This window comes from Rhamphochromis sp. 'chilingali' (genome assembly GCF_963969265.1).
Source record: "Rhamphochromis sp. 'chilingali' genome assembly, chromosome: 18".
Lineage (NCBI taxonomy): Eukaryota > Metazoa > Chordata > Actinopteri > Cichliformes > Cichlidae > Rhamphochromis > Rhamphochromis sp. 'chilingali'.
Genome location: NC_137945.1, coordinates 24,872,436 through 25,016,614, shown reverse-complemented (window position 1 = coordinate 25,016,614; position 144,179 = coordinate 24,872,436). Strand labels below are relative to the sequence as shown.

The 144,179-nt window shown below is 42.1% G+C and overlaps 1 protein-coding gene across 2 annotated transcripts; it reads left to right on the top strand.

Moving 5' to 3' along the window:
• Window positions 1–46,514: 46,514 nt before the first annotated feature.
• mmp16a (matrix metallopeptidase 16a (membrane-inserted)) lies at window positions 46,515–121,665 on the top strand. 2 transcript variants are annotated; one of them, XM_080865208.1, is made up of 11 exons: window positions 46,515–47,046; window positions 67,822–67,970; window positions 69,173–69,187; window positions 69,470–69,592; window positions 75,646–75,950; window positions 95,306–95,467; window positions 99,758–99,969; window positions 112,422–112,560; window positions 117,705–117,855; window positions 118,406–118,521; window positions 120,942–121,665. In XM_080865208.1, the coding sequence occupies exons 1-11, from the start codon at window positions 46,921–46,923 to the stop codon at window positions 121,274–121,276; spliced, it is 1,833 nt and encodes a 610-aa protein (XP_080721334.1). In that variant the 5' UTR covers window positions 46,515–46,920; the 3' UTR covers window positions 121,277–121,665. The 2 variants fall into 2 exon arrangements, with proteins under 2 accessions (XP_080721334.1, XP_080721335.1); XM_080865209.1 differs by lacking the exon at window positions 69,173–69,187.
• The last annotated feature ends 22,514 nt before the right edge of the window (window positions 121,666–144,179 follow it).

The following is a 144,179-nucleotide window of genomic DNA, read 5'->3' as shown; positions in this document are numbered from 1 at the left end:
ACGCTCATTATTATGGATGTTTGAGTTGGTGTGGTACACGTCATGTTAGCAACCACTGCACTGTTTGATCTTGGCCTTCATGCACTCTTTATACTGGAAATTGTGGCGTCTTTTCAGGCGGCTGACTAACTTAGTTGCATTGTTTTCCTCCACAAACACAACTCTGCAGCACTTGTTGCTTTTCTTCTTGGTGATTCTATGTATTATTCTATGTATTAGTGTTTTTATCTCAACTTCATTCATCCACCCATCTACTGTATGCACCCCTGGGTTGGAATAGATGCTGCAGACACTGTTAACGGCACATGCTAGTGTTAAGATGGGACAGGTCATAGCCAGAGATCAGGGTACATACTCAAGGGTGCGTGCTGTCTTCAAAGGAGCAGTAACTGCATCCCCGATGGCGCTTCATGACACAATGTGTATAAAGTATGCATTGATGCCAGGGTGCAGATGGCAGACACCCCAGGGTCCTGAGTCAAAGCAAAGCCTGGCCAGCAGTCCAGTCATGTGTTACTGTGTCCCCACACAGCTCAGGGCAAAGCCTGTATCACCCCTCCGAACACACCGCCTCTCTCGATGCCGGCTTTGTGTCAAATGTCATATAAATATTTAATGTGATCAGGGGACGTTCGGGTGGTCAGAGAGCAGGGGCAAACAGAGATTCTCGAGGGGGAATCTGTCAACTCCCATTCCTACCTCTCAATGCAATCCATTGGGATTGCATTGCATTGCATTGCTACCTCTCAATGCAATCCATTGGGAGGTAGCAATTCTCCACACATTCCCACAGATTTCTAAATGTGACCGGCTCTGACACACTTTTCCATCAGTTTTTATCCAGCCATTCAATCAACAGCACAGCAGGACTGCTCAGTGGAATATTCTTCAAAAACCACATGCGGCTAAAAAAGAAAAGAAAAAAATGTCGTCACTGGAAGTTTTTTTTCTTTTAAACCACTACTTTTTTCTTGTCTTTGGAGCTATCTCTGTAAATTTCATTGTACAGATGTAAGTAAAACAGCCAGGCCACAGAAATCAGCAGGAGAGAAAAACTAACTCTGCTGCTGATTAACTAACAGGCATTCCTCTTCCAGTATGAAGTGTCCTTCTGTGAGTGACTGTAGTAACTCCAGTCACTCACAGAAGGACACTTTTTTCCTGCTGGGACCAAATAAAGAATTTTATAAGAAGATCCGCTCTCTGTGCCCACAAAAGTCCTACAGACCAGCTCACTGGTTATGAAAACAAATCAGTCCTGCTTGTCCATTCAGTCTAAGCAGGAATGTAAACTGAGTGATGTTTTCACCTTAAATAAACATGGAGACCCCTGTGGCCCTTTCAGTGCCTCCCATAACCTTTAGTGCGCCCTGTGCAGAGGTTTTTAAGGATAACCTGATGCATGGTTAGTCTCAAACTGACATGTTTTTGGGGGTGTGCATATTTGCTCTATGTCTATAGAGGCTAATATTTTATGTGCCTACTACAGACACCCTTAAGATGCATCATCCTGAAATGAAAGTTTTCCTTGAAATAAATCTGTTATGCCTTCAAAACTGCCTTAATTATTCGTGGCATAGACTCTGCAAGGTTCTGGAAATATTCCTCAGATAGGAACGATCCATATTAACATGATAGCATTTATGAGCTGCACATCCATAATGCGAAGCTCCTGTTCCACCACATCACTAAAGGTCTTTTAGATTGAGATCTGGTGACTGTAGAGCTCATTTGAGTGCTCAAGAAACCAGTTTGAGATGATTTGATCTTTGTGATGTGCCGTATCACCCTGCTGGATGCAGTAATCATGGTGACAATGGGCATGGTCAGCAACAATATTCAGGTATGCTGCAGTGTTTCAGTGATGCTCAGTTGGTACTAAAGGGACCAACATGTGCCAGGAAAATATCACCTACACAATTATGCAACCAGCAACCTGAACTGCTGGTACAAGATAAGGAGGAATCCATGCTTTAATTATTGCAAATTCTGACCATAACTACCAAAAGTTGCGACATAGATTGAGATTCAGAAGACCAGGAAGTGTTTTCCCAGTCTTATGTTGTCCAATTTTGATGACTCCCATTCTTAGGTGATGGGAGAGGTGTGAGTTTCTGCATACCTTAGTTGTAATGACTAGTCATTTGAGTTACTGTTGCCTTAATTTCAGCCTGATGCAGTCTGGTCATTCTCCCCTGACCTCTGGAGAGAATGACCAACTATCTTACTGATGCCAAGATATTTTTGATGTCTTGGCATCAATAAGATAGTTTGGTCAAGACATTTTTGCTCAGAGAATAACTGCTCGCTGGATATTTTCTCTTTCTCTGTAAACTCTAGAGGTGATTATGTGGGAGTAGATCAGCTTCTGAAATACTTCAACCAGCTTCCCTGGCACCAAAAACCACGCCACATTTAGAGTCTCTTAAATCACCTTCCTTCCCCATACTGACCCTTGTTTTGACCATGTTTTCATGGGATTAAGTTGTTGGCATCTCACTGGCTGAGTAGATACTTGTGTTAATGAGCAACTGAACCCACCTAACAAAATGAGTGAATGTATATTTGAACATTTTTTGGTGAGGACTTAAGTAAAACACTTTTAGCACAATGGTATGCTAACAACATTATGCTATGAGTCTTCAACTAGCAAGCAATATCATAGCTTAGCATAAAAACTAAACTTAAAAAACAAAAAAACAAAAATGCAAACCATATTCCATTCTTTTAAGAAGCATGTTTCAACTCGTTGTGTTCTGTTTATATAACATTTTATCCCACACTGATTAATCTGCAAAAACAGAAAGTTAAGAATTTAAGCTAGGCCTACTACAAAGCTACTTCTCCCACTGCATACCAACAGAAGCAGACATTTCCAGTTGTCATTCTCTTTATTTAAGCATGCACACTCTGTCACGGGGAGAACACCCGTGTTCTTTCACACACAGCCCTCCCCGGTGCACAGAGTGAAAGTCCATGCTCTTGCAAAACTGGGCTAACAGCATTTCACAAGCAATCAATGAAACAACATGTAGTTATTAAATATTCAGCTTGAGTCCCATCCAGCACTGCCTTACAGAGACCTTGGGAATGAATTTAAAGTAACCAGGTTGCATGCAAACTAGACCACTCTGAAGTGTAATTTTGTATATATTGTTGGTTCATAGAGGTTTTCTTCAGAACAGTTATGACTTACCACTGTAGCTCCTTATATACGTCCCTGTTTGAGAATATACAGAGCACAAAATTGGGATGCTTTTTTTTCAAGCTATGCACAGAGAATCTTCTGGCTTTGTTAAAGTTTTGGATTTGGAAACAAATGCCATGCTATCAATTTTTCATAATAATAATAATATAAATAGTTCCATCTTAACCTGGGTTGTTACATGGACAACTGGCAAACATGTTTGAATTTTTTAAAAGTCCTTGAAGTGGATCTAATTGGAAGGAGTTTGATGTGTCCCTGTAAATATATTGTCATTACATATATACATAGGCTAGGCTTAGGGATGGGCTCACACCTGTATCCAAAAGAAGATGGATGGATGGCTTCTGTGTTTAGTTTTTACCTAACATGGTGCCGTGCATTTTGGCATCTATAGCAGTGTTGTGATTTGTTCAGATGCAACACTGAAAACCTAAGCAGTGTTGTAATGTTCTTTTTAGACAGGAGTGGGGCGGCTGTAGCTTAGGTGATATCTACTAATCATAAGACTGGTGGTTTGATCACTGGCTGCTCCAGTCCGCATGCCAAATATTCCAAGTTGTCCTCCAATGCATCCATCGGACTGTGTGAATGTCACGATCCTGGGTCTTATGACCCAGCGTTTTGAGTTTTAGTTCATTTTGATGTTTATAGTATGTTTAAGCTCATTAGGTCTCCTAGGTTCATTTGCTTAGTTCCCCCTTGTGTTTCCAACCCATGTTAAGTCTCCCCTGCTCTTCATGTGTTTCATGTCTGTGTCTTACGTTGTCAAGTTCTGGTTGTCATGTCTGCGTCTCATTATGTTTCCTATTTTATTTTGAAGAGATCTTGTGTTTTTATATTATGGTTTATGTCTTGAGTCCTTTGTTGTACTGTTTCTTGTTTCCCTAGGTCTGTTATGGTTATCATAGGTTTAGTTTTTTGGCTTTGTCATATGGCTTCCCTGTGTTCCATGTTATGTCCACTGTGACGTTTTTGTACCATGTTTCAGGTTCCTATGTTGTCTCCCCAGTTGCTGTTAAGTTTGCATGTTTAGAATTCAGTCAGTGTTTCCTGTTTTACTTTGAAGGTCCATGTCTCATGTGAGTGTTTCTAGTTTTGCTTCCCTTGTCTCGTCCAGCCTGATTACTCCCAGCTGTGCTCTCCTTCTGTGTCTCATTCCCTCGTTATCCCTCTGTGTATTTAAGCCCTGTGTTTCGCTTTGTCAGTGTCGTAGTCTCCCTCATGCTGTGTGTGATTCTTCCCGTGTCTCCTGGTATACTTTATGATTAGCTTTCCCAGTTTAGTTTTGTATTGCCTGTGGTCTATTTTTCCAGCAATTAAAGCTGTGCTTTTGAGTTCAAGTTCTGTCCCCGTGAGTTTGCGTTTGGGTCCTCTCCTGCCTGCCACACAGCCGAAACATGACAGAAGACTACGACCATTACATGGACCCAGCAAACCGCTCTCAGCTGTATGAGCGCCAGGAGGCAGCCCTCGCCCAGCTGGAGGAGGAGCTCCGCTGGAAGCCGTGGCGCACTCCGGATTTTGAGCACATATTCCACGGAACTCGGCTGGCTTTTGGAGGTCCCCGAAGTTGCCAAAAGCCTCCGCCTGTTGCCCCGCTCGCACCCAAGCCTCGGCCGCTTCAGGTGGGAGTGCTCCGCTTTTCTTCCGATGCTCACGCTCCAGCCTCTGCATTGCCGTCCCGCAAGTCAGAGGCTCAGCTGTATGCCCCGTCAGCTTCCTCACCCCAGAGGAAGCGACGCTCACGTTGCCGTCACTTTTCACTTGCTGAGCAACTCCCAGGGGTGAGTTATAGTGACTGCCTTTCACACATCCCACCTGAAGCCATAACTGAAAAGAACAATAAACTCACCCCAGACACTGTTGGAATCTCTCTTTTGGACGATGACATAGACTGGGAAAAGTTTTTTTCATTTTGCTCCCTTTGAACAGGGAGAAATCAAAGACAATAAGCACTCGCCAAAGGCTGTAAATGCTTTTAAAGGAAAAACTGTGAGCAATGTCACCAGGTCTAAAACACTCAGTTCAGGTTTTGTCAAGTCTGGCTCAGTCATCCCCAAGTCAGCTCACTCTAAAACTGTTAACCCGAGGATGTCAAAACCTGCTCTGGTTTCCAGGCCGGCTGAGGCTCTGTCAGTTTCTGCACCCGTACCAGCTCCTCGGGTGAGAAGGGCAGTTGCCCTGCCGGTGCCTGTCCCGGCTTCCAGGGTGAAGGGGGCTGTGAACCAGTCCACCCCTGCACCCATGCCGGTCCCCAGGGTGAGGTCAGCCAGGATACAGCCCGTCTCTGCACCCATACCTACTCCTCGGGTGGGAGCGGCTAGTGTCCGGCAGGTGCCTGCACCCGTTCTTGTTTCTGCTGAAGACTCAGTCAACCCCGCCCAGCAGTCCTCCCTGTGTTCCAGAGGCTCAGGAGAGTACAGTCCACAACCATCACCACCATCACTACTGCATGCTTTTCAGTCTATAGCTCGGTCATTAGCTCTGTTAGCAGCCCAGTCCAGAGTTCATTTTCCTGTGTTTCCGTTAGCTCAGCCCTTAGCCCACTGTGAAGCTCAGCCAGCTCCCCAGTGTTTAGCTCAGTCATTTGTTCCATCACCCGCTCAGCCTTCTGTTCAGCCAGTAGTCTCTGCACCTACTGGTCCTGCCACTGCTTCAGCTGGAGGGCCCGAGGAGCCGGTCCAGCCTCATGCCTCGTCAGCTGGAGGGCCCGAGGAGCCGGTCCAGCCTCATGCCACGTCAGCTGGAGGGCCCGAGGAGCCCGTCCAGCCTCATGCCTCGTCAGCTGGAGGGTCCGAGGGGCCCGTTCAGCCACCTGTCTCCGCTGGAGGGTCCAAGGGGCCCGTTCAGCCACCTGTCGCTCCACCAGCAGCCTCATCCACGCAAGCTGCGGCCTCCGTGTCTCTGCCCACGCAGTCGCCTGGTCCGGCCTCGGCCTCTGCTTCTGCCATGCCTGGTCCGGCCTCGGCACCTCGGGATCGCCGGCCACTTTCCGGGCCGCCACCTGGACTTCACCGGCGTCGAGGTCGGCCCCCTGAATTCTTTCTACACCGTTGCCGTCCGCACGGTCAGCCCCCTGAACCGTTTCCATGTCGCCACCGTTGCCGTCCGCATGGCCGGCCCCCGGAACTGTTTGGCTATGAACTCCTGTGCCGTCAGCCTCCGGGCCGGCCCCCTGATCAAGTGGACTATGGATTTCTGGACCGTCACCCTCCGGGTCGGCCCCCTGAGGAGTTGTGAACTGTTCCCTGTGCTCCTGTGCTTTTGATGGACATTTTGTTTTTGTGGCCTTGTTTCTTCCCGTGTCTCCTGGTATACTTTATGATGTTATATCAGTGTTTCCTGTTTTACTTTGAAGGTCCATGTCTCATGTGAGTGTTTCTAGTTTTGCTTCCCTTGTCTCGTCCAGCCTGATTACTCCCAGCTGTGCTCTCCTTCTGTGTCTCATTCCCTCGTTATCCCTCTGTGTATTTGAGCCCTGTGTTTCGCTTTGTCAGTGTCGTAGTCTCCCTCATGCTGTGTGTGATTCTTCCCGTGTCTCCTGGTATACTTTATGATTAGCTTTCCCAGTTTAGTTTTGTATTGCCTGTGGTCTATTTTTCCAGCAATTAAAGCTGTGCTTTTGAGTTCAAGTTCTGTCCCCGTGAGTTTGTGTTTGGGTCCTCTCCTGCCTGCCACACAGCCGAAACATGACAGTGAATGTTAGCTAGAAGGTGCTAAAGTGTAGAAAAAAGTGCTTGTATGAATGGGTTTTTTTGGGTGAACCAGGCATGTTGTATAAAGCGCTTTGTCTGATTGGGTAAAGTGGAAAAGCACTATATATAAGTCAGGCTTTTTTCTTGGTAACACTTCCAAACTGTCAGGGTTCCTGGGTCGTTGACCCAGTGATTTCTGTTTTGTCATGTTCAGTTTATTTTCACATCTATGTTTTCCGTGTCAGCATACCGCCTGCGTATTGTGTTCCAGTTATTTCCATGTATCATTAGTCAGACTAAGTTCAGCTGCGTACTCACCGGTTTCTAATCATTCATCACCCAGCGTGTATTTAAGTCCTCAGTTCCATCCGATCGGTGTCGTGTCATTGATGTTCATGTGATGTTCTGTTGTCGTTTCCGCCTGCGTTCAGCCAGCCATTCAGCCTTCCAGTCAGTTGTCCAGCCAGCCAGCCAGCCATTTTCTCCCTTTGTTCTGTTCATCCACTCCTCACAATAAATCTGCACCTACCTGCGAGTCCTGTGTTTGGGTTCCTTCTTCCTCGCCTCCACACGACGCCTGACAGAATGACACGACCCGTGCCACGAAGACACGATTGGAACCCAGCGGACTCCGACCTCTACGAGCGGCAGGAGGCAGCGCTTTCCCGTTGGGCAAAGGAGCTCAGGGGAAAACAGCGGCTCTTCGCGGAGCGAGAGCACGTCTTCGAGGGCACTCGCTTGGCTCTGGGCGGGCCTCGGAGACGCCGCGTTCCCCCACCTGCTGCCTCACCTGCACCGGAGCATTTGCCGCGGAGAGTGGACGTTTCACGCTGCGTTTCGGCCGCTCCCTCTCTCGCCGCTCCGCTCCTCGCTCACACACCTGCCGCCTCATTCGCCGGACCTCCACCATCGCCACGGCACAACGGCTACGCCTCCCACCTCGGCTCAACAGAGGCTACCGCGCCAGAGGCTCAGCTGTTTATCCCAGCCGCTTCCTCTTCCCGGAGAAAGCGGCGCACACGCCGCCATAAAATGGACTATTTTCAGCAATTCCTGGTGGTGAGTTCCAGCGACTGTTTTCCACCCTCGTTTGACTCTCCACTTCAACCCAATAATAAACCCATCTTTGATTCATGGGACGTTTCCCTCCTAGAGGAGGAAGTGGACTGGGAAGAGTTTTTCTGCTCTGCTCCTCCAAAGACTGTAAATAGTGGTGGCAGGAAAACCCGAACATTCTCCCATACACCTGCCAGTAACACACACACCGTCACTATTTCCACACCCATTATTCAGCCATTTCCCACCAGCATGGGGGCCCAGTCTACGCCCACACCAGTGCCAGCTCCCAGGAGGAGGGCAGCTGCGACCCGGTCTAACTCCACACCCGCTTCTGTTTCTCAGGTGGGGGTGACTGGTGTCCAGCCGCCTCCCGTGCCCGTCCCAGCGCCCAGGCTGAGGGCAGCCAGAACCCAGCCTGACCTCCCTAGAGACTTAGAAGAGCTAACCGGTTCACCTGCTACGTCACCACTTCATCCACTTCCTGACCCAGCCTTTCACGCCCTCGCACTATCCCTAGTTAGATTAGCTGAACTGTCCCCTACCCAGGCACCAGCCCTACTAGCCCAAGCCGTAATTTTATCTCCGTCACTAGCTCAATCTGTAGCTCAGCCAGTAGCCACACCAACCTCAGTTCCGTCGTCAGCCTCACCTACCCCTGTTCATCCCTTAGCATCTCCACTCCAGTCAGTTCCCTCACCTGCAGTTCAGTCTTCTCCTGCCCTCCAGTCCCCTGTAGTCCAGTCTCCTCCTGCCCTCCAGTCCCCTGTAGCTCAGTCTGCTCCTGCCCTCCAGTCCCCTGTAGCTCAGTCTGCTCCTGCCCTCCAGTCACCTGTAGCTCAGTCTGCCCCTGTCCAGCCTGTAGCCCAGTCGCCCGTCTACCATCCTGTTCAGTTCCCGGACCTGCAGCCACAGCACGCAGAGCCAGCTGTGAGCTCTCCTGCTCCTCAGCCAGGGGTTTCCGCACCCGCTGGCCCGGCCTGTCTCCAGCCAGAGGCTTCAACTTCGCCCGGCCCGGCCTCTGCCTCAGCTGCACCCACACCCGGCCCGGCCTCTGCCTCGGCTGCACCCACGCCCGGCCCGGCCTCTGCCTCAGCTGCACCCACGCCCAGCCCGGCCTCTGCATCGCCTTCTGCTCCGCCTGATCCGGCTCCAGCCTCAGAGCCTTCGTCCTCGTCTGGCCCAGCCTCGACTTTGGCTTTTATTTCGCCTGCTGCAGCTCCAGCTTGTGCTTCGCCTGGTCCGGCCCCGTCGTCGCCTGGTCCTGCCTCGTCTGGTCCTGTACCCGCCTCGTCTGGTCCTGTGCCCACCGGGCCATGGCCAGCACGCCTAACACTGGACAGCCGCCGCTGCCTTCCGCGCGGTCGGCCCCCTGAACTGCTTCGTCGTCTCCTTCGCCGCCGCCGCTGCCTTCCGTGCGGCCGGCTCCCGGACCGCCTTTGCCTGAGTGGCCGCCGTTGCCTTCCGCGCGGCCGGCCCCCGGACCTCCTTCGCCTGAGTGGCCGCCGTTGCCCTCCGCACGGCCGGCCCCCGGACCGCCTTCGCCGGAGTGGCCGCCGTTGCCTTCCGCACGGCCGGCCTTCCGAACTGTGTCCACGTCGCCGCCGTTGCCTTCCGCACGGTCGGTCCACCGGAACAGTCTCATCTCTACCGCCGCAGCCGCCCACCGGACCGGCTCAGTGGTCGCTGCTGCCTTCCCCGTGGCCGCCCACCTGAACTGTCTCGTCTCGGCCTCGGGCCACGTGGCCACCCACCTGAACTGTCTCTGTGTGGGCTCCGTCCCTCCGTCCTGGGCCCCCTCCGCCCGCCCTGTTCTGGTTCTTTTTCGTTTGGCCGTCGGGTGCCGGCCTTTGAAGGGGGGGGTACTGTCAGGGTTCCTGGGTCGTTGACCCAGTGATTTCTGTTTTGTCATGTTCAGTTTATTTTCACATCTATGTTTTCCGTGTCAGCATACCGCCTGCGTATTGTGTTCCAGTTATTTCCATGTATCATTAGTCAGACTAAGTTCAGCTGCGTACTCACCGGTTTCTAATCATTCATCACCCAGCGTGTATTTAAGTCCTCAGTTCCATCCGATCGGTGTCGTGTCATTGATGTTCATGTGATGTTCTGTTGTCGTTTCCGCCTGCGTTCAGCCAGCCATTCAGCCTTCCAGTCAGTTGTCCAGCCAGCCAGCCAGCCATTTTCTCCCTTTGTTCTGTTCATCCACTCCTCACAATAAATCTGCACCTACCTGCGAGTCCTGCGTTTGGGTTCCTTCTTCCTCGCCTCCACACGACGCCTGACACAAACAAGTCATACTTGTTAAGTCATCTTCTAACTGTACTGTCATGAACATTTTCTAGGGTGTAAATTTACTACGACGTCCATTCCTGGGTTAGATTGTGTCTAAACTGCCAAAAAATCTGCCTTTGTAAAAAAGCTCACATTTCTCTACAAGCTCCTACTTACCCTGTTAATTTCTATGAAAACAGTAAAGATATACTAAGTTTTCCACATAGTGTCCTGTGGAAACATTCTTTTTTCACGGGACTGCATTTTAGTCTGCAGTTGTGCACTCACTCAAGCCTAAATTTAATCCACATGGTGCAAAATGTCTTAGGCAACATCTTTTATAGTAAATATTCATCTGTCTACTTTGCTTCAGCCACACTGTTTTAAAACACTGGAGTTTTGAAAGGGGGAGTGGTATCAGCTGACCATAATCTTAATGGAAACGGTACAAGTTCATCATCTTATGAGTGGCAGGAGGTCATCTCAGACTTTCAGACATTCTCTAAACCTTCTTCACTTTATTCCTGGATCCTCATCTGGCCTCGTTCTCTATCCAAAAACCATAAATGGGTCTTTAAAACAGAAACATGTCAAGCAGATCAAAGGGAAATCTCGGAGAGCTACAGAGACTATAAAGAAGCAGAAATACTGTATAGGGACCACGTGTGTGTGAGTAGACAGATCTATATATGCGTGTGCAAGTGCATTACAGAGATCCTGTGATATAGGATATGCCTGTGAGCGTAGGGAAAGAGAGAGACAGAGCTGGCCAACCCATTTTGTTAAAATTGCTTCCAGCTTAGACAGAAAAGGGGAAATACCATTCTAGGAGAGGGATCCTCTGCGTCTGTGTTGAACATCATCGCCATTGTTCGTGTCTGCAGCTTTTAAGCTAAAACACCTGCTCAAGCTGAAAAGCTAGTCTGACGGTGTTCGTCACTGAGATTCATCTTTCAGAACGGTTTCGAGTGGAGAGACTTGTCATATTATGTTTTTGGTCAACCTGCCGAGCCAATTTGCATTTAGTTCTGCTCGGGAAGGTCAGAATGTTCCATGCACTGAAACACGCAGGCAGTTTGAGGAGAAACTGACAATGATTTGCTTGTATTGAAGATGTGCTTCAGTCAGAATTCTGCACATTTGGACATTTTTTTCAAGGCTACTAACAACTGTTCTGTTTTTACAACTGGATGTAGAGCAGTGGGCACACAACAAGCTTACATAATCCACAACTGCTGAAGAGTTATTAACTACAGCTGCACAGAAAGACTTTGAAATCCAACCTTCACCGTTGAAGTTATTTAACCAGTTGAATTCATGACTCTATAATGTCTGTGGAAAAAATACTGAAGGAAATCAATCCTTGTAGGAAGTGCATAAAAAGAATATTGATTAAAAAATATTCACAGCACACTTTTTAGATATTTATTTTAATGACCGTTCTATTGTTTAACCCTTGTGTGGTGTTCGTATTTTTGTTACTCAGCCAGTGTTCATGGGTCTGGTGGACCCGCTAGAGTTTTGGCTTTCCAAATTAACACTATCAAACAATTTTATGTTAAATTACTCAACAGATGTTTACTTCATCCCAATTACAAGACATATGAACAGCAAACATGGTTAATTTTTTCCCTTTACCTTTGTTAGATCACATTTATGAATTAATGTGCTTCTCGTTTTTCTTTTATATAAAATGTTATAAATAAATCAGTTATAATCAAGTGGAGTGAGTGGAAAGACACAACACATTTACACGTGAAAAAATAATTAATTGTTTAATTTTTCTTTTGAAAAAAACTGAACACGGGTCTCACAGACCCGAACACCATACAAGGGTTAAGAGAGCAAAAGACTCATTTGGCACATTTCTGCATAGCACTCGTTCTCTCAGTTATTGATTTCTTACCAAAGTTTGGTGCTCTTATCTGTCACTCAGAAGTGGAAAGCTGGTTGCCCTAGTTTGGAGACACTTGTGTCCACTGGATGTTACTTTTGGCTTGTTATTTCAGCACATGCTGAGTCACTCACAGCTTTCTCTGAACTGAGAAGTTTAAGTATCGTCTGCTAAAACACTGCACTGCTAGTCAGAAACAAAAACAAAAAATAATGCATTCCACATTTAAAAGAAAACCCCCCCTCGTCCGAAGGTACTGTATTTAACTGGGCACAAATATAAAATTCAAAAACCCTGACCGCCCAGCGTTAATTACTCATCTTAACTGACGCTGATTGAAGGGACCCATGAAGGCTCAGCGTTTCACGTGGAACGACTGCTCCAAAGTACAAATGCATTTTTGTGGTGAAGCATATAGAAAGCAATTGAAAGGCAAATTCCATGAAATAGTCCTATGTAGGCCAAGAAAAAAAACAACTCCTAAAACATTTCCTGAAAAGCAGTTTGTTGCTGATATAATCAAACACACATGCTGTGTATACTGCATCGTGCCAAATACCGAGTATAGATGTAAAGCCATCAGACTGAGCTGAAACACTTTGGCCCAAATGTTCTGTTTTTGATGCTCACTGGACAGGCCGTGATGACTTCACCCACCCACCTTGTCTTATGTATGATTCCTCGGCTCTTCGTCTCTCTGTCTCTCCCCGTAGAGTGCACAGTGCAGGCAGTATCTCGTCATCGGCCGTTTGGGCCCAGACTGCAGCACCAGATGGATAAAACAAGAACCTTTCAGGCTGTGAAGGAGAAAAAAAGGAACATTTTCTTGCTGCTGAGATAAGCAGCAGAATGTTTTGACATTTCCAACTACTTTTTTACCAAATGGGCAATTATACAACCAGGAGCGATGATTATCAAAGATGTGCTTTTCCAGAAAATTAAATAGAAACCTTAGGGAACAAGGTCAGTAGAGACATGTGTAAGGTGTAGGTGTGGTGTTTGTTCTGTTTGTTCAATCAAATGATGGATTCATCAAAACGAGTGTGTTAAATAACCATATTTATGAGAAAATGACTAAACACGTATGCTGTCATAACCTTTGACTGCAGTGGGAGTGAAATATTTGAATAACGAACAACGGAGACAAAATGTAATATAGTCACAAAGGGAGCAAAACTCGAGCAAATTGTCTGAGAGAAAATGCACAGAGTATTATTACAGTTTTGAAATTGTCCTAAAATATCTTTATATATGTATTATTATGTAGTATAAGTATTAGTGAAATTACACACCAAAGCCACCACCAGCAACAATGAAAGCTGATCGTTGATTTAACAGCAGCCAGCATTTGCCACCACAAACTATGTGTATATTATTACTGATATAGTAGGTTTAAGCTTTTATTTAGATTGAACCACATTCCTGTTGTCTATCATATCCTGAATTCTTAACCACCCAGAAAGAAAAAACATTAGCAAAACTCTATTGATGTTAGTATTGTTTTTTTATTGCAGTTCTGACGTGCAGACATTTGCTAAACTACTCGTTGAGCACCTTGTGGGTGAATTACAGCTGGATTTGGTATAGCATTAATCAACTACCATCACCTGGTTACTTATGTGCCAGTTATTTGCAGTTAGAATATTTTTATCTGCTGTTTTAGCTGAAAAACAGTGTCAGAAAAATCTATATAATATTTTAAAATATTTTGATATTTTGTATATGTGATGGTATTTTCATAATTTTAAAGATGTTTTGTGAAACAACATTTAAATCCAGTATTTCAACAAGTTCCATACACATGCATCCAACGACAAGAAGCCAAAAATAAGAATAGAACTGGGATGATTTAAATATCTGTTTTTTCTCCAAAAAAAGCAGAACTTTGTAAGACTGTGAAACATCCTGACAGGTAACACTTCCCAACACACAACAGGGACAAAAATGGATTTTAACAACTAGCACCTCGGCATCTGCATCTGAATATCCAGAATCTATTGGTAAGATCCAGGCTTGTTAGTGCAGAAAGCTTCCTGGTTTTCATTTGTAGCCTGTTGGCACTCCAGTACTATTGGTGTTGGATCTACACAGGTAAATGCTCTTTGTACAGAGCATAAGAACTAATTTACTGATATGCACTCTCAAAATCATCAGCTGTCATTTGATAAGCATTTTATCAACATTATAAATGTTTCGTCTTTCCTAAAAAATATGTGCACAGGGCGGTAAGGATGTCTGCTGGCTACAGTGTTGCACATGGAGGCAAATGCATCAGTCACACTGCAGTCAAAACAGGATGGCGACCTCCCTCGCAAAAGGAAAAATCTGTGGTTGTTGGTGTCTGTGACTGATTACAAGTTACTGAGGCGACCACCTAGTTGCCAAGAGTCTTCAACTTTCTATCGCAAGGTGACTGCACAGGTAGTCCTACTCAGAGTGACTGTATCCAGATCGGTCTGTGTACATGACTACAACTCATCTACAATGCGTCGATTTGCGGTAGGTACTCGACTCTGAGCTGGGAGCTACTTATGATCTGGTTATATTCCTATATAAAAGCAAGGTTGCTGAGGTCCTATGCCATGTTGCAGTTAGTCACTATTTGAAGGGTAATTTTGTAATTTCTGAAGTTTTGGCAGGGCTCTGAATGTAAGCCATTAGTATGAATTTCTGTATACACAGACAGCAACATATTGTGAATTTATCACAGTTTGTCACAGTTAATCACCGTATTACCACAAACAGATTGCCAACTTGAGCAAATTGAATCACAAACTGATAGCAGACTGACTGATGACAACAGCAGTCGCAAACCACATCCCCATCTTTGAATCAGCCATTTAAACGGCAACAAGACGGCAAGTTTATTTCACATAATCACAATAATTTTGTTTGTGCTGCTGTTTCTAAACACTGTTTTTGATGTGTGACTGTAACTAAGACATCAAATAAAGTCCTATTCCTCTCCGTAGTAGAAAATACACTTTACAAAACTTGGCAGCATGTAGCTAAAATCCAGTTTCAGTTCTTTGCTCCAATTGCTCCAAAAAAGAACTACTGCCATATTACAGAAAAAAGCTCTATTGAGTGAATCTATAGCCTGACTTCCCTAGAGTGTCGTCCTGTTCACCTCGAGGGGCTTCTGAATAGATGGCATTCTTCACTGTCTCACTGAGCCAGTCACTCACTTGAAGAATAAGCCATTTGAAGGCAGGGTTACCCTTGAGAAAGCCTGGAGTTACAAACAAGGATATAATCAAGAACATGTACAGTAGTCTCTATGGAAGCACTAACCTAAAGAGATTAACCATGAGCACAGATTTAATTTGTGCAATCAGTGAGACATATTATCACCTCCATTTCTTGCATTCTTGTGGAGTTTTGTACACCATTTTTCGTACCTTTTCTGCATCACTGTGTAGTAGAAATATAATTATATGTAAATTACACATAACTTGTACTGGAGTGTCATACAGCAAGACTCTGGTATTCTGTATTACTTTTAAATAGTTATTCCGAACTCTTTCTATTTAATAATATCCCTGCCGAGTCAACACTTTTACAAGGCCTGATTTACCATTCTCTCCTCTTTTGTGTTTGCCCGGCTTCAGACATGAAAGTCAGAGCGTAATGAGATGTTTCTGTCTGTCTGACACCAGGATATGTTTGCGTCTTGTGACTAAATCTGCTCATCAGTTTCTGGTCTATCTGCCCACATTTAAGACACTTTTGGTACGTGTCACACATATCTGTGCTTTGGGATTTAAGAGGAGAGTGAGATCAAATGAGATGCTGTCAGTCGGCCGAAGCCCTCTATCAGAGACACGAGGGCTATAACTCAAGTGTAGAGCACAGCTGTGAGTGCCACATACATGTTATTTAGCTCTCCCACGCTTGACAAACCAAGTCCACACTGAAAATTATCAGGAGCTGAGTTTGAGTCTGTTCAGCAAAGTCAATGCGACTACTCCGAGCAAGACTCGTCACTGAAAGAGATTCTGTCCTTTTGGCTCGAGTGCAGTTCATCGCACATATTGAGCTAAATCGTAAACTGTCTCAGTTGACCTCCCCCTGAGACTCAGAGTAGCATTTCCTACCTGGTGAGCGGCATGCTTGTTGAATCAAATTCTACTCAATTACTTGCTCCTATAAGTGCTCCGCGACCCCGCTGAAAATCTACAGTTCTGCAGGACTCACAGAGGAAGATGGGGCTTGTTCTGACAATCTCCGTCAGAGTGTCTGGGGTTGATAACACCCATAACCCCCCAGCGTGTCCAATTTTTCAGGGTTTGGACATAAAAACACTCCCCTAAGGCAATCATACCAGCTTGATTTTTATGCTGCAGCATACTCTGGCTCCATAAAATCTTCATGTTCTCTCATAACTGGCATTGCTACACAAGCAGTGGTGTATAAGGATTTTATTGATGATGATTAGGTGTTTTTCTTTCTTCGAGACACTTTCATGGCTTCTTCCTAAAGCAAGTGACACAAACAGCAGGGGGCTAATGTCCTCTTACAGCCCTTCTCTGCATATTAGGATGAGGATTATTATTATTGCTCTCATACTTCAGGTGCACTGTCATCGTAAAAGTTTCCACAATACTGATGCGCAGGCAGCAGTTATGGCTGCAATGCAGGGATTCAGCAAGTTCTGAGTGTACCTTAGACAGTTTGCCTTAGGGCAGAATAAAAAAAATAACTGAACAGCAACCTGTTGTTTTATGATCCTTTTCATATTTGTAAGAAGCTCTGGAAGACTTCCAGTCCTATTGCAATACAACATTTTCCACTGAAGTGTCGCTGGCTACTTGCAAGCACTTTGCATGGTTCACTGGATTTAATGTCTGACTTGTACTTCTGTTGGAAGAGGTCCTGGCTGGAAAAACTCTTGAAAATTGCAAGAAAATTAACATCCTCTTGGAACTACACACTGAAAAGTTTGATGTGTTGTGTTGTGCGTTGTGAAAAATGCAAGGGAACATTTTGAATCATTCTTATTTCTCACCATCACCCGTCAGTCAGGTACATTATTACTGTGCTTATTTTTAGCTGCAAAGGAGAGCTGAAAAAGGTCAGTCCTTCAACATTTGTCTACCAGGAGGCTTCACAAACTACTTCTCTGAGGAGGAACAGCATATGAATCTTCCAAAAGGTTGACAAGGTTGACTTTGCATCGAAAGAAGCTGGACTGGAATACTGGAATACTGGATATCTGCCGGCAATGTGAGACGTTGCTCTGGATTTTCAAACTAATTTAAATGTATTATTGATACTAGATGTAGTGCATGTAATTATGTTCCTTGATTGTATTCTTGATTAATGGGTTAGTAGTTCCATCCATAAAACAACAGGAAGTGATACTAAATCAATTTCTCAATTTAAACTCACATGTTCAGTGTAGTATAAAGGATGAGTGGTGACAGCCGAGAAGCATTAACTGTTTTAGTGTCTGGATTAAAAAATGTAGCAGTGATTAGTGCTCGATCTAAAGTAAATTACACCTTTGACTAGTCGCAAAAAAATTGCTTGAAATTTGGGGGAATATATTTGTTTGGTTGATGTGAGATAAGACAGAAAAAATATGAAGCTGTGGATAGCAGGTATTTGCTTTATTTAGCATAAATACTTCAATTCAGGAGTAAAAACAACATGGGGGGCTGTTAAAGGGGATTTTTGAACAAGGTCAGACTGTTCGCCTTTTTCAATACTTGGTGCTACAGGCTTTCAAGTCAACCTCTTCAGAGGTGTACTTTCTTATGTACCTATATATAAAGTAAACAAGCTATACTGAAGTTACAGTGCTTGAAATCTCACCTCTAGATAAGATAACCTTTATTAGTCCCACACATGGGAAATTTGTTAATTTGTTAGATGGTACTAGACTGCAGAATCCAGTGAAATGACTAATGCCTTTTAATGCTCCCAGTTTAAGCACATAAACCTAACTACAGCAGGCCGCTGTTCATGTGTAGTGAGTGTGGGCTGTCATTTTAATCTCACTTCTGTCTGATAACAACAGTACTTAGGTAGTTGTTGAGGATATCCTAAGTGTTTCTGTTAGCCACTGTTAGCCTCTGTTAACTGTGGTTAGTTTGGGTTAATAAAAATAGTGGATCTAAATTTGTTCAACTGAGACACTTAATGAATAATATCTCATATGATTTGAGAGTGTAAAAGTGTTTATAAGATAGAAAGTGTAATTTTTTTCTCAAGCCTTACATTGGCTAACATATTGTTAGCTTATAATCAGCTATTGTTGTTTAGCTAGCTCTTTTAGAGCAGGTTGCATGTCCAAACCGCTGACAATACGTAATTGTGACAACACAGGGAATTTGCAAGTTTTCATGTGTTAGAGCCCTGAGTTAAGTTCAGGAGATTAGACTTGAAGTGAGGAGGGAGAAGATGGTGTTTTATCCAGTTACCAGTTGGTGGCCAGTGGCCAGTCTCTAGCCACATACATAAAATGAGAACAGCAATGTCCATCTCTGCCACTGTATTCAAGATGGCGGAGCGATATAAAAGTGTGACTGTACCTTTAAAGTGGTTGATTTTGTATTCTTTTAGAAAAGCCCTGTTTTTAGAATTGATTCTAAAAGGTCTAACCAGACACTGGTGGTAGGTTCATAGATTATATTTTCTCTTGTGGACATCACTTACCTTAGTGAGTGCTAGTGGGAGGAGCAGTCTAGCTCCCTTTCCCTGGCCATGACTTACCTATGGTCCATGGCCATAGATAAGCATGTGAACATAGATCAACCTGTAATCTGACAGCTTCACTTTTATGCATTCACCTAGTTCACAGAACACATGTTGACTAATTGGGTAAAATCCTACATGAACTTGGGTTTTCTTGGATAAAGAGTTGCTGCACTGTTCCACTGCCAGTATGAAAACTATACTGTTCCTCCTGATTGTAAGGTGCGACCAACAGACAGAAACAGACACAAACGATTGTTTTATTGCTTGAAAATGGCCAAAATATAAATATTTTTGTCAATATGAAGAGCTATAATATGCATTCAGTGCACTAATTGGTCTTTGGAATTGCTAATCTTGTTTTGCCATTGTCCTTCTCCAGGGGAGTGTTGACATTAGAATAGAGTGTAATTCAGGCCAAGACTTTATAAAAGTTTAATGAGAACCTGTCTAAACCAGGTGCTTTGCCAGAGGGCATTAAGAGAATAGTATCCCAAATTTCTTCCTTGATAAAATGAACATTTGGAAGAGCTAGTGTCCATCTACTGACACAGCAGCACGCAGGCTGCCATCCAAGTAGGCCATTAAATCTTCTCGGGAGTCTTCTTTCACTTGGAGTTGAGGAGAGGTTTCTAAGAACCATTAATGACCTGGAGAGAGAATCAGACCCAGAGAGAATAAGAAATAGGTCTCTTACTCTGTTTTTATATGTATTGCATGTACTTGGGCCTCTATCCAGGTTGGTACTATTGCTGAGTTCCTCACTTGCATTGTTGTTTATGTAATAAAAGTGATACTCAACAATGAGCTGTTTCCAACAAAACTAAAAAAAAAAGTGTAAGGAAGGGTTTATCCAGTCTGTGGGAAAGCTGCAAACATTAATATGTTCAGCTATTCTGCCTATTAACCTAAAGCAAAGAGAGTCAGGGCCACTGGACTATTTTGTGGGCTTTTTCAGCATTTATTTAAGAAAGTACTGTTCACAACAAGCAGAAGCATTTCTTCTCTGTGTGGGATGTGGTTCTGGATGCTATATCAGAATGCAAGACAATGTCCAGCTCTACTGCTGTTTCTCATTCCAACAACTTGAGCCAAAGTTATTATCAAAGATCCGTTTTCAAAAAGAAACATTTACTTGTAACATTAAAAGTGAACCACATAATGTCACATAAATATGACACAGAGTATGTTTGTATGGGCCTGAGCATCCCAGTTCTGACAATGTTTCGGGGGTGTGCATATGCCAAGTTCAAAACTGTGGCACCATATTTATAAAAGTTATCTAGGATTCTGAGTGCTGTCAACTACTGGCACAAGCATTACTCAAGCTGAGCAACATAACAGCATCATGCCATGTATAAATGTTCCAGATAAGGTGTCTTAGACCACAAAAAAATGTTTGTGAGTCCCTGATGACTCACATAATACATGGCATTATTTAAGTACTTTGAGCATACGTGGTGATAAATGATTCTTATTGAAGTGATTTTTAAAGCCATGACTACAAACTCATTTGTCTGAATGTTGATCCAAAGATTTCAGAATTTTAGAGAGAATATTTTCAGTATCATCCTCTTTGTCTGTGTGGTAATAGCTTATTTAAAGCAAAATGGAAACAATCCAGTTATTTAATAAAAACAACAAAAGAGCACAATACATTCAACTAAATCACAGTATTTATTCTGCAAGCCAGTAGAGAAATTTTCTCATAAAATTGTAAAAAAAAGAAAAGAAGATACTTTACAGTATAAATGTAGCGTTAAATTGCATGTAGTATAAAATTGCATAGCTATTCAGCCATGACACTTTAGAAAGCTTCCTAACAAACAGTTATACAAGTGATATTAAAACAAACTGAGTGTTGGAGTTGTTACTCCAAAAAAGTAATATATTACACATATTACACAGAAAACTTTTCTTAGAAGTATTGCAGCATGTTTGTTAATTACTCCCAGGATAATGTGGTTTGTTATACTACTTGTTACATTACATTCACCTTTCTCCATTAACACCTGCAAAGCCAGGCTTCTACCTTTCTACCTTTAAAACCCGGAGAGCAGCCAAATGGCTGGTAGGCTTTTAGCTAAGCTTTAGCTTCAGCCAAGTGGAAGCTAAATTGGCTAGTCATTCATATGTAAATTAGGTTGTTACCTGGGAATTCTGGAGGGAGGGGAGTGGGGGTGTGTGGATGAGGGGGTGGGCGAGCTGCTAAAAGCTGTGAACTTCCTTTTGTGTTCGTCTTGATGCATTCTCAATCATCCAGGGAAATAAATCTCCAAAAGTCACCAACTTGGAGTGTTTCAGTTTGCCATCTTAGGGAGAAATCAACACACATGGGTGTATGTCCTTTGTTGCTGAGATTTATTGATAAAAACAGTACAAAAAACCAACCATTTGTACACATATTTACAAATGGCCTGCTGAGTGGTGCACGGAGCATGTTCATTGGTTCATGGACCTCCCTGAACTAATGGCATTTATTGCAATTGTCATCTTGCGGGGGGTTAACATTGTGGTCTGCATTTACCACATGTGTATCTGTTGCAGTGAACACATCGCACAGTGGCATGATTGTTCTTGCATTTGTGTTTGACCTGACACATGGCTCTTTTTCCAGGGCTAGGTGTGGAGGGTTGTGTCCAAAGCAACTGTTCTTTTCTTGCCTTCTTCGCAGCTACATGAGAGTGAGCCAACTCTCATTACTACATTTTCAGAAAGTCTCTCCCCAGTGGGACGATTGGGGTCCTTGCCAAGATATGGGAAGACATCGCAAATGTACTTGGATTTTAGGTCGCAAATAAAGTCAAAGACTCAGCGGTCCTGTTGCTCTATTTTCACCTGTAAAGCAGGACTACGGTAGGCGGAGGTTTACCCTGGTGCAGGTGTGCAGCGGTCAGTGGAAGAATCCGCGGGTTTCTCTGTGAGTTTCCCATTAAAGTTTAGGGGTTTTTGTCGCTGTAAAAAGAAGTTTTCTTCCCACGCACAGCGGACACTAATGTTTTTGTCACTTTTTATGGAATTAAACTCAAAGTAAGGTCAGTACTTCCACGCTTTAAACGCTGCACGCTCATACTCTCTGCACTCGATATGTGATCCATTGTTGATCTGTACACAGCTGTTGTCACGAACGTCACACTCGCTTACGTCACTGTCGTGAGACACTCTCGCAAAAAAATCACGGTTTTAGTAACACAGTAACGCAGCGTTCCTACGGGAAAGTAACGGTAATCTAATTACTGTTTTTGCAATAGTAATCCCTTACTTTACTCGTTACTTGAAAAAAGTAGTCGGAATACAGTAACGTTACTGCCCATCTCTGCTGATGACGGTATTAATGCAGAATTGAAAGCTCTGATAGGAAGACAGTGTTTACTGTTTCCATTTACTGGAAGAACAAAGCCAATAAGCAGCATATCTGTAATTTTCATGTCCACAACCAAAGGAGAAGACACGAGGATATCGCCTCAGCTGTGTAATAATTCCATAAAGTTCTGTGAAGTCAGAACCTACCAAAGCTTACCTGAAAAGACTGAAACAGACTGTATTCGGGTCTTTAGAGCCTCCGGGCCCAACTCTAAAAATGCTCACATCACTGTGAGCCAAAATCTCAACGCTCAGACTAATTTTTCTACTCTTGGATCAGTGTGTCAGGGAGAGTGTAATTCCTTATACATGATGCCTCGGTCACACAGCTTTTGGTTGTCAGTACAGATGCTGTTTGCTCGTTTCGACGCACCTGCTGTCGAAACGAGGGGCAGCAAATCAGAAACAGGTTGACTAGGCGGCTGCGACAGCTCGGTTCAGACAGTAGATGAACTGAGAGGCCGCTCCAAGGTCCAATAAAAAATTCATTTTGAACTGAAAATACTGCGTAGATTCTCTGCTACAGTCTCAGAATATGTATTTGTAGCTGGAAACAAACATACTGGGTCCCGTTAAAGACATTAAAAGACCTGAAACACACTGTTTTCTAATTACAATACAAACTTATAGGCTACAGTCCCACACACGAACACAAATCCCTGTCCTAATGCAGACACATATGATCTTTCTCTTACTAGATAGGTATGAAGACAAAGTCAACAAAACAACAAAAACGGAGAAAACTAACCTAAAGAGATTTTAAAGCAATCGCCACGGTGATTCCACTTTAGAAACATGAGCAGGTAGAAATGGAAGCTGCAGCCTGACTGCTCATCAGTTTGTTATCTGTTGAAGTTCAGGCTCTGGTTGCCGGTTTGGGAACAGCATGCACTCAGTTTTAGCATAACTATGGGTTCTTGGCTAGCTTAGCATTAGCATGCTGACTGTGCAGATGGCTGCAAAGAGCCAAAGTTGCATTAGCAGCATAATGTAGTTACGTCTATTTCAGTTTAAACTTCATCATCGTGCTTTCATCATTTTGTGTAATAAAAATCAAATTAATATCCATCTCCACACTGTAGAAATTTGGCTAATAAACTGAGAGGTGAAGTATTTAGCGTGTTATAATCACTATTTCCTCTGCTTTTTCCAGTTCAGTATCACCAGTGTATTTTCTTTAATAAATACATACATTGCAGGAAACATGTTGAGAAAGTCCAGAGGAACTGCATCCAGGAGTTGACTGAGCAGTGCTCCTTCGAGGCCAGATTCTTGGCCTCGGTTTAAAGTTGCATGTTGTCGAGTGAGACGAAAAAGCTGTGCGGGACTATTTTTCCCTGAGAACCTGGGACGTACAGACTGTGAGGGAGGATACGTTGTGCGGATGACCTGTAATCCAATCCAAGCTCCTCGGTTCCTCCCTGATGGGATTCCTTCGATGGGCCTCTTGTTGTTTTTGTTTCTGACAACATGCTGAAACACATTTCATCTCCACAGTGAGCGACCCCCCTTTACAGGATCATCCAAATCAAATCAAATCAAATCACTTTTATTGTCACATCACATGTGCAGGCACACTGGCACAGCACATGCGAGTGAAATTCTTGTGTGCGAGCCCCACAAGCAACAGAGATGTGCAAAACACAACAACACAAACGAGCAAAATACAAGAATGGCCAACCTGAAACTAATAAATATATGTACAATATATAATAGTGTATGCATTTCTGGATGTGTATACTAAATATTTTCCTACGTGTGTGTGTGTGTGTGTGTGTGTGTGTGTGTGTGTGTGTGTGTGTGTGTGTATACACATTTTTACAAATTAAATAGTAAAAAAAAAAATAATAATAATAATAATAATAATAATAATAATAAAATATATAAAATATACAGAGTTGAATATGTGCAAAACAAGTGGCATTTATATACAGTGTGGAGTGCATAATGTTGAAGTTCCAGTAGTGAAGCTGAGGTGTCTATGAAGTGTTCAGCAGTCTGATGGCCTGATGGAAGAAGCTGTCTCTCAGTCTGCTGGTACGGGACCGGATGCTGCAGAACCTCCTTCCTGATGGAAGCAGTCTGAACAGTTTATGGCTGGGGTGACTGGAGTCCTTGATGATCCTCCCCACTTTCCTCAGGCAGCGCTTCCTGTAGATGTCTTGGAGGGAGGGAAGCTCACCTCCAATTATCTGTTCAGAGCACCGCACTACTCGCTGGAGAGCTTTGCAGTTGTAGGCGGTGCTGTTGCCATACCAGGTGGTGATGCATCCAGTGAGGATGCTCTCAATGGCACAGTGATAGAAGGTCCTGAGGATGCGAGGGCTCATGCCGAATCTTTTCAGTCTCCTGAGAAAGAAGAGGCGCTGCTGCGCCTTCTTCACTGTTTTGTTTGTGTGTACTGACCACGTAAGATCCTCAGCCAGATGTACTCCAAGGAACCGGAAGCTGCTCACTCTCTCCACAGCAGCGCCGTTGATGGTGATGCGGGTGTGTACTTCTCTGCACCTCCGGAAGTCCACTATCAACTCCTTTGTCTTTGCGACGTTGAGGGTGAGATGGTTGTCTTGACACCAGTGGGTCAGGGCGCTGACCTCCTCCCTGTAAGCCGTCTCATCACCGTTGGTGATAAGACCCACCACTGTAGTGTCGTCCGCAAACTTCACAATGATGTTGGAGTTGTTAGTGGCTGTGCAGTCGTAGGTGTAGAGTGAGTACAGGAGAGGGCTCAGTACACACCCCTGTGGAGCACCAGTGTTCAGTGTGATGGGGGATGAGGTGATGCTGCCCAGTCTGACCACCTGGCGTCTGTCAGACAGGAAGCTAAGGATCCAGCTGCAGAGGGAGCTGCTCAGTCCTAGATCCTGCAGTTTCCTGTCCAGCTTCGAGGGAACGATGGTATTGAATGCTGAGCTGTAATCTACAAACAGCATCCTCACATACGTGTCTCTCTTCTCCAGGTGTGACAGGGCAGTGTGTAGTGTCAGGGCTATGGCATCATCAGTGGACCTGTTGTGGCGGTATGCAAACTGTAGAGGGTCCAGTGAGTCGGGTAGTGCAGAGCGGATGAAGTCCCTGACCAGCTTCTCGAAGCATTTGCTTACGATGGGGGTCAGGGCTACAGGTCGCCAGTCGTTCAATGAGGAGATGGTGGAGGATTTGGGTACAGGGACGATGGTGGCCATTTTGAAGCAGGCTGGGACTACAGACAGAGAGAGGGAAAGGTTGAAGATGTGCGTGAACACTCCAGCCAGCTGAGCCGCGCATGACTTGAGGACGCGGCCGGGAATCCCGTCCGGACCAGTAGCTTTGCGCGCGTTCACCTTCCTGAAGCACTTCCGCACATCCTCCTCAGACACAGTGTGCGCACTGACGTCATCCGCGGTGCGCACACTGTCCGGTCTCATGGTGTTCGCTGTGTCGAATCTAGCGTAGAATACATTTAGATCCTCACACAGAATGTTGTCGTGATGCTCCAGAGCCAGGTGCCCTTGTTCAAAGGAGAACATGCATTTTCAGCGAAGCTGTCTCATGTGGTGAACAAACCACAGGCTTTACAATAACAAGCTGTATCGACTGAGCTACATGGAGCAAGAGTGTTCGTAGCTGTGTGTTTGATTATACTGTTATTAGCCTTTCACACCATAAATGAACAGAAGTAGAAAAAGGCTCTGATCTTGTATTTAAGGCCAGGAATGAGAATGAAGAATCAGAACAAGATAGAGAGCCTTATGAGATAGCAAAAAGTTAAATATTCCTGGAGCTCTAAATATCTTCCTCGAGCAGCCTCTGTGTTGACATTCTGAAAATGTTCAGTATGAATTGCAAATATTACAGTCATGCATTCACACTTCACAAATTCACCTAGAAGCCTGATTAAACAACCACTCAAACAGTTAGTCATCACATCTAACCTAGAAAATGATATAATGTAATTATACAGTGACACACACCGTGTAACATTTACTCCTCTGTGAGATTTAGTTTGTAGCCTGCTTAGGGAGGAAGGTTTAAAAGTTTAAAACCTTCTCTCATGTATATGGATGAATTATTGTGCAATACTAAGGGCTAAAATTTAATAAAGCACTATTAACACAAACACAAAACCCAGGGAATGAAACGGTAAGTACTAATGCACAGTACTGCATTTCTCTATGTGAAGTCTTGAATATTAAGGTGGAGCGCCATATGACAGATTCGGAATTTCACCATTAATTTATTATAAGCCTGTGGGAAGAACTGTGGCACCAGTTTGAAAAAGTGCATGCAACTCCTTCAGAGCTGTTTGCTGAAACAGGTAAATCTCATAAACTCGATTCTCCGTGTAAACCTAGAGTCTTTTCGTGTGCAAGTAGCGCCTGTAGAAAGCACCGTGTGGCATGTTTATCTTCAAGTTTCTTTGGTAAAACTTTCATTTCAAAAGGACACAGTGGAGGTTCTGAACCTAACTGCTTACCCTACTAGACACAACACTAAGTTTCTCATTGATGTTGCCCCCCACCGCCCAAACCCACTCTTCTTTGCCTTGCAGCAGATTCTTCATGAAAAAGTAGGATGCACAGCTAAAGCTTCCTTCGCCTGCAACGGCTCCATCTGGGCGCCAAATGACAAGTGGGTGGAGAGAGGGGGAAAGCGAGAGAGAGAGAAAGAGAGAAAGTGTGTAAAGTGACCAGAGGTCCTCCCCGATGTCAGCCCTGTAACAGAGACAGATTGCAGTGGGAGGGACACGTCCTATTTCTGAGTGTGAGTAACACTGAAAGCAGATGACAGCATGATCTCAATCAAAGAGGCTGTCAGGGATGAAGAGATGAGCAGAGAGACTCAGAGCCAAAGATCCCAATGTAACACCAGACACACGGAAAAAACAAAGTGTTTGTTTCTATTTTTTTGGATCCCTGTGAATGTGGTTCATCTGACAGCTCCTTTTGCCTTGACATCGACGTGAAACTCTGTGTACTGTACTGATCTGGCAGCTGTTGCTATCATAGTTCTGTGCTTTTCAAAAGAAGATGCCATTGTTTTTGGACACTTTTCTTTCTTCTTTTCTTTGTGAAAACTGTCTAAACCTTGAACACTTTAAAGATTGTGTTTTCCAAGGCAGCTGTTGACTGACACTTGAGATCTCATGTTGCTAGGTAACATGCTGTTGGCTTGTTAGTGTGCTACTGACTGAAGCGTGTCAGACTCTGTAGCCTGTGAGTGTCACAGGAGCACTAGCTGACAAGTTTAAACTGAGCGGCAGCCTTAAGGACTGGAAAAACGAAGCTGGGGTGGAAGTGCAACATAAACTGCAGTTTCAATATTGACCACACGAGCCTGGCTCCAAAAGTGAGACGATCCATGACAAATTCCATGTGTCCATCTGGCAGGCTTCTCCCCACTTGAGCAGTTTTGAGGATAGTTTCACAGGTTGAAATTATGTTTAGTGGGTGAAATTATTTAGGCTGTTTTGTGATCAATTTGGCATTTTTTAAACATAAATGTAAAAGTGATGTGGAAACCCAAGAATCCATGTTTTACACCCAATTAGACATCATGACCTTAAAGATAGACGCACCCACTCAAAAGTCTGCTTTCCTACGGTTAAGGTTTTATTAGTGAGAAACAGTTTTTAGTGAGTTTTAGTGAGTGAGTTAGTGAGAAACTCAAGTTTAAAGTAAAAACAACACAAATAAAATGAACTCTTCCTGATATAAAAGCAAAAGAATAAAAAAATTTTTTTCAAACGTGTCTAATGTTGGAGAGGTCCTGATGTGAAAGGGCAGTTTATTCCACAATTTGGGAGCACCATCTGCAAACAGCCGATCTCTGTGCTTGAATCTGGACCACGGGACAGCCTTTGCCTTTGCAGAGCTGATCTCAGTAATCTAGAGGAAATGTGCAAACTTAAAAGATCAGAGAGATGAGAAAGCGTTAACTCTTGCGGCATCAAAAAATAAAATAATTACAATTTTAAAATTTTAAAGACTGTCAGCTAGTCAAGTGTAAGCTCACATGGGGCATGTATAGTTTCATACGTGCGTGCCAGTTAATAACCGGGCTGCAGCGGCTATGCTGGTGAAATATGACATAAAAGACCAGGTTACATATGTGGGCAGGGGTACAATTAATATACTGCATTGTTTTTTTATATTGAAGGAAATTACAGATTACATCTTTTTACACCAAAGCCATACAAATTCTGCTACTGCTGCTGATCTGACCACATATGTTGTGGAAATACACACAAAAAATGTGTTCATTTGAAGAAAAACACAGCTTCAATCCTGGATTTTAGTACCTGTGTCCAGTTTGACTCTGTGTTTGCATGTTTTTGAGCTTATGACCTTTTGTATCACAGGCACCCACGCATCCCCTGAAGCACCACTAGAGCAATTATGCTGTTGCCACTTGGAACATACACCCTGCAGCTGGCTAAAGAGCTCACCAGCCGCCTAGACAAATTGCAAACGACCCAATCAGATAATCCAATTGCACCTGGCTGTCCAAACGACTGGCTGGGCTGGCTGAACGGTTATTAGCCATTGATTACAGCTCACACAGATTGGCAATCATAGCTTCAGATAAAACTTTAAGCTGTCATGTGCTGGAAGCCCATACTGGGGTGACGTGGATAATAATGCAGACAGCAATGTGGGGCAAAGATAGTATGATAGCAAGCTGATGGCAGCAGCTGCTTGGCTCCGCATCAGGCCACCAGTGGCGGATGACATGGACTGGATTAAAAGAAAACAGAATGGGAGCTATTGAGCATTGTTTGCTCTTGTAATGGGGATTAATGATGATGACGATCTCAGCGGGCCTTATAAGTCCATCAAGTGTGCACACAGAAAAGTCCAGACTCACACAGATTTGCAATATCCTCACATGCCTCAACAAAGAGGCCAATAGGAGATGCATATTGCTTAAATGAGAACTATTCCTGCTCTCATTAGGAAGTAAATAATAAAAATCTAAAAACCACAGTGTTGGATCGGGACATGGCATCCCCAGGGGTGGATCAGCCCTCTTCAAAAACAGACAGTAGCTGTGGTTGTCTGCAGATGTTTCCATACATTCTAATCTCCAGAGGTGGGACCAAGTCATTGTTTTGCAAGTCTCAAGTAAGTCTCAAGTCTTTATCCTCAAGTCTCAAGTCAAGTCTCAAGTAATGTCAGGCAAGTCAGAGTCGAGTCTCAAGTCACTGGTGTAAAAGTCCGAGTAAAGTCACAAGTCTGAAATTTAGAATTTCAAGTCCTTTCGAGTCATTCAAAAAAACGAAAAAAAAGCATGTTGCAGTTATGCTAAATGTAAATATTAGACCATGTAATTTTTAAATCTGTGTTTTTCTCAACACATGACAAAATAGTGAACTTAGAAAATATACACAAATTGTGAAATTGCACCTCTTTAAAATGCAGCTCAATTAAACCTAGCTCCAAGAATAATTTTCACCGACAGTTCTGAGATAAGCTGCATGTTATTCTTGGATGCGCTTGTAGGACCGGCTTTAAAATCGCATGACAAAAATATCATACACATTAAAAAAAAACTGCATCACCAACATAGCCTGGACAACATTTGCTAGTTAGATGAAGTCAGCTATCTCATCGTAGCATATTTATATGCATATTTATAATCATACGGTTCTTGGAGTGAGTGCATACACTCGTGAAGTTTAGTAACTTCCGGTCACTGCAACAAGCCCAGGTACAGTTTACCGACGGATGGGTGCAGGACCTTGAAATGCACCGTGTAGAACGAAAGACCATCGTACGTATCATAAGTTTACCAGTCTCACAAATCGTCGTCATAAATACACATTCATTAACCGTTTATTAATAGGACCTTTGAGCTCAACCGTAATTAATTAGTAGTGGAAATAATTTCTGGTAGCATCACAGAAATGTAGCAGTGACGATAATATTGTATGCTGTAATCGTACTGGGCAATTAGTGATACAAAACAACTGTTTTACCCTGTGAATAAAAGTATATGTTTTTGTCAATGTACCATAATAACAGAAGCGAAATGCAATATTGTGTCAGGACAATTCACTATTTATGCACAATAAACAAAGGAGCATAGCGCGACAATTTCTGTTCAGCGCCAGACTTGCTTGTAACCTATATCACCAATTATGTTATGAAAAATGACGCGTTAACTACAACAGCAGACTGACCTTCGTGTAAATGCTTGGAGCAGACTAACCTGTGAGCTGGAGGGTTCTGGGACGTTATATTTGATCTTTGAATGGCTGCAATCCAGGCCACCCGTCGCGTCTTTGTTACTTCGGAAACATGGCTTGAACAATTTCTCTTCAACGACGTAATCCGATAACAACCGATCTCTTTACCCGTCGGCTTCCCGTGGCTGTCATGCGACCGGCTATTGCAGTTAATAATACAACGGCTTCTTGACATTTTTGTGTTTCTTTTTATCGCTGTGTGACTGATTTCAATTGAAAGCCTGCGTGCGCTAGTACCTCTTGCCACGAGTTCCCAGAATCCTTTGCGGTTCTACCCGTGAATGACGTCACATTTTCAATCTCTATATAATATGTATGTTAAATTTTATATTTGGGGTGAAATATCAAGTCTTTTCAAGTAAACCGGTTCAAGTCCAATTCAAGTCCCAGGTCATTGGTGTAAAAGTCCAAGTCAAGTCACAAGTCTTAGAACATTTTTTCAAGTCAAGTCTAAAGTCATAAAATTAATGACTCGAGTCTGACTCGAGTCCAAGTCATGTGACTCGAGTCCACACCTCTGCTAATCTCCCTTTTCCTTTCTGTGGACTTAAATAAGAAACAGCTCAAACTTCGAGCCTCCGTCTGCATGCAGAGGCCCACCGCTCGATCGGTTGACTGCACATTTGTTTATCCAGCGGACACCTTCCAGCATCAAGCGTTTCAATACATGGATAATGTAATATTTGCAGATATCTTCAGCTGCCTGCTTCAGACAGGTCTGACCTTTAAAATTAATATATCTTCTTATCGTGAATATGTTTTCGATAGATTTGTTTGCTGCTACAGAGAACACAAACAAGAAGCCTGAATTTATTTGCGGTGGCATTTTGATGTGCCCCTGCCTCCACGCTGCGAGCTGCCCATCAAGGGGAGCTCATTATCCTCCAGGGGAAGATTGCTGACCCACACCACGCATTTGAGACAACCCAAACTGAGAGTTAAAAGTCTGCTTTCCCACCTGTGGTAAACCTCTATGGAGTTACATAATGAAAGATTTACAGTGTGAAATCGACTGTCTGTCTGCGTGTAAACACATGGTTTAGCCCGACACCAGCATCTCTCCTATCTGCCCTTCAAAAACAATCCTGTTATTTATCCATATCTAGTGAAAGGGAATGACGTTGAAACTCTACTTTTCGGAGTCTGTGGAGTTGCGTAATTAAACACCGGAGATGTGTTTCATCTTAAAATTTCATCCTCTTCTCCCGGATGATTGTGTTAATGAGCTCTCTTAAGCGTTTACAGCAATTAGCCTTAATGTATCATACTCATGTGTATGCAGCACCTGAAGATCACACTAGCTGTATATGACTTAGAATTAAAGGTCAATTTATTGCAAATATCAAAGGATGTGACCTATAACAGCCTTGGTGCAGGAATCCAACTGGTGCAGCACACACATACGGAGGTTGTACATCATCCTCACCCCAGTTGGCAGTTTGGTTTATGGTTCTGGTTTATGAGTCAGGGTCAAAAGCAGCAGGTGAGCTTCCTGTGATGCCGTCACATGTGTGTGTAGGAAGGGTTGCCAGGAAATGGCATGTTGTCCGGGGGGTGAGGCTGCCAGGTTGTTCCCTGACAAGCACGTACACTTTGTCAGTTTGTTTGTGCATGTATCTGTAAAGCTCCCATATGTTTCTTAATACGATCCCTGCCCTTCTTTTTATTCATGTCCGCTCCATATGGACCCTGATCTCAGGTACTTAAATGTTGTGGAGGCCATTGAAGGGCGTTTAAATTAATAGTGAGTTTTTGTCTATGCAGAGACCAACTGGCACATGATTTTTGATGATTTACCGCAGTTAATTGCTGTATTATCAGAAACAGGTTGCATGCAATTACCATCCTCTTCCCATTCAATTGCAGACTGGTATCAACCTGGCTCCGTCTTATGACAACAGGTATTCATGACAGTGTTGGTGTGCTTGACAATGATAACTTTTTCTTATTGGATCAAACCGATATAAACAGTGTGAACTATGAGTACATCATTCGCAGTTGAAATGTGATAAACGACAATATTGTATATGTCATTGCAATAGTCTGCAATGCAATAGTCAGTTATCATGCTTTCTTATTTTTACTTCAGATGCTAACAGATAAAATTCATTTCCAGCTTGAAGTGATTTGAAACAGCTGTAGATTGGCAGTCTTATGTCCAGTTTAATGTCTGAGCTGCAGGTGCACTCTTTAAAAGAGGCATTTTTTAACGAGGTTACATTATTTGGTGTTAACAAGCGCAGCAAGCCCACCTCTTTTCCTCTGAACGCTCCCAGTTGTGTTTCGTGCTGCACCGTACAAAAGACGGAAACGTTCTTGCATTTGCTGCCCAGTGAAACATGATTCCTCTGTCTGCTCACCAGAACTCCCAGTTCACTCAGCCTAATAGCAAGACTCGTTTCCCTTAATGATCGCAATCTGAAAGTCCTTCTGTCTTCAGTTCATATCAGCTATACTGTACGTCTGTGGCCTGTCTTCCTCATGAAGAGTTTGTTAACCGCTGAAGCAGATGTGCGTTTAGAAGCCCAGGGCTTTTTTTTGCTTGCAATTAACATTTTTAAAGGCCTTTAATGTCATAACCCTTTTGTTTAAATATGGTCATTCATCTGAGAAGCATCTGCGGGATAATGGTTTATCCCACGGCATATTTCAGCTCATGCTTATTCTTGGCCTAGGGCTAATTTACCCTATCATGTTTTTTGGTTGTTGTTGGTTTTTTTTGTTTTGCTTTTTTCATTTACATACATTAGATGTACTGTTAAAACTTGTACCTGCAGCTGTGCACAGTGTCCACTGAAGCAGGGTTAAATTGTAAGAAAACCAACAGTATCAGCAGCAAATTAATTGTAGGCACTGAATACGACTGTCATTTTTATAATACTATTGATAAAACTTGTTGCCTCAGGATTGAGCTTAACAATAGCTAGATCAAAGCTGCTATGATCACAATTTTTTTTTATATTACATAAACAATTTTTCACTCAGTGCTGTAGGTCCCATCACCATTTTAGCTCCTTTCAGCCTCTTATTCTGTTCTGCAGATGGAAAATTCCAGACTACCTGTAGGCCTCAAAGGAAAGACATACTGCACAGTTTTAGTGACAGAGGTAAAGCAGTTAATTGACTGATGTAGGAACAACACAGACATAGAATTTCTCCTTGGAAGCTGGTGGAAATGAGGCTATAAGAACGTAAATGTTAGACTTGAAACACAATTCAAAAGAAATAACATTGTAGCTCTGTGTCAGCAAGCTGTTTAAAATGGACACCTAGCTAAATCTATAAGTAATATACAACAACAAGTTGATGTTATTGCTGTTAATTGCTTGTCGTGCTTGCTGCAGTTCGGGTTAAAATGGTTATTGATTCAGTTGAGGCAGTTCTAAAGAAACAGCTTGCACTGATGGATTTTCAGAGGCAAAAAACTCCAAATGATGCAGAAATTAACACGAAATTTGTTGAGAATCTCAGCAAAATTGTAACTTGCGGTAAAGTACAGTGGATACCGATGAAGAACACTTTTGTTGTAGACAAATGTCTAGGATGCTCTGAGGCTGCTCTTTTCTGTGCAGCCTCCAGGATTCTACTGACGCATCAAAACAAAAAAAGGTGTTTTACGGGAAAATGTCAAAATATAACTTGTGCATGAAATGACTGACATTATTTGAAAAGTCATTTCTCCACTAAGGCAAGAGCTAATACGGAATAAGTGATTGTAGTGTGATCGTAGTCATTTGTCTGTTAATCAGCAAGTCAAGACTTGGTGAAGATGTGGAGGATGTGCAAAGGAACAAACTATTCAATTTTAGGGAGATTAGCTGTGGTGTAGAACGCGCTTTCTGAGTTACCTTTATTAAGTTTAATGCAGACTGGAGCAGACAAAGCTGGTTCAAACTTTCAGTGTGAGTAGTACTGTTAAAAATAAAGTCATTTTTTTTCCCTCCCTTGAGCTGAATGGACAAAAAAACTTGCTGACTGTTAAGTCTTGTACTTCACACTTCACGACCCCAGCCAGTCTGAGCCAACAACTGAAACATTCGAAAAATCTTATGGGGCCCAGACTGGCCCCAAGCTTAATCAGCAGTCCGAAGGGTCTAGGTGTTCACTGTTCAGCCTGTTCAGTCCACAGACCACAGTCACACTTAGAATAAGAATAAAGCTCATCTAACATAACGTAGCAATAATTCATATGCTAACTGCGAATGCTCTGGGCTTACCCAGTTCTGTAGGCTACAGTCACTCCTAAAGTGGCCCTGTGTGACATGCTGCTTTGCCCAGAGCAAAAACCCAATTTAGTGCTTGGAGATGACCGACACGAGGACCGCTTTAGGAAACTATAATCAATCATAATTACTCACAGTAGCGTGGTGAGTGCCTTGCTCAACTTTCATGCAGTCACAGTTCTCTAACTGCTGAACTTGCTTTAATCCAGCAGTTGTTTTGTGCTGGACAACAGGCTGGGAATATCATCCAAAGTCACAGCCAGCATATATACTGTATTAACTGGAAATGAAGAATGTAGTGACCAGTGTTGTGCAATCCACATTATGTCTTGTGCAGTGCAAATATGCTTAAAGTGATTTAAGTGATGAAGTGAAAACAATGTCCAGAAAGTCCAGTGTGTGTGTAAGAACTGTATGTGTGGGTCAGTACTGTGTGGTGGTGTGATTGAGAGACCGTATCGCCTGCGGGAAGAAGCTCCTCCTCAGTCTCTCTGTGTTGGTCTTCAGGGAGCGGAATCGCTTTCCTGACCTCAACAGAGAGAACAGTCCATTGTTGGGATGGCTGAGGTCCTTCACGATCCTCCTGGCCTTGGTCCAGCACCGCCTGCTGTAGATTGAGTGCAGGTCAGGGAGCTCGGAGCGGATGGTGCGCTCAGCTGACCGCACAACCCTCTGTAGAGCTCGTCTGTCCTGCATGGTGCTGTTCCCGAACCAGGTTAAGATGTTCCCCGTCAGGATGCTCTCTATGGTGCACGAGTAAAAGTTCCTGAGCACCTTGGAGGGCAGTTGGAAGTCTCTCAAGCGTCTGAGGTGGTAGAGACGCTGACGGGCCTTTTTCACCACGGTGTTGATGTGACAGGACCATGACAGGTCCTGCGTGATGTGAACTCCGAGGTATTTGAAGCTGTCCACTCTCTCCACTGGGCACTCGTTGATGACGGGGGTCTGGTAGTTCCTCTCCTGCTTAGTGCTGAAGTCCACTATCAGCTCCTTTGTCTTACTGACGTTTAGAAGGAGGTTGTTCCTCTGGCACCAGTTCTCCAGATTCCTAATCTCCTTCAGGTAGGCCGTCTCGTTGTTATTAGAGATCAGGCCCACCACGACGGTGTCGTCAGCAAACTTGATGGTGGTGGAGCTGGTAGTGGCCACACAGTCATATGTGTACAAAGAGTACAGCAGGGGGCTCAGAACACACCCCTGGGGGGCTCCAGTGCTGAGAGTGGTGGAGGCTGAGACATGTCCGCCCATCCTTACTGCCTGTGGTCTGCCAGTTAGGAAGTTGGAGATCCACTGACACATAGATGAGCTGAGTTCCAGATGCTCCAGCTTGGTGGTGAGTGTGGAGGGAATTATGGTATTAAATGCAGAGCTGTAGTCTATGAAGAGCATTTTAACATAATTCCCCCTTCTAGTGTCCAAGTGAGTGAGTGATGTGTGGAGGAGATGAGAGATGGCATCGTCTGTGGAACGATTTGGATGGTAAGCGAACTGTAGTGGGTCCAGTGTGTCTGGTAGTGAAGAAATGATGAAGTCTCTGACCAGGCGTTCAAAGCACTTCATCACTACTGAGGTGAGGGCTACAGGGCGATAGTCATTGAGAGAAGCAGGGTGGAGTTTCTTCGGGACAGGAACAATGATGGACTCTTTGAAGCATGTGGGGATCACCGACTGAGATAAAGAGATGTTGAATATCTCAGTGAACACAGGAGCTAGCTGGTATGCGCAGTCTCTGAGGATACGACCTGGGATGCCGTCTGGTCCTGCTGCTTTCCTGGTGTTCACTCTCTTGAAGGCTCTCCTTACTTCATGCTCGGAGATGACGAGCACGTTTCCGGTGCTGGCAGTATCTTCCTGTCTGCAGCCGTTAGCACCGCTAGCACTAGCATTGTTGGAGTCCTTAGCTGCAGCCTCGAAGCGAGCATAGAAAGTGTTCAGCTCGTCTGCCAGAGTCACGGCCGCGTTCGTCATACCGGTTGTTTGACGTTTTTCTTGGTTTGACCTGCAGACAGAAACGGGCTAAAAAGGAGAACAATCTGTACTACTTTTACAACACATTTTATAACGTTTTATAATACGGCAACAAATAAACAACTACAACATTCTCTGGGGGGTGGATACCTCATACATACTACATACTCTAACTCCCCCACCTAAACTGTTGAAGCTGGAGGGTGGTCTCTGAAAGTATAACTAACCACACCTAGTTCTCTTTTCATATTTGCAATAATAATTGTCAGTTTATTTCAAGACAGCCTTACTAGTCTTGAAATATTACTACTTTAAGTACTAAGCTAAAGTTAGCTGCTAAGCTACTGTTAGCTACTCTGACAGTAGCATAAGCTAACAGCATGTAGTTTAGGTTAATAACTGCAACAGGTCCTAAATATAACTTATTAAGGGGAAAAAATGTTTTACTTTCCTTGCAGTCCTACAGCAGTAGAGCCTGAAAAATGTAAATATTTTCTACACTCATTTGGTTCATTTTATTTATTTCAAATATTCTGATTTCCTGTCCTCACCGAACCCCTATTTTTAAAAAAATCCTCGAACCCTGGTGGAAACACAGCACTCTTGTTTAATTTTCTGGGGCATTTTTCCTCTGCTTCTTCATTATAACATATCAAAAGTAAACAAAAAACTCTATCAATAAATAATGTATACAATTCTTTTTTGTTGTGTCTATACAAAACACATTCATTGGTGCTGTTTGCAATATTAATGGCTCAGTATGAGAATAAATATATTAACATTTTTTTGTAGCAATGATGAGAAGCAATACAACTCTGGCCATTTATGACAACACTACGCCAATAACTGGTTACAGTTAACATTCAAGCTGGAAACATTGGGAAACACCCCGGTTCTGTTCACAGTTAATAAAATCTACCGACAATAACAGAGGCTTAATCTGTTAGATGTTGTTCTTGTTCCATATGTTCCCATTAGTGTCAAAAAAGATGTTAAAGCAGGGCTTCCTTGTAATTTATAGGGCAGGCTTGGCCATCTCCAGGCCTCGAGGTGTCCTGCAGGTTTTAGATCTCACACCTGAATCAAATGATTAGTTCATTACCAGCCTTTGGAGAACGTCAAGACATGAGGAGGTCATTTAGCCATTTAAATCAGCTGTGATGATCAAGGACACATCTAAAACCTGCAGGACACCAGCCCTCCAAGCCTGGGTTTGGACACCACTGTTATAGGGTTTTACCATATGAACATGCAGTTTTCTTTGGTCTTCAGTCAAACCTCATTATATCCACTTTCAAAACAACAAGATGGCAACAGCTAAAAGGCTCAGCTCAAGGCTTTACAAGGTCCATCTTACTGTCGCCAAATTTACAGTCATCTTTTAAAATTTACTGACCACAGAACACAAACTAAATATGTTTTTCATATACCACCATTACGTTAATCCAGGAAATATGAAGTGGCCTTTGCCTTCTTGAGTGTTATGCTTCTGTTCCAGTTTTTGACACTGAACTTATTAACAGCTCTGTTATGACGTAAGTCTGCCTCAGTCCCAAAAGAGCACGTTTGACAAAGACATTTTGGCTACTCAGAGCATGTTTGCCAACTGCACCAACTGACCCACTTCCAATTTTATGGTGAAAATAGGTTTGAGGTTTTTGGCCCATGGGTGGCTGCGCAGTTGGAATTATTGCCCCATAGAAGAATTATGAAAACACTCGGTGCAGGGCAGGTACAGGATTTCAGAGCTGCTGTAACCACAACCAATCACAAGGGAAAATCTCCCCAAAGCCATTTTTGTGCTGTGTGTGCATTGTAAGCTTCCAGTGCTGGGACTTTGAAGATTACAGTGTCTAGCCTTATCAGATCCAAAAATAATTTTTTAAGTACTGTTTAAAGTTAGTCTTCAAGGACAATTTAAAGTGGGAACCCCAAGGTTAGGTGCAGTAAGAGCCTACTACATTTTACAATATTTAGACCCTTGTTACATTTGCCATTACTGGAAGTGGAAATTGGCAAATGTTACTAAAGAACATGATGCACTTAAATTCAAACTCATGACTGTTTCTAGAAGTAAGACGTGCTACATCTGAGCACTAACATTTGCACCAATTTCACTGTCACTTAGCGAGTAGTTTGCAAGTATTTACCCTCTGTGCCAACTACTGGTCACTATGACAACCCTACTATCATCCCTGTATATGACTGTTAGCATCCTCCAGCAGCCACTCACCATCTGATCATGAAATATAAATGTTATTATTTTTTCTGGTATGTTTTTCCAACATTTTTCCATGGTGAGGTTGCTAGCCCCACGCCCAATCCTCCTTTCTCATCCTGGACTTCGAACCAGGCAATGGCGGTATGGGAGTGTACATCAGTGAAAACATTCTAGATTAAAGGTATGGATGTCCTGTGTCCATTTTTTGGTAAACTGGATAAATATAATGTATAGATGTGCTGTCTGTACTTCACAGATTAAAAGGTAATTTGAAAGTTCTTAGATAATGGCAATGAAGTCACAGCCCCAACTTGCGTTGAAACATTAAGTCCACACACAGCGTGCAGTGTGTGCTATCCCATGCTTTGATTTTCACAGCCCTCCTCCACACCTTCTCTTTCTGTCTCTCTCTCACTCTCTCTTCTATCTCCATGTCCCTTTCACTGGGGTTTATGCTTTTATCAGTTTAGACTGCCAGGATTCAAAGCCAAAAAAATCATTGTCCTCCCAACTGACTCACTGCCAAATCTACTGACCACCCTACGACTAAATAGTTGATCTCATTCATAGATATCCATCAGGTTATGGTTTTTGAGTCAACTGGTGAAGCATGCTGCACACATGCACATATTTCATATGTCTTAATACAGATCGCTGGAGCCCTATCATTTCTTGGTGGTGTGAAGCTGACTGCATGACTACATTTATTATGCAAATATCCAGTCTGTTTTAGCGATGGCAATGTGTGGGCTGTAATCGGGTTATTTTTATACCAAGCTGACCCATTTCTACTGTTTGCCTGTGTCCAAAGTTTAAACAAGCCAGTGCCCAGCTCTGATGGAGCCACATGGCACGGATAGTAACATCACGGCTGGGTTAATGGAGATCAGCTGTCTGCCTTATGTCAAAACTTCCTAGAAGGAGGTGCAATCACATCATTGATGGGCTACGACTGGAGCCAAGGACCCAGATGTACTGCTTTCCTGTGTCATTTGCTCTTGAATGTCGATCTAGGCCATAATTTGCAATGGTAAAATTAGAGGTTTGGTGAGCATAATGTGCAATGTTCTGTGCAACTTCCTATGTAGGCATGCTGCCTACGTTTGTCTCACCAGAAATTTCTAACTGTATCTTTTTTTCACGGGGGTGGGGGAATTATTGCTCATAAAACTAAGCTTTCAAGTAAATTAAGGCTCTTTGTGGATTTCGAAATATCTATCTATCTATCTATCTATCTATCTATCTATCTATCTATCTATCTATCTATCTATCTATCTATCTATCTATCTATCTATCTATATATATATATATATATATATATATATATATATATATATATATATATACACACACATATACACTAGGGGTGCAACGATACACAAAATTCACGGTTTGGTTCAGTTCGATACTTTGGTGTCACGGTTCAATATTTTTTCGATACAAAAAAATGTTCATGCCTTTTTAATTTGTCATTTATTAAAATTATAAATATATATATTGACTCAAAAGTACAGTTTTTAAATTTAATGTTGCTGAAACAAGAAAATAATGAAAAAAATAAATCTATCTGATCGAGAAATCACTCATCTCTGGAAAAGAGAGTTTAATTTCGTTTAGCGTTGAGGCAGTTGCCATGTTGCAACGAGCTCTCACTTGCGCTGCGCTTAGTGGATCTGCGCTCGACAGTGCAGCCTAGGCGGAGTAGTCGAACGCAGATCCACTGAGCGCTCAACACAGACAGCATCGTCAGAAGAAAAGTTGATCAAATAAATTTAAAATTTTGTATTGTTCGATATATATGCATACCGAACCGAAAACACTGTATCGAACGGTTCAATACCGATACGAGTATTGTTGCACCCCATATCTCTGCTAATTAATGCTAAGTAACAGCCTAATAAAATACAAGCCTTTCACTCAAAACTGAGTTTATAAAAAAATCACCATACACTTGTTATGCTTCATTGTGCTTAGGCCTCAGTCATGACATCAGAATCAGAATACTTTATTGATCCCTAGGGGAAATAATTTCAGTCAGGAACCCCCTGGAAACTTCCAGTCTCTAGGGAAAAATAAATGTTCCCGATGGAACTGGGTCGTGGTCGCTGGAATTTGTTGGCAGTCGCTGAATGCAATCAGTTGGTTGTGGGTGTTGCACCAAAAACCTGTTTATGATTGCTTTGGACACTGGAAAATTGCAACATTTGACCATGGTTTACATGGAAGATGCTGATTTGTCTACGAACACTTTCTAGCTAATCACCAAGTACGAGCATCCTAGAATATTTCCTTTGATTGTTGGGTTTTCGCTGGGCTTTACATAAAGGTGACAAAACCAATGTACAGTTAACATGCATTTATTCACACACCTGCCACAACTATAAGGCAACACAGCAGCTTAGACAAAAACAGCAGCTGTATTTTATGGTTGTAATGTGAGATGCATGAGATACTCTAAGATTAAATGAAGTAATGCTGACATTTGTTTATGAGTCGGATCAGTTTTCATTCAAAAGAAAAGTAACTGTGAGAAACACCCCAAAATGATTCTGGGTTCAGACACTAGTAAATTGGTCCAACTGTGAAATAGACTGTTGTTCGAACACATGAGTTATTTCTCACTGGAGAAGTTTTCCTTCTACTTGGCTTCAGTACCATATGATAACATAGTAATCAATTTGAGAACTTGTTGAAGAGTCGAGTCCACGCTGTGCTAGGCTGACCCAGAGTTTCATCTGGAGAGGGGATAGGAGCCAGTGTGATCCCACCCAACATCAGGAAGCACATCACAAATTAAACATGTCATGAATCCCAACAAAGTGAGGGAAATACCTGTTTCAAATTACATTTTGCTGATGAACTGTGGTCTATTTAACGTCTTGGCCAATTATCCAATGTGGAAGTGTAATGGGATTACTTATCCCCAAAGGAGATTAGAAACTCTTTAATTACCAACTACTGCTCTCTCTTCATCATATCTCTTTAAAAATTATTATTATTGTTATTTTGTTCCTTGAAAAAGGGAGACAGACGGGCAGCTTTAAATTCATGCTGCCAGGAGATCCAGGAGGTCTGACTGGGAGCAGATGCAGCAGTTATGAGACATAGTCGTGTTTGCATAGGGAGGCTTTGAGGAGCCTGGCAGGGCTTTGCGCTGGTGGGAGGACCAGTTGGAAAGGGCCAGAACCTTTCAAATAGGGTATTCAGGATTATTGAGTGAGAGAGGAAGTCATTAAGGAGTGGAGAGGAAGAGAGACGTGAGTGCGAAAGAGTTAGCCAAAAGAGAGAGGAAGTGTGGATGAGCGAATGATTTCAACCATCCAACAAACTTCTAGATGAGCACAAGGAGGACAAAGAAAAGACTTCATATTTTTAACACGGTAAAAATCATTGTAAATTTGCATCGTTACAAAGTGAGCATGAAATGAGGAAGTTATTTAACTCCCACAAAGAATGAGTGACAGAGCAGTTCAGCAGGGTTGTGCTTGTGCAGTTTATTCAGCATCGACTATCACATGCAATAAAAATTACACGTCTTCACTGATTACACGAGTGGTTTTGAGTTGTGGAACATACAGTCAATATATTCTAGGAAAAACATGTATTCATACTGTTAGTAAATGACACCACAATGGCCAACGAGAGAAGTTGTTTTTGTGCTAATAACTGCACAGTGGATTTATGAATGGAAAATGTTCAAATTGAGTTCAGTTGAACTCATAATTTGCCATTCATCTTTAGCAATTTTGTCACAGCCCTGGATTTTCAAAAAGAGGTGGATCCTATATGAACAGAAAAAGATAAACACATGTCTGCTACCCAAGAAAGGACCCAGATACTGTGGAAAGCCACTGAGTTCAAGTTCCACTGTCTGTGCTCTAAAGATCGCTTGTATTAGTTTAAAGCCTCGGTAAAAGAAGCCTCGACTGGTTACTTTGCAGACATAATCTCTTCCTCAAAAATGAATCCCAAGAACGCCTTTGTTATTATCAACAACTGCATTTTGACACCTCTTTCTTCTTTACTGTATTTTTCTGTCAGAGGCAGTGATTACTGCCTTCATTACTAAATGAAGTTAAATGAAGTTAACCTCTAGCCCACTGAATGCAATACCATATTATACTATAACTATAACTATACGTATACTATAGTAGTAACTATGGTTTTTGGTGATGCCAGGGTGTGCTGTGATCTTATTCTAGAGAGGTTTTTACCAAACAACAAACTGAAAAAAAGAAAAAGAATATGGGAAGGAATAAAATAACGACACGTTTAAGTCAGAGTTTGGGAGGTCGTCTTCTGAGGGTTTGCAAGATAGATCATCACCTTAATTAATTTCATTGACTGAGGTTTCTTCTTTTGTTCTGTAGGGTTTTCATCAGATTCCTCTCCGCTGTCCTGTGGTGTCCAACAAGGCTCAGTTCTTGGGCCTTTGCTGTCCTGTATATGTCATGATAAAAAGAAGGCACATCTTCTGTCAGTTCTAAGGTTTCTAACATTGTTGTGGATTAATTTTTAGCCCACTCTACAGCTTTGGTTTGGTTTGCAGGACATTATTTTTGCACAGTTCTAACAAGGTCCTTCCACAGCATTTAAGTCAGAATGAGGTCTGGATTTTGACTGGGCCTTTGCAACAACTTCATCCTTTTTTTTTGGGTAATTCTGTTTTATCTTTGCTGATGATCATTTTCCAGTTGCACCTTCAAGTTTGGACAAAGCTTTAACTGTCAGATTTAGCTAGGATGTTGGCTCTACATTCGACTTTATAATACTGTGGTGAACAGAGGAGCCTCTGGAGTGAGAACGGGCTGTCTGAGGAGTTCATGGCTGACTCAATAACTGCAAGGTGCCTAGGTGGCCTTTTTCTGTTGCCTTTGAAGTACTCATTATCAAAAATTTAGATAGATATTTAGCTTTATTTTTCATCAAAGTCATTGCAGCTTATCTCCTATCTTGGCTTCTAGAATGCCTTAATTTTATGATTTACCATTTTTTATGGCCTACCGCTGAAAAGACGGAGGTTCAGATGAACATAACAAACCTCAGAAAACTGAGACTAGAGCTTTAAATGTGCAGCTAAAGATGCTCGTGTATGCCTTCATATTGTTGTTTATCAACAATCGTAGTATGCTTTTACTCTCTTAGGCAGTCTTGTGGGTTATTTTAAATACTTCCTCACGTTCAGGATCCAGTTTAATATTTTTATTCATGCACACAGAGCATTGTAGTATTGTCTTTTACCCTCAGACAAATATGCTAAATTTGCTGTTTGTCCCACACACCTGCTAAAAGACTTGGTTTCATGGATTCTTTTAAATGGAAGATAAAAACATATCTGTTTAGACATGGGACAGCCTGGTGGCATAGTGGTTGATACTGTTAGTACTGCCTTAAAGCAAGAAGGTTCTGGGTTAGAATCCACTCTGTCTTTTGTGTGGCGTTCTGGTGTCCTTCCACAGTCCAAACACATGAATTAAGTGGGGTTAGGTTAACTGCTGATTCTAAATTGGCCCTGAATGGTTGTTTGTCTCTCTGTGTTAGTCCTGTGACAGATAAGCGACCTATTCACTTTGTAACCCGCCTCTCACCCTGTGACAACTGGGCTACACTCCAGTCCCCTCATCACACTGAATTGGATAAATGGAAGAAAATGGATGGATGGATGTTTAGACACGTGTGGCAGATTTGTTTTTTTGGGGGGTTTTTTCCATGTATTTATGTACTTTGTGTACTGTTTTGAAATAAAATGTTACATTTAAGTGTTTTTCAATGCATATTTTTTAATCTCTGGATTGATTTTTATTACATTTTATGCTTTGTAATCACACTGTGACATCTGGCCAAATGTGCTCTACATAATTATGATTACATAAATATATTATGTTATCTTTATCTAAATTGGAGCTATGCTTTTTATGATTTTATGCGACCTGTAGAGACTTTAAGTACTCTGAGTCAGCTCGTCTTTTTTTTAACATTCTCTTTTTTATTGCCACTAGCTAATTCTTCCTGGAATTTGTGAGTCACATTAGGCATCTACCATAACTGTGCATCTAATTTTATCTTTACCTGGTAATTTCACTGCTTTCCAGGAAGCTGCTTTTTTTTAAATTTCATAATATACATGCATGCTTTCATGATGTTTCTACAAGTTATTAAACAAGACGTCTGTCTGTAAATTAATAATCGTCATCTCTAAAGTTTGCAAATTAAAGCTTGTTACATTAATTTTAAAATACTCTACTGGGTGTCTACATTCTCATCACTGACGAGGCATCCTAACCACTTCAGAACAGAGCTGTGCAAAAGAAGAATCAATAATTCATGAGTCCGAGCTTCACCTTGTTAGACACACAATAAATTTTACCCTTTCCTATGAGTTGACACAAAGTGTTTGTCATTTCCTGTCCAGATACAATAAACTTACATCTGCAAACTATAATTAATACTTCCTCCATGAAGTGTAATAAGCAAGATGATGGTTTTTTTTAAGAGTTAGCGTGACATGATGCCCTGCAGAACTCACGTGGATCACACGGGGTTCAAGCCAAACTGTGCCTGTTCTGACGCTCCTAGTGTTTTTCAAAACTTTAAATGGAGTTTTATCCATTTAGTGTGAGAATTTGTCCCAGGATAAAGCTGGAGTGTGTGTGCAAAGTCAACTCTCATTAATAGCCTAATAGTGTGGCTCACCTACCTTTTGCTGTGGCACACATGCTGCTTGTTCCTCGTCCCCTGGTGTTAGTTTAAGTAGAAAATCATTGACCTGGGTCATTATGCCTGCCCCTTCTTTATTATACGAGGAGATTAAACAGAGGCTCTTTAATGTGGAACTTTTTGTGTATTAGTGAGGACCCAAGTGCCATTGCAAAAGCAATATAACTCTGTTTACCAATAATAAATGACACAGATTTGTCACAGTCTTTTATTAATGCAAAGATGAGACTTTGATGAAAGGTTTCTTTGTAAAAGGAGCGCTCTTAAACCGTGAACACATCACTTTCTCTACGGTGACAACACTCCTGATGGCATCATTACCTTATACTGGAAGCCAAGTTGACACACAGGAGATATCGGAGTAGGATTACACACCCACACTGAGGGTGGTGGTTGAACACTGAGCCTGTCATCGCCCTCTATTGGCAAAGGAGGGTTTAAAACATGGATACAGAAATCCCATACGCATGGGCACAGGAGCACATTACATGTAGCTTGGCTGTGGCTGATAGAAATCATAAAAATAAGAATGTAAATCTAAATATACATAGCAGTATAGGGAGAAGGTATTAAAAACGATATAAAAACCATGTAAACATTTTATTATTTTTAAAATATATTTAACTTGCACTTTTATGCTACTCAGTTTAATATTTACATCATAAAAGCTTATGGGGCATTTATGAACAGTCACAATTTTCTACTCGTCTCAAGTTATGAAATAAAGTTGGTTATATTAGCACAATAATAAGCTGTCCCTGCTTGTTGCCATGTGAAAAATGCCATGGAGCCAAATACGGAAGCCTGCGTGTTTATTTACCCAAAGAGAAGAACAATAGCAGAATACGCTGAGTGGGAAAATAGCGCTTCTTACGTTTGTGTCAAACTGCACTGGCAGGATGAGGACTGTTATGTTTTTATCTGGGATTTTGATGAGGATGGGGATGGGAGGGGGCGCTCGTGCCAGTGTGCACATGCGCATTCGGTGGGAAACACGATTGAAAACGGGCAGCTATGCCGCGCGGTGCAGAAAACGGGCTGGACGCGTCCGCTTGGAACAACGGCCGGTGTACCGGAGGACTGACCCGGGGACTGTGGGACCAGGAGGCGCCTGAGAGGCGTTAACAGCGATTCTTTCCCCGGGGATAACCTCCTCCCGAAACCGCGGCGAAAGCAGCGGGTGCAAGGGCTCGACGAATCCGCTCCTTCGCCCATTTCACTCCCCCGTCCTCTGCTTTCGGCACCGCAAGAGAGACAGCGAGACATCAGCGATGTTGCTGCCAAATGTGTAGGATTTATTCCCGCTGCCCATTTCTCTGTGTCGCCTGTAAATAAAACTGAGCGCAGACAATAAGCTCCAACAGCGGGTGTCACTATGGTTTTATTGGCGCTCCGCAGTAGGAGATGTCTTAATAGCTGCTGTATGGGGACGTTATGCTTGCAGTTGTTGCTGTGGATTTTATGTGCCGTGAACGGAGAGGAGCAGTCTTTCAGTGTAGAGGTAAGAGGACTGATTTGTTGACATCCAAGAGATTTTCCCGCACAACAACAGCTTCACGGTTTTTGTTAAATTAAACTGTGTTATTTTTATCCTCATTTAAAAGAATGATAATAATAATAAAGTGTTAGAGTTGCTCTGTAACTCCAGTCCCTTGTGCTGATGTTTCACCGACCACAACAACAGAGCCTTTGTGAGATGCCCAGCTGGGTTGTAGTTCTACCCAGTTCGTTAGCCGCTTTTAGACAGTTTCCCAAGGAATGTGCATTTCTGAATGGAAGTGCAGGTATTGTTAGAGGGTTTCAAAGCTTTATTTCCCTCCCCAGCTTGTGCTTGTTTGTGTTCTCAGAGTGCTGAAACATTGAATTTTGGATTGAAACAAAATGTGGGCTACCTTAATGTAAAAAAACAAACAAAAAAAACCACACACAAACAAAATAACATTTCCACTCTTATCTAGGTATGTAAACAATGCATAACCCTATGATTTTAAAAACTGAGCCAGCATGAGCAACGATGTCAGAAGTCAATGGGCAGACATTCAGAGTGGGTATGTGCGAGATTATTGTGTTTTAGTGGTTTTACTGCATTCGCATACCCCGTGTCTGCAAAAACAAACAAAAAACAAACAAACTCAGGTCTAAGGCTTCACTCTGCAGGAAGGAGATCTTATGGGGTCACAGAGAACAATGTGGGCAGCCAGATGAGAATTTAACAAAGCAGGGAAGGTTCCTTCACAAAGGCAGCTTGTATTCTGAAACGACCGCCCGGCTTAATGGGTAGTTGAACGTCTTCAGGCTACAAGTGTTGTGCCAATGAACTCTGAGACTCAGACTTTTAAAAAGAATCTCTCCAACTTCTGCTAGTGTTTCTTTCAAGATGGTGTGCAACTTAATCTGTGGCTTTTGCCGTGCACGTCTGCCCCTTTTACATCCAGAGAAGGCTGTGACACTGCGCTCAGCAGCCCCTTTCCTGTCTGTCTCTCTCACACATGCACACACATGCAAACAGGAGCCGCTGCACAGGATCATCCTGGCATGTGTACTGACAGTGACTCGAGTCCCACATCCACATTTCCACATGATTTGCAAGCTGGGCATGCCAGAGGCAGAGAGGCAGCACTGACCTGATCTCTGGTAAAAAAATAAAAATAATAATAATAACAACCCGTGCTGCTCGGTACCATTTAACCTGGTGAAAAACGCATTATTAGCGTTAACATCATCGTTCTCTCGCAGAGCGTTCCCTTCTCCCACGTCGTCCACCTCCACTTGAATCTTATTATCCACCTCCAGCCCTTGCATCTGTTGTTTCTTTGTGTCACTGAATTGTGAATGTGCTCAGCGGTCGTGGCTCTCTTTTTCTTTTTTGTCTTTTTTCAAAGTCTCTCAACTTTAATAAGTCATTCTCAGGAAGCCAAATGGTCTGGAGCTGATTAACTTTGACAACCTACAAATAAATGCAACAGCACCAGTGTGCATATTAATGCAGAGTACCTCAAGATGAGCCCCTGCTGTGCCTGTCAGGTAAAGATGCCAGCGAGCTCACAAGCGTGCTTACAGTAGTTTGATATCTATGATTTCTGTGTTTTCATGCACGTGTGGAGGACTGAAAAAGCCTCCACACGTTCTCATTCATTTGCTAGTGAAAAGTGGGCTTTCTGCTGTAATGCGAGACATTTTCTGGTCCCTAATTTAGCTGTCGTCTTTGTCACAAATGAGACGAGAGAGGCGTCGAGGCTGCCGAAAGTTGCACTCTGCTATGCACAACAACAACAAGTTTGATTTAAGCATCAGGTGGGCTTTAAACTGACAAGTTGCTTCAATTGGGAATGCCCGGCATGGGAGAAAAGAGCAATGAATGAGGCTTAAAGAAAAACCCCCAAAAGAAAGTGTTTAATTTGATCCTAAGGGGTATTCAAAGAAAAGCAAAGTCACAGTAAAGCACATGCTGTGCAGTCCCACTCCAGGCTGGTAGAATTTGGCTGCAGTTTCGCAATCTTTCTAAACAGTTTCTGTTTGGAGACTGTGCTGCTTTCACTGGAGCCACTCGCTCAGCTGTTAGGGCTGTGTTTACTCCTACACCAAGTGTTCTAGAGAGTAGACACAGATGAGTATTTCCTCTAATTAACAGGTGTGGTTTGAGGTGGGAGGTCATCCTGAGCCTGCCCTGTGATTACTGGTCAGACTGCGGTCTTTTAGAAAACCTCACCCTTTTGGATGGAGCCTTTGCTGCCGACCTTCCTGGATTTGTCTTCACAGACAAAGTGGCTGTAATGCTGTCATTCCCCCACTTGTTTCTCCTGTTTCCTCTTGCTTTGGATGACATTTTCACAGGAAGGACAGCCTGTCACTCGGTGATAAGAGTAATTAATAGGAACGTGTAACACCTCACTTCAGCACTATACATGGCTACTGCAGAAAGATTTCTGAAAGCTCTTCAGCTTTCGTCCATTCGATTGTCTCCCCTGAAGTAATTCTCTCTGCAAATTGGACAGCGCCATTAACAATGGCTCAGGCTCGACTTAATTTTGTTTATCTCCTTGTGAGTATTATTTTCTGTTTCAGTCCAGATTGATTTTACATGGATGAGCCAACGTTTTTTGTGCGACAGCCAATAAAGTAAGTGCTTTCTCTGCGAGGCGTCATGCTGTAGGTGGGCCTTGCAGGCAGTTGATTTATCTCAGGTTATTTTTATCATTAGCTCTTACATAATTCAGAGTAATTAAAACAGAGAGATTTCCCCCCTATCCCTGTTTGACAATATCAGACAGTTAGAGGGAGAAATGTAACTTAATATTTTATAAGCGTTTTCTCCACTTAGTGTCACAAATGCAGAGACATGCCGAGCTGTGCTCGGCCACGCTCCAAGTTTGTCTGAAGTAGAGATGCACAGATCGATGGGCCAGTCGGCTGTTTTCAGCTGATTGGCCATGATGGATGACTGGCTGATCAGCCTCTGGTGTGTCTGATTTCATGCTGATCTTCTAACACACATACCAAAATGTAACTACACTGGAGATACTCATTTCAAGGAAATGTATGATTCCATTTTACACTGTTATACTTCCAAGATCACCTCCTACCCTTAAACCCCCCTTAAATGACTATGTATAGTTGTGGTACTCTTGTCTTCTGCTAGCTGTACCTGACACAGTTTGGCCTTGAAATAATTTTCCTTCCTTTTCTTTCCTAAAGTTGAAAGTAGCTGTCTGTATAGTCTCACAGATGTTTCATCAATCTGTCACTTCGCAGTTAATCGTGTATTCTTCTTCTGTTCTGTTGTTTAATAGTGGTCGGTAAATAAAGCCTCTATATGCTTTACCACTACCTTTTAGTGGCAGTGCTTAGCATGCTACCAGGTAAAGTAAATGTATATCATTTAAACAAAAAATAGTTGCATAAAGTAGCTAGTTTTCTTACAACTCGATGCTTATTCAGATAATCAAAAATCATCTTAGCTAGGGATACACCAATACCGATACTGGTATCGGGTATCGGGGCCGATACTGTAAAATGTGTGTGTACTCATACTCGTAAAAGTTAACCGATACCATGAACCGATACTAACTTATTTCGTTAATCAGAGGGTGGCTTGTCATTTTTGTTGTAGTTTTTTAGATTGGCCACTAGGGGGACATCCTGCGTTAAACAGGCACAGGGTTAGACGAGTCAGACTGGCAGCTCCAGATAAAAAAAGAGAAACTGGAGGCTGCTGTAGCTAGGCTAAACAAAATGTCAGCAGTGTGGACTGGGAACAGCCAACTTTAACTCAGGTTTTGGAAAAGCGATGAAAAATGTCAAGAGAAAATCCACGGGCAGTTAAAATAACAGAGGCTCTGACTCATTTTATCGCTCTGGATGACCAGCCAATGCCAGTCGTGGAAAACATAGGATTCTTCTCAGCATACCCGAGCTGCGATATGAAATTCCCAGCCGCCCACACATCAGGGAGATAATGGTGCCAAAACTTTCTAAAGAGGTAAAGACAAGCAGTGTGTGCGCGATGTCAGTCCTCGGTTTAACGGCAGAGTGGACTGATGATCCACGGGCAGATGGGGAGTTCGTCAATGCCAAATACTTTCGTTATTTTGTTTGTTTGTTTACAATATGGACACTCTGCAACAACTTTAAAGTTTATTTTATTCTCAAACCTAATTTGTATTTATTTTATTCCAAACAGAAGTGTTTATTTATTATTCCGAAAGCTCGAGACAGTGCCAATAGTTCAGTGATATTTTGTTAAATTTCAATTTGGAGACTCTGCAATAATTTAACAGAAGTGCTTATTTGTCACTTGAAATTTTTTTGTGGTCATTTTTATTAATATATTATTTATCGGCAGAGAATAAAATAAAACCTGTCTTCCAATTCATTGCATTTGTGTGTGTGTGTGTGTGTGTGGTAGAAGTATCGGTTTTTGTACTCTGTATTGGCAAGTACTCAGATCCAAGTATCGGTATCGTATTGGTTTGAAAAAATTGGTATCGTTGCATCCCTAATGTTAGCAACATGGCATGCAAGCCCCTGAGCCAACTTTAACATGGTATGCTGGAAGATATATCCATGACACAAAGTGCAGTATCTAAAAGGACTTTGTCTGGGTTCCTTATAATGCTAATGCTAACGTTGAAGCCAGAAGTTTGCCAGTGTAGCATGTGTTGATTCCTAATTTTCTTTGCTAATCTACATATTTTTGTTATTTAACCACTGTGAGATTAATAATCTGTTTAGTTTCACAGTACATTTTCAGTTGAATTATACTGTACAATAAAGCTGTAATATGGAGCACTACAAATAGTCACTCATTTATTATGTACATAACATAAGTTTCCACTGGAGAAGCCTTACAAAGATGATTATGTGTCCTGTCAGTTACAGGAAGAAAAGCAGAATTTTGCCGAAACACTGGAACAACTTTAAGAGAAAAGTGTGTCTGAAACATTTCCTAAGTGTTTGTTTTTCCTCTGGAATTTGAATACTTTGAATATGTTTATATGAATATAAATATGTTATTATGTTATAAAAACATGACCATATACATTTCCATCTGTGTCCAAAGATGGCCGAATCACTCAAAATGTTAATTGTATTGCTTGCAGGTATTTCTGTGATCTGTGATTTACATTTGAGATTCTCTTGGAGCACAACAACACCGATGTGCACCCACTAAAGCCTCGTGAGCGTCACGCTGCCTTGGTTACACTCAGTGTTTCACTGGGAGGCATCAGGTGCAGAGCTGCGCTCTGAGTGTTTGAAGTGTTTGAATCATGCCACTGTGCAACTAGAGACAAAGACAAGTTGCTTAGTCAAAGATAATCTACTGTAAAACAAAGACAGCGCAAAGTTGTACTCCCATCTGTTAACACATCCTTTCTCAGATGGATGAATGAATTAATAAAAGGTGGTTTGGCTAGACTCTGCTGACTGTCGGCTGTGATTATTAACTCCAACCAAGAGTTCTGTCAGCTCGCTCTGTTTGCTCACCTGTTAGTGAGGAATCGTGAAAGAGCCGATCATCATCAATCATAAGGCAGAACCGAACTTTGATCTTTTGTTGCACAGTAATGGACCGGCCATAAGTGTAAAACAGAAGCATACACTTTACATCTTTGTAACAAATATAAACGCTTGTTAGCTTAGCATAATTGAAAAATGAAGATGGCTTGCTTTGTTCTGTCCAAAACTATAAATGCATCAATCAGCATCAATAAACATCTGTATTTACATGTATATTAATTATCCTACAAACTTGAACTGGAATGTATTGTTATACCTAGAGCTGGGCGATATAAGATTTTTTCATATCACGATATGTTTTTTTCATTTCAGGCGATAACGATATCTATCACGATATAAGCCAAATAACTATATTTGTAAGATTTAAATGTGCCGTTGCTCACAAGTAAAATGTGAAATAATCAGCAGCTTGTTTTTATTTAAATATTTATTTCCCATAATAAGTTCAACAGGGTAGATGTACTTAAGGAACATGAGACTTTTTCAGATAAATAAAGGCAAATATTGCAAACTACACAAAAGGCAGCCGCTAAAGCGTTTAAGTTTCAAAATAGAACAAACGAAACAGACGACTAAATTGTCAATTCCACTTAGAAACAAAATATTAATTCTAAAAATAAATCTTAGTTCGTTTTACAGAAGAACAGACAAAACTGACTAACTTTTGTCAATATCAAATAAACTGAGAACTAAAAGGAAATTCTCAATCTCTCCTTGTTGTATAGCTGAGCTTTTCAAACAGTTTTAACAGTTACTTTAGTCTGACAAAAGCCGAATGACGAATTAGCGCTTCCAGTCAGAGACTGAGGCTACGTCCACACGTACACGGGTATTTTTGAAAACGGAGATTTTCCGTTTCCGTTTTAAAAAATAATCCCGTCCACACATAAAGGGAGAAATGAAGGAAAACGCTGCTATGAACATGCCAAAGCAGCAGGTGGCGCTAGATTCCTAACCGTGGGAAAAAGTAAACAAAGCTGGGGCATAGAAGCAGAACAGAGTCGTATGTGTGGAGGGACAGTAACTGTGTGTATATGTAAGCATTTAAACACTGCAGAGAGTAGAATTAACAGTAACAGTATTGTAGAAATTCATTTCACTGAAACAATAACGTGGCGCACAGTGTGACGTCAAAAAATGCGCACACCTTTGACGCTGCGTTTTCTCCGTTTTTCTGGTCCACACGTAAATGCAAAAACTGAGTTTTCAAAAATCTTCGTTTTCAGTGACCAAAAACGCCGTTTACGTGTGGACGAAAGGTGCAAACGCATAGAAAAATCTGCGTTTTCAAAAATACCCGGGTACGTGTGGACGTAGCGCATGCACCAGTTTATTGTATTTCCAGACTTGCTTTCGGCACAATTTACAGTGCACGCTACTCTGTTTTTTGTCAGACTTGAAATAGCCGAAATACCTTCACACTACGGAACTTCTATGGCTCTTCCGTTCGACAATCTCTCCGGCATTGGAATCATCATCAGTTTTCTCTTCGGTCACGCTCGGTTGATTTTTCTAGTCGGCGCACTCATTTCCTCCATTACCCGGGCGGTACGGTGGCTGGCTGCTTCCCAAACAAATACACGTGCGGCTTGGCACTTGTGCTGTACGTAACAAGTCACGTGACGTGACGCTGCGGCTGTGATTGGTTCGGCTCTGCGCTACGTAATTTGGATTGGCTGTTCTTTTTTTTTTTTAAGTGGACAAGAGCGGCGAGGTCTATCGCGATAGTTTAATTTTTCTATGGAGAAAAAGTTATATCGCGATACATATCGTTATCGTTCTATCGCCCAGCTCTAGTTATACCTATGCAGTGATTAAATTTTTTTTAATACCAACTTGCTAGTTTAACATTTAACTACATGGCTGTTCTGAATCAGCTTCAAATTCAGGTCAGACTACATGAATTGAGCCTGATTATGACCTGCAACAAACAAAGTAGGGTGTTGCTTTGCATCAGGAATGAAAGTGCAACTTGATCATTTTGTATTTCATAGTGTGTCACAGCAACTGAAAGTCAGAGCTGCAATCAGAGGAAGTAGCTTCTTACAAGTTTTCAGAGTCTTCGATGGCAGTTCCTTCAAGTCTGTGACTGAACTGACCGATGTGGTGATTGGCATTGGTGTTGGAGCTGAAATTGAGCACATCCAGTGTCACTTTGTTTTCTGCAAATCTCTAGCTAGAGTCTCCTCCCTGATGACCATCGCACGTGTCCTCAAAGACAGCGCGCACAGAAGGTCACAGAAAGGAAAGATTTTCAGATACACATCCCCCCCCCTAATTATAAAGGGCAAAAATGTTGTGCAGTCTGGGCTAGGCATTATGCTAATCAAAGCTTATTGTCTTCTGTATTTAGCGTAATTTTTAAATGGTCACAAAACAAGAATGGGATGAGAAGTTCTCATCCAACTGTGGCAACAAAATCATGCTTGACAAACTATCCCTTGAGTAAGTTTACAATAATTAAATAAACTATTACTGTGTTATATTCTTTACATAGCTATGTAGGCAGTGTAGCTGCTTTCAGCACTGGGCTAAAGCCAAGCTCAAGTGCTGCCCAGTGCAAACTACTCAGTGCTGTTGTCACTGTGTGAGGAATGGGAGAGCTTCATCCCCACATCTCAGCTCATGTTACCAGTTGGCATGCTCAGCCCCTGAGTGGCATCTGAATAATGGAAAACAATTGATGCGAACGTGTGTGGATGACACACCATGTGCCTGTGTGTCCTGCAGGTCATAGAGAGAATTTATGTTTTAATATAACACCATACACTAGAAAACAGTGTTAACAGACCTCATTTGCTATTTTTGGTGATAATCGTTCACTGTGTGTTTTTTTTTTTTTTCTTTTTTTTTTTCTTTTTTTATTTCCCAGAAATTGCTTGGCACTCAAACAGTGTGCTTAGTACTTTGGTGTGTTTTTCCTTGAATTTACAGTTAATGAAGACTGAATGTTTCTATACTTTCCCTGCGCCACGGTGGTTATCAGCACTGATATTAACAACTTAACTACACAGTTCTCCAAAATAGCCCCCAATTGAAAATGCATCACGTCCTTTTGCGGCACAGGCTTCGTGTTCCATCAGTGACTGGGCTGGCTATTCCTTAACAATTTATCTTTAACAAAGTCAATATTAAATTGTTGCTTTTGTTTCCCTGCAGCTGTATTTTCCTCCTACATACAGTACACTTAGTGTGCATGAGCTCACCTCCTGTGTCTGAGTGCATGCAGGCATATTTATGAGTGTATTTATATTGGTGCGCTTCGCCCTCGTTTCTCACTGAGGAATCATATGGATTACACACACACACACACACACACACACACACACACACACACACACACACACACACACACACCATTTCTTGACGTCATTTGGCTTTGGTAAGAGAGCAGATTTGTGAGCCACTGGGGTGTCTGTGTCAGTCTGTTCACCCAATCCTGGAGAAATACAACAACACCTGCACAGACGTAAATGATTCATAATCATGCACACGTACACAAGCAGACACACACACGCACGCACACCTGACTTTCTCTGAGCAGCCACTTGTTATTATATTTTGTTCAGAATTTTTCCCTGCATGTCAGTCTCCTTCTTTCTAAGACACGTCTTTGGTCACAGCTTACTGAGCTGTTAAATCTTTAATGTCACTAACAACAGCAACATTAGATGATGCCAATGGGGCATCACGTGTAAGTCTGTCAATTAGGCTTTTGACAAACGCTCAGGGGTGTGTTGGGGTGTGTGTGTACATATAAACGTACGCATAGTTTTGTGAGTCATGACAACTGTTTCAATCTGTTCCTGCGTGCATGTAATCACATTTCACTGTGTTTAAATTAGCGATTGGGCTTCATCGCAGAAATTAATGTACTTTGAAACCTGAATATCAAACAGCCTCATGGAGGTTTTTGTCTTTTAGGATTGATGTCATACTGCAGCTCCTGTCACATGCCATAATCTTGATGTTTCTTGCTGTCATTTTTCATTATCTTAAGTCATTAAAATACTTTGACAAGCTCCCAAAAGATTATCCACTTAAAGCCCGCTGTTCTGATCAGTATGTATGATCAGACTCTGACATTTTTCCATGACATTTTTGTGACATTTCATCCTAATGGGGCCACTGAGAGGGTGGACATGGCATGCATAAAGCCATTGTGTGTTTGTGTGCGTGTGTGTGTAGGCACTAGGGGCTAAATGTGCTGCAGCGCCCTGCTAAGCCTCTGCAGTCATCGCATCGCATTGGGGTCATGAGGTGCAGACGATGGTTTTGGTTTCATTAAAAGTCAGGTTGATTCTTTTTTCTCTCGTTTAAATTTTACAGTATGAATTTCAGTACGGCACTTTGAATCATGTGGGTATGTGGTTATTTGTGTGGGCAGGAAAAGGCTGCGGTTGCCTTGACGACCCTGGCATACTCGCAGTGGTCCGGCATGTAACCGATGAATAATTCAGGGCGGTCAGAGGTGGCAGGCTTCCCCAGAAGGCTGGGATCTTGTTCCCACAAGTCACCTGTGCTGAGAGATGATCACTTCTAGCAGCTCTGCTCCAACTTGCAGCACAGATTGAGCCACTTCATACCATCATCACTGGGTATACTCACAGGACATTTTGATGTAATGTCTCTACTCTGCTAAATGTTGAATCAAGTGGCTGGATGTGCTCAACAGTAATGCTTGGGCACAGGCTTTCTTAACAGTTGTAGCTGAAATCATTTTTAAAAAAGTACATTCATTCTCCTTTTTAAAGTGTAGAGTAATTGGTCAGCGTGTTATTTGTAGTGTAGAAAAGGCTCTGGGCAAGGTCTTCCAATACTGTTTTTCTGTCCTAGCAGGGAGCTAATTGTATTCTGTCAGCATGCCGGGGTGTAAATCATTCACATTAGACGAGCAGAATAGAAAATAGAAGGGCTTTCAGTGTCTGAGGCCACAACTGACAGGTGCTGCCCTTTAACAGGTTGTATTTCTGTCTCGGCAACAATTTAACTGACACACAGAGTTCCATTCTGCTAATGCAGCTACCTATTTGTGAAAAGGCGGGTTGGCCATTTCTTGACAGCTAGATCTCAGTTTGATCACAGTTTCGACATGTGGACCTCCTGAATAATTAAAGACTAGTTCAGCCACCAGAAAAATTGTTTAATTATAAAATCTAATTTAAAAATAGCACTACCACATTTTAAAAAGTATCTTCAAGCTGAGGCATACTCTGTGTCTATCCATGGGCCAGACAGAGGTGAAGGCTTTTAAGTTCTGTTCACACAGACTGGTTGGAGACTAGCTGACGACCACTGGTTGCAACAAGAGAAAAATGAATATTCTCTCACTAGTTGCAAATGGTTCATGGCAGCTGCTGTGAATTTGACTGCTAGAGCCTCGATTATGCAGGCCTAGAGATTGGTCAGCAATGCTATGGTAACCACCTGTCGCTAGGAAAAAAAAAAGTGCATTCTGTGACTGATTGACAAGTGGTTGGTGAAGGTTGCTGCCAGCCGCTAGCAGGAAATTAGTGGCAAAGCGATATTGGGTGTAATACCTAAATTCTCCTTACAGTTTCTTTGACTGTTAGCAGGTGGCTACGATTGCCATTTCTTTGCATAGAAGACTGCAGACTGAAAACTATAACCCCAAACTGGAAACCGAGACCACTTGTCTTCAAAGTAAAAGTTGCACTTTTTGAAATGTGTTGATTGTGTTGATGTGTTGACCTCCAGAGTAAAGTTGTGCCTCAGAGATCTGAGGCACAACTTTACTCTGGAGGTAGATATTCTCCATTGGCAGGAGGGTGCAGACCGGTCTCTAGGCCTGTGTAATGAAGGCTAAACACATAATCAGAGAACAGTAGTTATATCCAGTAACAGCTGTTTTCCACGAGTAACTTTTAGTAACCATTTCTCTGAAACTCTCACTCCCATGTGGACACACTTGATGAGCACAATCACTCAGCTAAATTCTAATGCGCTTGTGCACTTTATTAATGCTTAATAACAACATTTTCACAGCTACTGATCATAAAATAAAATTACTAAATGTTTCTTCGTGGTATGTTCTAGATGGATGTCATGCTTGTATCACCAAATAGTAAAAGTAAGTGACCAAGGAAATGCGTTACTTAGCCTACAGAAAAAAAGATAAAATTAATATAAGTGATGTCCCACCGCATTGTAAGAAATGCTCAGCACTTTCTTGCTTCGATTAACATATTCTGGCTCTATCACTGTCTGTATATAATAGAATATCATTTCTTATAAATCTCCAGCAACAGCATGTGCACTCAGCCTGACAAAGCTCAATTAAAATATGATGAACAGTTGATCTCTTCTGTTCCATCATGCCTGTGAAATTTCTCACCAGCTTGTAAACAAACTCTCTGGCGTTCGCTGAGGGTCTGTTACAAGCCTGCTCCAAGTAGGAGTGTAATTCAGAGATTTGCAGACAGGCTGAGAAAATGTTGCTGTCCCTTTATCACAGGGACTAAGGTTGAGAAGCAGAAAAACCTACAGAAAGTTAGAATACCATGAAATCCACGTGGGCCATATCTGTAAATTGTTCATGAGACAAAATCAACAACAACAAAAACAATTGTATTGCACACTAACTGTAGCTATTCTACAGCCCTCATCCTCTGACTGAAGCTCACAGTGAACAGCTAATGCAAATGTGGTCTCCAACATAGGTCACATGCCGTCTCTGTAACCTGAGGGGACCAAGCCCCTATCAGTTGATCAGTCACAAATGCCAACATCAGCAGCTGCTGTGTGATGGCGGTGTGTTGCCATGACGACCGGGCTTCCTGAGCCACATCTCATCCATAATGGAGTGATCCCGTCGCCTTACAAGGTGGCCTTTTGATGGCACCCATCGGCTAATTAGCCCGCCTTCTGCTCGTTAAGTCACAGGCCAAGTCAGCTCGTTGGAAGGTGGTCTGATGAGACGAAGTTCACCTCAGTTCAGCACTCGTGTCGAACATCTGGATGTCTGAGCCTCTCCTGAATGCTGCCCAAATTCACCTGAGATGGCTTTACTAATGATAATACAAGTTTTAGTCTCTGTTTGAGACAATTCTCTAACTGAAAAGTGTAGTTGAAAGTAGTTGAATGAGAGGCGTAGAGAAACAGGTAAAGGTGTAAAATGGGACAGAAGAGGCTTTTTAGGGCAACTTTGAGGATGGAAATTTGAAACCGTGAGATGTGTGTGTGTGTGTGTGTGTGTGTGGATTTCTTTTCCTCATAATGTGACAAGGGTGAAAAAGAAATGCACTTACCGTGAAGAAGTGTGCAGGCAGGTTAGGGGAGGCCAGGTTCTTCTCACATCTGAAGCATGAGAGAAATCTACTTCAAAGTAAAGTGAAATCAAGTGTGGAGAACCCAAAAATAGACACTGATGCATTTCAGAGATTTTAGCCTCTGTCAGGGCACTGCTGGTTGACTCCTTATCCTTCCACTTCAAGAGGGACTTGATTTGTGAAGAAGTTTAACCTCATTATAGCGCTTTTGCTGCCTTCTGCTTTCAGGGTGCGCTCAGTTAGAGCGGCACGATTAATCGTTAGAAAATCGCGATCTCAATTCATACTTATGTCCGATCTCATTTCCAAATGACAACGATTTTAAAAAAAGAAAGAAAAAAGACGATGACAATTGTACCACATTTTGATCTGGGACGTAATCTGCATGAAAACAAGCGCTCACAAATGACAAGGGCGGAGCCTTATACCACGTGATAAAGAAGCTGGCTGCTAAAATTGGCAGGGAAAAAAACAACGGAGAGCACGTCAGGGATGACGAGAAAGTGACAGGAGAAAATCCGTCCGGTCAACCACCCAAACATCAATAACGGGAACCGTATACAGCGCTTCCCTATGCACGTCGAACTTCCGCAGGCACAAAGAAATTACGGAGGCTATCACTTATCACCTGACTAAAGATATGGCTCCCATCAACACTGTGCAAAATGAAGGATTTAGGAAAATGATCAATACCCTAGACAAACGCTACACAGTGCCGTCCCGCAACTATTTTTCTATTGTTGCGCTACCTGCTCTATACACGCAGTGTCGAGCAACGATGGAGACGGAATTTCAAGCAGTTCAACATTTTGCGGCAACAACAAAATGTGAGACATTTTATTGTTTTTATGTTTATTTATTGTTTTTATGTTTAGTTTCAACTGTTACGAAGTTGATGTGCAGTTAATAAGTGCAATAAATATTTATACTGGAAAAGAAAATCGTGAGAGAATCGTGATCTCAATTCTAAGCCAAAAAATCGTGATTCTCATTTTATGCAAAATCGTGCAGCCCTACGCTCAGTACTTAAAGAACAATGCTTGGCTGGTTTGGAGTGAGTGCTCAAATTGATCGACCAGGTATGATGATTAATTCCAGTTAGTTTGTGGTGAAAACTGTGAAATTATCACCACAGTGCACCTCTTGAGCTTTGTAACTTGGAGCTGTCACAGCTGGGGCACGAGTGTACGATCGTGCCGGTTTTACATTGTACATACCGGTACATTGGCACCTTAAAGCTGCCAAATCAAACATGCCGAGCTAGCCGTGACGGTGTCCCCTTGTTCAGGGGAGCAGCCATAAGTGGCTTGTTTGCTAAAAGTATCATCTTTTGCCAGGATAAACTTGACTCTGATCAGTCACGAGGTCCAGTCCAATAACCTAAATTAGCTGATTAGCACAGAGTTGTAATAGAGGTGGTAATTAGCTGTACACACCACTTTAAACAGTTTAGTTTAAGACATTTTAACATAGGGATCTAATATGAGAATTGACTTTGTGTTTACGCCCCCTTTGCGCTGATTCTAAAACTGTTAGTTTGATCTCTCTCCAAACAATATTGACCGAACCAGCAGCAAAAGAAGATCCAAACTAAGCTTCACATAAACATTGTCATGGACTCCCTCTTACTTTTGCTGTTTTGCTTCCACCACAATAAAATCACACTTCATGCACAGCTCTCTCTCTCTTTCTCAGTGTACTTCAAGAACAGTTTCCCGTCTATCCCCGAAATATGTTTTCTGCATTATTCGCTTGCTTGTTACGCACAAGACTACCGTTGTTTACAGCGCTGTCGGCCAATGTTTTTTTTTTCCTTTTACTTACTTCCGAAATGAAAACCTAATTTCTGCCGTTCAATAAACTTCTGAACAAATTTAAACTTTTTAAAATTATACAAAATGCAAAACGCTTAGCCGTGTCTCTAATAAAACCTCTGTAACTTCAGAGGTAATGTTCATAAGTTGATTAATGGTTTTCTTTCGTTTTTGATGTACTGCAGAATATTTTTATAAAATTCCAGGCCAGGAAAATCACCATGTTTTTCTGTGATTTATCTTCAGCTACTTTGACACAAAGGCATCTGCTGTGATGCTCACACCTTTGATAAAGTCTCGAAAGTGTCAGCTTCCTTTTTATAGATACAAAAATATGTAAATGTCCTGATCTGAATTATAATATTTCTGACTGTCTGAGGCAAAATTTCCCAGATTCAAATCGAATTGAATCAAATCGAAGCGTGGATCGAATCGATTCAGGATCTCGTGAATCTGAATCGAATTGATTCTAGAAATCAGTGACGATACCCAGCCCTACTCCTGAGCTCAGAAGGTAGGGCATGTCAGCTCCTGATCGGAAAGTTGGTGGTCTGATTCCTGGCTCCCCAAGTCTGCATGCCTGGGAAGTTACTAACCCCAAGTTTCTAACCGATGCATCCATTGGATGTGAATGTGTGTGAATGGCAGATAGAAAGCACTTAAAGCATAGAAGAAAGTGCTTGTGTGAATGGGTGAGTGTGGCATGTTGGAGAGTAGGAAAGCTCTATATAAGAATCAATCCATTTACCATTTACTCTCTTTTGGAGACGGCAACAACAGACCTCTAGGGGAACTGGGCTCCTTTTCTTTTTATTAGCTATTTGGACATTTTTAGTCGTAAAAGATATCTTGCTTTGTGCAAAAAATAACAAAAAAATCCAAGTTGAAAGGTGTATTTATCACAATTCAGAACTGTTCCATCAGTGCTCCAAATATTTCTTTGGATTCTTTGTAGCTGCCCTTTCTTGAGCTCCCTTTGCAAACACTAAAAGCGTATGAAGTAAAAAGTGTTGATGCTTTGATCTGGGAGCTGAATTACTGATGTGTTCATGGTTTTACCATCTCCTGCTCATTTGTCCTGGGCTCTATTTCTATCTGCAATCCCTGTGACTACAGAAAGTACGGTTACTGTTCTGTGTCCCTGTTATTACACTGACAAGAAATCCAAATTGCAACTTTATTGAACCAAACCATCTACGTTCACAAGCTCCCTCGTTATCCATTTTGCAGAGAGCAGGACGGGGAAGAATTTCTGTCTTATTGAATAAAGGATGCTGTCGAAGTGGAGCCTCCTGCTCTCAGGAACCCTTGCATCGGCAGAACCCCGGGAACCATAGATCACAAAGGGAAAGAGTAAATCGATGAGGATGAGAAGTGGGCAGCAGCAGAGAGGGAGGATAATGAAAGAAAACAGAAAGAGATAAGGACAGATGGGAGAGTGAAATGTAGAAAAAGTAAAGTGCTCGGCACTGATTCAGCAGAACACGTCTTTAGATCTTCAGTTTTTTCTCTCTCTGATTATAAGATCTCCATCGTGAAGGTTGTAAAAGTCAACTCTGAATGAACGAATGGACATAATACTCACGGTTTATTATAGCTTCAAATTCTGCAATATTTGAAATACTGGAAATAATTTATACTTGTGCTTCCTCCATCTTTAACCTCTCTCCCAACGGAGTCACATAAAGTTTGGCACGATGACGGAATTAAAGATCAAAGCCTTGGATTGAATCTTTGAACCTGTGCAGTTTTAATAAATGTGAGCCTTGAGCTCGTGCTTCTCTTTGATTCCTGCGTTGCAGCGTGTGGATTTTGGTCCTGAAACTGCAACTGTCGCAACTTTTTTTGTTTGACTGTGGAAGTTTCTGGTTTTCCGCGTGAACGACGACACGAGGAAATGCGAGCAAAAGCGGCGGTTTGAGGAAAAGCTTTGAAGTAATCTGAGCTTTTTTTTAAAAACTACAACAAACACAGTTTGGAGTGTTTTTAGCTTAATGAATGAGACTCTATGAAAACCATCCTGGTGATGTCAAAGCGACGTATCAAGAGTATAAGTTCTAAAAAGAAGTGAGGCTGCGTTTTGAAGCGGATGTCCAGAGATTAGAGGAAGTGGACATGAACCAATAGCCCTTATTTTGGTTATTCTGCCAAACGTTGCAGTAGCAGAGACACAATGACCGAAATGACTCAGCTGACTGTTTTTGCTGTCAATGCGGAAATTTTCATTGGAATTACCGGCCGCCCTCTGCTGCTATATTCATCCTTTTGTGCTGTCGTGCTGTTTCCCCACGGTGGTGTACATAAAGAACCGGTATGACAGCTACACCCTCCACATCCTGCCACCATGTTTCATTCTCATATGGGACGTCGAACAACCCTTCACCCCTCCTGCGCGCTCGAACTGGCACCATCCAATATCCCCTCAATGTTTGAGTGGTAGACAGCGACAGCCGCAATAACTCAAAGCACAAACACATCACTTAGTTCTTGCATCCCAAAAAAAAAGCGAGTTTTCTTTGCAGCCTTTAATTTACATAATCGTCACGTAGCTCTGTAAACATCGATGACATCCGCACACCAAGTGTTGGTCACAAATTGACAGTTTCTTTAAGTTCATGAACATCTCAGTTTCAGAAGTAAATATTTCCTCTGGGAAAACGAATACACTGGCCTCCCTAGCCTCTTTTTATCTCAGGAGGAAATATATGCCCAAACTTTTTCAAAACCCATCCAGCCAATTGAAGCTGGCGTCGAATTAAAATATCTCTCTGCTGATGAAATCAGGTTTTACAGTAGTCTCTTAGAACTGCAGAAGAAAAAGAAAAAGCGTTCTGCTACAAATATGCAGTGCCACGTCTGAACTTGTGTGCTTTTCATCTGTATCGTCTATTTTTTCCCTTTCCTCTCTCCCTTTTCCCTCTGAAAGCACTAGGGCAGTGGTTATAGGACAGAGCCAAAGTTTGGTTACCAAAGGGAAAAAAAAAAGAGGAGATGAGAGGGAGGCATAGAGATGATTACAGGACAAGAAGAATTAAAGCAGACATTGGAAGGAAAAGAGAGTGCCATGAGGTGGAGAAGATGTGGGCATAGAAAGAGAAGAGAAGATCTTACAGTGTTTGGTACTCGTGAAGTCTGCTGGGAAACGCAATGGAGTAACTGTAACAAGTGGCTTGATGTGTAGTCAGATTTGCAGATTTATTTATTCATTTATTTTAACTAAAGTTGAATCTAGTAAATCTGACACACATTGTAATGTTATCACCCACCCACTCACAGCGAGAGGGGGACGAGGAGAGTGCGGCTGCAGGATGGGCACGAAAAGCACCAAAGCGTGCAGTAAAGAAAGGGAAGAAAGAAAATACACAAAGAGAGGTTTGGGGTTTACAGGCAGGTACTTGGAAGTGTGAATCATGACACAGGTGTAACATTTTGGCATCTGCCAAAGTGATGAGAGTGGAGTTTGATACTGTAAGTCATTGATGCAGAGTTTGAGTCTCTTCATGAAGGTCTCAGTAGATGTGCCAGTCACAACACAAACTACAGAGAGAAAGTCTCGCTTATTCTAGAGTTAAGACTTCAATGAGAAGCCGCTTTTTTAAATGTTATTTATATTCCAATGTAATATAGACATATTAGTAACTGGGTTTGTCATTGGCACTGTTAATATTTTCCTTTCATCAAACAATTTCAGGGTAGAGAAAGTAGAAAGTTTAGAAATGCTGTTTTGCTGGCTAGTTCTGATCTTACTGAAAGAATGTGTCTTTATCTCAAGTGTAATTAACAATGTATGAAGTTACTTTAATAATTAAATAGAAAACATAATTTCCACATATTTTGTCAATATAATTCTTAGCTTTATTCTCATAAATTACTAAAGGAAAAGTCTGGGATTCAGAATAACTGGCTGTGTGGAAAGAAAAGAAAGTTATTTTTCCAGGTCACCTTTTTATGAAAGAACTTAATCCTGTGTTGCGAGAAACAATATGGTGTATATATAGTAAGGCTGGTAATTAAGTTGGCAGCAGTTAGCTTAGCTTAGCATAAAGACTAGCAGGTTTAGAAGTCTGGCTTTGCCTGAAAGGATCAAGCTGCCTTAAAACAAAGCAGGTTATATATAAAATGTTAAAGAGTGAGCTTTAGGCAGGCTGGTGGACATGTATTGTTAAATACAGCAGGGCTCCAACCAGCTCATTAGAAATGAAAAAACAATAAAGAAATCACTTAAAAATTGGCTGAAAGTTCAGTACAGATCTCCTGTCTCCACAAACATATCAGAATCATAATCAGCATACTTTATTATTCTATAAGAAAATTATGTGGGTTAGAGTTGCTCATATATTAAAGAGATGTAGCTGCCCTGTTACACTGGCATGCACCACCCTTTAGCTTCGCCCTTGCTTTGGACTGGAGTGGGCATTAATTTTCCCAAAAGGTGGGACTGTTTGGAGGGCCACACTGATAAGCTAATATAAGTTAATTATTATTTATTGGTGCAGCCACTCACAGCAGTCCCAATTTCTCATGTGGCCCTTTGGGATAATTAATTGCCCACCCCTAGAGTCTGGACAAACATGGGCATTATCTGGATCTGAAGTCAAGCTAGGCTAATCACCCTTCAGTTGCACAATCACCTAATGGAGAAGCTTTATGTAGTTCTTTAAAAGAAATGTATTTCAATGATCTTGCTCGTTCTTCCTGCTCATAAGATGCTTTGTTAATTAGCAGTAGGAATCCCCATGTTTGCATGAACTATTTATGAGATCACTCACATTCTCAGCTAGGATCTGCTTTGTGCAGTTGCCACCACACTTACCCACAATGCTCAGGCACCTGGGCATCCTCCCGGTGTCATGATTTTTTTATTTAGTGTCCTCATTTGCACATTAGCTGAGTGACATGTTCAGTTCTTCTCACCTTCTGAACAGTCATACATATCAGCTTGTTTGCACCGCTGCTACAAACAGCATATACAATAAGTTTCAAAAGAGCTCATTGTTACTGCTTGGATGTGGAGCGCAGTCACCGTAAACGAAGCTATAGACTCGCATTTCTTGCTTTTTATTGCATTCTCCTCTCGCTCTCGCACTCTGGGCTTTCCTCCCTGTTTAGTAAATTTCATTCTCAGTGTGTATGCTATCCTGAGCAGCGGGCCTGAAGCAGCTTGAAAACACTGTGCACGAGAACGGCGCTCAGGTTTCACAGCACAGAGTTGCTGAAAGAGAAATAAGAAGGTCTGAGGCAAACACGCGGCAGTTCTGAGTTCACTGGATATTTGAGATTCCGGGCCAACGTTGTGTTGTTTCACTTTCCCCGCTCTTCAAGCAAAACAATTTAACCCTCGTTTTGCTGTTGGCTTTGTGTTCCGATATGCAGCAGTTAGCTAATCCCACATTTGGCATTTTTACGATGAGGACTGAGTGTATACAGAGAGGCTGAGACTATCCAAATCCCTAAAGCCTCTTCTGTGGGGACGCCCGGCCGATTCCCGCTTCTCCTGCTTGGTCCAAAGATCTGAGCAATGATTCCCTCTGGCTGGATTTTATAGGGACACTCAAAGCTTTATTACACCAAAGCCCTTTCCAGACAAGTAAAATGACATGATAACGGATGACATTCTGCACTATAGACTGGTATGGAGATTTCTCTCTCTCTCTACTTATGCCCTTTTACAAATGTCTTTTCAGATGTGTCCTTAGACCGGTTACTAGCTGATCTTTGCTCTGTGTAGCTTAATGCGGAGTTTTATCTTGATGACATTTAAATGTTGTTCTAGGTCGTATGGAGTGTGCTTTCTGCTTAAAATGCTTCTCATGCACAGGAAAAAAAACAAACTACACCATAAATTTACTTGTAGGAACTCTGGACTCGCACTTCAGCACTAGCAGCTCTGCGCTGCTCAGCTGGACAGGGTGCGGGTGAAGTGTCTTGCCACAGCGGAGGCGGTTAATGAGCTTTATAGCTGTTGGAAGAGCCAAGCTGGATATTTCCCCACCTTTTCAAACTTTATACTCAAGCTAAGCTGCCTCCTGTCTTCAAATGTCTATTTATGATTTTGAGATCATGTTTAGCTCCTGTCCAAAAATCAGTCTTTGCAGATTATTCCTTGGAGTTTACAGTGATGTCTAACCTTTTTCCTCCTTGTTTCCTTGTTTATAGGCATGGCTCCAGAGGTATGGCTACCTCCCTCCTGCAGACCCCAGAATGTCAGTGCTGCGTTCTGCCCGAGTCATGCAGTCTGCTATCGCTGCCATGCAGCGCCGCTACGGCCTAAATGTCACAGGCACGCTGGACAGCAACACTATAGAGTGAGTCACACACACCTTTAAAAATACCCTTAAAGACACCACAGTATGAATTATGCACAAGGTTCACGATGGGTTTATTCCCAAAATAAGAAAACACGGGTAAGAATACAACAGGAAGCGGCTGAGTGTGAAATTACAGCTACAGAGAAACCGTGGTGTTTGCTTTGGTCATTTTTTGTATTCGCCTGAATACAAGTAATTACTTGGGATATGTTGAATTGCTCATGTGGCTTTTAAAAAGAGAGAGATGTGGATCTCAGATTGATTTTTATGATTTGATGAACAGTCTCAGACTAAAAATCTAAATTCGCTGAGGGCCTCGGGCATACTGTAGGTAGATGTTTTATTAATTTGAGGAGGGAAAACACACTGCGAACTGTGTTGCTTGTGTTTCTTTTTTGTAGGACTCACAGTTCAAGTGAACTAGACATTTTCAAAAATGGAGGTACAGGCTGTTTGTGTTTCTTTTCGCCCCGTCTTACATTTTTAAGGCGACCAGAGTCGTTTTGCCAGACGCAAAGTTGGCGTAACGTAGACTAAGTGGGGCTTATTAATGTGATCAAAGAGGGTTTTTGCAAGAGTACACCTCCGATGTCAGATCAAAGACTTCACAATGTTTTAGTATTAATAGACAGTGGAAGAAACAGAAGAGCTGCGACTCTGGTTGGCTTTGTCCTCATTTGAACAGTCCAACCTCAGCCCAGCAGCTACAAGCAATCAAGCAGGTCATGTTGGTTTGGATTTTCTTTCTTTTTAATGGAAAGACTCATTGTTATATTATATTTTGTCTGCACACAGGAGTGTAGTGGAGTGAAAACCCACCTGGGGCTCTCATAAGTCTTTAAAGAGATGTTTTTAAATTATTCATCTGTATGAGAGCGGCAGTGGCACGAGGACACAGATCATCTGTGTTTTTAAAGCAGCCCTGGATTTACCCGGGTTTAACCTCGCCGCATTATACCTGCAAATCACTAAAACAGTGCTCGCTGACATTTGTGCGCACCAACAGCGAAATACCATCCATGCCACACGCAGCAAAAGAGCTCACATTGGTCACTGAACTGTGATGTGGCGATGTGGTGGCCAGCTATGTGAATGCAGACTAACAGCTATCCAACCGCTGGGCTGAAACAGAGTGAAATGTGATGAGCTAACAGTGCCTGTTTCTTTTTCCCCCCTTCTGCTTCTCTCGATTAATGTAGGGATAACACGATAAGGTGAGGCACCTTTTTTTTGTACATTTAAATACATGTAGTTTTACACTGTGTGGGTGTTACGATGAAGTACGTGTGTTCTGTTATCAACACGTTGTCATCTTTGCATTTCGTTTACATATAAATGTTCAAAAATTACATCATATTGAATTATTTTGCACATCTGTTCTGTGTGACACTGGCTCAGAGTTGGCTCCTGTGAGCCAGTGACATCACTGTGTCAGGGTGGGGGAGGTAATGTGCTGCTGCCGATATAACTTTTTTCCTCCCCGCCTCTCTCCACAGGTGGATGAAGAAGCCCCGATGCGGGGTTCCTGACCAAATAGGGGGTGTGTCCAGATTAAGTGTCAGGAAACGACGGTACGCCCTCACGGGACAGAAGTGGCAACACAAACATATCACATACAGGTGGGTGGATTCAGCTTTTCTTTTGTTTTCAAGGCATTTCAGTGCTACCTAGCACTACAGCATGTTCAGAAAACCCCAGAAACACACCCCAAACTGCGAGGAGACCCCAATCACCCGAGCAGCCGTGTGGGAGACATAGAGATAGGAAGAAAGAATACTTTTTTCTTCAGTAGCTCCTTTATTTCCGAGTCGTTTGAGCTTTTGACCTGTCCCTGCCTGTAAGCTTTATAGCAGGGCTGTCAAACATAAGGCCTGTGGGCCAGAATCATTCTAGCAAAGACTCCAATCCAGCCCATAAGATTTTCCCTCTGCTAAAGACTTCCCACATGCCCATTCATGGTACATCAATGTAATTAAGTGACAGATTATTAACTGACAGATGTTTTTTCACTAACTACCAAAGAAATTTCTGTGTTTTGGGTTTTTGTTTTGTTTTTCTTTTAGAAAAGCCTACAGAAAAAAAGGGGACATTTTCTTTGGATTAACCAAAATCTGTGTAATAATTACAGGACAGTCTGGGCAATGAGCTGCCAGATCCTTCTTACACATTCATTTCTTGCAGTTAAAGCCCAAAGAGTCACGCTGACAGATGTCTTACCCCTACTCTAGCAGCTTCTTTATCATGTGCAAAAACTGTTTCTTGTATTGAGACAGGCTGTATGTGGCCAACCAAGTAAAATCACTTTGACATCCCTGATTTCACTTCCTCATTTCCACTGAAAGAAGCACAATATTTGAACTTGCGTAATGGACGCGAACCTACAAAAGCAAAGGTCAAGTAAAGTTCCACGTCACTCAGAGCCTTAAACATCACATTAACAGCAGCACAGGCCGTGTCCATCAAACCTCTCACTGCCGGAGCCGTCTCGCTCCTGACAGAACATGTAGCACAAATGCAAAAAGAGTGTACGCGCACTGGTGACCTCACCGATTTCATAATTCACCAGCGCTTTTTCTGACATCCCGCTACATGAGTAATAATGTACAGGACAGCTTTCTGTGGTTATATAATTTTTCTCTGCTAAGATGTAGTGAGTAGCCCAGATTCTGTAATATTTCATGTGTGTTATACTGTTGCTTGCCTCAGCTTCGTGTTTTATGGACAATCCTCAAGTGCTGTTCTTGTTTTTTCAGTTATTATTCTAGATTTTTAAAAATGTTTTGCATAAGCGGTAATTCCTGCTAAATATAATGTATGGCTCAGTGGCCTCGAATAACCTTTTCTTTTTTTGAGATTGAGTTGAAATTGAGCACGTGGTTCATTTGCAGCACCACTGATAAGAAACCAAACCAATGAGGCGGATCGATGCAGAGTGGAGGAGGAGAAGGGTGGAAATGAGGAGAGAGGAAAGAGAAGAGAACAGGAGAAGCAGATTCAGAGAGAAAGACATGAGCTGAGAGGAGGAGGAGGAAACCCTGGTGGAAGGCAGAGGGTACTCTCTGACAGATTAGGGTTATGTAAATGAATGGGAGCATTTTGAGTGTGTGTATTTGTGTGTGCATATATATTTATATATATGTGTGTGTGTGTGTGTGTGTGTGTGTGTGTGTGTGTGTGTGTGTGTGTGTGTGTGTGTGTGTGTGTGTGTGTGTGTGTGTGTGTGTGTGTGTGTGTGTGTGTGATGTGTACATAGATGTGGCCTCTAGTCAGTTGTCAGATGTGCCTTCAGCTGCTCCTTTTATGTCAGATTGCAATGGAGGTAGTTGGAGAATGCAATCGTCTAACGACTCTTTTAATCTGCTTAAATGTTCTTTATGTAGTGTTAGAACGGGTCACCTCATTTAAATCTGATTCAAGTATCAAAATCTTGTCAGTAATTTAAGAAATGCTGCTATGCATTCGTGTCAGAATAAGAAGCAACATCTTTCCTTCTCAGTTTGAAGAAAAAACGTTTTCAAGTATAACTGAGGTTCACCGATGGACGGTGGTAAACATAAAATTGTGCTAACTGCAAGGGAACTTGTAAGGTTAGGTGCTGAAAGCACCTTATGCCCATAAATTATTAGGATGCTGACTTTTAGGAATATTGTACCTCAGTCATAAAACATGTTCTCAGAGTTCTCAAGAGTCGCAGATCTTTAAAATTCAAATCAAAGTTGAAGTAAACACAAAAATTAGCCAGTAGACTTAAACTGTTTTTATGTTTCGTATGACGATGGTAAAGAAAGTAAAAGCATACATGAAAATGTGATTAGCATTAGCTAGCTAGAACACTTCTGAGTGTTTGATACAGAGGTTTTGTCTATATATATAAAATGCTGGAATAAACATTTCCCCACTTATAAAACATAATATAACATAATATGTTATAACCTCGAATCTTTTTGCGAATCTTTACCATTCTTCTCTGCACGCCTTCCAGAGCTTTGTCAAGTTGGGCCAGTATTCGCACAGTATTTATACTTCCTGAAATATTTGATAGGTTCAAGCCAGAGCTGTGACTTGGCCACTTTATGTTTATGTTAACCGTTGGCCCAAAGATATTATGCAGTGCCATCTGACTGTGGTAATGCCTGGAAGTGTAAAAGCTGAATATGAAATTGGGTCATCTAACAGCTGTCAAAGGCTGCACATGTGCCGTCATTGTTAATTACCCAATGATTTGTTGAGTAAAAAGAAATGTAAAATTAGACTGACTAACAAGGAAGTTAGTAAGAACATCCCTAGTCACTAAGCCCCTTAGTCAATGTCTTGACTGTGTGTTGAGGGTCATTGCCTTGATGGAAGAACTTTCTGCTCAGTCTAAGATCATGAGTGCTCAGGTGACATGACATAATGAATTTTAAAAACACACACCCAACAACATGATGCTGCCACCGCCGTGCTGCACTGCACGGATGGTACTGTGCAGAGGATGAGCGCTGGCTTAATTCATCATATATAATATCAAACTTAAAACTGCATCTAAACCATTCAATCCCAGATCAGGTGCTCTTGTTGCACACAGTCACTGGACTCCCAGGTGTCTTTTGCGAAAGGAACAGGCGCTACCTCAAAACAAACACTATCTCTACAGACACTACAGTTAAACTGTAGCAATCTAACTAAAAAGTGGATATCTTGTTCTTGTTTCTCCCCGAAGAACCTCTGCCTTTCTGTTACAGGCTTCAAGCATTTAAAATAGTCCTGAAAAAAATAACACTGACATTTGGAAAGTATAACAAATGCATGCAAGCCCCAGGTGTGTGCTGGTCTCGGTGTAGCCACATACAGTACTTTCTGTGGGGAGGCACTAATTAGCTTTGGCATCCCTACTGTTTTCCCTGCATGCAGGTACTATTACAGCACATGAGTTGCATTCGGAGTCATTATCACCTCGCAGTATGGAGTTTAATATGTGGTGTGGCCTCAGAGCAGGCAGGGATTATTTCCATTTGTTATTGTGCAGCTTCGCCCTGCATGTGTTACCCTCTTTATCTGGCTTGTCCTTAAAATAGGACACACATACAGAGGGTTGGGTCACAGGCTCGTATGAAAACCATCTTTTTTTTATTCCTTGAGTGGCCTCAGTTGTTGATAAGGCCTTTCAGAGAGAACAGGACAAGGGCATGTATTCACACAGAACCCTGGTGGTGCTACAGTGTTTATGTGTTACTTTTAATAACAGGGAAGACGTTTGTACCTTTGTGACTCTCTCTGGGTCAGCTGATATTGATTCAAAAGACGGACTGTTTCCCTGTCTTTATCACGTTTGTACTTCAGTCTGCTTTACATAAGCCCTTTAAAAGACAAAGTGGCTATTCATGATGCCACTTTAAGTGGTCTCAATTAGGTAGGAATAGTTAGCTAATGCCACTTCTAGATGATGTTCAAGATTATCTCTGGAATTTAAGGCTTTGTCAGCTCCCAGGTTAAGATAACAGCATTTAGTACCTGCACTTTAAACTGTAGAACAGTTCAAAATTTACACAGTTTTAAGCTCAACTTAATATCAGCTTCAAAGACATTATTGTATATCTTTGAAGCTCATATCATTAAGAAATGGGGGGGGGAAAGAAATCCAGCAGAGGCCTGAGAGATGCATCAGTGAAGCCTCATCAGGAATGGTCTCAGTGGAACGTGGCTGTCAAGAAGCCATTCTTAAAGAAGATTACACAAGAACTGCACTGAAAATCAGTCGGGTTGTGATGCTGCCTCGCTTTTCGCTTTTTAGCCAAGATATTGAGCGTAGGGGGAGAAAAGTGTATCGCGTTCCACAGTCAACTTTTTGACCAGTGTGACTGCATCGTCTGGACGCTTGTAGAGTTTTGTGGCTGTACTCGACAGTGTGAGACGCGACAGTTGATGTGAAAATAACAAACAGAATGGCGGTATTATCAGTTAAAGATATATTAGAGACTTGTATTTTGAAGAGCTACTGGGAAGCTGAAAGGAGGTTGAATGTTCTTTTTTTTCCTTTTTTAGGTGGACAAAAACACTGCTCTGGCTGCTGATTCTTCTCAGTCTCGGTTCAGTGCATGCACCAGCTGCTGTTTGCCTGACAGTGGAGGTCTAAATGTAGGCTAACAGGAAGGATGCTAGGATATCAAAAATAAGACATAGCTCTAAAAAAAAGAATTAAAAGCATCCCTGCTTCTTCGTCTTTTATCATGACGTATGTTCTGTTACTTTCTTACTTTCGCTCTGTGTGTGTGTGTGTGTGTGTGTGTGTGTGTGTGTGTGTGTGTGTGTGTGTGTGTGTGTGTGTGTGTGTGTGTGTGTGTGTCTGCAGGCCTCAGTTCTGAAATCATTATCAGAAAGAGAAAGTTTTACAAGACTTTTGAGAGTGCAATTAAAGCGAACACGTCTCTGGCAGAGTGGTGGTCGGCCGCCTGCGAGTCAGTCTTGAAGCGGCCGACAGAGAAAGAAAAGCAGATTGTGTTTTGCTATAAGTGTGCTTCCCTCTTCACCAAATGTGATTCAATAATGAATCGGAGCTTACGTGTGGTATCAATTTGCAGTGTATATAAATGTGCCTCGCAGTGGTAGACAAAGGCGTTCTGATAATATTTATTCCTATTATGGAAAACGACAGCGCTGACAGCCAAACACAGAAACTGTGAAGAACTCAAACAAAAACGGGAACAAAGGTGACGAGGTGACGGAGGGTACACAAATGAGACGGGGTGGATGCGAGGCGATAACAGGGAAGTTTCGAATAAACCTGAAGCAGTTGAACAAGAAAACAAAGAAACTGACGCGGAGCTGTTTTGACTCCCACTTTTTTTACGCACTTAAATTAAACATCATCGTTCCTCCCAAATCAGACGCAGCAGCAGAAGAACACACAGAGCGGCTTGTGTTTACAAGTGTCTTAAGTTGACTGATGTAAGCTACACCTATCTGTCTATCCCTGGAGACGAACCAGATTTTAATAGAGCGTGACACTGAGATATTGTCAGACTAGAATAAAGCGGAGAGAGGTTTTTCCTGATTGCCCGAACCAGACTGTGGCTCTCAGCAGGCAGTGGACTGTTGATAATCCTTAATTAGAAAATAAATTCCAGAGGCAGGAAATTGTCCCATCCTCTCCACACCTGCACCGACTCAAAGCCGGCGGGGGAGGACTCAGCTGTTTTCTCTCACAAATCGCTCCATTTAGCTCTCTGTTGGCGAGCAGGACGAGCGTGAAATGGCAGCGTGCAGGGAAAAGCGGTGATAGTTGGGTTTTTTCCTCTTCTTGTTTGGCGTAGTGAGATCACATAGATTGACATGCAGCGATGTTCGCCTCTTTCAGCCGTTGTGCTTGAACTCACTGTCAGTTTCTGCCTTGCCATGTCTCAGATTCACAGGACTTTATTTTCGTCCCTGATTTGATTCTGTTCTTTAATTTTGTCTTTTTTCTTTTTCCTCTGAGTGGTCATCCAGCACAATAAGCCACTCTTCAGTGTGTTTATTTTACCCAGTGCTGTGAGCTCCTTATTAGACCAATTTACAGTGGATTTGCTCATCTTGACAGCTGAAAGAGAAATCCAGATTTGAGGCTTGATGATAAAAAGAAAATGATCTGGCCTGCGTGCATTTCTCCAGTCTAACTTCTTTACCCCCTGTCTTTTATCTCACATCTCTGCAGCATAAAGAACGTGACACCCAAAGTGGGTGCTGAGGAGACCCACGACGCCATTCGGCGAGCCTTCGACGTGTGGCAAAGCGTGACGCCACTGCGCTTTGAGGCTGTGCCCTACAGTGAGCTGGAGAGGAGCAAGAAAGACGTGGACATCACCATCATCTTTGCTTCAGGTTTCCACGGAGACAGCTCACCCTTCGATGGCGAGGGGGGCTTCCTGGCCCATGCCTACTTTCCAGGGCCGGGAATAGGAGGCGACACACACTTTGACTCAGACGAGCCTTGGACGCTGGGCAACCCCAACCACGATGGTAAGGATGGTAAATACACTGTTGACCTTCATGGTTTCATCAGCTTGTCGCAAAAATACAACAAAACCAGACGTCAGTCATAAAACAGTGGCTTTTATTGAGTATTTACAACAAAATAGTCCCAGCAGCTCGACCAGAAGCCAAACTGCTGACCTTACGCATAATAAGCTCCTGCTGCTAATTCGTTTTCTGCAGAGACATGGCAGCCAATAAGGTTTAAAACGAGTTTAATTCACACACAGAATGTCCATAAAACACAAACTCGTCACACTGTTAATTAGTCCTTGGCTGTGCGTTCATTTTTAGTTAACGTTAAACAATGTGTAATGCTCAGAAGTTGCTATCGATTTCAGGTAACCTGCAATGACGTTAAACACACATCCTTACTGTGGAGTATTCTGCCCTTTTTTTTTCACTCGCCTGTTTTATTTCACCAAAAGTGGACAGAAATGATCGACACAGGATATCGTGATCCCTGAGGTGCGACACAGGATTTCCCGCGGCCTCGCATCCAAAACAGTAAAACAGGAAATTGTTTTCCAACCTGTCAATGTGGCTTTACAGATATAGTTACAGGTTTAATACTTTTATCACATTTACTACATATTTACTGTGGTAATTGTAAAGGTAAAAGTGTATTTTATGTTCAGTACGTCTGCACGGAGCCATGCGTCGTGATGCTGTTGGTTTTGCGGGGTCAGGTCACTACTCATTCCTTGCTCTGCTGTGATTTACAACTGTGATTTGCTGAGGCTTGTTGCTTCATCTCGCTTTCTCAAAGCAAATACCACCCTCATTGAACAACAGTAATCATATCCCCTCTCACTCTGCGCCGATCTCAAGCCCATGCCCTTGCTGAGTACCTGCCCTTGGAGCCTTGCAGCCCGCCTTTAGCGGGGTCTGCATGCCATGTGTTCTGCATGGTGCAGTCTGAGCAGGCGCGTTGCCGTCCAAGTCGTTGTGCTGATATGCAACAGGTCTCCACTTGTGTTTTTTGTGTATTAGTGGCAGACAGTCCTAGGTGAAACTCTGAACTCTGTGCACCCTTAAGCGAGAGTCAATGAAGAGCGAGAGAGGGTGGAAAGAAAGGTCTGCAAAGATGATCCAATCACAATAAGATTTGTCCGAGTTTGCAAAAGATGGACGTACCTCTGCTTGAATCCCTCATTAAATTCTAGGAGCTGATCCGCCCTGCTGTCAGCGAGTCATGAGCCAAAAAACAATAGCAGTGGTAACCGATGCAGCGCCAAGGATGAGGGACACAGGGACACTTAAGAATGAGGGACACAGATGAAAAAAATATATAGATACATAAAAACAGATGAGATTCCTAGCGGGAAGGCAGCGGAGATAACAGCAAGCAAAAGAGAGGATAACAGAGAGAAACACAGTGTCATTAGACAAATATTGGAAGTTCAAGCGCTCATAAGAGAGACAGAAGGAGAGGGAAAGACTGAATGAGCAGCGTAGTGAGGAGTAAAGAAAACATTTGAAGAGGAAAGGCAAGAGAGGGAGACGAGTGGGAGCTGGTGAACACTACTTTGGAAATCAGAGTAAGTAACTTGCTGTTGAAGACAGAATTTTAAGTTGGAGCGGAGGGGCATTGGCAGGTTCAGACAGAACAGAGTGAACAGCTTTTCTTTAAGCTTTGATCGATCAGTGTGACTCTCTATTTAGGATAACGATAACCTCTAGTAACCGTCGACAATGCTGGTTGTTCATTCTGCTCCACTCTTTGACATGATACATATGTATTAACACGCACATGAGCACACGCGAAGGTAAAGACCCGCACGTTACCCACGCACTCACGCGCACGCTGACAAGCAGCTGTCACTGAAGGCCACGATTCTAGCAGACACGTTCTGTTCCTCCCCTCAGTGCAGTATTAATACAGCCCTGCTGTGGCCCACACTTCTGTGAAAACATCCCATAATGCAGGCACTTCTATTACGCTCTCTCCAGCTTTTTTTTTTCTTTTTCAAATGGGAGTGTTTACTGGCTGAGTCCTGACTGCTCGCCATGGCGGGGGCTGCCCTTATTCCTGTATGACGGCTGGCGTTACATTTAGATGAGTTTTGAAGAAGCACACAGCTCAAAGCTTTTTTCTTTCTTATCCTGAAATGTAACAATCCCTATGCCAAAAACTATTGCAAATATCAGGCTCTGTATCGCTCTGCCAGATTGTTTTTCTCGTCTTGGCACGGTCGCGAGGCTTTGAGCCATAGTGTAGCTTTTGGCAGACGAACACTTAAAAACTGTAAGATAATAGTACCGCAAGCAATAACGCTACAACTTCAGTACTAATAATTAAACATAGTCCTGTTTCATTGCACCGCGTACTGTTGCAGCCAGTGTAGCTGTGATCAGATTAATGTATCATGACACAATCTCTGCAGTATTGCTTCAGTTAGTGGTGTTTTTATTTCATCTCGTAAACACATAAAGTCTGAACTCTTTTGTTCTGGCCATTTATTTGCTCAGCTTCCCAGAGATGAAAACAAAAAAAAAGAAAAAGTAAAAGAGAGCATGTACTGTATTTTAAGGCATTTACAGTTACTCCCGTGTTTTTGCATCCTTATACAGTAGATGGATGGTAATGGATTATAAAGTGTCACGTAAGTGCAAGGTCCTTGCTGTCAAATAAAGGCAAAGAAATGATAAAATGTGTTTGTGCTAACAGCTCAATGAGACTGAAAGCTCCTCAGATGCCAGAAAAACTGCACAGAGGTTCTAATGATGGAGACTAGAGAGACGAGGCTCTGTGGAGAGTTGTCATAATCTTGCTTTTACATGGATTTTATTGGCCAGTGCAGTACATTTCTGAGCTTTCTGCACTGGCACTGCTGCTGTGTCGATATTCCTCCTCAAACAATAGGCAGACAGGTGGTCTTACGCTGAAGTGATGCTTCCTAGATTATGACTAATGTGTAAAATGGAAACGATGCAATGCATTTACAAAGAAATATCTCCAGAAGCATTTTTTTTCATGTCATGTCATCGTAAGTCAGCCTGTTGGCTGACTTACGATTTAAGAGCCAAAGATGCGAAACTCAGCTCGCTTTTGTTTATCTGGAATCGGCGGCAGTAAAATCACGCACGCAGATGTTCATTTTAATCTAGATGTTGTGGCGGCGGGGATGGATAATTCCATATATTTCCAGTGCATGCTATTTCAAGGATTTGTAATCCATCTCTGATTCATCCCACACTTTGTAAGAACAGCTGGGAATGATGTAATGTTTGCTCAGACCAGCACATGATTTTTAGCTTTTCAGTTCCTTTTTTCATCCTATTTTCTTTCTTTCAGTCTCCTCTCCCTCCTTCTTTGTTGTGTTTCAAAGTTACAATCCCACACAGGCACACAGCAGAGATGAGCTGCTGTCTGGTAAGCTGTCATACCTAATCCTCCCCCTGCACTGTTGTCGAGAGAAAAGAAAAATATCAGTCATCAGGGCGACTGTTGCCAGCGTCACACCGTCAGTGTTATTGTTGTTGTTTTGGACAATGGTGTCACAGATGCACGCTGAAGGATTAATCCCTGTTTGCGCTGAGACAAACACTTGCATACATGTGTGTTTAAGTACTCACATGTACAGTTCCACTCACACTCCAGCACAGGTGTTGATGGAAAAGTTTCATTCAGTGTGATTTTTAGCACATGTTGGAGAGTGATTTATTCAAGACTAGACACTGATTGGTTGCTGTCTGACAACCACTGGTTGCTAGGAAAAATTGGTATTCCCTACCCAGTAGGCGCGTGTTTGCTGGAGGTCACTTTCTGTTGCTACTGAGGTATGTGGTGCAACACCGAAAACCTCCTTGTGATTGCTTTGGTCTCAAGCACACTTGCCAACTTTTTGCTAAGTGGTAGAGAAACTGCAAAAAATGTGATGCAAACTGGAAACAGAGACCATTTGCTTTCAATGTAAAAGCTGTGCCTTTGAGGGATGTTGGTTAAATCATTAAGACACAACTTTAAAGGCGAACAACTGCATCCCTACCGCTCCGTGGTTATAGCAAGGGTTAGAGTTATCAGTCATAGCATATACATTTTATGTGCCGACTTGTCACTAAGTCTTTGTAAAGTATTTTGTGTTTGGACATTGGTTGTTGTTTTTGTGATCAAGAAATGTGTTCAAGTTTAGCTAGCGTTAGGCTACCATGACCAAGAGTTCTTACAATAATCTGATGATCAAATTTGTGTTATAAGTACTACACCATAAATGCTTTGGTCTATATATTAGTATATGGTCTATATGGTAGAGTGCCATAACAACAGTTCAGTGTAATCTTTGAGGGAGTCTTGATATACAGTAGCTAACATGCAGCTGTTATGTGTGTTTGATTTTGGTACATTTATCACAAAGGAGAGAAGGTGGCGACTCTAAATTAAAACACACTAGAAAAGCTACAACCACGGCAGCGTGACAAAAGAAAAAAAGAAAACCGTGTTGTACCTGAAGATGTTTCTGCCAAAATTTAAATCTGTTTTTCAAGCTAAGAATTCTAAACATCTGCTGCCTCAAGCTTCCCTAATATCAGTTTTTGCGCTAAAAAGTAATTCATTAAGAAAGTGATTTATACATTAATGGATCCTGAATGTGAAAGTAAACAAACCAAGGCTGTGCCAGACCATCTGTGGAGACTCCACTTTCACCCACTTATTAGCTGTTTGCTCGCTAATAACATCATGTGGGGGTTTTTGAGAGTCGTGTTTAACAAGTGGATGCACTGTAAGTGGCCACTTAAACATTTGCAGGTCTAGTTTTTACTTGGATGTAACCAAAATCAAAAATGAGAGATTTTCAGTTCTCATTTTCAAGTCTAATGCATCTCTGAAAGAGTTGTTAATCACATTTTAGAGGAGCCAAATGCTGCGTTCTGTAATCAACAGTGCAACGCTGTATTAAAAACTAAACGGTACTTTGAGAAATAAGCAGAGGTCTCCAAACTTCCTTTTAGTGTGGAAATGGACATAATATTAATTACAGTCATAACGCGAGCTTGTGGTTGCTTTTTGTAAGAAGGCATGTTCAGATACAGTTTAGGATGATGAAAAAGTGAAAAGGCATTTTGAATATTAAGATCTAAGGGTTTTGAGTTCTTTACAGTAGTGCTGTGCCATATCATATTGTCCATGATGATATAAAAGTGCCATATTTTCGTGTCCTGCTATAGCAGTATCATGTGTTTTCATGTTCCCAACAACAAGACAAGCCCTGAAATGTCTGAGAGCGAGAGCATCATCTCAGCCTCTAATAACAATCTAATAAAAACAATCCTCTCACACATCACAATACTGCAAAATATGCAGGAGAACTGTTCCCACCAAAGGCGAGACAACAAACACGTGGTCGAGTAGAACACGGCTGCGACATAAGGAGGACATGCTAGTCGCCGCCGACGTGCAACCCAAAAGTAAACAAGTGACTCAACCGTGCATCTCTGGAGTTGCGCTGCTTAAGAAAGGAGGAGCCAAACGGTGGAAATTACTGATGCAGTTACACGGTGGCAAAATGAGGGCTTTAAGCAGCTGGATAAAGAGCTCGAGACAACATACAACATCCCTGATTTGCTTACATTTATTAATGTTTCTGCCTGAAAGCTGCAATCCCTGCTAAATATTGTATTTTATTTTTCTACATCATCATAAATGTCAGTACCACAAATTTCCTTTGATGCTGGATCACCCATTCCTGCTTTATAGTATTAGCATGGCCGCAACATTTTTATAGTGTTATGTTTGTAACTTCACGCTGACCTGTGTCGACTGATGAAAGAGTTCTTGCAAGACTTAAATGAATTTGTTTCCCTTTTTAATTTTTCATCCTTATAAAGGTGCTATGTCACAACACATGAATTGTTAGCATACAGATATTTGGAAATTAGACTGTGTTTGCTTGTAGCGGGATTCATGTCATTGATTCAACTCTGGAGAAGTTACTCTCATCCGGCCGGTGTTATCGCTTTTTTGCTTCACCCTAAACCCTCTCCTCTTCCTTGCAGCGAGCAGACTCAGACACAGATCATATCGCACCTTTACGTGCAGGGTGTCGTGCCTTAAAAGAGCGCGTGAAGGTTGTTTGACACGGCGCTTTGGTGAGATCGCTTTCCTAGAAGCCTGTGTTTAAAGGGCGTGTCTGCCTCTTGTGCTGCTTTCAAACAAACATTGCTTGATTTCTTTAAACAACTCTGGTTAAAACACCTTAACAATCACCTCTAACAGGGACAAACGGTAAATTGGACATATGCAGCCTGATGATTTGTGTATGATTTGATTAGTGTATCCATCCTGGAGTGCGGCTAGCAATGCTGTTATGTAATTTTACCTTAAAGTGGGATACTGGAGATCTCTTTCTCTCAATTGGTGTTGTTACTATCTCTGCTCTGCTTTGCAAAAACCCCGTGGCCAAAAACAGAGAGAAGTGCTCCTGGAGTTCCTGCAGCTGCTGTACACTCCCCAAATGCCTGGCTTAAGAGCCCGATGGATGGATGAATGGCTGTAAGAGATCGATAGATGCAGGGATAGATGGAGGCATAAGAGAACGGGCTAAAGATGTCATAGGGTACAATCGAAAGGAGAGCGGAGGGTGGATGTGAAAATTATGCCGGGAGGATAAGAGGATTGCGTGAGACATCATGGAAAAATAAATAAATTTAAAAAAGGGGGGGGGGGAGTGCTGGAGGGCAAAGAGGAGAAGATTGGAGGGATTTGGTATGAACACATGATAAGGAGTAAAGAACTAGAACTGGAGATGGAGATGATTAGATTGTCTCTTCAGCAGATCTCAACATGCCGTGACCACATTTGCAAAAGTTGTTTTATTTACTTATTTATTTATTTTTTGACAGTTTTTCCATTTGTGCACCAGGAAAAAAGAAAGATGAGGCAAATAAGCATCAACACTCATCTGTGCTTTATCACGAGGTCATCGTCGTGGGCTGAGGCCGCTGTGTTTTCCTTTGTGGAAAAACCAAAAGCGATTGATGCAGGAACAGATAAGATGTATTCCATTTAGACTTTAAGTCGCAGAGAGGCTGACTGGATTTGAGGGGAAAAAACCAACAAAAAAAACCAGCCTGGCACTAAAGAAACATTTCATCACCTTCACTGCATACCATGACTGTACACAAACACCCAGTTTCACCCGAGGGTGACTTATAAGGCCTGGTATGTCTTCAAGGACCTCCAGCCTTCGCTAATATCAGGGGAAACTATGTAACAACACAGCATGAAGGCTAGACCTACACACAGGAAATGAGAGATTCCAGCGCATTATTATGTTCTTCACCCTTACCCCCCAAAAATGAACCGGAGGTTAGAAAAACACACCCTGGCCAAGGAAAAATACACCAAGAATTTACATTTCCAGGTAGGAGGATTAGAAAATTTGGGGTGTTAGTGGGGCACTTGATAACCGAGTGAAGGTTGGTTGATGGAGTGGACGTCGGGATCGACACATTTGATTGATGGTCTTGGAAGAAAGCTCAGATCCCCGATGACATTCACCAAAACAGTTTATCATCGACGTCTGGTCCTTGTTATCAGAATCAGAATCAGAATCAGAATACTTTATTGATCCCTGGGGGAAATTATTTTTTGTTACAGTGCTCCATTTTAAACCAACATTAAGACAAGACAGACAATACGCTAACTAAGAATAGTACAATATATACATATATATACATACATACATACATAAGTCACTTATAAATAAATATTTGGAAAAGAAACATGTGTAGTTGTAGCAGCAAACAGTGTGTTAAGTGGATGCGTTGTACAGAGAGATGGCCACAGGCAGGAATGATTTCCTGTGTCGTTCAGTGGTGCTTTTCGGTAATCTCAGTCTCTCACTGAACGAGCTCCTGTGACTGACCAACATGTCATGGAGTGGGTGGGAGGTGTTATCCAACATTGTCTTTATCTTGGACAGCATCCGCCTCTCCGACACCACCTTGAGGGAGTCCAGCTCCATCCCCACAACATTGCTGGCCTTACGGATCAGTTTATTAAGTCTGTTGGCATCTGCGACCCTCAGCCTGCTCCCCCAGCATGCAACAGCATAGAGGATCGCACTGGCCACCACAGACTCATAGAAAATCCTCAGCATTTTCTGGCAGATGTTGAAGGACCTCAGTCGCCTCAAAAAATAGAGACGACTCTGGCCCTTCCTGTAAAGTGCTGTGGTGTTTTTAGCCCAGTCCAGTTTATTGTCAATGTGTACTCCAAGGTATTTATCCAGTGGTGCATTCAAAGCAGATGCCATTTTGGGTTTTTTTTATTTGTTGTTGTTGTTGTTGTTTTTACCAGCTGACGATGAAAGGCGATAGATTTTTAGGCGTCTCCACGGCAGGCAGAGCTGGCATTGTTATGTGCAGCAGCCCCTGTTGAGTCAGGGTACCGTAACGAATGAGAAAACAGAAGAATACACACACACACATAGAAAAAAAAAGAGATGTTAGAGCAGGTAGAGTACAAGAGAGAGAAAAGGAAGAGTAGTTTAGGAACTGAAGAACATATGGTGTCCTTGCAGGTTTATTTTTAGGCTACTCCTACTGGGTGATGAGGAGGAAGCGGTGCGCTCTGTCTTTTCCACCCCATTTCTCTTGTTCTCCTGTTCCTCGCTTTCATTCTTGCACTGGCTCTGTCCATTAGGTTCAGTGGGTTTGGCTGGCGTAGCACTTGATGTGTTTCCAAAGCACTGTTATAAAGCTGTTAAAATAGTAATGGCTACAATACAAATCAATCCAACAACAAAAATAAAAAGCAGTTATGATTCAGATATATGGGTGATTGCGTATCCCGAAGCCAGAACCCGAGGAACCCAGTTTATTTGCTTGATTGACTCGCTGATATTTCCTTCTGGCTGTGGCGGCAGAAACATGCTTAATGGGCAGCACTTGCCGGGATTGAAGAGTCATTTTGCCTCGTTGTCCAGACATTAAAATGACAATATATATTTTTCCAAATGGGGAAGTTCTCTGCATGTTGTTTGGACAACGTTTTGGGAAGGTTGGCCTGTCTGCTGTCAGGCTACGGTCTTTCAGTCTGTACGCTCCTATGGTCTTATTTTAGATTTCTTATCGGGTTTTTATTTATTTATTCTTTTTAAGTCTCCTGCAGCATGTTTGGATTTGTCATTCCACTCCAGCAAGTGATGTATTTCTATTTTTCTTCCCTCGTAATTTGGTCTAATTTCCAAAGTGGCGTCTCCTCTGTGTTTTGTGGCTGGCTCAGGTTTGTGATGTCAGGAGCTGGCTCGGGGATTCCTTTGCCTGTTTACTTCAGAGCAGGAAAGGGCGTAAAGTCATTCATTTGATAAATAACTTTGTTAGTTAAAAGTGACATGTAGTGGCTTTCTTCCCTAAAAGCGAAGTGTGAGTTTGACACTCGAAAAAATATTTAAGTCCGAAATGCTGACTTTATGTCCTTAAAACATGCAATAATTTCCAGAATATTTCAGCAAAAATTCCAAAAAACTATTTGAGAATGGAGTGTTTATTGAACCTTTTGTCAAAAAAGAAACAAAATGAAATAGTAATTTGCACATATGAGTTTTAATTTGGTATGTGTGGTAAAGTATTGTGCAGATTATTCAGATTGTTTTAGAGGAGGGTGAAAAATGATGCCGTAGAAGTCTCAGAAAGTCACAAAAACACAAACACTACCGTATCCCATATGATACATTTGGTCTTATAGGGTCAAGGTTTTAACTTTTTTTCCATGTAATTTTGTCATATAAGTACAATCTAAAAAATTACAGCCGTCAGATTAAGGAATCTGATCAAATGAAATGTACATAATTGGTTTACATTCATTTTACACCGAGCATCTTTTCCATAATTATTGATAAATCAAAAAGTTGATTGACCAAATACCCAACACTTAAAATGCTAGGCCTAAAGCAAGTAAACCAGTTCTGACCAACTAATTGATTGAATATCAAATCACTTGACCAATCATTAACACTTAGTGCTGTAGGCCCCACCCCCCAAGGTTGCTTAACTCTGGTTCCTGATGGATCTTCTGCGGAGGCGGGGTAAGCCTGCACAGATTTCCAGCATTTTCTCAGCTGTTTTATTTCTTCTAAATCTGAAATGAAATGAGGTATGATCTGAAACCTGTTCTTCATTTTCTCTCCCTTGAGCAGCTGCTTTTTTTTTTTAAAGGGTCAAATTATTTACCTGGATCTTATTTTACCTCCCGTTCCTGGTTCCAGGCCAAACTCACCGGGTTCCTCCAGAGGTTCCTCGTCCTCCAGAGACGAAACATTGATTAAGCCTTTGGATGCTTTGATTTGTGTCCCACTGACTTCACCGGATAGACTAGAGGCTCGTTGCTGACTAAAACACGGAGCACTGTACGCCGAAGCAAAGGACAGTGGCTTTCACGGTCCATTTCCAGCATGAATCAAAGTCTGTTCTCGTTGGGCTCTGGTGCTCTGCAGTGCATTGTTCAAGTAAACGAGTAAATTAATTGGCAGCATACTCCTGTACTGGAACCAGACGCAGCTCTGAAAGTCTCAGGAAAAAAAAAGTGTTGTTTCCTCAGGATCGCTAATAATGTGAAATACTGTGAAAGCCATTAACTCGCAAGTGCAATTTGAATTAGCGTTGAAGCCCTAATGGTGTAAAATGACCATTTTAGCCTTTCTCAGCAATATTTAGTTAAATGAAAATTCATCAGTTTATTTTTTTCCTTCTGTATTGTTTTGTTTTGTTAATAGGGGCTGTTTCTTTTTAATTACACAACTTATGTCTGATATTTACAGGATAGTCCAGAAAAGTTCTTTCAAGGTTGTCCCACTCACAAAACTGCACTTCATCATCTGCCAGTTTCTATAAAGAATTGTAATCTTTCCTGTGCCCTTCAGTCTCTGTCTTTGTCCTATCTCCCCTGCTCTCCTGCTGCCGCTCTCTATTTCCCAGATGGAGAAAATAAATGGGGAGATTCAGATGTGGGTTCTTTTTTTCTTACCCGAGGAATAGATTTTTATCTTTTTACTGGAAACACGTGTACTCGTGAATCTCGAGGACATCAAACAGGGCTGTTTGGGCAGGTGGTAGGAACTGTATCGATGGCTGGGTTGCTAGGTTTGTGGGAGGACACATGCTGTAAAACAGAAGAACAGAAATGTCCACACACATATACAAACCCAGTGCAGTGGTGCTACATATGAGGCAGTTTGTCTCTTGCATCATGGACGGAATGATTTGACAGTATGGTTTGAAACGGTTGCCTGGGAGCACGATGAATAATATATAACCGAATACATGCATATACACAACACTGTGCGAGGCATATCTGTGAAATGTGATGTAATACATACAGATGAGTATGTTAAAAGAAAAAAGTAAGAGGTTAATGGGGTTTTATGCCCCCGGCTTTGGCTCTCAGGCAACAATAAAGCTGGAAGGAAGTTGGCACTGGGTGAATGTGGCACACAGGAGCTAATAATGCAGCGAAATCTCAAGTTAATTGTCTTGTTTTACAAAAGCGTGTCACTTATATAAGCGGAGTTAAGTGCAGAAAATAACGTTTGCAAATTAAAGCATTTGTCTTCATTTTGTCCAGCCCACTTCTGAATTTAAAGTCAGGCCACCGGAGACATCAATATGACAGAAAGGACTGGGATCCTGTATCTGTTTTAGTCTGACAGATTAATGTACAGCAAGTAATTAAAGAATGCCATGAAAGCTGCACTGCACTGTTACAACCATGGGCTGTAATACAGGCGTTAGATTATGTAGCCACCTCGTCTCTGGATCTTCTTTTTACTAGTTCTTGAATTTGCCAGGTGCAGTATCTTTAGCACACCGAATATTATGTATCTGTTTGAAGAGGGAAAAAAAGCATTCACCGAATAGTTTTTCCACTTTTTCCCAAAGAAAATGAAATAGAAAGACAAAGACAGCAGAGAGATCACCACGTGTTCCTGCCCACTATGGCTGCCACTAGAAATAGACGGCTGCCTACTGACAGCAGGATAAACTTCTACGTGGGTGGCTGTGCTCTCTTCTGCCCCCACACATGAATACGCTCACGCACACACTTAACACTCTCAGAGGCAAACAAATCGCACACCTCGGGAGGCTCGCCCTCCCACAAGTCAGTCAGATGCTGTCATAACCTCATACCCATAATCCTCGGTAAACAAAAAGTGTAAACAAACCTGGCCGGGGTTCGTTTTGTTCTGAAGACACTCTTGAAACAGTACCTCTTGCGTCTGCTCTGATGTGCTGTGCACATTTTCTTTGTATTTTAAGGATGGGAGTAGCCGTGTCGCCATCAGGGTTTCTCAGGGGAGGTTTTTTTGTAATGTGTGGGTATGTTTTAGGATGGCTCGTGCATCAGTGCATCTCAGGCTTTGTTACCAAACTTTTGAAGAAGGTAAAATGCTGCAGCAGGTGAACTGAAAGTGCTGAAGTGTTAGGCCTGACTGAGTTGGAAGGGAGGTGCCAAGCTGAAGTGTAAGGCATTAAATAAATGATGGGGATTTCAGTGTTTGCCACAGAGTTAGTCCTTGTTTGTGGTAATAGTCAGCTGGGTGTACCTTTGCTTTCACAATTGAATTAATCATTTATTATAAACTACATGACAACTTCCTCTCCAGCCAGTTCCTGGTCCTGTGGACGGGCTCCACCGTCTTGACGTGCAACTGTTGATTTAAGACCTTGTTCTGGTCTGCAGCCTCGGTGAGCTCAGCGCTGTGGCATCGGCTCTCCATCTGCCTCAGGTTCTGGATGGAGTGGCCCTCAGCTCGCAGCAGACCTCCAGAGCAGAGCAAGGACTAGTCTCCAGCTGCAGTCCAAGATGGTGGTGCTGGAGTCTGTCCAGCTGCTGGACGACAGATACAAAACAGTTAGATGACACTGAGGACCACCACAACAGCTACTTGGAAAAAAAAGTTAGAAAATGCACTCGGGCATGTGTAAAAGTGTGTAAAATAAGACAAAGAAGAGCGTCAGGTGAATATGCAGAGGGATGGCAAAAGCGACTATTGTGCCTTCTTCTTCTTTAATCAGGAATTGTGATTACCTGCAAGGCTACAAGAAGGGCATGTTTAAAACACTGTAGGCATGCTGATGCAGCCAGTATTTTTCTAGTGTTTTTTAGCTTTATTTCAAATTGCAAAGCGAGGTCTGAAACTTGTTTGCACCATTTTCATGGCTGTTTGCCGCCTGCAGTGTCTATAGGAACAGACCGCCAAAGGATGTGCAAACACACACATGCATACACCATCGCTGCACTTACCATGGCAAATGCATTATTAATGATTAATGATCACAATGAAAATACACACGCATCCCCGTCTCACTCACAGGTGCTGCACAGAGATAAACATGACACGAATAAAAGATGTTTTTCTTTGGCAGCGTTTTTGTTTTTTTCTTCCTCCTTTCAGCTGGTTTATTTATCTTGAGTCCACTGGAACGGCCAATTTTTTGGATCCCTGGCAATGTTCCCAACACCGAATTTCAGTCTGTAGCAGTCTGTAAATAAATAATTACTCTAGTGTACATATGTTGCTCACGTCAGCTGGGCTTTGTTCTCTGACACGCTTGTGAGAATTAAGGGTAATAGATTCAAAAGCACAAGTGTTGCTCAGCCAGGGTGTCTACAACCTAGAGAGAGAGGACAGACAAAGAGAAAGGCTAGACTATAGGAGTGTTTGAATAACTCAACAACACTAACATGGAGGTTAATCAGTTTCCACTGCTCTTTGCAGTGTTTTTTAAATATGAAAGCAGCTCATCTCATCATTACGAACAGTATTCAGATTGTGTTGTGGCTACTTTGGCTACTAAACAGTCTCTTTCTGTTATATAATTGAGTACTGGAAGAGTGGTGTTACATTTTATTTGTAAATTGTACCCACAAGAAACCAGCATGGGGCAAAAGTTTCAGTCTGATGCTTTGAAATCTTGTTTTCAAGTGTTTGTATTTGCAATACTTGTGAGCTGATTTGGTGAAATGCACAGAGTGGCGCACAGCGTGTTTCTGTATTGTCCTGCGAGGGTGTGTTGGAAGTATTGAGGGTGTGAATGTGAAGTGAGCAGAATGCAGCTATTGTATTTTGGCTGCATTCTTCACAATGGTCACTCTGTCAAATCAGGCGCACAGCTCTGGCTTGACAGCCAGCAGAGGTCTGCGTGCCCCAGGCCCTCTGAGCCAGGCACTGAATCACTGGGCTGAGATCCTCTGGCAGCTTGTCAGCACAGCATAGTACTCCTGGACAGCCAGTGCTCTCATTGACTCACACTCGGTTTTACTTTCTCTGCTGCCTCTGTGGACTCGCATATCTCCAGCTTGGTTCCCTGTCAGGGCTTCTCTTGTTTCCAGTGACGTACTGAGTTGGACAAACAGCATCCTGTGTCGGTATCGTGAACTTCACCCCAGCTGGAGGACAACAGCTGATTTCTGTTTTTTTTCCTCCTTTCAGACAGTAAACTGTACCTGTTCTAGTCAAGCACTTTTTAAAAGGCTAAGGTTTTTTAATAAACCTTATTAGGTTAGCATCTTTAAGGGTCTGCATGACTAGTATTTTGACACAAACGCAATTTTGTTAGTACAGCTACTTGACAATGCGATTGTATCCTCTCTCTACCTTACATGTTCATGAAGGCTGATGACACAGTACACCCTGCATCAGTACCTCATTGGGTCTCCATTGCAGTTGTTGAAAGTATATGTAGCTCTGTTTGAGTCTTTATGGATGGGAGAAATGATTAAATGGTTAAAGTCTTGTCTGATAATGTCACCTTACACATGAAACATGTAGTAACCACTACATCACATAGCTACTGATTTTATTGTAAGAAATTGATAAATAAATAGTTCTAACAATTCTTAGTTAAAGTATAAAGTCATAAACTTATGGGTTAAAATTTAATGGAGAAACATAAAAATGATGGATAAACAATTGAAATAGTCAACTAAAGGTCACGTAACAGCTAGTTGATGGAAATGCATAAATCGTTAAAACACCTAAAGGTGATGCTTAAACTGTTGAATACTAATATATAGTTAAAATTAGCAAATAATTAGCTAAGAATTAATGACTAACGAGCTGAATAAACACATAAACGCATAAACAACAGAAGTAATGAACTGCAACAGCACTGAATAAACAGTTGACACGTTTTGCTAAAATAATGCACAGACAGTTAAAATAATAATAAGCTAAAGTCATGCACAAATAGCTGAACTATTAAAATAGCTAATAATTAACTAACAGTACAGTAGTGCTTAAGGAACTGAAGTAGTTAGCTAAAAGTCATAGCTAAACACTGATGAATAGTTTGACTGTAATGTAAAAACAGTTAAAGTCAGTAGAAAAAAGCAAAGGAACCAGAAGGGATTATGCAGCCAAGAGATGGCAGCTAGGATGAGCTAACGTACGCTTAGCTTCTTTTGTTTAAAACAGTGTTTTTCTTACTTCATAATTGCGCAGGTTCAGTGTCACACTTCCTTGGTTAACTTCTTAGACCTGGACCTACAATTTAGGCTTAGACAAGGCTTTAAAAAAAACTGGTGAGGGCTGCTTTAGGTTCTGCTGAGACTTCCGTATGAAACCAAGGAACCAGTGTCCTTGCTCTTGTTTCTTGTGCTCTGTCAATCCACCAGAGACGCTCCTGAGGTGGCAATTAACATCCTTTTGCATTTACTTTACTGTGCAGTGCTGCTTCTTCGAACACCACTCTTGAAATCATAGTGTCAGCCATTCAGGGCGCTGTGGGAGCTGAACAATAGGAAACATTTGTGATCCCCTGAGACAAAGAGAGTGCTTATGCTTGCTTACACTCGGACGGCACAATAACAGCTGTGTTTTCTAAAGAAAGGGTGGGGGAGTTAGAATTTTGTTCATCTCTGCTGGGTGCCCTCTTCACTGTAATAAAACAAGTGAGAGTTGTAATTGCTTTGTTTGACACCTTTCACTAGCTTGATGTTGATGTGTAGTTAGGAGTCACAGGGGATGCTGTGTTTTTGAAAACTTGGTCCTTTGGTGGCGTTTGGGATTTGTACAGTAAAAAAGAAGCACAAAAAAAACTGTGACCCTCTGTGGATTATCGCACAAACCCTGCACAGATTTGTAATGCATTTCATCTCCTGCCATTGTTTTCTTCAACTGCATCCTCTATTTTCTGCGTTATTATTTTGTGTTTGGGGTTGCGATTGGGCCACTGACAGTAGAGCGATGTTATATATGCCAAGGTCAGAGGTTGGAGTCGTGTAATTCATCATTTTCGTCTTCTGTGATTGAACGAATACTGGAGCACTCTTACACGATAGTACACTGTCCCGAACCTTATCGTTTTCCTCGCCTCAGGTTTTTTCTATTTCTTTTTATCATCCTTCTCCCCCCAGTTTCCCTCATGTAGCTATCACTCCAAACGCCCTTTCTCCTTGGTTTACTTCACCTTTTTTATCTCTCTATGTATCCACTATATCAAATCTTTGTCTCCCCCCCTCTGTTTCCCCATTCTATAACTTTTTCTCTCACCTTCATCTCGCTTGGTTTCCCTCCTTGTGCACTGCTCTTTGTTTCTTTCATCTGGCTCCATCCTCTTCATCTACCCACGTCTGTCTAGGCGTCACCATTTTCTCTCTGGGCTCTCTGTAACTTCCAGCTGATAATTAGCCAGGCGGTACAAACTGCCTTAGCTTTGTTTGTGGCCCCGGGGTCGACAGGACATCCCCATCTAACACAACGTGACTTACATAAGCAGCCGAGTCAAAGCGACGACACTGACCTCAGAGGGACCCGGGAGGCAGGAAGGCTGACTCAAGATTGAGCGATGGAACGAGATGGAGACGGAAAACGACAGAGACAGTTCTTCACTTAAGTCGTGCAACTGATGACCTGAGCATCTGTAGTGTCAGAACTCGTTGTGCAATAGCTCTCATATACTGTATTTCTCAATAAAACAGTCTATGATATATATATATATATATATATATATATATATATATATATATACATACATACATACATACATACTGGGACAACTTACTACAGTCAATATTTTTTACTTTGTGACTGCCTAGTCTGTGAAAAGTTCCACATAAATAAACCTTTACTTGTTTACTAATAACCTTCTGGGTACTAAGGATCAGGTACGATGAGGTGACAGAGATCTGGTGTAAATGTAGTCGCATTAATATTACATATACAGTCAATAATTCCACTTTACTCACATATGATGTCAAAACGTGCTACACACATTTTTTTAACACTCCTCTGAGCTTCAAGTCTTTTTTGGTAAGAAAAGAAAAAGAGGTCAGTGAGTCAGTGAGTGCTGATGCGGTCAGTGAGTTATTAATATGATTTATGAAGTCAGAAATGATGCCAGTTAGTGTGGGTAAATCAAGCAAGCACGTGTACAGCTACACTAAGATCAAAATCTCTTCACAGACCACCATCACATTTGTGTGCTGTAACTCTACCGGCTATTTTCATAGAATTAATTTGATTTTTTCATTTTTTTTTTTAGACTTAATTGTTCACTCTTACCCTTCTGCTTCCGCTGCTATCCCAGGAAACAACTCGGGCGGGGGGTGGAAGATCTTCAGCTGCAGAGCTGGCTCGCCCGATTTCCTCCTCAAATAATTCCTGAATCACTTAGCTGTATCTCTCTCCTCTTTATCTCCTTTCTTTCTCTCTGCCTCTCTTTATTTGCTATAAACCACATCTTCAGACACTTGTTCAATATTACAAGCTTGCATAAATTTTGCCTCAATTTCTACACTTCTCTAACTTTTACAAGCCATCTATTTTCATTGGACGACTTGGACTGAAACCCGAAGCTGTTTCAGCGAAAACCTGGGTATTAACGCAAGAGCTTTCCATCACGCCTATAAAGACCTGCTGACATTTATACAGTCAAATATCATTCATGAGGTCCCAATTAACCCGTTTCTCTGTTGTAGCCTTGTCCGTAAATTCCTAAGTATCGCACTGTACCTGCGATGAAGAGATCTAAATCTCAGTCTCTGTATCTGCTGAAGCGTTATTCATGTGACAGATTTGCAGCAGATAAGTGCCTCACTTTCGTAGGAACACCAATGAATAAGTGATGCTTATCCCCACTGAGTCTTGTTGCGATAAGGGGGGAGAAGAAAAAAAAAGCAAAGGTAAAACTGAAGAGAGATGGCAGCTTGGAGAGTGCAAAAGAAACCCCCCTCAAAACACATTAAATCCTTTTTGTTTTTTTCTTCCAGCCATTTTCTTCCACTAATCCAGGTTAGCATCGCAGGACGAGAGGCAGGGCACACCCTGGCCAGTCTGTCGCAGGGTTAACACAGACAGACAAGCTCAATTTAGAGTCACGAGTTGGCCTAACCCCATCTTTGTCTTTGGACTGTGGGAAGAAGCCAGAGTATCCAGAGCATACCCTTTTTGCTGCGAGGTGATGGTGCTCACCCCATATTTTTTTGTTTTTGACCAGTTTGACTCTAAACTCCAGCCGACCTTTGTCTAACTGCTATTACATTTTCATGCATAACGGTAAACCATAACTTTTTGTGTCTGACAGCTAGGAAAAAAAGCTTTCCTTTGAAGTTCAGCAATAACATATTGCAGCGTAAGACGTCTCATTGGAATCAGGTTAATAGTTTCCCACAGACAGCCCGTGTATAGCCACAAATAATAGAAGACGTAGCAGTCTAACCCTAATTGTATGATGATGAGCTTCTTTATGGGTCAGATTCAAAACGCTGGCAGAACATCAGAGAGGAGAATGAGGAGGACTGGTTTTTGTTGTTGTTTTGGTTGCCAGTGACGTAAGTTGAGGAATAGGAGGCTTTCAATCCCAAATATCTCAGCTTTAATACAGCGAGGGTTGGGCTGGGGTTTGGCTGTTAGCCACAGAGAGTTTCTGAGTCGAGAGGTCAAGAACCCAGTGTAGTCTTCAGCTTACCGCAGCTAGAGACTAATTACAGTTCGCAGGGTTGCCTGTGCTCTTTGAAGTGCACTTGTATTTATTACACGTGTATGTGTACGAGCCTGTGTTTCTGTCTGAAGATGGACTGATTAGGAGCGCAGATGGTGGATTATCTGTGCTCATGCATAGACCCTTATATATGTATGGATGCATATTGTAAGACACAGTCAGCTTTTCCCCTGTAGGGCTGCTGCTTATTTAAACACGACTGTACAAACTTTCAAAACTTGGCCTTATTTTGAGGGAACCTCTCTGGCACTAGAACAGGTGGACCATGACAAGCCACAATAACCCGGGGCTGACAAAGTTTTCTCTTTTCTTTTTCTTTCCGAATTCGCTTGTTTTCATTTACGTCCAACAGCACTGACAGAGCTGCTCTCTCCTTCACTCTCTCTTCGTGTTTCTAGGTAACGATTTGTTCCTGGTAGCCGTCCATGAGCTTGGTCACGCACTGGGCCTCGAACACTCCAACGACCCCACAGCTATCATGGCTCCTTTCTATCAGTACATGGACACGGATGACTTCAAACTACCAATGGATGACCTGCTAGGCATCCAGAAAATTTATGGTAAGCCTTCTTTTTTTCTTTTTTTTATTTAAATTCAGCAATTTGTTAAGCAAACGCAGGACACAGCCAAGTATTAGAGTTTATCAGTGTGGTCTGAGGAGTTAGTCTTCAGGCTTTAGCTGTCATACAAGCAAGCCAATAACATACTAAGCATTCATAGTCATCTTCCTGTGACATATCAAGTCAGTAGACCATGTAAGAGCTCAACTATAAGTACACTGCCCAACACACCTAACCATATGAAGCTGGCATAGCTAAAGTAAGTCATCTTCCTTCACCTGGAGCTCTTGTTTTCTGCGTTATTGTAACAAACTTTCACAGTTACAGAAATAAGATTAAGACCAAGATTCAAATTAAGGCTCAAATACTTAAATTGAATTCAATTAAGACCTACATTTCCGATCATACTTCATCATCAGAGCGCCTACAGCACGCATCCCTCATCGACACACATTTGGAGTTGACAGACGCTGATTGCACAGTGCTTTGTCTTCTCATAAAGCTGATATAGCTCTGGGGCGGCAGTGTGAAATTCAATTTGACGGCAAAGGATTTATGGAAGCACCCACAGAGTTTGCTTCTTCGGTTTTTTCACTCGTAGTTGAATTAGTAGATTGCAGTGACAAAAATCAGTTATCAGTCTGGATACTTGTAATGATAATTCAGACGAGGCTGGCTTGTGGAGGCGGAAGCCTTAATGTTTAAATGTGTTATCGGGAGTGCCGATGCTGTCGTCTCAACCTCAGCTTGACATCTAAGTTCGGAAACGACTCGTTGGCGAATGACAGCATCGTTCCTTACTGCTGTCGACACTGTACACCAGTCACACTCTGCTGAATGGCTGCATGCGCGCACACACATAGAACCTGCCATCTGCTTACATGGTCAGGGCACGTCCCTCTGGGAGTGACAGACCTGGGCAAGCGATCAAATCTCTCTTCATCCCTCTCGTGTTTTATTCCTCTGCATTGCCCCTCCCTCCCTCTCCTCTGTGTCGTACCAAGAGTTGAAGGGCAGGACGACTGATGACAGCTCTGCTCTCAGCTTCGTACCCCCCACCCCCCTCGCAGTAATTGGCCTCCATTTTTTTTCCACATGCCAGTGCCGGTGCTAGATGTGGTACTAAACAGGAGAAGAGGTGGGAGGTACACAGCTTACATCGAGTACAAGGTGATGCACTTAAGGTTGAGTAGGAAAAAAGTGCGACTTGGTTCTGTGTGAAGGTGAAGCGGTATAAGGAGATGCGAAGGAAATGCGAGTGAATTGGCGTTCATTTACAGCTGTTGGCTTGCAGTCTGGGAGAGTCGGGCACAATCATACGAGGAACTGTGGGAAGCTAAGAGCTGCTGAGGATCAGTTGACCTCTAGAGTTTTTGGACGTTTTGGCTTTGCTGCTTCTGTTTATTCCTTCAACTCTTTGAACCGTAGTCACAAAAAACACTGTAAAGTGCATTCGATATGTATTGACTTATGTGAATAAAAAGTTTGGCAGCTTGAAACTGTAAAGAATGAAGTACAGATCACATTCAAACCTATAGATGTGGCATTTCTGTCATGTAATCTTTTTTTCTTCCTGGACAAATCCAAATGTTCCCACTGGGCTTTGAACTTAATGACTTCCTGCGTTCTCAGAGCCCACTTCCTTTTTACAGAAGCAGCAGAGCTCAGGCACCATGATGTCGATGACTGGGATGACAGAAACAAAAATCATTAATGTTATTCAGGCCATAATTGTATTGAAATTCAGCTGAAGCCCTCAAACAGTAAACATGATTTAAAAGTTGGGCTGGAGTTTATATTTTTAGGACCTTTTAAAGAAAACAAAATGAGCTAAATCTAATTTTACATAAATAACTAAAGGGTAAATCTGCCTTAAACTTCTAAATGGCCGGATGCCCAACAAGAGCTGCATTAAATTTTAAAAGTCTCACATGTCATATCTTTTAGGCCTCGTTAAATCTTTGTTTGATATTTTTCCTTTAAACCATGACCATTAGCCTGTGTCATAATTCCATTATGAACAATAAAACACTCCAATATTGATATTCTCATTTTCTGTATATGTTCACTCTTTGCACATTTATATCTTTAACCACACTAGCATGCTAAAAACAGGCGTCAGCATATCCACATTGCTAGTTGGTATGTCCACATAGATTGGCTAACATATCAGTAGTGACCCTGGAGTCAGCTACAGCAATAACACTATCCTTTACTACTCCACCATGACTGTCACGTAATACTTCTGAAGTTTCTCTGTCACACAGGCCTCCTGTTTCTGCACTTACATCTCTTCACATCCTGCTAATGGCTTTAGTAGTAGGGATGAGAGGTCAGCAGCAGCTGAGGTAGTGGTCAGGGAATTGCAACATGAGAAGGTGAAACCATGATGCAAATCGAGCCAAATATCAATAGTATCGATACTCATGCTGGTATCAGTATCGGATCGATACTAGTGTGATAGGATTGATTTTTTTTTTTCTTTCTGTGCTCTAAATTCAGTATGTAGCCCACTAAAAATAAAATAAGTACCTCAAACATGCACTATGAAAAATGTCTGAACTTTTTGTGTTGAGTGTTTTACATAATACACAGTATTTATTTAAATCCAAACAGATCAGCAATATGAACGTGAACTACGAGTGGTTCATGAATGAATTCTGTGGTTATAAAGGCTCTCCAGCTCCTTTGTTCTTAGGCTGCATTGCTGGTTTTCATCTGTGTTCCACTAATATCTGTAAGTGTGGGAAGTTTGTCTCCCACTCCCACCCACAGAGTTCGCTGATTAGATTCCTGTTTCAAGTGCACAGATCGGTGGAATTAGCTGATTGGTCCAGCCAGTCACCACAGTACTGGTGTAACACGTGGGCCACCTGGACATCTCCAGTAAATTAACAACAGCCAGATGCTGAAATTACAGGGTGACCAAAAGAGCCAAAATCTGCCCCCAAAAAAAGCTGTGTTTATCTTTTCTTGTCGTCGGTTTACCACAATGTAGCTGCAAGTACACATTTGCCTGTTTGTTTACACGTCCATCTGACTGTGAATCTCCCCCATGCTTACATAACTTCAGAGTACTTTGGCTCCACTAATCTGGGATGTATTTCAGGGGATTAACTTCAGTCAGTGAATGGAATCACTCTCGTGTAGACCCGCTGATCAGTTTTGTGGACTGGGTGATGGCTTAATCCTGCGATTGTCTGGTTTGTCAACTACAGATGGATGACACATTAAAGGAAGAGCCAACGTAAAATGTCTAAGTAGCCACTATATGTTGCCAGGACAGCTTCAGTGGGCCTTGGCATTGATTCTGCAAGTCTGTGAACGTCTGCTGAAAGAATGGAAGGCCATTAAAATCATACATTTTATCTGATTAAGGTGAGGTCTTTCTGTCACGTTATGGGCTGAATATTGGTCTCTGTTGGCAGACTGTAGGGATGTACGGATCGAAACGTCTACCTGCAGAAAGCGTCTGCTGCCAGATAGAGGCTAGCGTGCCAAGTATGTGGTGTTATTGTTGGTCCAATCAGTCAGCAAAATTATAAGCACAAAGAGCTGACGTGAAATGAGCGTCTGTACTTTTAAGACTGCAATTTTCTATCTTTGGAAGTCTGCACGGGATCTCGTTAGCACAGGTTGAAAACAACTCTAGAAAGCTCTGCGCAGGCAAATACCTGCGCAAACGTGACACAGGCGCAGTACCATGGAACAAGCGTTAGTCTTGTCACAGTCTTGTCTTCCTCAGTCTGTCTGCACCTCATCCCCTTACAGTCACAGAGTGCGTTAATCATGCAGCGTCATGCGTTATTCATAGGCAACGCCCATTTGTTATTAGCCACTGCCTCAGTGTGCATAACTCCTTTCCCTTTATCACGTACAGTAATTCATGAATTTGGCATGAAATCACATGATCTACATTTATTAAACCTAATTCTGCTCTGATGTTTTTTTGTGTCTTTATAGCGTATGATATTATGCTTTGCTAAGCTGAATCTCTAAACTTTGCAGCGTTAACATCTACCCACTGATTTCTACCCACTGACCTCATCTTGTTTATCCGTGGACTCCTTTCTCTCTCATATCTTTGTTGAGTCCTCGTTGGCAGCCTTCATCACTTCTTACCTTTGTTTGTTTGTTGTTGTTTTTCCAAGTGGCACCACCAAACTTGGCTTGAACATTCGTTTCTCCTGCAAGATCAGAGTGCTGGTTAGCTTCAACTGGTGAAGTAATGAAAAAGCAAAACAACATGTTGCGGAGACGTATAAGATGTATTTCTCTGACTCCCCGCAGGGCCGCCCGATAAACTCCCCCAGCCCACCAAGCCTTTGCCAACGGCGCCCTCTCCTCGCTCCCATCCTCCTTCGGACCCTCGTAAACAAGACAGGCAGACGCAACTCCCAATGCTGCCTACGCGACCGTCGCAGCCCAATGCTAAACCCAACATCTGCGATGGAGGCTTCAACACCCTGGCCATACTGAGAAGGGAGATGTTCGTCTTCAAGGTAAAACAACAGCATGTGATATCACAACAAAGCTAGGGGCTCTTCACGTTTGGTTTGTTTCCAGCAATCTCAAGTTTTTAACCCAAGAGCTGTTTTTTTCTTTTACCAATAGCCTGGATCTCTTAGCTGTGTGGGAGCACAGAAATCATTGTTCCCAGTCCAAATCACCACTGAGCTAGAAGAGACTTCATCCCTGCACCATACGTCTGGGTGTAATACATAACTTGACTAGCTGATAACACCAACACAAGAACAACCTGGCCCTACAGTCCATCTCTGTTAGTCTTAATTAAGACCAACAGAGAAAAATTGTGATAAATATTTTATTAAATATATGAAAACACAATTAATAATAAATACATGAAAATACACTGGGAATCCTACTAACAAGAGGGCTCAATTTCAGACTGATAGCAGCCCAGCTCGGTCTTATGGTAGGATTCATGACAGGTCATAAGGTCAGTGTTAGCATGCTCAACAATCTCATTTTGCAGCACGAAATAACTGAAGTAGAAAACTTTATCTAATCGGATTAAACAGATATTGACAAAGTTTAGCTTTGAGGATATAATCTCCATTTGAAACAACAATATTGTAAATATGTATTATAAATCTGTGTAATATAAAATGTGTAATCGTTTAATACACAATAGTACATATAATAGGATCTAATATATACATGATTTTAAATTGATTGCATCCTGCTTGTTATCATCAGCTACTTTTTTGGTTTTGTTTTTTAAAGTTGGGTTGTAGTTACATGCAGAATAAATTGCTGTAAGTTTGGAGGATTATCTAAATATTATTACCTAAATAAGAGCTTTTTCTGTTATTCTGCTTCATGTTTGGCATGTGCATAGTGTGGAAAAACTTCACTTGATGGTAATATAAGTTATTTCACAGTTTCACAGTGCGGTTCTAGCTTGTGGAAATACTGTGGAACCTGTTCTGTTCTCTTGAAGCTGTTGCCTCTGTATTTTATCCCATTATTAAAGAGGCTATTATGTCTGAAGGAAGACTTCCTAGTTAACTTGGGGTCTATTGAACTAGAATTTACAAAGAAGGAAAGGCATGCAGTGCACAGTAGAATACAGTTTCTCCTTCTCTAGAGAAGCTCAGCTTGGTTTTCATTCCAGTACAAGAGAAAAAACACACATCTTTATCCTTGGTCTTAGCTTGTGAGAGCGAGACCTTGGCAACATGCAGTAAGGAACAGAGAAAAACCCTGGGGCTGCACAAAGCTGTCCTGTGTTCTCCACAGAAAGGAGAAAGAGTGCCTCTAATGCTTTATGTGAGTGTGACTGTATTTTCTGTGGATATAAGTAGACAGTATTCATTGGTTAAATAAGAGACTTGTGGAGCCAGAGTAAAACCAGTTTTCGTCCTCTCTGCACCCCTCGCTGCAACTTTCTTCTTGTTGACTCAAAAAATAAATTTAAAAAAAAAGGATTCGTGGAGCTGAAGCTGCTGCCTGTAAGGATATTTACCCAAAATTAGACTGGAAGCCCACACTGAGCCTGGTTTGGCTGTGGAAACAATACCTGCTTGTCACAGTAGTCTAGTCCAGCCTCTCTCTTTCACATGGTGCCTGCAGCAGCAGCTACTGTCAGCCTTCATTACTCCCAGGGCAACAGCCTGTCCTGATGGAGTGATGAGGATCATGGGATGTCTACAGAGCTCAGAGGTAGTGCTGAGATAAAAAAAAAGATGTTCAGCAATCAGCCAAATGTTTTATGACTTTAGGAAGTGAAGGAGAAAGGCTCTAAATATCTGTCCCAGTGATCCCAGCGTCTGAAATTAAAATGTGGTTCACTGCTGCAGAAGTTTCCTGGTCTTAATTTATCACATTGGTCGTCTCAAGCATGACTTTGATATTGTTTATATCTAATCTGTTTATATATCCAAGCATTGTTTTTTCTCAGTTGTTAAGGTTCAAAATTGGGGATGGAAACAAGAGAAAAAACCACAATAACAACACTGGTCCGGTCGGGTTGAGTCAAACGATGATTTTAATGAACACACGCGTGGGAGATGGACACTGATGCAGACAGCCTCAAAATCTCAAAATGGTGGAGCATTGCTCAAACTTTTATAGCCTCTGGTGCCTCCACCTTATCATAAAAAGCCTAAACATTTACATGCTTTCTCTCACACAGCGCCTAAGCTACGACCTTGGCTCCCTGCTTATCTGCTCCTGCTGAGATGGGGCAGAAAACTCCAGCATATTCTGTTCTCTTCTAATCAGACAAATAAGACAATAACTCTCTGTGCACAGTATTTCTTATAACTCAGCAGTATAATGCATCATAAAGCAATGTCATTCATTCACAACAAGTCAGCAGTCTAATGTAATGCAAATCAGTTTAGCTAATGCAATAGTTATCAGCTTCTTCTAATTCAGGAGAATAATGCAAACTAATCTACATAATAATTCACAATCTTTAATTCGGGGTATAACATGGCATAAAATAACACTACAATCCAACACAGTCTACATGAATATTTCGTTATTTTTTTTAAATTTATGGCTACCTATATATTTACCTTTGCCAAAGAGGTTATGTGATTGGTTTAGTTTGTTTGCAGGATTCAGGATTATTGAAAAATTATTATTCAGAAACAACAGTTTTGCAGAGGTGGGGCTTGACCCACAGACTATATTTATTTATTACAATTAAATATCAATTAAAATGGGAAAAAAACAGTGAGGTGAGAAATCATCCTTATATTCACAAGAAGGTTTCAGACACAAACCTGGATTCTTCTGGATCAAGAGACTCTATTGATGCTCGGTGTTGAGTGAATTTTCAGCCTTGGTGGAAGGATGCTGTGTATGTGCTCCGCTGCTTTACTGTGAGGACCTAAAACAAGGGATGTCATGATTTTATTGTTATGAGCCAACCATTTCATATAACTCACACCTTACAATTGTAGGATATTGTTGATCTCAGCACTGTGCTGAAGATGTGTAAAGCACAAAAGAATCTGCTTCTAGAGGCTCTTTAAAATTAGACACTAGTATGTTTAAAAGGCAGGGGTCAGTGTAAATATTGGAAAGATGTATTTCTGTAAAAGGGGTAAACGTCCTTGGCAGTTGTGATGAGGACACACGATAGCTCCGAACATTGTGAATGAATTCTGCTAGAACTTTGTAGGGGTGTAGAGGGGGTCATGCTAAAATTTGGCTTCCATCCACCGACATCTTCAAGCTCATCCTCACGATTTATTGGTGGAAAACTGACAAAAAGGCTCGTAACTTAGAAAGTACGATTCTTAGTGTGGTGTATATTGTCAGCATATAGTAAGTACTGTTGACAGATTTAAAATAGCATGTCACATTTGACCTCTGACATCTCCTTTAAAGCCAATAGATTAATCTGAAGGTCAAAGTGATAATAATGCTATTTGGAACTATTGAAACCTGCCATTGTTTGCATTGACAACATACAGGTGATGATCTATGCTGATTCTAAATGCCATGTCACCTTGGACCTCTGACCTCTTCTTCAAGGTCAAATAAGGTCAAACTTTTGTAAAAATGGCTTTTATCTTTAAATGAGGCTAAAATTTTACTGCCTTTGTTTATGCTGGCAACATTTAGGAAATGATATTGTCGATGCCTTCTGCTAAGGTGATCCCAAAATGTGTTATATCTTTAAAGTATCGTCAAGAGAAGGAGAATGAGCTTTCCTAGTTATATAGATAATAATAACAATAAGCTGAAGTTAATAATGTCCAGTTATTTATAAATGAATACCTGTTATAAAAGGCTGTAAGTGTAATAAGCTAAAGTTTTAGCCTAAACCCTTTGCTCAGTAATTTTTTGTATTGATTTCATTTTTGTGTATTGCTAGGATTTATTTACTTATATTTACACTTTCAAAATAAAAGAATCATTTTTATTATTGTATGTTCCAATAGTTCTCCAGGATGCAATGGACCTGCAGAGATGTGATGGTTTGTGGGGAGAGAGCCCATTTTAGCAAACAGATATTAAAACGATAAGGAGCATTTTGATGAAGTCATATTTCAGCTGTTTCTTTTGTGTCGCACTTGCTGCTCATCTGTACACTGCAGCCTTGTTTTGTTACGCATCATTTGGCTTAGTCCCGTCACTTTTCTATTAAGCACTGTATTATCAATTGTTTCATAATTCACAAACTCTGTAACGTAAAGCTGTGATGTATGATAGCTTATGTGCACAGTGCTTGAAAAACAACCCGTATGCAAAAGACATCATGTTTGCAATTTGTCTTAGTTAATGATAGTGTGCTAAATAAGCAGGGGAACCTGTAATTGCTCGGCTTAAGTGGGTATCCACTTATGTTAAATTGGCATGGTGCTTCCATTATTTTGTTGGCTTTCAGCGTTTCGCTGGCACCGCCTCACATTTTCCTAAACATCCCGGGGAGCGAAGGGGAAAGATTTGCAGAACACATGTAAGCGTAGCTGTAAATCCACTGTGTTCACATCGTTAAGACCACCAGCAATATCAGAGTCATGATGATTTGTTCTCCCCTTAGAGTAATCTGCGTCTCAGCCCGTGAATCAAGTGTGTTTAGTGAAGTGAAATGAATAAGGGAGCACGGGTTTGACTTGGATTCCATCTCCAAGTGTGCTTTTCTGGAGGAGCAGGTGGTCCTAATATTTCTTGATTCTCAGTGAGTATTTTGCCAACTTTCTGCGAGCAGACTGACGTATCGTGTTAACGCCTCTTTCCTCCTGGTAGATGAAGCTGCCCAACTGTAAAACAGTTTATCTGGAATCATAATTAGAGATGTTTGGATTACTCCGGACTCTGATAAATTCCCTTCAGAACCAGCCAATGTACACGCACGAGTTTACAGACTGGCTGCAGCGATGGCTCGCTGAGTTTTCAGGGGGTTTTTAACTTCACAAGGCTGATTTGTTCTTTACTTGATTGTTCGATTGATTCCTTGCTTGGTTACTTTGCTCTGCGGGTCCATTTGGCCCCACATAACTGGGTTGTATTCACCATCCCAGCTTGATTGTTTTGGAAAACCAAAGGCCAGTCGATGCCAAGTCATTATAGCAGAGATCTCAGCGGTCCCGCCGCCCCTGACAGGTGGTCCAGCAATGTAAAGTAGGGAGCTTTAAAGTGAAGGTGATCTGGTGAAATTCACTGGGAGCAGTGGGGTTTTCAGTGCAATTTCATTGTTGATATGCATCATAGTAGGCTTTTGCAGCTCATTGTTAGAGCAATTCAGAGCTTGGATTTCTTTTCACATGGACCCGCTGCTCTGCAAAAGGAAAAATAGGCTGCAGGAAAAAGTATTGTTGTATTTAAAATGATCATTCAGGGCAGAACTCTGATGAGGATGTATGTCGAAACTTTGGATATCGCAAGTATTCTGTTTTAAAACATATAGGAGGCTACAGGTTTGTATACGGAACATCTCTTATCAAACCAGGATATTTGGATGATTGCTGTCGGATACTCATCAAATATTTTTGCTGTTCTAGACCTTCAGATGCTCACAGAACAGGTATTCTTAACGAGTGGCACTAAAACAGCAGCAGAAAACAGTGAATCAAGAGCGACAACGTTGCCGTGCAGAGACAGAGGTTTCTGTTTTTAGAAAATATTCACATGTTCCACCTGTGAATTTAAAACGGAGAGCAGATTATCAAAGACTCGCTGGGAAAAATGTTCCACTTTCACGTAACGTTACAGATTCAGGATCGATGAGTAACATTCAGGGCTGAGACGCCCTGATTGTGGCTCTTTATGACGCAGAAGTCCTTGTTATAAAGAATGCTGGGATAGACTAGTCTTTCAAGCAGTGCTGAAAGATGTCTGATTTATACGGGTTAACATTAATCTACACAGCCAGGCCGGGAGTCATGCTTGTTAAAGGTGGTTTTTTTACGGTGGCTCATTTTTCTTTCCTAGTGAGGTGACACGGGGTCACCCGGGGTTCACCGATGACTTCACAGATCCAGTGTCAACGGTAAATGCCCCGTAAAGCTACAAAGTTACTGTTGTTTTATGGTCGCAGCCACTTCAGGTTCAACTTTCTGTGAACCCGCAGGCCATATGCTCTCCCACCGGAGCTGGAAGCAGCACACACATTCATGTATATGCATGCGTACACTGGTGAAGAGTGCTTTCTCGGGCTTTAATTGCAACCAGTTTTTTCCCGCTGTACCGCAAACGTGCCCGCGTGTGACGCTTATGCTGTCTGACAACAAGCAGACCAAAAAAAAGTTTCCAGGAGTTCATTCAATTCCCATCAGGCTTGGATTGTAGTAAAATATGGATGGAGTCTCAGACATCATAATTAAAGTTTGGATTTGGGTTTATGGCTCACTGCTGTCTTGTCAGTTTTTAGAGGCAGAAAATCCAAACAGGGATTTGAGGATTTTAACTAAACATTCCCTACAACATGCTTTTCTTATAGCTGCAGTATTGCCTTTATGGAGCAAGAATTCAAAACAAGGATGCAAGGATTACAAAAAGGGAAATTACTGTGCTCATGCTTTTCTTTGTGCTATAAGGTTTCTTTTTTTCCCAAAGTAGTTTTTATCCCTAAAGCTAATTTTTTTAATTAAAGCTCACTGTTCAGTAAAACCTCTCTGTGAAAGCGGTGCTATAGAAATTGTTGTAGCTCTTGTTAGGTGATAGTTTAAATCTCCAAATTCATTTCACCCACTATGTCTCTGCTGTCGTTTAACAGTGACTCATTATGTTCGGACACTTGTAGCTGCATTACACGGACAGGATTAGAGCCTTTTGTTGTGCCCACATGCAGGTATACGTTTTTTCCCCTACAGGTCTATATATAAGCTTCCACCCAACACTCGACACACTAATGCTTTCATCTACTCTAGCTTCCATTATTGGTGCGTTGCCCGTTATATAGACATATAATAAATGGAAACTACCACCCCTCTCGCCCACTCACTGAGGGACACTTCCTTCCTTCGTGTGGACAGATATAGAGCAGGGGATTCTGCCGCGGGGCGCCTCGCTGTTCAGGATTGCCGATGCCGGAGCCACGCTCCTTGACTATGACATCCATTAATGAGAAAGCAGTTGCCAAATGGGCAGTAAGCTGTCGTGTCTTCTTAATATCTTTTTGAGCAGTGAAATGAAAAGCAAGAGAGAGAGAGAGTCCAAAAATAGCGCGCGTCTGGAGTGGATTTTTGGACAATTGTAAGACTTCTTTTTCAGGTGTCCTGAGAATTCAAAGAGAAAGAGAGATGAAAAGCTGAACACCACTCTCGTGTCTAATTTTAATCTAAAGCCTCTGGGTGATTAGCTTAGCTTAGTTTAACTGAGCAGAAAGATGAGAAGCAGGGGGGAAGCAGCCAGCTTGGGCATGCTCAAAGGTAACAAACCCCCTACCAGCACCTCTGAATTTCACTTAATAATGTGTTATGTGTTATCATTTGTTTTAATCTGTACCCACATTCCAGTTTGAAATGTGCCGGCCGCTTGCCCATTTTCTAATCTTTATGTTAAGCTAAGCTAACTCTCTGATCCTTTTCTCTTACCATATGTTTAATGTCCTCCTGTGAGATTGGTACCTAAGTGCTTCAGAGCAGGAATGTCAAACTTCAAGGGGCCACGTACAGCCCACTTTGATCTCAGGTTGGACAAGAGGAGTGAAACTTGACTTTCTGTCAACCTACAGACATTTAACTACTAATTTAATCCCTGTGATATCTTAATATAAGATGAAGAAGTGTAATTTTAACAGCACATCTCAGCTTTTTTGCATAAAATTATAGAAAAAGTTCTGCTCACTAAGCAGAAAGTCATTCTGTGGTTTATCTATTCTATCTTTGGTGTAGCAAATACAGGTACAAATTTATGCCATCCATCGTATTTTCCATTATAGCCATTGCTCGGCCAATTCTAGTCCCTGGGCCTTATGTTTGACACCCCTGCTTTTTAGCCTTTTTAGCAGCGGCAAATTTCCCCATGATGACATAGTTTTTCCCGAAACATAAACACACCTAGTTAAAATAAACAGTTGCAATTGTTGTTTCCCATGAAATCACTTTTTGTTCTCTAAAAAATACGACTGAAGTTTATTTCAGAGTATAAAATTGCAGAAACTGATAACACAGCCAGTCATTTTGGCAGTTTGATGCCGGAGCTGCTAAACACCGTTCTGCACTCTTGACTTTGGGGATGGAGGCTTACATCGTGCACAGAGCGCCACGCTGACATTTATTGGATTGGAAAATGTCCCCACAAAGATGAACTGTAAAGCTGGCGTATTAGAATTAAAATCTAACGGAAAGAAAGAGCTGCAGGTTGAGAAGTGAAAGCTGCCGTGTTTTGTTGCGCTGATGAAGGTCGCGCTTCATTATTTACAGCAGTTACAGTTACGTCCCTGCAGTCTTGCTTCTTGGCCTTGAGCACATGTATGAAATGAATGAATGAAACAGCTTTTATTTGTCACTAGCAGGTTGCCCTGCAGCGAGATGGAAACCTCCCCATTTCCATTTCCATGTAGAAGGCGTACAAAATGCATCAGCGCACATGTATTTAAGAAAAATCTTCTAGAGTTCAGTTCCTCAGCGAACAGAGTAGACTTCAGCAGATAGATAACTGTGACCTTAATCCTCATCCGTCTGAAATATTTGCACCCGTGCTCTGCTGACGACTCAAGCCGAGTGCGTGCGTCATGTTAGACGAGTGAGAGGTCAACGCGGCTGTCATCCAGATATCACTGCCTGTCATATTCTCACCTCTTCTCTCAGCACATAAACACAAAAGGCGGCAGCAGATGCTTACCCGGGGCTGACGTGGGTGTCGAGGTTTTTAGGTTTAACCTCATTTTTACACAACAAATTCAAAAAAGCGTTGATCTCTCGGAATAGCTTCATTGTCTCCACTTGTTGTTCTTTGCTAATAACAGGGCGGTCTACTTGCTCTTTTGTCCTTTGCAGAAAGATTTCACGCCGGTTCTTTTCATTTTCATTGATTGATAAGTATTTATGCAGTGTTCAACGATTTGAGTCACTTCTTAAATGTGCCGTGTTCTTGTTTTTCATTCCTGTGTTGGCGCTTTACGTCGGGGCAAAGTCTGTAAGTCATCAGCCTCGAACTTTCTAAGAGTCTGATTGAGTCATGTACCCAGCATGCCGCTGTGAAGGGTCGGCGTGTGAACGCGTAGTGTAATTCACACCAGTGTGTTTCAGCTCGGCTCACAAAGATTAGTGATGCTGAGTTGTTTTGAATCTCTGTAATCGTTTTTTTGCCCCTCGCTTTCTAATCGTCTCGTGTCACTTGGTTACCATTTTATGTTGTGATTTTATGGTCGTTTGCATCGCTGGTTGTCAAGGTCTGCGGAGGCAGACCGTGCGGAAAGGTGTGTGGTGGACCCAGGTGCGAACACAAACGAGGATGCAGGAGTGGATTCCAACAAAAACGAGCCTTTTATTATGGCTGAAAAACTCATAGAAAAGAACAACAAAGTAACTGAGGGAAAACCTGAACATAGACTGGGAAACTATGACTCTAATGAGATTTAGACAGCAAAATGCAAACTATGGCTGGGATACTACGACAAGGGGTAGGGGAAATAACACAGACGACGCGACACAGACTACATGAAACACAGAGACTAAATACACATGAGGGATGATCAGGGGAAGTGGATGCACACGGGGAACACAGGTGACACTGATAATCATAACAAGACACGGCAGGAGTGAACGTAACACTGATGGGAGATGGGCAAAGTAAAGCAGGACGTACACAGAGGTTCAAACAGGAGGAGAGAGAGCACGGGGAGAACGCAGACATAACGGGCTGGGGAAAACATAGAATAAAGCACAAAGGGAGACGAGGGCTCATAAATACATAGAGGGCACACAGGGGGGAGAGAGCCATGAAGGGAAAACACTTAGGGAACAACACAACAGGGCAACTCAGAAAACATGGCCTAAATAAGGAACAACATACAAAAATACATGAAAACTAAGAATACTGGGCCCACATGGCCCAGGACCATGACAGCTGGTCTTTTTATGATTTTCTGGATCTCTGTACACGTCTGACGCCACTTTGCTGTTGTTGTTGTTGTTGTTGTTGTGTTCTCTTTGTGGTCATTTTGTGTCACTTGGTTGTCATTTTATGGCTGTTTTGCATCTTTTTGTGTAACTTTGTTCACTTGCACGCTTTACTAATCATTTTGCCTACATATGCAATTGTCTTGGATTTCTGTACATGTTATTGCATTTTTTTGTTCTTTTGCATTTCTTTCTCATTTTTTGGTGTCACTTTTATGATTTTTTTGCATCTCTTTGTAGTCATTTCGAGTTTTTTTGGCTGTCTGGGCACATTTGGCTTCACTCTGTTGTTGTTTCGCCTCTTTGTAGTCATTCAGTGTAATGTTATGGCTGATTTGCGCCTCATTTTAGTATTTTGCGCCACTTTAAATCTCAAGTGATACTTGAGGCTGTTTTGTTTGTTGAATCTATCAGTCATCAATAATCTTCCCCACCCCTACTAGTAGCAGACACCAAAAGATATTCCCACAGGTCAGGTGTCAATGCTGCGGTGGTTCAGAGCTGTTAAGGTGGAACGAGAAGGATCCGAGCATTAATTAGGCACACGGTTTTAGTCGGGATTGCTGATTGGTGTCTCTGTGTAATGATTATTTGCCAGTCATCTTGCGGCAGAATCCTCATGAATTAATGCGCTAAACAGATACCTGTTCATTTCAGAATTAATGAAGTGCAAAGTGCTCTCCATCGTGTGTGTGTGTGTGTGTGTGTGTGTGTGTGTTTTGTTGATTTGTCAGCTCAGCAGGTCAGGTACTTCATGCAGTACACCAGTGTGTTGTGCAGTATTGATTTTGCCAACAAAACACTCGGTTCAGCTGTCGGCGAGGCAGTTTGGGATCCGCTTCGCAAACTTTCCTCAGCACAAAAACTCATCGGTAGAACCAGATTTTTTTTATTTATCCAGGAGGGCAGAATTTATATTCCTGTAGAAACCAGATTTGAATTCAGCCTCATCGCTCTGAATGCATCGTCATGTGCCACGAGACTGTATACGTGATAAACTCCGTACCGCCCTTTTTCTCAAAGCGGAGAGCGGTGTGATATTTCCATCTTTCGCTAAGACTGAACTCGCTCTGATTATTCTGAACGTTCCTGTAATTGAGAAGCGCCTGCTGAAATTTTCTACAAGTCGCCCGAGCTTTGTTTTCAGAGTGGGAGTGGGAAGTTGGGGCAGGCGGGAGAAAGAACATTTTCCCTTTTTATAAAGTCAAAAGGACTCAAATGGCTCGGATTTCACAGTTTTGATCTGTTTTCAATTACTCGGCCGGGCCGCGTACAGAAGAAAATGCTGAACAACTGAAATCTATGGAGGCAGTAGGTGTGGAGCGAGAGTGGGAGAGGAGAGGAAAAAGCAGAGGAACTGGAATGAGAGACAAGGGGAAAATGAAAAGAAAGAGGAGGACGAGTCCAGGGAGAGTGCAGAGTCCCAGAGAAACAATTGGATTAGACAAAGAGAGAGAAAGAGAGCTGTGCAGAGAGTCTTTGATAAATTGGCTGTTTATTTAGCTTTCGCTGTGAATGAGGCAGGGTGCGATGATGTGCTGTCTCCCCTGCATCCCTCCCTACGAGGTCGGGCTTTTTTGGCCCGAGCGCCCAGCGTGTTAAGGAGGTGCAATTGGCCATTCATTGCCAAAGGGTGGGACATCTTTCTGAGTCCTAATGGCTTTTGCAGCTGTGTCTCTCCCCGGCTCCCTCTGTCATCAAGTTTCATCCAACATCAAAAAGACACACCTTCCACTTGTCCCCCCCGCCCCAAAAAAAAAAGAAGTCAGCCCCTTGGGTCCTCATAAAGCTCCTGACTATCACTTTTGCCCCTGTTACTTGATGGTTTTCCCAGCATGTTCTTCAGGCTCTGCATGTGTAGCGACAGTCGCCGAGGCTTTCCAGACAACCTGAGAAAGCACATGTGTGTCTTAAAAGCATCACGGCTGTCACCAGCAGGCTTTGTTGCATGAGCAGCAAAGCAAGGCGCTGGCCTGAATTCAGCGTATCAGATAGATTCACTGCCAGCTGTGTCACTATATGCAGAAATTCCTTATAGCTGTAGTTTGTTTCTGTTCTTAGATCAGGGCAGCGTGTTGTTTGGGATCTTAGAAACATTCATGTGCATTTTTTCCTACTTGATCTTCTGATGATGTTTTTCACACATGCGTGCGTCTTATTCTCTAGAACACACTGGATTCTTCCTGTGATTGCTGCTGCACTGAAAGAGGAAAGCTAAATCTTCGCTAAGCGGGCTTTTTGTTGGGTTTTTTGTTGGGGTTTTTTGCCAAAAAGGCCTTTATAGGATGACGGCAGACATCATGCTTTCAACTTCTAAGGGTATATTCTACCTCTGACAATCTGTGTGTCAGACCTTTAAAGGTTCTCATTTATTCCTAACATAGTCCTCTGTTCCCTTTCAGGACCACTGGTTTTGGCGGGTGAAAGATAACTCTGTAATGCAGGGATACCCCATGCCCATCCGAATGTTCTGGAGAGGCCTGCCGCCCAAGATAGACGCAGTCTATGAGAACAGCGAGGGCAAGTTTGTCTTCTTCAAAGGTGAGTCCTTTACACTCCACCACCATCACTGTTTAGTAAAGCTGTTTTTCATTACAGGCAAAGCATCATAAAGCTTTTTATCTGATCCTGCAGTGCTGTAGCCCAGTTGCCTCCGTGCAGTCCCGGCTTGCAGTAGCTCCATGTCTGCTCTGTTATCCCTACAAGTCATCGTCTTGTATAAGCTGGACGCTCATTCCTCCTATATTCAATTTCCATGTGTGTATGTTGAAAATAGAGGGATTTTTTTATGCTATCATGCTCCCTCTGAGCACTGCAGAGTTTAGTGCAAGTCTGGGGAGGATTAAAGCAGTTGTTTTGCTTTGGTAGGAAAGTTTACCACAAACAGTTTTGCCTTTTAATAATGCATGTGTTGCATTTTTCTGCTCCAGTGATATATTTTCATATAAAATCGTCCACTGCAGTTAAACACAATCTGTATGCACAGGTCTAGGAAATCACTGGAACAGCATGTGCAAGGAGAGCCTCGCCGCTTGATGAGACGTGATTTTAATTGTTCTTCTTTCTTTTTTTTTTGCTTTGCTGAAAGATTTGTCTTCACATTCAAATCTAGACTGAGCCCCCAAAACACAGCTTTACGACTAATTATGTCTGAAGCTGCAAAGCCACTTAAAAGAAGCAGCAAACAAACACGGCCCTCGTATTTGCATACACACAGAGAGGACGGGAGGCAGGGAAAGGCGGGGAAGGAAGGGTGTTGATGAAAGGAGACGTAGGTAACAACGAAACTCTGCTGGGATGATAAAAAAAAAACTACAAATCTTCTCTCAAACTCGTTTCTATTTCCAACACCAAACAATTCCTGGAAATGCAGACTGCTGGTCCCGGGTGTGCCACGAGCTCTGCAAGTTTGATTTCGCTGCCTTCTCCTCCACCCTGCTCTTTACTGGGCAGCGGTGGAGTTAGAAAATTCATACTAACAGAATGCCTTTTTTCATTTGAACACATGCAGCTGATTTCCCAGAAGGCCTTGTTCTGACTGTCACCATTTGGAAGAAAAATTAGGAAGAAAGTCGGTCAGAAAGCAGAAGGCGGCACGTTAACTCCTCGTCTAACCAGGCGTTTTGAATATACTCTGAACAGCTCTCGTCTGATGAATTCTCTTAAAATACATCCACAGATGGGGACGTTGGAGTCTGCTTTGGCTGTCATGGCTGAGACACTGATTAGCTTAGTGCTTTTTGGGCAGGTCTGGAAACAGACACAGTATACATTAAGAGTGTGCTCTTCGTTCCTACGCCAATGTCAGTGTATTAGTTGTTTCCCTCGCTGAATTCTTCAGAGACGCAAGAAGTTCAGCATGAATTTTAAACGCATCAGTCGAACCGGGCCTGCTGTGTGGATTGCTAATCAGGCTATATGCCCTTACAGAATTACCATTCACAGTTTGGCAACACCATGCAGGCAGATTTAGAAGAAGAGTGTTTTACATGGAGAAATGTTGATTAATAAGAAGCTGTGTTGTGAATTGAAATTAAATTAATCAGATTAGCATAGGCTTTTGCAGCTTTACTCGGAGGCGCCCTGCATATGCACAGCACACATATAGGGGTATGTATCTTCCTCCTGGGAGGCAGGATCCAATCAGAGCTTGATTGAGGCTTTTGTGTCAGAGGACAGACAAAGCTACTCCCTACATCTAAATTATGCAGACATGGCTTATATTGTTTTATTTCAGATTAAGAGCAGAACAATACGCAGGCTCGGCTAATGTGGTAGGTTAAACTTGCATTTTTTCTAATGACCAGCAGGGGGCAACTTTTATCGTTGCAGAAAGAATAAAGGTTTGTAGAAATCTATGGGAAAATTATGACTTTGATTGATAGTTTCAAGTCTTTCTAAATATAACCTGATTTTCATTTGGCAACCCTATGGTCCCCTCCAGAGTCATAAAAGATCAGTGACACTCACCACTCGCTCATCACGTCCAATTTTAATCACTTAGAGATGATCAAAACTCTCACATTGAACTCGAGCTGTAGGCTGGACCAGTATTGGCGTGTACATTGAATTTTAAATTAAAAATGTCATTGAATTCACTCCCAACCAGTTTTGCCTGGTTCTGCTTTGTTCTTGTTTCTTCCTGTTAAAAGGGAGTTTTTTCCTCCCACTGTTTCCAAATGCTTGCTCAGAGGTTTTCTCCGTATTCTTGTAGGGTCTTATTTCAAGTTTGAGGTCATGGTGCTGGTTACAGTTATACACAGCCACAGGTATTTGGTATCCTGCTTATGTCTGGCTCTCTTCCTGTGTGGTATATTGTGTCAGTGCAGATATTCACGGTGGCCATGAGAGGTCAAATGCTCTGCAATTTAAGAAAACACCGGCAAATATAAACATGCTGCAAAAACACTCAAAACTTAACAGAAGTTTAATAAAGCAAAACAAAAGTAGAAAAAGTGTTTTTTTTATATAATACTCTACAGTAACGTATGTTTTCTATTAGCCACTTACTGTTAGCCACTTACTGTTAGCCACTTACTGTTAGCTTGTCACTTCTGCATCAGAGCTAGCTACCAAGTGTTGCAGCTAATGTTAACTCCATGAATTATATAAAGTTTTTATTAACATTTTTACTGTTTTTGGCTGTTCTTTGTAAAACTGTTGCCCCATGAAGAGGTTTTTGTATGTACTCGATAGCTAAATGCAGGATAAAATGTCTCAAACAAAGATATTTTCAGCAGCAGATTCTAATCTGAAACATTAAGTAGAGAAGAGGGGGCGGTATAATGAATTTAGGTATGAATGCTCATTGCCCCAGACGAAATAAAACATTTAGGACAGAGCATCTAATTTTAGCCAAAACATTAATACCCTGGCATTTTGGCTCTGAAAGGGTGAATGCTCGGGTCCTGAGCAGGAACTCTTCTAACACAGTGTAACCTTTTAGTACATTTACTGTTCCCTACCTTATAACACAGGGTTACAGATGGAGGTATCATGCAAAATAGCAGTCAGTTTACACTTCTGTTTTTTGTGAGAAATGGGGGTTATGTTTGGTTTATGTTCAGTAGTAGCAGTCAGCACGGTTCGTGCTCCATCGGCGCAGTTGTAGCAGTTTTTAGTTTTATGGGAGAATATCTGACAAACTTAGAATCTCCATAGGCTGTTTGTTGTACGTGGAAAAGCCTGCGATGATTTTTGCTTAAACGCCGTGTCGAAGAATACATTTCCAGATCTGAACGCGATGATTTCAAGCAGACATTAAAGCCACGGGGTCACACTGCACGTGCGTATGCATAATAAGTTAAGTACTCACAGGCGCATGTGTGGTTCCTGGTTTTCCCGTTTTTGTGTGTGGCCTGTGTAAAGAGGAGGCGTCTCCTTTTTGGAACAAATCTTCATCCTATATAACACTTTTCATACACTGTTGAGGGCAGGCGGGGGGGGATTAGTCGCTGCAGTGCAGCAGATGCCAGAGCCACCACTACATCAAAGCAGCCCTCACAGCTCTGAAGATGAAGCTCGACTTTTATGTGGAGGCCGATGCAAGTCGACTCCAATTTAAAAAAGAAAGCGAGAACGGAGAATCCCATTCTATGTGGGATTGGGGGGAAAAAAGAGTGAGAGAAGGGAAAGTTTGGGAGTTTTTTTATGAATCAATTTGAACTCATTCTTTCTGGGGACGGGTCACTATTAACCTCAGGGTGTGGCGTGTTAGCGTGGCGTATCAAGGCCGGGAGGAAGCGTGACCCACGGTGAGCGGAGCGCTGAGAGAGAATGACTTGAAATGACAGGAATTTCCTTTTGAGAAAAAAAGAGGCCGTTGCAGGTCTCGCCTTCCCATTTAACATTCAGCCAACACCCTGTCCTACTGTTCCTTCCACCTTTCCATCTCTAAGGTATCCGTATTGTTTAAATACTTTAGGGTGAAATGTCAGACATGGGGAATTTGTGAAGAAAATGAATGAGGCCAGATATTGCTGGGATTTTGCCTCCCTTATTTGACATCCATTTCCTGCATTTGTTAAAAAAAAGAAAGAAAGAAGTTGTGTGGTCATCTGTAAAGCTGACCCTGCAGAAATTCCATGTAGTGTTTCAGGCTGATTGGTGTTTAGTTAGACACCAGGGAGACGCGAGGATCCGGCTCTTTAAACACAGCCAGTTAATCGGATTCTGCAAACACGGTTTGAATCTTTGATTCTCTGTTTTTGTCTTAAAAACAAGCTTTAAAAAACTTCAATTTACTTATATTCATTGTCTTGAATGTTACAGAGTTTCAGAGGCGACTGAAGCGTACTGTGTGTGTGTCTGACATCTGCACATGTCACACACTCCTCCTTGTCAGCCCTTTTTTATGTTTTCCTCCAAACCCTGATTTATTTTTGTCAGCGCCGCGATTATTGAAAGAAATACTGTAAGTATTTTGCAGATATTAAACCGATGATTGCTCTTTTCCCGCTCATAAAACAGCAAACATTCATAGCCTCAGGCTCCGTTTCATTTGATTTAATCATAAAAAGGGAATAATAAAAACGCCATCTGCTCTGCCTTTGTCATTCCTACTCCTTCTTTCCCTTTTTCTTTTCTGCCACGTACCTCCCCCCACACACCCCAACACACATTTCCTCTTGACCCACCCTACGCCTCCACCATTGATGAAGAAATGCACTTCCTGGGGTCACGCGGTGTCAGAAATGTGCTGTTTAACCTAATTACTCCACAGGAAGGAGGCTGTAGAGAGGAAAAAATGGAGGCGAGGAACAAAGCAGAAAAAGATATATGGTTTTTAATATTTCAGCAACAATATCACAACCCAAGTATTTTCTTGGCTTCATGGATCCAGGAAACTTTTAAAAAATAAAGGTTTTAATTTGACTGTTTGGTTGCCAGTTTTCCCACAAGCTTTGCAGCTTTTTTCCTTTTATCACAGCTGAGCAGTTACCAGCTCAGTTTGCCAGCGCCAAAAAGTTCCCAGAGCACCTCTAAGCAAGGGCAAGGGGAGCTTGTCACCATTTCTGTTCCCTCTTTCAACAGTATCAGCATCAAATACAGTAATACAACGCAACAGGTTATTGCCTGCCGTGTGTTCAGTGCGTTTTGGGGTCTTTTGCCCCCCTGTATGGTAATCCCCACGGTTACTCGTCCTCCTTCTAATTTGTTTTCTCACTCTCTTTCTCGATATGCAGGAAAGCAGTTCTGGGTGTTTAAGGACACGGTGTTGCAGTCCGGATACCCCAAGGACATCTCCCAGTTTGCCCATGGCATGCCCTCACAGAGCATCGACACCGCCCTGTGGTGGGAGGATGTGGCCAAAACCTACTTCTTTAAAGGGGACAGGTGGGTACGAGTGGAGGTCTTAGATCAGTTCTGGACTTTCTTCCTTGAAAGCCGTGTGCAAATTTAGCCTGCAAAGGTCTCTTAAAAGCGAAGCGTATGATCTTAAATTGGTGGATATTTAGTATAACTAAACAAGAACGGGAAGAATGTTTTAAAGTAGCGTTTCTGATCTGACACAGAGTCGCTCTCAACCTGATTTCATTCGACACTTGTGCTAAAGAACCATCTGTAATATGTTGCTACAAAATCAGGTCAGCGACTCCTCTTAGAGGACGGTTCATTAGTTTTCTTTGTTTGTCTGCTGTCCCACATCATCAGGTTGAAAAAGGTTCAGGGAAAATGTGGGATAGAGTTAGATTTTCCCCATGCCTCTCACACCTGCTATGATAGGTATTATTTGAATTAACTCACTAGAGGAAGCTGACAGTGTGATAGTAAGATACTAGGTATACACATAAAATACCATCTGTTTCCATTTTCAGCCCTGTGTTCCTCTAGCCTTATAGTACCTGCTTTGTCTTCCCGTGGCTCATCCTTTGTTCCTGTTTAGGTACTGGCGCTACAATGAGGAAATGAGAATCATGGACCTTGGCTATCCTAAGCCTATCACAGTGTGGAGAGGTGTGCCTGAATCGCCACAGGGGGCCTTCGTGGACAAAGCCAATGGTACGATTTGTCCTGCACAATACTCTGGTTTGGCAAGCAAGTTGCAGTTCGTTTGCCAGGCTGCATTGATTTCAGATGGTCACTGGCAGGGTAGCATTGATTGAAATTTGCCCCACTTATTAAACTGAGTCTCAGTGTGTGGCACGCTTCCATACATGCAATACAGAGGGAAATGTTTTTTGCGTATTCCAAACAAAAAGCAGGTCAGATCATCCAGAAATACATTTTGTCCCTGTTTTTTATGAATTGTTTCACAAGAAAATATTGCGTAATCGGTCCATCCTGCTCTGAATGCCATAAGACCCAGTCGGAGCCGGACTATGGAAAGCAGAAAGGACAAGACCACCGCTGGGTGCTCATTCCGGTTTTAAGCCAACTGACTCTCTTCAGGCTTGGGTAGGCGGGATTAAAATCTCGCCGGGAGCTCAACGATAGGCCGCTCAGATGGCAAGGCTACAAAAATAATCTTTTCCCATTGGATGCACCGTGCCAGGTGGGTTTGGGGTCTGGTCTTGGCTGCAAGTCGTTTGGAAAAAACAGAGCAGGTGGTGTTGAAAGCTCGTGCCATCTGTGCCGAAGATCCCCCGCCAGACCTGTGGCTGGGCATTTCTGCCGGTGAGGCCAGGTGGAGCGGGCATCAATCAGAGCATGAAGGATGGACTGATATCCAAGCGGATGATGGCTGTTTGTGTATGTTTCTGCACGTAAATGTGTCGGCCTTCGTTTATTGAGAGAGCCGGCTGTTTGCCGAGACAGCGTGCCAAGTGGACCGCTCATAACACTGACCCAGATCGCCAGGCGTAATTGAGCACGCCACTGTAGCCCACGACAGTGTGTATGAGGCGGCACGTTTCGGAGCGGGGAGCCCAGGGCGACGTTGACCTGGTTCTAACCCACACAAGCTCAGCCTGTCTGACCTCTCATCTGCTCTCCCCCTCTGTGTCTCTCAGTGAATAGTTCTACTTGTTATGGAGCTGTATAGTTAGTCTTCATGTGGATCTTTCTATTTCTAACAAAAAACCCTTTTTCGCTTAATTTGGGTTAAATGTAGGAGAAAAGTGTGACAGAACCTGCCGCCAGATCAGAAAGAGGAGCATCCCGACAGTGGCTGTAATTCATCAGCTAATCACAATACTCAGCTGAGCTCTAAATACTAATTCAAAGAGCATTGTGTGGTTTGGCCTGTCTCACTATACGCGGCCAGGTTGTGAAGACAGAGCTCTGCCCGACAAGGTGATCAAGTCTCCCACTCGGCCAGGCCGGCCCCTCTTTCATCTAAAATCCCACCTTACGCTGTTTCATTTCCTCGCTCATACCATCTCCAACCGACACGTTGTTTAAAAAGTGCTGGCCTTCCTCGCCTGGAAACTTAGAACATTTCTTTCCTCATCTTCTTAGAGAGGAGTGCGCATAAATAACAAATGGGGAAACACAAAGTGTGAAAGGAGGCCAACGAGGGAGAGGAGAGCTCGAGGATTCAGCCAGGCTGTCCGGACCAGTTTTACACGGCACATTTTCCCAGTGAGCATTTGAGCGATGGTGGAGGCAAAGTTTGAAATGAACATATTGTGGGCATGGAACAACAAAAAAATAGTTTCTTTGTGTTTCATGATTTTTTTTTTCCATCGCTGGAGCCGTTGTGGAGAGGAGGGGTAAATTCTCACCTGAATGCACGGCGGCCGACTGCATTAGCGGATCTGTGCATCTTTGGGGGACGCTGGGACAGTCGCCCTCACGTCCCGTCACAAAATCGACCGTCGCTCTCGTGGCTTAGAAAGCGCCTTGTTTGCCAGTGACATTTGCTGCGCTTTTGTGTGAGCGTAGCTACGGGGCCTGACTCCCGCTCGGGTGTGTTTTCTCTTTCATGACCGGTATAATTAGTCCTGAGGGACAGGCACAGATATCCCAGCAGAACAACTGAACTGAAACCGAAACTGTGGCTCAGCATCAGAGCAGCACACACACTACTGGCTGGTTATCTTCATTTTGACTTCGCTTGAATAATTTTTTTCCTTTAAGATAAAAGGTGATTTCTTTTTTAAAGATTCAATTAGTAATAAATTCTTTGAACAGTTCGTGACTTTATTAAATACATGAAAGAGCTTCCTCCAAAGCAACAGTTGTGCCCGGTTACTTCAGTATATGTTAGCAGTAAAAATGATGCCTGACGTGTATCGATGAGGATCTAACAGCAAATGGCTTATAAGCTAGTAATGTGACGTATTCCTCACATTTTAGCACTCGCCCTAGCTGGTGACCTTTCCGTCAGCTGAATGAAATTGTTATCATTATATCCAGTTTGATGGCTTTTCGGTGACAGCTTAATGCACATTTTGACAGTACTGACAGAGCTGAGCATTAGCTGAAAACGTGCTAAATCACGCTTTAACAACTTTTGTGTGCGTGTGTCCTTGCTTCAGGTTTCACCTACTTCTACAAGGGGAAGGAGTACTGGAAGTTTAGCAACCAGTTCCTCAGAGTGGAACCGGGCTACCCGCGCTCCATCCTCAAGGACTTCATGGGCTGCGAGCTGACGCCCATCGACCCCGGCCGCCCACCGGCCGACGACGGCAACTCGGACGTGGTGATCGAGCTGGACAACGAGGCCAACACGGTGAAGGCCATCGCCATAGTGATCCCCTGCGTGCTCGCGCTGTGCCTGCTGGTGCTGGTCTACACCGTGGTGCAGTTCAAGAGGAAGGGCACGCCTCGCCACATACTGTACTGCAAACGCTCCATGCAGGAATGGGTTTGAATTTTTTTGGAGGGGGGTGGGGTTAAGAGACGAGAGGGCAGAGCTAGGGTGGGAGTTAAGAGGATTGTGGAAAAACAGTACAACAGCCCCCCACTTTTCACAGAGAGGAGGACGGTGGACACTGGACAGCTTTATGGGAAAAACAACAAGCCACGCCTCCTCCTCTTCGGCGATCGAAACTTTCGTGCAGACCTGCAGAACCAGCCGAGAAGTCTGACGTTGATCCCGCGTTTAAAAAAAGGCGACTCCCAGGACTTTAAGCTGACTTTCTCCAGCCCCCAGCCTTTTTAACAAACGGGGCCCAGAGGGACAGTTTGTGGAGGGGGATCTTTGTCGGATGTGACCTTCGATCCCGGTCCAAAAATAATGAGAAAAAAAAAAATCAACAAGAGGGTCAGCATCACTTTGTATCTCAGAAACTCGACTTCCTATCCCCGTCCTCTTTGTTTCTTTGCCTGACTGCTTTTCAGACGGAGGACTTTCAGGGGAACAAACTCTTCCCACAGGGCACTGCATTGTCAACTGTGTCATATCAGGTTGTTGATAAACAGCTTTCTATTTTCTGATCCGCGTGCCCCTCCCCTCCTCCAGCTTCAGACTGGGCTCAGAAAAATAAAAAATAAAAAAATAAGTCTCAGATAAACACAACTTTATTACGTAACCAATCATTCATCTGTTTTTTTGTTTGTTTTTTCTTTTTTTCTTCTTTTTTTTATTGGAATTCATGTGAGAAAAGAGGTCCTCACTGTTCCCTTTAAGACATCCCTGAAGAAGAGACCAAACAAAACCAAATAAAATCCATCTCTCTCCAAAGAGGATCACATTTTTCTTTCTTTCTTTCTTTAGTTCCTTCTTTCCCTTCTCTGGATCCTTGCAGCGATTACGAGTTGGGGGGAGCTCTGACTGTTGTGGCAGTCTGTTTGAGACACAGGGGCCAAATTATTCTGCAATATTTTAACTCGCCTTAATTATACATCATACTACTTGTGCTTGGTTTTGCTGTTCTTGGTGTTTTTCTTTTTTTTTTTTATTATTTTAATTTGTATACCGCTATTATTTCTTTTTGTTTCTTCTTCCTTTTTTTAAAGAAGCTGCTTAATTGCTTCTTGTGGTTGGTATTTTATGAATTTTATTACGTTACTCAGAATCCTCAGCACTGGCTTGCTGAGCCATTCTGGACAGATTAATACAGTAGGTCCAGCCTGTACTGAAAGTAATGTATTGTATACTAAAAAAAAAAGATGTTGGAAGGTTCTGGAGTAAAGCCACTATTTTTGTGTGTTAAGGTATTTGTTACTGTTAGTTTTGATATTTCCATAAGACAGGCTGACAGGAGTCTTGTTTCTGGATTTGTCCTTGGCCCATATTCCTCTGTTTTTGTTTGTTTGGGTTTTTTTATTTCTTTTTTGTGAATGGACTTAATTAAAAATAATGATAATAATAAAATCCTGTTGACTGCCTTGTTTGAGAGAGCTCACAGTTCCCAGAATGCTCTTGTCTGAAGACTGAAGTGAGACAGCAAGTCAAGATCAGTGCCTGTGTCAACGTGCATGCAAGCATTTACTGTACGACCCTATCGGTTCTGCTCAACATGGCTTTGACCCCCTTCCCTCCCATCGAGCCGAGGAGGAAGTTTTCTCTTAAAAATACTGTTTATGTTCACTTTTGTATCTTTTAAGTGTACCCCGGTCCCACCGCCTGCCTTCCTCCAGCTACAATTAAATCCGAGACAAACAAACTGTAAAAGATTTAAGTGGTACATTTGGGTGATTGGCAAGTCAAATTGGCCTGAACCAAACACGTAGTGTCATGGAGACATGACGGGTAGTCTTTGAATGTGTGTTTGTTTTCATGATCACATACTGTTTTTTTTTCTTTCTTTCCTGTTTTCTGGTCAAAACAACTTGGACATGTCACGATGACTTGTTTGTGTAAGACTTTGGGACAAGAGAAAAACATGTCCCGATTGAATGAATAAACTGATCAATATACATTGAAGAACCGCCTTCAAACTTTCTACTCGTTTTTTTAAACTCAGCAGGTAGACTGCATTTTGAAACCGTGTTAATTTTCATTCAGGCATCTAAATCCTTTTAGCTTTAGTGTTGTTTTTTTTATAGGGTTACATATCTTAAGATTATTGCAGACTCAATCTAAAGTGTGAAAGCTTCTTATGTTTTCTTGGTGAGCAAACGTAAAATATACAGTTTCAAAGTTTAATTAAATGTTTTGAAGGTTCAAGTTACACAGCGCTGTGGACCTGTCAAACACCCGCCCACACTAGTGAATGAACTTCTTATTGTATCACACAAATAAGATGTGTGTATGGTTGGTTAAAAAGTTGGAAAGGAGATGCAGTTTGTAGGGAAACTTGGCTTTCCCAATTTGGCACTTGGTCTGGTAGCTGGTTCATCTTACATCTTAACACCAGTCGGGCATCTTCTCCCTGTGAAGAGAAACAAAACTCCATCGTACCCACACACACCTCAGACTCTATGCCCTGTCCTTTGTGTCCAGTAATTTTCCACTACAGCCTTGTGATGTATGGGTGTGGCGTTTTCCTTCAACACTCTATATTATCCTGCAAAACATAAATGTGTGATAAAAGATTTTTAAAAAGGTAAATTGCCATCTTTAATGAAAGTTTCAGTACATTTAATCATAGTTTTTGTCCTCATGCATTCGCTTTTATTTTTATTTTCACCCTGCTTGAAACATTAAGTAAAAGGTATAGTGAGCATCGACACATACTGTTAATGAGGACATTTTTATTTATTTATTCGATATCCATCACAACAGAACGTCCTCTGTTTAAATCAGATATTAACGGCTTTCTGTTGCAATGTGATGAGTTAGTTTTTCATTACATTCATAGATCATTCACTTTGCCTCTGTACACCACTACAGTGGATTGTAAATCAGTCAGGTGTAGAAACAAAAGTTTTGTGATAAATGTTTAGTTTGTCATATTCATACCCTTTCTCATATCTTCCCAACCTCAAACTTAACGGGACCCTTGGCTCCCAAGCAGTCCTGTTCCATCATCAAAATTATATATCAGTGCAAAATCCTAGCAGAAAAACCTAGGCTAACTCAACACTTGGGTTTATTCTTAAAAAGAACGATGCACTAGCAAACACAGCAGCACCAAAAGGCCTGAAAGGCCAGAGAAGACAACTAAAAGTGCATGATGACAGAATTATTTCCACGGTTAGGAAAAGCAACTTCACAACATCTTACCAACTCAGCAAAGCACTCAAAGAGGCAGGCTTCATTAATTTAAATACACAGAGTTTAAAACAAGCAGCAAAATAGTATTTGTGTTCAAGATTAATTTTAAAAAGTCTTCAGGTAAGAGAGCATGTTATAGCATGCATGGCTACCAGTGGAAACAGGTTACTAGTGTTTAACGATGAGACTGCTGATAGAAGTAGGAGGCTGGATATATGAAGTGAAGGGCTATACTCTGCTCAGATTCAGCTAATGCTGCAAAACTGATCGGACAAGTCACAGTGCAGGTGAATGGTCCAAAGCATGCTACAAAAACAAATTCTTCAATGGCCAACAGAGCAGGCTTTTCTTCCACTTAATCGGTCAGTCTTACAATTCAGGATCACAAAAATGGTAAATGGACTTGTTCTTGTACAGTGCTTTTCTACTCTACATGACCACTCAAAGTGCTTTATGCAACATAAAGCACTTTGATATTTGGTATGCAGACTGGAGCAGCCAGGAATCAAACCACAAAACCTCCGACCTGCCCCAGGCTGGAGCCTATCCCAGCTGCCATAGAGCAAGAGGCAGGGTCAGCCCAGGACAGGTTGCCACTTTGTTGCAGAACATAAAGAACAGTCACAGTCCCAACTATGGGTAATCTACTAACCTAATGTCTTTGGACTGTGGAAGAAAGGCGGAGTAACCGAGGGGAACATGCAAACTCCACACCAAACGACTCAAACTCACGACCTTCGGTGCATATCGCCGAGCTGCTTTTCAGTTGCTAAATAGAAAACTATTAATTAAGTGCAGACCCACATGCAAGAAGCAACATAAGGTGGCAGAACATCTAAGGATGGAAACACAGGACTATGGGTCCTAGACCTTAGGCCATCATTGCCTGCAGAGGATTTTAATCCAAGTATTATGAATAATGCTTATATTTAAACTAATGTTAGTTTGTCTGATTATTTTTAAGCCTCTCAAAATGGTAAACAATGCATATAAAGGGTTGTAATTCCTAAACAGTCCAATTCAGTCTCTGCTTCAGAGTGTTACACCCTTGGACTTGTGTAACAAGCCACAGGGTGAAATGATCAGTTATGGTTTTACACTTCCTCTACACTTAAGTTTTTTATGGATTAAACAGGAAGATACAACTTATCTGCCGAGCTCTAAAAGTGCTTGGTTTTCTTAACGTTGGAGCACATAGTTGCCATCCCCAGTGTGTGTATCCTAAGCTAAACTAATCAGCTGCTGGTTAGAGCGGCATGATTGCGGACGCGAGGGCGATATCGAGCTCATCAAACTGACATGAAATATGACTGGGAGCGTTCACTGTGCCCTCCCACACGGTGCAGTCAGAGGGCTGACATACAGTAAATACAGGTATTGGCTCAGCCCACGGTGCACTCTACACTCCAGAGATTAAACTTAGCCATCGGCAGGAAAGATATACAAAAAGAAATAAAAAATAACACGCTCAGAGAAATGTGTGTGCGTGCTGATCTGGGCTCAGCAGGCCTCTGGTATTGTGCGCTGCTGTATTTTTATGTGGCATGATTAAAATCGGCTCTTTGGATGTGCAGTCCCAGAGGTGCAGCATTGGCATTTATTGCGGACTGAATGTGAAACAGGAGCCGCGTATGCCTCGATACTGTTTATTCTAGCTTCGCTGGGACACATTTGACATATAGTTACTGACAACAAAGTGGGTGAGGTCACGCCAGTTTACTGACTGTGGTCACGACTCCGAGTGTGGGTGTGTTTGATGAAATTACACTCTTAGGGAAAACCCTTCATCGGTTCTCGTCGTAGGCCTGTGCAATGGTGAAATTGCCTCTGCTGTTAGACAAAGGCATTATATGCTCAGCTATGTTTAGATTGGTGCTGTTTTTCTTTTCCGGAGGCTTTTAGTCATTGTCTCTGTAAATACAGACTTGGAGTATGTGTCCACGTCCCTGTTTGTGTTCTCCCTCAGATGGCCTGGGGTGTATTTAGTGTATGTACTTTCCTCTAGCAGCAATATAAGCTGTTCAGTCAGTCAGAAAGCTTCAAAGAAGTCTGTATGTGCAACACTACACACAGAGTGCTTCGTGTGCATTAAACATGTTGCATCTGTGCCTAGATCCCTCTCTGGTCTCCATGCTTGGTGTACAATGCAAGAGAGAGTGAATATGTGTTTGAGGGCATTTAGTCTCACAAGTGGAGCCTGGACGAAACCCCATGGGCTCACCAGGCTCCACTGCTCCTGCCAGGCTGAAACACGGGTGCTAAACTGACCTACGCTGGACCCAGCGTTTTTTTCAACAGTTCCATTTTTGGCAGCACTGCTTCTCCTCCTGCTGTCGGATTATTATAATGGGAACTGAATTCATGCTTTAACCCAAGTGCTTGTAATTCACCTCTTGATGGTTCATTCTAGGTTAAGGACCATATTTCCTAGTATTAGTGCAGAACAGGCAGCAGCTGAACGGAGCTTCTTGAAGGTCAGTCAGGATCAAGCTGTTGCTTTTAACTGGATGAAAAAGGTTAAAACACATAACTGCACACATGCACACGCAGATCAATGGCTGTTTACTTGTACTGTCTTGCAGCAGAAAGGCCAGCGCATCATCTATATTGAGAGAAAGCAAAAAACAAACATTGTGTGACTCTCCCTGTTTTCTGTTACGTGCTCGTTGGGTCTTTATGGGAGTTTGATGACATTTCCTCTATTTGTGTCTGTGAGACTTGTCAGCACCACCACTTCCTCCTCGACTCTCAGCTCACTCATTGTCAAAACCCACCGTTTGTTGAACCTCCCCCAAAATAAATGTACCAAACAGGCTTGTCAAGCATTGCAGTTTTATGTGTGTGGAGCCACTCCAGATAATTTGACGCCCTTTATTGAAAACCTTTTCGAGACCAGAAACACAGAAACAGCGAACGTATAAACAGTGTTTATCAGGCCTAGTGGAAGCTGTCATCATTAGCATGCGTATATAATTAGCTCGGTTATGAGGAGTTACTACCAGAGACAGGCATTCATATTTAGGGTTATAGATTACATACAAAAACAAACAAACTTGACTTCTACTGCCACACATACACAAACACACGTAAAACACTTGATCGTGGGTGGATGATTGGCCGTAAGGATGCTACCTGACACGATGTAGTGTTAATTCTGTTTTTTAAGCAAAAGATAAATACAGTGATGTGAAAGTATTTGCCTCTTCCTGAGTTTTGTGTATATTTGTCACACTTTTGAACAAATTTTAAGTAGACAATAACCAGAGTAAATGCAAAATGCAGATGAGAATTTTATTTATTATGGGTAAAAAAGTGATCCAAATCTCCCTTGCCCTTCAAACTCCAAACCAATAACTGCCGATAACCGGCAACGAGTCTTTCACATCACTGGGGACGAATTGTGACCCACTCTTCTTTGCAGCCTTCTTAGAGAGTTTTGAGGGTTTTGCTTTGGCATCACCTTAAATAAGACGATGAATGACCTGTTTAAGGTCATGCCAAAGCATCTCAGTTGGATTCCAATGTGGAATTTGACTAGATCTTTCCAACGCCTCATTATTTTATTATTTTATTTTGTTGTTTGTTTGTTTAGTCATTCAGTGTTGGACTTGCTTGTGTGTGCAAGTGCACTTGAGCTTCAGGACACGAACTGATGGCCGAGCCTTCTTAGAGAGTCAACCAGGTCCCGAAGTAGCAAAGCAGCCCCGACTCCACACACTATCACCACTGTGTTTGACTGTTGCTGTGCTGTTCTTTCTGTGAACTGCTGTGTTAGTTTGAGATCAGCAGCAACGGGAATTTTCATCTCATCAGTCCACAGAGTATTTTCCCAAAAGTCTCGGGATCATCAAGATGTGTTTTGGCAAATGTGAGACGAGGCTTTATGTTTGTTGTGGTCAGCAGGGGTTTTCTTCTTGCGACTCTCCCATGGATGCCATTTTTGCCCCGTCTCTTTCTTATTGTTGAATTCTGACCTTAACTGAGACACGTGAGGCCTGGAGGTCTTTAGATGATTCTGAGTTGTTTTGTAACCTCCTCTTGTGCTCTTGGAGTAATTTTAGCAGGTCGGCTACTGTTCCAGGTTTTCTCCATTAGTGGATAATGGCTCTCACTGTGGTTCATGAGTTACAAAGCCTTAGAACTGGCTTTTTTGGACCTTTTTCTCTACTGGTTCTTTGGACTGTGGCATGATCTGACTTTGTTATTTGGGTTACTGTTATTACCTTATCTAATCTAAGTCACTCTACATGGACAGCAACTAAAGGCACAAGTGCCATAAATCAGTTGCTCAGTAGGAATGAGAAGCCTGCTTTGGTCTACCAATGTGTAAAATCAGGCACTTGCTGTTTCAAATGTTATCACGAATATAAAGTGGTGATTCTGCTGCTGCAAGGACTGTAAGGTTGATACAGGAACAGGGAGCTTAACAGGCAAACACAGGAAGAAAGGTGATTTCTTAACAAACCATAAACTGTCCGTCGCTTCATCATCTTTGAGGAGGCCCTGTGATAGCAACCATTAAAAAAAACCCTGTAGGCTCTTTTATGAACTCCCCCCCCCAGCGCCTGTCTCTCTGAACATCTTTCTTCCTCTTTCCTCTGTTCTTGCCCGTCTTTCAACGCAGTGCTCTGTCGATCAATAAATACATTTGTTCAGACGTTTACATGCATCCCTGTCTTGTTGGTGCCTGTGTTCATCCATGCGTAGTCCTCGCCCGCCACCATTCCTTGCAGTATTAAAGTCGCGCTCGCGCAGTCGTGACACTACAGGTTGACGCTGGGAAAATTTTAAAGATGATCAAGGAACTTTTTTTTTTAAAACTTTAATCTATCTGCATTTGACTATGAATCAGACATACCTGTGAGATCTATAATGCATCCTTTTTGGCAATTTCACCCCCTCCAGTGCTGCATATGGAGTTTGATCATATGCCTGCCTTTCATGCCATTCCTCCCACATCCATTTAGAGATCCTTCATCACTCCTTCAGAGTGATGAACGGAGCCATTTTCACTTTTCTCTTTGTAAAGAAATAGAATAGTTACTGTCAGCATGTGGAGTGTGACAGATGAAAACCATCTTCCAATCTCCCTCAGGTCTATTCAGGGGGCATAGAGCCTTTCTCCTCATACCACAGAATAGACCATCTTCATATTTCTGCAGCTATAAACCACCTCGGAAAGGACAGGAGAATTTCAAACACAGCACCATGTAGAATGAGATTGAATGAACCAATCAGCGGCACCTCTCGGCCGCAGCACGCTCAGCTCTGCATCTGCACAGAAGTGCCCATTTGGTGTCGGCTAGCTGTGCACGGACTGCTCAGACCAGACGGGCTCGTAATCTGTTTTCAATTTCTATCATTTCCATCATTGGTTCCAAATGGGATTTTTTTCCTCCATGGTGTACCTTCTCACTGAAATCTGCTTAGAATAACACCTACATGCATATGAAAACATACCCACGGCATAGTGTACATTCCAGACACTCAAATGAGACACATTAGGCCTTTGTTGAAAGTATTTCAGCACTGTTGTAACAGTATTCGATTTTTTTTTCTAATTGCTGACATTCTGTTTAGCCTTCCCACCATGTTATGACTGAAAGCTTTTGAGTTTGCGCTTCCCCGACTGTCTCCCGCATTGCTCTTATACGTGCCGTGTTCACATCAGTAGCTTCAATGGTATGGGGCTGATGGATCGAAACAAAAAGGAAAGTAGGTTTAATACAGAGCAGGCCTAAATGAAGTGAAGAAAAAGTTCTATGCTGTGCTTTCACTTGCTTCCTGTTGGGTCCATTTGCGATCCCTCCTACTGGAGTTTGCATTTAGTTTAATGGTACTGCAAACACAAGATGGCACAACCTACAATTAGGTATTAATGGAGCAGCAGACATTATCTTACTATGCAGATTAAGGTCATATAGACTCAGTGCATAGAACTTAAAGGCCATCTGCTTATCAATTAAACCCTGATCCTGCTTTCAGCTATGAAACCTCTGCTACTTTGAGGTCTCCATTACTGTCTAACTTTGCAAGCAAAAACCTTCCACTAATATTGCTATGGCTAATTATAAAGACAGCAACTAAGATGCATTTCAGCATAAGAACAGGCCTACAGTGTTTCTCTTCTCCGTCACCTTTTCTAACCGCGCTGCAGTTAATGTTTTTGGGGCGTTGAGTGTCCACCAAGTAAGTTAGCAACAGTTGTCAATCAGGAAATACACATGGGAAGAAATGGCTGGTTGCTTGTGGATATTCCAAGATTACCTAGGTAAACCTCTTGCGTATTTATTGCTAAGTTATATGTCAACCCTCTGTTCTCACTGGTAACTGCTAACGTCACTCCCCTGTATTTGAAATGAACTTTTATCGCTTTATCATCACTTGTTGTCAGCAACAGTTGTTTCAGCCGTAGTTGCTGAAAGTTCCTGAATGTCCTTGACTTTGTGGGGTGTGTAGTCATCACTGCTGTGAATCGCTTCGAGTGTGCGTGTGGCTTTAGCCTGCGAGGCCCAGCTGGGAGCAACTCGAAGAAGCGTCATGGAGCTGTTCTCTTGTAGACTCACCACCTGCAGGAGGCGCTATAGTCGGCGTTCATGGGCATAATTCTCAGGTCTCACTTTGAATTTATAATGTTTTTTTTAATTTTTCCTGATGTCCCCAGTGTTTCTCTATCTTGTCTATTTATGTGTGCCATCATATGACAGAGTATTAGGGCCACATTAAAAAAAAATATGTAATCTACCATTATGAGAAATTAGTCAAAATTGTATTTTGAGAAAAACTCGAAACGTGGAGATTAACGTTGTTGTTTCAAGACAAACAAGACTTTGCTATACCCTCTGAATTTATACCCTCTTTTCAGGGTCGTCGGAGCCTATCCCAGCTGTGGGCAAGAGGCAGGGTACACCGTGGACAGGTTGCCAGTCTGTCACAGGGCTAACACACAGAGACAGACTATTCACACTTTAGAGTGAATGGGCACTTTAGAGTTTCCAGTTAAACTAACAGCATGTCTTTGGGAGGAATACATGCAAACACGGGGAGAACATGCAAACTCCACACAGAAAGAGCCCAGCCTGATGATGACATTGAACGCAAGACCTTCTTGCTGTGAGGCAACCACTGTGCCACAGTTTGTGAACTTGTACTTCAGAACTGGTTTTAGTTACAAGGAAGGAAATGATTTGTTTGAGCACATAAACACAGTGTGGTGTTAAGTGTGAGGACGTAGTAAAGAAGGTGTAGACAGCTGCATCTGGTCAGACGGAAGAACACACAATCTTGGAAGATTGAAATGGCTTGTAATGAACAGATTTAAGGTTATCAATGGTTATATTGTGCAAGAAAGAGGATGTATATTGTATCACAAGTTGGCTGATGAATTTGTTTCAGTTTTTCATCTAAGTCATTGTGTAGAGGCTACAGCAGCCGCGGCAGTCTGTCTTGAGACAACAACGGTATTCTCCACATTTCAGCTTTTCTCTCAAAAATAGTATTTCGACTTTTTGTACCCTTGTCTTTCTGCTTTGCGCTTCCTGTCCAGTCACTTGTGTGCTTTCCATGCTTTTACTTCCTGTCTTCTAGTACTTCTACATCTTTTTACATGTGCTTCATTGTCGTCACAAGTGTCTGTTTGACGTTTTAATGCTTCATGCGACTGTTGTGGATTTCTGTTTAGTCTTTCTACATGAGGAGACATTGTCAGTCGTTTTTATAGGGAGCGCTTGTTTGGTGTAAAGTTTTTCATGGTCATTAACATAATAAATGGAGTTCTTCGAAACACAATGAAATAAAACCCAAACAATTTGCATGGCAATAAAGACAAAAGAGGTTCCACACTGCTGATGAAGGGACACAGCACTCTTCAGTAGTTGATGGAGAGAGCTCACCTAACTCATATATACTGTGGTGTGAGCCTCTATGGGCCACTTTTTTCTCTTCTCCTTCACAGGTCATAAGTTCGGACATTGTTGCAGTCATCCTGTTGAAACTGCCCCCACCAGCTTCCATGTTTTCAGTTGCATTCTGCACTGCAGCAGCTGGCCGTGGCTGAAGCTCACAGGGAAGGCCATTGCACATATGACCCTGTCAAACTCAGCATTAAGGTCAACTCTTACTTACTGCTGTTGATGTTGGATGAAAAATTCCAAAATGTCAGCTTTGCAGGGGCTCAGGAAAACTAAACGTAGCACTCGCACTATATGTTGACCTTATCTTAACTGCAGTGCATTTTGTGTTTTTAGAGCCACTCCACAAACTCGAGTGTCTGCCAAGTGAGTTAGCTACAGTGGTCAGTTCATTCAGGAAATACAAATAGGATCACCCAAGTTCATTATTTCCAATTGTGCATTTTGCTGCTGTAATCAGGAATTGCTTTAATACCGTACGAGAATGGAAAGCTCAACGGGCAGCAACATTTGCCACGGGGAGGGGGTTGGGGATTTTAATTCTGTTCATGTTAATCTTTTCTGAGGCAAAAATTCCAGACTAATGAAATATTGTTACAAGACAGGTATGCAGGGTAACATTTGAGTCAGCACATTGTCAGTGGTGGAAGGTCACGACTCTGTAAGCTGTGGTGATGCTTTCAGCGACTGCTGCAGATATCATCTCTGTGCGGCGGGCCGCAGTCCCAGAGGACATGTCGTCCGTGGCTTTTACCCTCCACTGTCCTCTGCGTCTCTGCGGGGCTCTCATTAGAGAAGCAAACACATTATCCACACTGGCTTCCATATAGACAGGAGGAAGGAGGAGATGGAGAGCAGGAAGTAATGATCCACAGTGTCCAGGTAAAATTAGCTCCATTAATCACACCATTGATTTGGTCAGCTGCAGTAAACAATGACCCTTCCTTTTTCTCCTTCACAAGGAGCACTTATGAACTTCTAAGAGACTGGCGTGGGTCTCTGGTTAACTATAAATGATATGTTTTGATCGTGAAGAAATAGTTTTTATTGAATTGTCTGATGTTTATCTGGAGGTTGTTTTCTTCTGCTGTTTACGTTTCTTTAGTCTGAGGGAACAGTCGATACCTGTCTACGTGTAGATTAAGAAGAATTGGGCTTAAAAACTTTTTCCATCCCCTGCTCATTCAGAGAAGAGAGACTCATAACTTACTTGAAAACTTTTAAATCTTACTCTTCTATTGCCACCTTAGTCCTTCCTCCTACCAATAGATTACCTGTTGTCTTTTAACCCAGACATGCGCTGTGAGATTTAAGAGGGAGATAAAAAAAAATATTCACTTTGATTGATGCTCACCTTACCGAAGTGTGTCACACATAAACCGAATGTCTTTCCTTCAGTCACTCTGATGCTTTCTCCACAGAGGTTTCACTGTGTCTACTTGTGTTCGTGACAGTTTTCATAGTTCACAATGTGACCCAAAACCTAGAGGCTTTGTTTTGGCAGTCATGGCCCCCACAAACATGAAGCCATCATTGTTTCAATGATACTTCATCTACAAGATAGAAGCTGTATCTGAATACATTATCTGCATTTAAAAACACATTTAAATGCATGCATTGTGCGTAATAGTTGTGATCATCCGCACCACATTTGGAAGTGGTCAGGCTTGGAAATCACAACCAGTGTAACTCTTCTTATTCCTTCACTTACTGCTGCTAGCAGAAAAGTGAGATTTAGTCATGTCAAAGGTGTGCGCTGTTTTTGACGTCACGCGCCACGTTATTGCTTACATGAGATTAATTTCAACAAAATACTGTTGCTGTTGATCCTGCTATCTGCAGTTTTTACACGCTCACATATACACACACAGTTACCGGCCCTCCATTAAGAAAGACAGAGGTGTCAGAGTGAACTTAGGACGTGGCTTCTACATTCAACACAGATGCTCTCACAAACAAATCCCGACGCCAACATCGTCGTCGGTTTTGAATATATATATTTTTTCATTTATGTATGCTGTATGCATTTTGTTCATTCCTAAATTGTGAGTCTACACCAGCCAAAATACTGTTTTTAGTAATTAACATTTGAAATGATGAAGCCACTTGAACAATAACACAAAATTAGCTGCCTTCCCATAAAAACACAAAAACTTTTCAGAAGTACTTAAGGTTTTGTCCGGGCCCAAAACCCTGTTTACTTTTTCCCTCGCAGGCTTCTAGACTCCTGATTGGCCAACATTTCTATACGGTTAGGATTTGGCATGTTCTTGACAGCGTTTGACTTCGATTTTTTAAAAACTGCACATGTGGACAATGTAAAAAAACAACGAAAACGTAAAATCTTCTTGTGTACGTGTGGACATCGTCTAAGTCACAACAATAGTCACCTCAAGGTGCTTTGTATTGTAATGTAAAGAGCCTATAACAATACAGAGAAAACTCTGGGGGCAATCAGGAGCCCCCTGTGAGCAAAAAATTAGTGACAGTGGGAAGGAGAAAAATCCCTGTTAACAGGAAGAAACCGCCAGTAGAACCAGGCTCAAGTAGGGGCAGCAATCAGAGGTTGTCACTTTGCAAGCCGTCGTGCTGCCATCTTTATTTTTTTTAGAGAGAAGAATCTTTCCGCTGGCAGGACTTCCGAACAAATCAAATCTATTCTATATGTTTTCCTAATTGTTCTGTCAGGAACATTTAACATCCTAACTGAGTTCTAAAGTTAGCTCTTAGGTTTTTTGCAGTTTCTCCGAGCATCTGCGTTGCACAGTCTGCCTGTGTGGTGAATGTCTTGCGATTTTCACTCCAAGGAAAATTGCAGCATAGTGTTAACATGCACCTGAATTCACACCAGAAAACTGCCACAACTTCTGTGTTTATAGAGGTGCTCACACTTGCTGATGATCAAGTTATGAAGTGCACTTCATTAGCAGCACCTGGCTCTTACTTACCCTCTGTGCCTACAGTAAGTGGAAACTTTCTTTTTCACATGACTTTGTATGGTATTAAAATGCATCACAAAGCCCAAGCAAAGCAAATTCAGTGAAGAGCCTGTGTTGTATTATTATGGACATGGATGATATGGAGCATTTTTGTACTTCATATCTGTTTCACTTGAGCATTTTTAGAGCAGTAATATCATTTTATGTCTTATCCATAAAGTCTGGGGTTATTTCTATTGCTCTACAATGGTAGAAATGTTAGTGTGATTATTAAGGTGTTATGAACGGCTGTGTGCAGGCAGGAATAGGACCCAAGGTGCAGACAATTGGAGGCAAAACTTGAACTCAAAACAGCTTTAATGCTAAACTCAAATGTAACATAACTGGATATATCAAAATAAACTTACACCGGAAGACTGACAGAACGCACAGCAAGATAAGGGTAGATCATGACACAGACACAGAAACACAGGGCTTAAATACACAGAGGGAGCAATCAGGGAATAGGTAACAGGAGGGAAACACAGCTGGGGCAAATCAGGCCTAACGAGACAAGGGGAAGCAAAACCAGATACATTAATAGAATAGAATAGAATAGAATAGAATAGAATAGAATAGAATAGAATAGAATACTTTTATTTGTCAATTTCTTCAAATGTACTTGCCATACAAAGGAATTGAAATTACGTTTCACACTGTCCCATGCGTAGACATTGACAACAATAAGGTGCAGATGCACAACAAAAACAGCCCTAACAATAAGGTAATAAATAATAATATAGTAATATAAATAGTGCTAAAAGAAATACTAAAAATATATATATAGCAGCAGGTGTGTGCAATTGCAATGCAAGTCAGGAATGTTTTCAGTTCTTGGTTCAGAGAGTGTTTCCTTGTTGGAGAGTGTGCGTGGGGGGGAGAGTAGAGTCCAATCTGTCTTCCTACACTTCTGCCAATCTGGTGATTCTGCTGGCTGGGAGCCGGGAGGGAAGAGAGTTCAGCAGTCTCACAGCCTGGTGGATGAAGCTGTTGGTGAGCCTGGTAGTGCGGGAGCGGAGACTTCTGTATCTCTTTCCAGAGGGCGGGAGGCTGAACAGACAGTGCGCGGGGTGGGTTGCATCGTTGACAATTGTGATGGCTTTGCGGGTGAGGCGAGTGGTGTAAATGTCTTGCAGGGAGGGGAGTGGTACACCAACTATCCTCTCAGCTGTTCTCACAATGCGTTGTAGAGCTTTTCTGTTATAGTCAGTGCAGCTACCGCCCCACACAGTGATGCAGCTGGAGAGGATACTTTCAATAGTTCCTCTGTAGAATGTAGTCAGGATGGGTGGTGGAGCACTTGCCCGCTTGAGTTTGCGCAGGAAGTAGAGGCGCTGTTGTGCTTTCTTGGCCAGTGATGCTGTGTTGGTGGTCTAAGAGAGGTCCTCACTGATGTGCACCCCCAGGAACTTGGTGCTGCTCACTCTCTCCACCGCAGCGCCGTCGATGGTCAATGGGGGGTGACAGGTGTGGCCTCTCTGGAAGTTGACAATAATCTCCTTGGTCTTACTGACATTTAGCAGGAGCTTGTTGTCTCTGCACCACGTGGTCAGGAGCTCAACCTCTTTCCTGTAACATCAGACATGGACCTTCAAAATAAAACAGGAAACATAATGCAGACTGAACTAAAGACACAGACTCATATGCAGGCACTGCAACAGAGGGAACAAAGACATGGGACCAGGGCAGACAGACACTGACTGGACACGGGGATATAGCAACTAAGGATTACACAGAGACATAAACCATAAGACATAAATCTAACGAAGAAACCAAAGAATAGAAATGATAAATAATACAATAAACTCAAAACCCTGGATCAACCACCCAGGCATCCTAATATAAGGCGGTTAATACATTAAAACAACATCTTAATAGAACCCAACAGTTGTTCTCAGTCGTCTCCACTCATATGACAATGAATAAATTGCTGATATTTAAAGAGAAGCTTTCATAAATCTGTTTTCTTTGGCATGAAACAAATGCTCAGAGTTATTTTAATATTTATTGGAAACAAAACTCACTGATCCTGTGCATCAAATGCACTTTATAAATAAAGTATCCTGGTACTCTTACATGTAATGCAGTTCAAAAATCTCTTTGTAACTCTGCCATTTGCACTTTGCATTTGAACCCCTCGAAACCTGCCTTTTTGATAAATATCTTTCAGCAGCCATACCCCAGTCTGATACAAAGCTTTTAGCTTTTAGGGCCCAAACCTTGATGATATCAGCAGGGCTATTTTATTTCTTCGATGATGGAGTGCTCCCTTACAGAGCTGTAGTTGACATTATGTAACTGTTTTCATGGAGCAATTAGCACTGGTCATACTGAGCTCCGTGTTTAAAATAACCGCAGCAGCCTTTCATAAAAGTTGCCACGGTGGCTTTGAGTGCTACGAGTCCGCATTTTGACCCTTACGCGAGTGGATACAAGAGCGTGAGAACATCCCGAGAGCAAAAATGTCTGTTTATTTTTTCCTGCGCTGATTTCACAGCTTCCTTTGACAGTGATAAAGTTTTATCAGCAGGAGACATGGGATGCAATCTTTTCATGTTCAATGCTCCCATTTTTGAGGGCCTCAGCAACAAATCTGCTAAATCAACACACACCCCAGACATCCACCCCACCCCCGTCTCTGGCAATTATTTTCTGTGAGGGGAACCTCAGGCTCAGGAAGTTTTACGTATTTCAAGCAGCCCGCAGAGGCTGGCTGCACAGCTACTCGCTGGCAATTCATATTATTTGCTTTCTCCTGCTTTGTCTCAAACCTCCATGTGACGACGATATGACCGCTCTGGACTTTTTGGTACCAGCGGGATTATGGACCCTGGTTTGTTTCCAGAGATCGGTAGATCAGCATTTTTATTTTTTATTTTTTTGCTCAAATCTCAGGCAGTTGGGATAAGATCTGCAAAATTTTGCAAGCCTAAATCAACCACATCTATATCTTAATATCTAGCAAAAACGTTTTAGTCTTGTTAGGAAGCAGGCTTCGACTACACAGAGTCTCTGAGGAATATGTAAAGGAAAGGAAGTGAAGGTTAAAATAAGATGACAGCAGGGTGCATGAGATAAATGACTGTGGGAAAGAGAGGAGCTCCACGAAGCAGTCAACCTGATGTAAATGGCTCTTCACAAAGGAAATGCGGGGCTTTGCCCTTGTAACACAAAGTGCATGTTATGTATGCTGTACTGTGTGATCACACAGGAGCTGACAAGGAGCACTGAAGAGTACTGCCGCATGGTGCTCTACTTACAGGAGGCATGTATGGTCAGTGGCCTGAATAGTGTGAAATGTGTGTGTGTGCACTGTGTACACCAATCTGTGTTATGCCTGAGCACGGGTGTGAGTTCAGCATGAGTCATGGGCATACTGATGTGTTGGTTTCACACTCTAGAGCATCCAGTTACTGGGTCATACAATGCAGCCTTCACCTTTAGGGTGCATACAGTATATGCATGCTAGATCCAGCCCAAATTGGCAACTCACATTCAAACCCCAAGGTGCAATGGTAAATATTTGTAAAGGTTTGCACAAATTTACATTCTGACACCTGCGACCCTGAGCAAATAAGAAAACTGGTGGATACTCAGATACATGCACAAAGTGCTTTCTTTCTACATTTTCCTGGCTTATTTTTCTGAAAATAGGAAAAGTAGGTTCAGCTATAATATTTTATTTCTGAACCAAATTCCTGAAAAGTCAAATCTAAGAAATAATTAGAGCAAATTATAGACAGAGGAGCCTTTCCCTAATTGGATGTAGGGGCGGTTTTGCTGATGGTTTTAACTAGGATTGAGTCGCTAAGGAAAATGTAAAGGATGCTAATCTCCTTTAGAGAAAAATATTGTGACTGTGTGAGCCGTGCTGGGCACAATTTGTGATAATTTGCCCGATTAATGAAATCTTATATATGATTTATAATATAAATAAACACTTTTTCCTGTTTCTTGTAATGAATGCCTGATAAATAAATAGGACTTTTAGCTAACAGTGCTAAAAACTTTTTCCTGTTCTGTTAAAGAATATCTGTGAAGCTGGTTATCCATGAGCAGTGTTGAGGTGGTTACTCAAATAAAGAATCTTATAGCACGTTACTCATTACTTTTCTTTAAAGTAATGCAGTGTGTTACTTAACTACTTGCCAGAGAAAGTAATTTGTTACACGTCCTGTTACATTACTTTCTCGTTACTCCATAAAGATGACCTGGAGCGCACTGTCACATAATTATCAGGCTACAGAGTCAGCAAACGCTCAGGTTTGTCATCACTCTGGGTTCTTGGGTAGCTTTGTGTTAGCATGCTATCTGTGCAGACACATGCGTATATATATATATAATACATTTGATTCTGTCCTGAATGCAGTTTTACCTTTACCACAGCGCTCTTGAGCAATAACAATTAGTGTCCATATCTCCACTCCTGCTCCACAATTTTCCTCCATGTCCACAGAAACGCGTTACATTACTGCGTCACTGAAAACTATAATGTGTTGCACCCAGCACTATGCACAAAGAAGCTCTTTCATTTGTTGCATAAGTCACTTAAAGTAAACTTTATATATATATATGAAATGTACATTTGTCACTCACCTCTTTTCACTCTCTGCATGTTTATACACCACTTTGCATTTAACCATTAGTGATTATTAATCTCTGGCTCTTTTCAGCAGTGTCTGCTACTTGAAGTTTCTTCCTGTTAAAAGGGAGTTTTTCTGCCCCACTGTCGCTAAGTGCTTACTCACAGGAGAGCTGATTATTAGGAATTTCTCTGTTACTGCAAGGACTTTACCGAACGATTTAAAGCACCTTGAGGTGACTGTTGTTGTTATTTTCTACCTATATTAAATAAACTGAATTGAATGAAATAGTAGCAGTAGCAAGTAGCTCACATTTCTCTGTGAAGATGATAAACAGATGCCGAATGGTGTGATTTTAACATAACACAGGCAAGTGTGCGCATAGAACAAACTGTTTTTTGGCACAACGTGAGCAGCATTCAGAATAGTTTTTTTTATAACGCTATGATGAAACAAACTTACTGGAGTGGTGTCTGATGTAAATCATATGCTATAACCTCGCTAATCACTACATTTCAAATCAGGGAGATTGGGGTCAGCAGTGTTAGGAGGCGCCTCCGCCACCATCACCAAAGCACCGAATGAGGGGACATTGTTTGAAAGAAAGATGTTTAGTCCGTACAGTTACAGGGGATTGCCAAATCAATGCAAATTTGCATATAAGCTCTGAAAAGTTTCTGCAGCGGTTTTGTCTCATTATAGCAGTGTGGCTGGTTGGCCTGAATTTGTTTTGCTCTGCACAGAGAACACGTGCCAGTTAAAGGATGAGAAAGGGTTTGCTTCTACATACATATTCTTTTCTGGTAATTGGGAAGTCAATACGATATTGCTTTTGCTCCATTCAAGGTGATGAGGTTGTTGCAACCACATTTTCTCCTCATACTTTATATTCTGTGAAGCATAAGAAAATATTTCAATTCACTGCCTGCTCTATAATTCTTTATCTAATAGAAATTGCTTAGCTACAGTCTTTTGATTGAAGGTGCTGTCACACTCATTGGCAATCTAATTTAGCTTTTTGTTTGTTTTCATAAACCCTCTTGTAGATGATAGTTTGACAGAAACTGCACAACAGTTTTGTTGTAGTTTCAGATCAAATATAAATATAAGAAAGGAAAATAAATAATATCTCTAAGATATCAAGTTTAAAGGGTTTTAAACCGTTTTCTGCCAGAACACCACAGCTGTAGCACCAGATATTAGGACCCACTAAAAATGTTATCATCTGACATTTAGATATAAGACTTCTCACATTACTGTATTCAACTAATGTTGTCTTTTATTTTTGTGGTTTTTTAATAACATAAAGCAACTTTCTTCTTTTTCTCACCCTAAGCTTGTGCAGTCATGTAGGTCTCTTCAGAGCCGCTATCACACTAAATGCTTTCAGGTATTTTCATCCTTAGCCATTCACACTCCAGGCTATAAAATATACGTCTTATCCAAAAGCTACTTGAGGTAAGGTGTTCTAGTTAAGGAGATAAAACTGTCTTTGGGTTGTAGAAACACTTTTCCATAGAGACTCTAAACCACTAAGGAAAGGTGTATTCTTCAACTAGTTATTAGTGGTTGTGGGAGGTTGCTCACTGATGCAAGGTGAAATAAATAACAAAGTAGGGTGCAACATCAAAAACTTTCTTGTGATGCACTGGTTGTAAGCAGATTTCTGTGGTTGCTCTGGCTTGCATGGACAATTTCTACTCTTGGAGATGTGTGAGATTTAGAAGTGTAGAATAAAAGATGGAAACAGAAAACATTCATGGTCAAAATTAAAGTTGTGCCTTACTTTTTCCTAACAACTGGCAGGTGCTGATGGGTTACTGACTGTTCTCTTGGCCTGAATGAAGGGGCTTTAGTAGTTGATTAGCTAGCGACAGCCAGCAGGCACTTCCAACAACAATTGTGATCTGTGGTTGCCAGATTGTAACTAAACAGTGTCTAAGTCTCTGTGAATAAGGCATAAGAAGACTGGTCAGCATGAAACATACCAACCATCACAACCCTCACATGACTGTAGTAGAACCTTTATAAAGACCTGGAGGTTAATCAATTTAGAAAGAGAATGTTGTTTGTAAACTGTAGAAATCAACCAATGTTGGCTTTTATTCACTGACACGTGCAGAAATAATTACAACCTCTTTACATGAAGGAAATCACTCTTCAAGGTAGCGTGTGTAAAATCTCACCACTAGATGTCAGTAGATTGTGGTCAGAGGAATTCTGATTTCTTACCCCTCCCAATTCAAGTGCATAATCCTATCTACGGTGGCAGCTGTAAGACAAACAACTCTGTATCTACTCTGGAAGAGGCTGTAAATCTTCAAGAAAGGAGTCACATATATCTGGGTGACAACAGCGACACTAAGGTGAATTGTTAGCTGCTGTTAGCCAGCATTAGTCAAACTTTCTTCGATGTAGATCTATCAGAGACAAACAGTGATTTGTATAGGAAACCTTACTTTAGCTTGAATAACGTTATTTTATAACCAGGTGTTGCTTAACCCACTCGTTGTCACCTGTTCAGAGATGGGACGGATACACGTCTAATCTGCTAACAATAGGTAATTGTGATAATATCAGGATTAAATACATGAGCCCAGGTATGTTTTCATGTTAGACTCGTGACTTAAGCTAAGGAGAAAGACATTTTATTAAGATGCCAGTGGGGTTGTCTCTTGAAGAGGGACCTATGATAAAACCTATGTTTTATATTTTGTGTCTGAAAGTGCAGACTTGCATTAAAATTTGCCTCCAAAGCAAACCTCTCCTCTGCCTTTGGCGTAATATGTATTTGTCTGTAGCCACATATATAATACATGATTGGGCGAAACAGTGATTTCCATCTCAGATACTGGGTTCAAGAGTGTGTGTGAACATGGTGATTTTCATATGATGTATTTTTAAAGGGTTAATTTAATAGAAAGTTTTGGAGAATTTTGTTGGAATTACACACAAATCAGTGCAACTAACTGTACCTTAAAAAAATACAGTGTAGGGTATTACAGGTTTGCTAAAGGCATTTAGATGTTCCATAATACTTCAGGTACAGTGTTCAGTGCACAGATAAATAAGTAAGTAAAACTTTATTTATTTTTTCTAGATCACAAAGTGCTTCACACAAGGATAACAAAGTATAAAACAAAACAGACAACAGTCAACAGATGTGACAAAAGTGAAAACAATTTGGCAAAATACATTTGCAAACATAATTTAACTGCACACCAAAACGCACAAACACACACAAAAAACCATAACAGCTATGGAAAATTATGGAAAGACTCGTGGTTTGTTGCTGCTTTACTACCCAAGGGCTGGATGCTTTGCAAACCTGGACCTGGATTCTATCAAGAACACTTCCAGGTGGATGCCAGAATAGCAGGTAGGTTTGGCGATGCAGCAATGACCCAAGACTAAAAACAAATTAACATGAGAAACAACAAGTTTTTTGGAATAAGCTAGTCAGAGAGATGCGATGGGAGTAGCACAACCTGAAAAAGATCAAGACGTAGCAGAGATATTGACTAACTGAAACAGTTTAATAGCAGGAATAATCAAAAATTGACCTCATTATTGTGTACAAGGCTCATAAGCAGCTGCAGGAAGCCTCTGACTGTGGTTCTAAGAGTTTACCTACTTTTTCCAGCCTGCAGTTCAACAAAGACATTAAAAATGCAGCTGTTTGTGTGCAATGAGTGTCTTCAGATTTGGCCACATTTTATGAGTAAAATCCAACTGTTCACATTTTTTCTCTTGAAACTGTAATGAATCACTTCATGTAATTTTGCCTTAGATAAAAACCATTCATGTAACTGCACTCATTAGAGCTCGTTCATGCATCTTGTCAGAATGGACACAAATGGCTTCATCTGCACCAACACCGTGGATTCTTTAAAAAAATGAATCTTTCTTCCTTATCAAACTCTAAACCTTGGCACTACTTGGCACCACTTTATGAATCGATTTAAGACTTCATAATGGAATTTTCATTATTAATGATTCAGTGGCAGGCATGATAAAACGGTGGCTGTGCACCACAGATGGCCCTTTGTAGGGGTATCTAAAAACAGTCATTCACTGAGCCTCTGCTGTAAGCTGGCTGTGACTCAAAGTTTTCACCTTTACAGTGAGGACACTGAAAAATGTCTATTTACAGTGTCGAGCAGAGCTGTGAAATGTGCTACTCAGCAGACGGTGTGTATTT

Coding starts and splice junctions, on each gene's coding strand:
- mmp16a (XM_080865208.1), top strand. CDS start 46,921: ATGGTTTTATTGGCGCTCCGCAGTAGGAGATGTCTTAATAGCTGCTGT. Junction 47,047..67,821: donor AGCAGTCTTTCAGTGTAGAG/GTAAGAGGACTG, acceptor CCTTGTTTATAG/GCATGGCTCCAGAGGTATGG. Junction 69,593..75,645: donor CACAAACATATCACATACAG/GTGGGTGGATTC, acceptor ACATCTCTGCAG/CATAAAGAACGTGACACCCA.